The sequence below is a fragment of the Emys orbicularis genome, chromosome 1, assembly GCF_028017835.1.
Source record: "Emys orbicularis isolate rEmyOrb1 chromosome 1, rEmyOrb1.hap1, whole genome shotgun sequence".
Classification (NCBI taxonomy): domain Eukaryota; kingdom Metazoa; phylum Chordata; order Testudines; family Emydidae; genus Emys; species Emys orbicularis.
Genome location: NC_088683.1, coordinates 158,945,080 through 159,089,258, shown reverse-complemented (window position 1 = coordinate 159,089,258; position 144,179 = coordinate 158,945,080). Strand labels below are relative to the sequence as shown.

Genomic DNA, 144,179 nt, shown 5'->3' with positions numbered 1-144,179 from the left:
GTGTAGACGTACCCCTAGCTTCCCATTTACAGTGACAGTGTGAAGAGGGAGTGAGTATGAGGAGTCCGTGCCCTGACTAGTCCCTTAGTACTGGGCCTGGGCAGCAAGGACTGGATATGGATTTGAATGTTCCTAAATCTGCACTGCTCTTCTGGGCAGGGGCGCCGGACCGGGGGGTGGAGGCAGGGGGCCATGGCCACATCACTTTTTACTGGCCGTAAGGGAGAGCGATGGAGGGGGAAGGGGCGGAGAGGAGTGGGCAGGGGCTTGGTGGGAAGGGGCGGCACAGGGGCAGGACCTCAGGGGAAGGGGCAGTTTGAGGGCGGGGGCTCAGGGAGACAGGGCAGCATGGGGGCGGGGACTCAGGGGGCAGCAAAGGGCCTCGGGGGTGTGGTGGCGCAGGGGCGGGGCCATGGTTCAGGCGCCGGTGGGCCCTCCATTTTTAAGGAGCTTCCGCCACTCCTGCTTCTGGGCCCAGCTCTATAATTCATTCCTACTTGTTCAGCACAGCCAGACCCTTATACCATGTCTGCAAACACAACGACTCATGTGCATTGTCTGTGTTCTGATGGGGTTAAGTCCCCTGGGCTTCCCCCTACCATCTATGAATCTAGTCACACAACCCTGCATGTTGTAGGTCAGGATTGTTAGCAGATCTCAAAGCCAGGGGTTTTTGCTTACACTAGTTAAAGAGATGCTCCCTTGAGCTCTGCAAAGCGCTCACTGTCTAAATGAGACAAAGACCCAACATGACAGCTCAGGAGAGGGGAGAGGCTGGGCTCCTGAGGATAAGGTGGAAACAGGACAGGAGTGCTTGAAGGAGGAGAGAGGGGGCTTTTGGTCTCTTGCCCCTTTCACGGCATGCGCGGGCAGAGAGCGCGCAACGCAGGTGCTTGTTGTGGTCCCTACTACAACAGGCTCTAATTTAATTAGGGGGATGCAACCTGCATTAGAGTCTCATGTGAGCCAAGCCATTTGGCCTCCTTGCGATCCAGTCGCTCCACCTATAAACCTAGCAGTGCTACACTGCAGCGATCTACCCAGGCTCAGCGGTGCCCATGGAGCTTTTGTGCTCACCATGTATTGTTGAATCCTTCTAATACTTCCCAAGTGTCCACAGGCCCCTTGGACACTGGCCAGCCTGCAGCAGTTAAAGCAGAGCCCACCTACACAAGCGGACAGATGAAGAAGGAAATTGACAAGGATCGCAGTGGAAAGAGCTTGAGCCAGGACTAGTCGCTTGCCTGAAGGCTTTACACTGTCTGCAGCACCTTTCATGTGCAAAGCGCTGCCGAGGGCCGATCAGCGGGGATGGCTGGACAGGGCCGCCCAGAGGATTCAGGGGGCCTGGGGCAAAGCAATTTCGGGGGCCCCTTCCATAAAAAAAAGTTGCAAATTGCCCCACTTGCCCCCCCCTTCTGGGTGGCCCTGTGGCTGGATTAGATCAGATTACTGCCATCTTTACATGGATTCTTTATTTCTACCTGCTATGCTCACTCACCCCTTGTACTACTTGTGGAAAGAGCCACAACGCAGTTTTCCTCTGGGACACAGGCACGACTAGCTGTAAATCACGCCCCCACTCCCTGACAACTTTTAGCTGGCCAGTTCTGGCCGCCTCCAGCAGCTGCAGGGTTCCTGCATTTTTCACTCTTGGCTCCTCCCCCATAACTCTTTGGGAAGGTTGGTATCACTTCTGCTATGGGCTCCCACTGGCTTCCGGGCCCTCTGCTGTGACTCATCCCATGGAACTCTTGAGAGCAGCCGTGGGCTTTGTCCTTGCCATAAATGGCCTTGCCCTGCTGCTCCAAATGCCCTGTCATCATCCAGGCTGCGCATGGGGGCTCGAGCAATCAGATGGGCTCTCAGAGAGAAGTCTTTGCAGACACGGGAAGTCAATAGAGAAGCGATTGATGGGAGGAGCGTTAGACAGAGGGGAAGGCAGCTGACTGTTCTGTTACTGACTTCCCCGGCTGAGCGCCTGCCATCTGGTGAAAGGGGTGCATGGCACAGAGCGTTCTCGGCATTTTGCTCCAGTCTGTGGCAGTTCAGCCCTTATCAGATCTCTCCATGGCAAATGATTTTCACGGTGCAGAACGTTGCCAAGCCATACAGAAAAGACTCATAAACTGAACTAATGGGCAGCCGAGCAGAATGTTCCCTGCCTGGTACACGGGGTGTGGTTTTGCTTTTTTTAACAATTCTCCCTGGAACATGTTTGCTGTCCTCTACATTGACTGATGTGACCTGCTGTGAACTTCATACTGCACCTGAAGAGGAGTAAACTCAGTCTGTGTCCCTCTAATAGTCGTCCTCCATGCACTGGAGCTCATTCTAAACCCTGCCCCCACAAACCTTTCTCAAGCCTTCTTGCAACCTGCCCCCGCACTCCACAAGAACCCCAGTCTGACCCCTTCTCCCTGGGCTCAGTCCTTCCCTTTCCTTGCCCACCTTGTACCTGCTTTAGCCAAGCACAAGTTATTGAGGTGTCAAGTCACGGGTAACTGGGTGAAATGTAATGGCCTGTGACATACAGGAGGTCAGACTAGATGAGCTAATGATCCTTTCCAACCTATAACTATGAATCTATGATTTTGCCACCAGCCTGTCTCTTGGGGAACGTTGACAGTGCAATCAGAGGTGTGACTCACCCCATGGAACACTTGAGAGCAGCCCATGGGCTTTGTCCTTGCCATAAATGGCCTTGCCTTGCTGCTCCAAATGCCCTGTCATCATCCAGGCTGCGCATGGGGGCTCAAGTGATCAGATGGGCTCTCAGAGAGAAGTCTTTGCAGACACGGGAGGTCAATAGAGACGCGACTGATGGGAGGAGCGTTAGACAGAGGGGAAGGCAGACGACTGTTCTGTTACTGACTTCCCCGGCTGAGCGCCTGCCATCTGGTGAAAGGGGTGCATGGCACAGAGCATTCTCGGCATTTTGCTCCAGTCTGTGGCAGTTCAGCCCTTATCAGATCTCTCCATGGCAAATGATTTTTCACGGCGCAGAACGTTGCCAAGCCATACAAACAAGACTCATAAACTGAACTAATGGGCAGCCGAGCAGAATGTTCCCTGCCTGGTACACGGGGTGTGGTTTTGCTTTTTTAACAGTTCTCCTGGGAACATGTTTGCTGTCCTCTACATTGACTGATGTGTCACTGATGACTACAGTGACCTGCTGTGAACTTCACGCTGCACCTGAAGAGGAGTAAACTCAGTCTGTGTCCCTCTAACATTTCTCCTCCATGCACTGGAGCTCATTGTAAACCCTGTCCCCACGAACCTTTCTCAAGCCTTCTTGCAACCTGCCCCCACGCTCCACAAATAACCCCAGTCTGACCCCTTCTCCCTGGGCTCAGTCCTTCCCTCTCCTTGCCCACCTTGTACCTGCTTTAGCCAAGCACAAGTTATTGGATTCCATACAGGGGTAGATGGGTGAAATATAGGGGCCTGTGACAAATAGGAGGTCAGACTAGATGACCCAATGGTCACTGCTGGCCTAAAACTCTCTAAAGCTATGAATGAGCCACCAGCCTGCCTCTTGGAGAACATCTACACTGCCGTTGGAGATGTGATTGCAGCGTGGGTTGGCACAGCTTTAATCTAGCTAACATGGCTAAAAATAACAGTGAAGACAGGGCAGCATGGGTCTCAGCACAGGCTGGGAAGATGAGTACATACCCAGAGGAACTGGGCGGACTTGTACAGCCCAAATCTCTGCAGGTTCATTTAGCTACTTTTAGCCACGCTTGCTAGATTAAAGCTAGCGCAGGTATGGCTCCCCAGGGTACAACCACACCTCCGATTGCAGTGTAGATGCACTCTTCCTTGACACCCGCAGATGTGTGCTCCTGGTTTCCACACTTCAATGGCAGGAAATAGAAAAGTTAAGGCTGAACATGTGATCTTAATGCTTCCCGTAGGTGTGCATACCTTGTGACACTCTTTCAGTATGAACAACGAGGAGTCCTTGTGGCACTTTAGAGACTAACAAATTTATTTGGGCATAAGCTTTTGTGAGCTATAACCCACTTCATCAGATGCATGGAGTGAAAAATACAGTAGGTAAGTAAGCTTATGCCCAAATAAATTTGCTAGTCTCTAAGGTGCCACAAGGACTCCTCATTGTTTTTGCTGATACAGACTAACAGGGCTACCCCTCTGAAATCTTTCAGTATGCAATCACACTTAAAAAAAAAACAAAAAACCTTGACTGCAGCTAGGTATCTAAAATAATTGGTGATCTCTTAATTAGAGCCAGCAGGCTACTGCCTGGTCACCCACTGGCAGACACAACAAACATCCCAGGGGAGATTCTGTTTGAGTTCCCTGGGATCAGTGCTCTCAGCTGGCAGCCGTTCTAATTCCACAAAGAAAATCTGATTAAAACTCTCTAGGCAGCACCAGCCACAACCTGCTCCTTTAATCTCAGTAGGGAGAGGCAAGGGGGGTAGCCAAGTTTCACACCCCTGCCGAAACTCCCTCTTGGATCAGTGTCCCCAAGACCCAGCATTCCCCACAGGTGCACTGAGCGTTGGAGATGAAAGGACTGCAAAATGCAGACAGCAGTCCCTTCCATGATTGCTGACAGTAGGCCAGGATTTAGGGTGACAGCACAGGCTGTGTTAGTCAATCTGGGAGCTAAAGAGCTAGAAAGATCCGCAGGGTCTGTCCGTGTCCAGTGGCCTCAGTGAAGGATCTCCTCTGTATTCATCACACCCAAGTTCTGCCTCTTCTCTACCCCACAGGATGCTACCACGCTAAATAACATCGGGGAAGCTGCTGCCCCCTGAAATTGGGCAGTTCAAGCTCTTGAGGAGTCTGGGGAGATGCTCCCTGGGAGCTGGCTAGCAATTTTTGATCCCCCCATCCCTTATTTCATAATTGTGTGATTAGTTTTTTATGGAAAGAAACAGTCCGTAAACCAGACAACAAGGGACAATGTCTCATGGCTCGTGTATATTCTCAAATACCCACCCGCATTGCTAAGACTACTCGTGACAAAAACAATGCCCTTATTTTTAATAGTGCTCCCCTCTCGCCTAAGCACTTGTGTGTTTTTAGTTCCTCCCCGTGCTTTCCATAGCCTGATCCTCTCAGATTAGGCTTGTGTGAGCCTTTATTCCAAGCTGACCTCATAGAGAGGGCTTTGCTGCTCCCCAGGCCTTCCCTTGTACATGGGAGGTGCCCTGTGCTGCTGCAGGTGGTTCTGCAACCAGTGCATGGTCAGAGGCAAAACAGGACCAGGACCAGGTTGTGGGCTTTCCTCCTGGACACATGAAAAAACCCAGGGCACAGAGCGCATAAGAGGTTAGGGGTCTATTACAGGAGTGAGTGACGTTCTGTGGCCTGCGATGTGCAGGCAGTCAGACTAGATGATCATGATGGTCCCTTCTGGCCTTAAAGTCTATGAGTCTGAGAAAGAGAAAGCAGGGCAGTGCTGCTTTAGAGAGCACCCCTTGCAGTTCAGGCACAGAAACTGTAGCTCCAGGGAAAGTCGCTATGGAGACACCCAGGGATGTTGTCTGCACAGTGGCCTGTTGCTTCTGGACATCAGTTTATATGTCTGCAGGGGCCCGCTGGGGCAGTTAAGCTTTGCACAGAGAATTACACAACCCCTATACTATCTGGATAGAGAAGGGTCTTGGCGTTGGTGTCTCACCTTGAACCAGCCTGTTGGGGAGTGTCTCTTTCATAGAATCATAGAATATCAGGGTTGGAAGGGACCTCAGGAGGTCATCTAGTCCAACCCCCTGCTCAAAGCAGGACCAATTCCCAACTAAATCATCCCAGCCAGGGCTTTGTCAAGCCGGGCCTTAAAAACCTCCAAAGAAGGAGACTCCACCACCTCCCTAGGTAACGCATTCCAGTGCTTCACCACCCTCCTAGTGAAAAAGTTTTTCCTAATATCCAACCTAGACCTCCCCCACTGCAACTTGATACCATTGCTCCTTGTTCTGTCATCTGCCACCACTGAGAACAGCCGAGCTCCATCCTCTTTGGAAACCCCCCTCAGGTAGTTGAAAGCAGCTATCAAATCCCCCCTCATTCTTCTCTTCTGGAGACTAAACAATCCCAGTTCCCTCAGCCTCTCCACATATGTCATGTGCTCCAGACCCCTAATCATTTTTGTTGCCCTCCTCTGGACTCTTTCCAATTTTTCCACATCCTTCTTGTAGTGTGGGGCCCAAAACTGGACACAGTATTCCAGATGAGGCCTCACCAATGTCGAATAAAGGGGAACGATCACGTTCCTCGATCTGCTGGCAATGCCCCTACTTATACAGCCCAAAATGCCGTTAGCCTTCTTGGCAACAAGAGCAGACTGTTGACTCATATCCAGCTTCTCGTCCACTGTGACCCCTAGGTCCTTTTCTGCAGAACTGCTACCCAGCCATTCGGTCCCTAGTCTATAGCAGTGCATGGGATTCTTCCGTCCTAAGTGCAGGACTCTGCACTTGTCCTTGTTGAACCTCATCAGGTTTTTTTTGGCCCAATCCTCTAATTTGTCTAGGTCCCTCTGTATCCGATCCCTACCCTCTAGTGTATCTACCACGCCTCCCAGTTTACTGTCATCTGCAAACTTGCTGAGAGTGCAGTCCACACCATCCTCCAGATCATTAATAAAGATATTAAACAAAACCGACCCCAGGACCGACCCTTGGGGCACTCCGCTTGAAACCAGCTGCCAACTAGACATGGAGCCATTGATCACTACCCGTTGAGCCCGACGATCTAGCCAGCTTTCTATCCACCTTACAGTCCATTCACCCAGCCCATACTTCTTTAACTTGGCGGCAAGAATACTGTGGGAGACCGTATCAAAAGCTTTGCTAAAGTCAAGGAATAACACATCCACTGCTTTCCCCTCATCCACAGAGCCAGTTATCTCATCATAGAAGGCAATTAGGTTAGTCAGGCATGACTTGCCCTTGGTGAATCCATGCTGACTGTTCCTGATCACTTTCCTCTCCTCTAAGTGTTTCATAATTGATTCCTTGAGGACCTGCTCCATGATTTTTCCAGGGACTGAGGTGAGGCTGACTGGCCTGTAGTTCCCTGGATCCTCCTTCTTCCCTTTTTTAAAGATGGGCACTACATTAGCCTTTTTCCAGTCATCCGGGACCTCCCCCGATCGCCATGAGTTTTCAAAAAATAATGCCTAATGGCTTTGCAATCTCATCCGCCAACTCCTTTAGCACCCTCGGATGCAGCGCATCCGGCCCCATGGACTTGTGCACGTCCAGTTTTTCTAAATAGTCCCGAACCACTTCTTTCTCCACAGAGGGCTGGTCACCTTCTCCCCATACTGCGCTGCTCAGTGCAGTAGTCTGGGAGCTGACCTTGTTCGTGAAGACAGAGGCAAAAAAATCATTGAGTACATTAGCTTTTTCCACATCCTCGGTCACTAGGTTGCCTCCCTCATTCAGTAAGGGGCCCACACTTTCCTTGACTTTCTTCTTGTTGCTAACACACCTGAAGAAACCCTTCTTGTTACTCTTAACATCTCTTGCTAGCTGCAACTCCAAGTGTGATTTGGCCTTCCTGATTTCACTCCTGCATGCCTGAGCAATATTTTTATACTCCTCCCTGGTCATTTGTCCAATCTTCCACTTCTTGTAAGCTTCTTTTTTGCGTTTAAGGTCAGCAAGGATTTCACTGTTTAGCCAAGCTGGTCGCCTGCCCTATTTACTATTCTTTCTACACATCGGGATGGTTTGTTCCTGCAACCGCAATAAGGATTCTTTAAAATACAGCCAGCTCTCCTGGACCCCTTTGCCCTTCATGTTATTCTCCCAGGGGATCCTGCCTATCTGTTCCCTGAGGGAGTCAAAGTCTGCTTTTCTGAAGTCCAGGGTCCGTATTCTACTGCTCTCCTTTCTTCCTTGTGTCAGGATCCTGAACTCGACCATCTCATGGTCACTGCCTCCCAGGTTCCCATACACTTTTGCTTCCCCTACTAATTCTTCCCTGTTTGTGAGCAGCAGGTCAAGAAAAGCTCTGCCCCTAGTTGGTTCCTCCAGCACTTGCACCAGGAAATTGTCCCCTACACTTTCCAAAAACTTCCTGGATTGTCTGTGCACTGCTGTATTGCTCTCCCAGCAGATATCAGGGTGATTAAAGTCTCCCATGAGAACCAGGGCCTGCGATCTAGCAACCTCTGCTAGTTGCCAGAAGAAAGCCTCGTCCACCTCATCCCCCTGGTCTGATGGTCTATAGCAGACTCCGACCACGACATCACCCTTGTTGCTCACACTTCTCAACTTTATCCAGAGACTCTCAGGTTTTTCTGTGGTTTCATACCGGAGCTCTGAGCAGTCATACTCCTCTCTTACATACAATGCAACTCCCCCACCTTTTCTGCCCTGCCTGTCCTTCCTGAACAGTTTATATCCATCCATGACAGTACTCCAGTCATGTGAGTTATCCCACCAAGTCTCTGTTATTCCAATCGCATCATAGTTCCCTGACTGTGCCAGGACTTCCAGTTCTCCCTGCTTGTTTCCCAGGCTTCTTGAATTTGTGTATAGGCACTTAAGATAACTCATTGATCGTCCCTCTTTCTCAGTATGAGACAGGAGTCCTCCCCTCTTGCTCTCTCCTGCTTGTGCTTCCTCCCAGGATCCCATTTCCCCACTTACCTCAGGGCTTTGGTCTCCTTCCCCCGGTGAACTTAGTTTAAAGCTCTCCTCACTAGGTTAGCCAGCCTGCTGGCGAAGATGCTCTTCCCTCTCTTCGTTAGGTGGAGCCCGTCTCTGCCCAGCACTCCTCCTCCTTGGAACACCATCCCATGGTCGAAGAATCCAAAGCCTTCTCTCCGACACCATCTGCATAGCCATTCGTTGACTTCCACGATTCGACGGTCTCTACCCAGGCCTTTTCCTTGCACAGGGAGGATGGACGAGAACACCACTTGTGCCTCGAACTCCTTTATCCTTCTTCCCAGAGCCACGTAGTCTGCAGTGATCCGCTCAAGGTCATTCTTGGCAGTATCATTGGTGCCCACGTGGAGAAGCAGGAAGGGGTAGCGATCCGAGGGCTTGATGAGTCTCGGCAGTCTCTCCGTCACATCGTGTATCCTAGCTCCTGGCAAGCAGCAGACCTCTCGGTTTTCCCGGTCGGAGCGGCAGATAGATGACTCAGTCCCCCTGAGGTGGGAGTCCCCGACCACCATCACCCTCCTCCTCCTCTTGGGAATGGTGGTTGTGGAACCCCCATCCCTAGGACAGTGCATCTTTTGCCTTCCAATCGGTGGAGTCTCCTTCTGCTCCCTTCCCTCAGATGGGTCATCTAGTCCACTCTCCGCATTAGTACCTGTAGAGAGAACATGGAAACGATTGCTCACCTGTATCTCCATTGCTGGTACATGGATGCTCCTCTTTCTCCTTCTGGAGGTCACATGCTGCCAAACTTCTTCACCATCCTGCTGTCCCTGCTGCGGCTGCTCTGAATCTTCAGAACATTGTGGCCGTAGAAGCATCTCCTGACGTCTGTCCAGGAAATCTTCATTTTCCCTTATGCAACGCAGAGTCGATACTCGTTTCTCCAGACCTCGAACCTTCTCTTCCAATATGGAGACCAGCTTGCACTCTGTACAGACAAAGTCGCTTCTGTCCTGTGGAAGAAAGACAAACATGGCACAACCTGTGCAGGTTACAACAGCTGATCGCTCACCTTCCATATCACCTTCCTCTTAAGAGCTTCCTTAGCTGTTGCAGGAACTATTCAGAGAAACCTGCAGATGAAAGCCTCAGTGATTTCTCCCCAGGCAAACTCCCTCTGTTAGCCTCTGCTGTTCGCCGCTCAGCTGGTTCACTGCTGACTGCCCTTATATACCAGTCAGGCCCACTCAAGGCCCACCTGGAACAAAGCACTCCCAATTCACACTTTTCAAACAAACAAGCAAGCAATCAAGCACACGGTCAAACTGACAAACTGTCCCAGCAACAGACACTCAGATACTCACCAACACAGCCCCCCTAATGCAGCACTTAGCGTACCTCCTCTCGGACAGCTCCCAGGCAAACTCCCTCTGTTAGCCTCTGCTGTTCGCCGCTCTTTCATTCAGTAGGAGGTACAAGCACCCATCCCACCTGTTCATCCAGCTATTGCAAACTCGCCAGACCTCCTACACCACAGTCGTTCTGTGGCCCACCATCTCAGACTAGAAATAGTGTTATGACAACACCTTCACTAGTCATATGCGTGGGAAATAGGGTTGTGGGGGGTGCTGCAGCACCCCCAGGTTTCATGCAGGGCTCCGCTCCCAACTCTCAGGAGGGATCCTGGCTGCCGGCCCCACACCTGGGCTCCACTTATGGCCCCTCATATGGGGTTCCAGCTGCCGGCCCCACGCCCACCCCCAGCTGTGGCCCCAGCCTCGGCCGCCTTACCCGTCTGGGTACCCCCCTCCCGGAGACATGGCCCTGCTCCTTTCAGCCACTGTTAACACCCTGCTTAGCCCAATGTCACGTCTGCTTCCTCTCACCCCAGGCTCTCCCATTAAGGATCTGATTTGATAGCTATTCAGTTCCTACAGCCCAGTTCAGCGCCTCAGATGTCAATGGGGAAGTCAATGGAAAATGAATCAGGCACATAATCCTTATCTGCACCCAGAGAGTGCTCTGCTAACTCTATGCAATGCAGCTTCTGCTCATGAATCTGCACAACCAGACCAGATTAAGGCATGTGCATTACAGGCCCATACCTAGAGCACTAGCTGCTGGAGTCATGTGATGAGATCAGGATCTCAGGTCTCAGTTAAAAATACAATTATGTTTCTATCCCTGCAAAGGTTTCAGAGTAGCAGCCGTGTTAGTCTGTATCCGCAAAAATAACAGGAGTACTTGTGGCACCTTAGAGACTAACAAATTTATTAGAGCATAAGCTTTCGTGGGCTACAACCCACTTCTTCGGATGCATAAAGAGTGAACCATATATTGATTAGATATATATACACACACATACAGAGAGCATGAACAGGTGGGAGTTGTCTTACCAACTCTGAGAGGCCAATTAAGTAAGAGAAAAAAAACTTTTGAAGTGATAATCAAGATGGTTCAGTACAGACAGTTTGATAAGAAGCAAGTGTGAAAATACTTACAAGGGGAGATAGATTCAATGTTTGTAATGGCTCAGCCATTCCCAATCCCTATTTAGCCCTGAGTTGATTGTGTCTAGTTTGCATATCAATTCCAGCTCAGCAGTCTCTCGTTGGAGTCTGTTTTTGAAGTTTTTCTGTTTTAAGATAGCCACCCGCAGGTCTGTCAAAGAATGGCCAGACAGGTTAAAGTGTTCTCCCACTGGTTTTTGAGTATTATGATTCCTGATGTCAGATTTGTGTCCATTAATTCTTTTGCGTAGAGACTGTCCGGTTTGGCCAATGTACATGGCAGAGGGGCATTGCTGGCACATGATGGCATATATCACATTGGTATATCTTTTGCGTAGAGACTGTCCGGTTTGGCCAATGTACATGGCAGAGGGGCATTGCTGGCACATGATGGCATATATCACATCTACCAATGTGATATATGCCATCATGTGCCAGCAATGCCCCTCTGCCATGTACATTGGCCAAACCGGACAGTCTCTACGCAAAAGAATTAATGGACACAAATCTGACATCAGGAATCATAATACTCAAAAACCAGTGGGAGAACACTTTAACCTGTCTGGCCATTCTTTGACAGACCTGCGGGTGGCTATCTTAAAACAGAAAAACTTCAAAAACAGACTCCAACGAGAGACTGCTGAGCTGGAATTGATATGCAAACTAGACACAATCAACTCAGGGCTAAATAGGGATTGGGAATGGCTGAGCCATTACAAACATTGAATCTATCTCCCCTTGTAAGTATTTTCACACTTGCTTCTTATCAAACTGTCTGTACTGAACCATCTTGATTATCACTTCAAAAGTTTTTTTTCTCTTACTTAATTGGCCTCTCAGAGTTGGTAAGACAACTCCCACCTGTTCATGCTCTCTGTATGTGTGTGTATATATATCTCCTCAATATATGGTTCACTCTTTATGCATCCGAAGAAGTGGGTTGTAGCCCACGAAAGCTTATGCTCTAATAAATTTGTTAGTCTCTAAGGTGCCACAAGTACTCCTGTTATTTTATCCCTGCAAAGAAAGTCTTGAAAATGTGACCCAAGTGTGTATAATTCCTGCCTGAGTCTGTCCACAGCCTGAAGCAATGTCTCCAAGAGGTGTGAACTTCTTAATTCATCTTATTCACCAGGAAACCTTCTGCCACCGCAAGGTGGGGCAGGATAACAGTATGGGGAAGGGTCATAAGATGAGGGTACAACCATGGTGCCACCATCTGGGGAGTGCCTGGTGCCCCATAACATCTTAATTCAGCCCTGTGAGCAGCATAGTTTTGGATGGGAATGGAGAACAGGCAGCAGAAATGATCTCATGCTGCTTTGCTGCAACATACTGTGGGGTGCATCTTGTTCCTGTCCTGTCTTCAGGCCTAATGGGTGGAGAGCCTGGAGATGCACCATGCTGGCAGTTCTCCACCAGCCCCCGAATTAAACCTTCTGGAAGGGGCCGGTACAGGAGCTATCTGCCCAAGTCTACAGCTTGACGGCTTGAAGCACTAGCACAGAGAGAGGCAAAAACTGCCCCATTCATCTCAATGGGCATCACCTCCGAAGCTTAACAATGACCACGTGAACCATTTAATGTCAACGTTGCTCTGGGACTGTGGCCGGTTCAGGTTGAAGAGAGGCCACTGCTTTTTTCTGCCACTTTGACCCCTGCAAGTAAGGAACAGTGGATGAGAAGGAGAGAGAAAGAGAGAATGAGGATGAGCCTAAGTGCAAAATGGGGGAAGCAGAAGCAAACGAAACAAAACACAGACATCACCCCCGTTGAAAGGGACCCAAGTGCAGCATCTCGGCTGCCACTTGCTGAGCGTACGGTGTCACTGAATCCCGTGCCCGGCTGGGGGAAAGCAGCCCTGTAACTGTGCATTGTGATGGTGAAGGAGGATAGAAGGGCAGCTGATCCCGGCTGGGTCAGTATTGCCCAAACGCTCACAGACAGGCCATTGTTCCCGCCGCTGGGACAAAGAGCTCTGTTCTTGCCTTACTGGAGTCAAGTTGTTCATTGACATGCCATCACGGCACATTGCCAAAGAATAAATCAATTACAGCTCAGATGACATGGCCTTTCCCCTCCTGCCCCCACCTCATCTCCTGCCCCCTTTGAAGCATGCTTGTACTGTGCTGGAAAGTCATGGATCCCAGCTCTGACCTCCCTGGAGAGTCTCAGGCTAAGGCGTATCTTGTTATCGCGGAGTAAGACTGCTCTGTGTTTGGATCCCATTGTTACTAAAAGGCAGGTTGCAAACCCTGCACTGACACTGTATCCCCTATAGGAGTTTCATGCGCCGAGCTCTGAGCATATAAAATGTTAATCCAGACACACTGCAATTTCTTGTTTCTCTGCTTTCTCCTCTATGATCTCCTACATCAGCTCTCTAGATAAGTGGATTTACTTGCCCCTACCAGCAGGTGGCTATAAAGAAGGGAGGGGGAATCACAGACTGCTGCTGATGTGAGCCCTTCTTCCCACATAAGACTTTACAAAGCTACAGCATTGCCTCTGCCAGCAAGGGAGCCAGCGTTGCAGCTACTTATTAACTCCAGTTTAAAGTGCTTACCTTTCAAGATGGCATCAGAAGAGGCAGCTATGTCCAACCTCAGGAAGATGAGTGTGCGAATGAGTGTAGGGGAGACCAAGGTGGCTGCTCCAGCCCTCTGCCCACAAAACGGCAACTGCCCGGCTGAAATGCACATTCACCACTGCGTGGGGGAGCGTGGTGACTCGTGGCTTAGCTGGCATGTGTAATGTAATTGCCTTCTTCCAGCCAGAGAGAGGCCATGCCCTTCCGTGGCCCCGGAGTCCATCTTGGAAGTCCTCAAAGAGGACAAATAGGTGGCTCAGTCCTTCAGAGCCTCTCAAGTTTCCTCCCTACTTCTGGCAGAAGAACAGGCTATTCGGGAGGCAGTATATTCTTGTGCTTAGGGCACATGACTGAAAGTCAGCATTCAAGAGTCCTGGCTTGTTCTTTGGCCTTGGAAAAGTCACCTAACCTCTCGTTGCCCCAGTTACCTCATCTGTATTAAGGGACACCTATTTCACGGGCAGTGTGTTGAAGCTTATTTCAATAAATGCTTGTAAGAAGTGCTTTGAGAGCCCCAGAGGAGAGGTGCCGTGCATTACTCTCATGATTTCAGAGTCTGCCATATCCCCATGGCACAAGATTAGAGCCTGAAGTGAACACTGTACTGAAGGCCAGCCACCTCCCTGGCACCACCTTCAAATCCTCTTTTGGCACATCTGCCAAAGGAGACTATCATAAAGTGAGAGCGGCTGCCCTGCTGCGGGGGCGCCATGGCAACAGAGCCAGACTCCAGGGCCTGGCATGAGAGCTCTTCATTTCCTTGTGGCTCACAGCTGAGGCTTCGCTTCCTGCATTGTGAACCCTGCTGGGACCCACAGTCAACACACAAGTGTGAACCTGGAATTTTGGTCATTTGCCAACAGCTGAGTGGAATGTTTTTCTCAGGAAGGCAATAGCAGAAGAGGGGAGTAAATGTTATTGCTGCACTATGGGGAACTTGCTGGGATCTGGTATTCAGACCAAACCTTGGAACAGGGAGATTTTGCTGCCTGATTGAGGTTGGCAGCTAATGAACCCATCGCTGCACATACAGTTACATGGAGAACATGGTCAATGTGTCAAAATTTGACTAATTAAAGGAACATTTACAGACCTATTTTATATTATCCCAACCATTTTACAAGTACCATTGTTTTGTGCTTAGGGGAGGAAGGGAAACTGCACAGCTCTGATTCGTCTGAGGACAGACAGGATTGTTCCAGCCACATTTGTCATAGTCTTAAATTTGGCAGATTGATGGCGTGGAATCAAAGAGGAAGGAGGAATAGAAGAATTAAAACTATTTATTACACTTAGCTGTATAATACAGATCTGCAAACACATGTGCCCCCAAATGCACACAGGAACCAAAGTATACATGCCCAGAAAGACTGCTCAGAGACGCATATACAGAGGCACACAAAGTTGCCTGCTCAGAGATGCATATGCAGCATGTATGCACAGAAACATGTGTACACAGGCCCACACATACATGTACCCGCACAGCCAGAGGCATACACACACACACAGACCCACCCATACAGAGCGGCACTTGCACCAAAACACATACTCATATGGGGTCAGACTGACAGAGACAGACAGGCACACATGGCGCTCACTGGGATCTCAAAGAAGTCTTGGGTCTGTCGTTACTCCAGGGTGGAATGGTATGAGTGCAGACCAGAATGTTAGGCAGCGCATTTCAGGACTTTGCCAAGACTTCCTGGAAAGGGACAGCCCCTTTTAAAATATTTGAGAGCAGCGGAGGGACTGCCATGGTGGACTGGTCTGAGTGTGCCATTTGGGGGGTGGCATGTGTTTGGACGGGCCTAGAGCAGACATTGAGCCAAGCCTGCTGTGGCCTTGAGCCCTGACCAGCACTCAGTGCTAACACCACACCCAAGAGATCTTCAATCAAGCCAAACAACCATCAATGCGTGAGACTGGTTTCCCCTCTGAAATGCACCCAGACCCATCCCCGGAACCTGCATCTCCATGCCCCAGTCCAGTCAGAGACGTTACGGCACCAATGCAAGGAGTCTCCTGTCCCGAATAGAGCAGGAAGCTTAAGGGACGGAGGCAGGACAGGCCACATTCCCTGGTTGCCAGCAGGAAACAGCTGCTGCCGACTTGACCACATCATACAGACCCAGAGCACCGAGCCCCTCCTCTCTGTAGAGCTGCCTCAGAACTATCATTTTTCTTGGGTTGTATCTGTGATGCCAGAAGACCCAACCCACTTTAAGTGCTGCAGGCACATGCATGTGCATAGCAGGATGGCTCAGCTTCTGCCCTGAAGCCTTTGCAGGAAACCCCAGCACCCATGGCACCATAGCTCCTTCTCTCCTCCTGGCCCCCACTATAACCCTTTGGGGCTTTGATCCCTGTCCTTTGAGTCACTGGTCTGGGGATGGGCAAGGTGTAGATGTACAGAGCGTGTTGTCCAAAAAGCAAACCTAGGAGAACATTGAGAGAGAGAGGCAGAAAGGAGGGAGAGAAGGTATTTAGTGAAGCAATAGCTCCTGCTCTGGAAATTACCCAGGCATGTTCATTTCACCCACCTCTGTTATGCTGGCAGGCTGGGCTGGCCAGCGCCTCATCAGAAGCTGTAATAACATGTCCACTTGCATCCAAGAATGCAGAGATGTGCCAGCTGCAACTGGCGATGCTGAAAGGATATGTTTCCTGGAGGGACCTGCCATAGCCTGCAGAATTTACTGGTCCAGGAAGAGCAAGAGAAGCCTCCACTTCTTGTTTACAGCTACTCTCCTTCTAGACATAGGTCTGAACCAAGCTAGAACTCCAGAAATAGTCAGACCAGGGTCTGTATTCTGCAGCACTGTCTGCACCAGGCCAAACAAAAATCAGCAGTCTGCCCCTCCCCGCCATATCGTGGGGAGTTTGGATCTGGAGCCTGTCTGGGGTGGAGGATCATCTACAGCATGGCTGGGCTAATTTAGCTGTCTGCAAGGAGCGCTGTAAACCTGGTTGTAATCTCAGTGAGGACAAGGGGTACAGGTATGGGGGAAAGGTATGTTTTGGGGGTGGTTACTGGGAGATGGGCCGGAGGAGATACAGGTGTGACCCAGAGAGGGTATTTATAGCAATGGGCTGGGGAGAGTTTACACAGCTCCAGGTCTTCCTCTTACTAGTGAAAAGGCGCAGGAAGGGAGAATTTACTTGCCTGCCTCCGTTCTGCCATATTGTCCCCTCTCAGAGGCTGTGGCAGTGCAGATCTGAGAAGGATCTTGGGCTGCCGATTGCACAGAGACCAAGAATCTGTGGGATTAACAAGGCTAAAGCTTATGGATCTTGCCCCGTCCACCTGCTAGGAGCCTGACTCCATACATGCACCCTGGCCTGTCAGAAGTGCCTACCAGCTGCAGCACATACAAGCCCACCGAGTCTCCCCAGCTAGGTACTGGCATTTCTAGCCCATGCTGACCTCTGTGCCACCCCAGCTTCACTGCTATTTTGAGCTGTGCTAGCTGGATTAAAGCTAGGGTGGGTGTGCCGCCCCAGGCTGCAATCCCATCGCCAACTGCAGTGTAGATGTACCCAGAGACAAGGCTGGGAACAGAACCCAGGAGTGTTAGCTCCCAGTCTTCTGTCCTAGCCTACGTGACATCCCCGCTCCTATGCCCCAACCTAGGAATGGAATCCTATCTCCCAGTGCCCTCCTCTAGCCAATACCCACAAAATCCATCCAAACAGCCATAACATCTAGCATTAGGTACAACTAAGACTGGCTCTGCACCTAAAACTGAGGTGGTTCTAGCTGCATAGCTCAGGTTTCACACCCCCGAGAGACATAGTTAAACTGACCTAAGCCCCAATATAGGCACTGTGAGGTTGCAGAAGAGTTTTTCCGTTTGTGACCCTGGCAGACCAGGTGCCAGCTCATGCTAAAGCCACTGGGCCTTGCTGAACACTGACAAATTCATAGCTGGAAAACAGTCTGGCTCACCTGTGTGTTAGTGTTGTTAAAATAGATTTTAGAGTTATAAGAATGTGTTTAGACTTTATGAAATGCTTGTAGGATGCTGCATGTATTGATCTTACTTCCAATACCTGTATCCCATGGTATAAGGTAACGTGTAAGGGTTTGCTCTGTAACTATTAAAGTGTTTGCTAAAACTCTAAAACCGCCCCCAGCAAGGAGAAAAGCATTACCAAGTGTAAAATACTAGTTTACCACAAGAGGCGTCATCTCCTCCCCAACAAAAGAAGGCCTACAGCCACCAGACAAACCACTGTGGAACATCAGTGGATAAAAGACTTTGTGGATTGGTCCCCACACACCTAGGAAGAAGGGACCTGCACAAGCCCTCATCCCGTCACAGCTTGAATGCTGGGGGAAGGGAATAAAAATCCCTGATAAGGAGAAATTGTATCCCGATGCTGCTTGAACTCTGAGGGGTGAAGATTTCTAAGCATAAGCAAGGGGTCCCTAGAGGTTTAGCTTGGATTATCTCTAAAGGACATATAAAGCATATATACCAGCTACTATCATCTTTTGGAACCTAAGACTGTAACTCATTTGTGTGTGTATGTTTACCTGCTTTAACCTTGTAAATAACTCTAGTTCTTCTTCCTAGTTAATAAACCTTTAGTTAGTTTATTATAGGATTGTCTTTGGTGAGAGATCTAGGTTGCACTTGACTGGGGTAAGCGACTGGTCCTTTGGGACTGGGAGTAACCTGAATATTAGTGTGCTTTTTGGTGTAAGGGACTCTCTATCACAATGGCAGGCTCGCCTGGGTGTCAAGACAGACTGGACTGTCTCTGACTCCATGTTAATGCCGTTATAGCCCTTGAGGAGTTCACAGACGATACTTGGTTTGGTGAAATCTAAATAGAGAACTCACAACCAGTTTGGGGTTCATGCCCTGTTTCTTAACAGTCTGCCTGGAGGTTGGCACTCATGGTCATGAGCCATTCCAGACAGTGTGACACCATTGACCTAGCTACCGCCTCTTGAGTGGGTGGATTTACTACAGTGATGAAAAAAAAAACCCTCCATCATTGTCACAGGTTTCTAGATGACAGCAGCATAGCTGCAGCTGTCTAGACATAGCCTTAGTCCAAGCACAGGTTAACAGTCACAATAAAACCCACAGCTAAATTTACACTAGACAGCTCAAGGTGCCAGCGCTACATATTAAAGCCCTGGGGACATGCCATGCTGTAAACCCCAGAGTCCCATTCACGTGCTTTTCTACTCCTTCACTGTAAAACTGTCAGTTCCTTTTCATGAATGCAAATCACAGTAGCAAGGAACACGCTGCAGACTGACGGTATTCCAGCTACATCAGGCGAACAAAGCCCAACTAGACGGACAGTGCCCAGATTGGATTATTACCTAACCCATTTATAAACACTGCGACAAGCCCGTATGTGTGTCTCTCTGTATGTTCTATGTCTCTAGCACAGCTGAAAGGCTTCCTATATTGACAGCCTGGAAGATTAGCAACCTGCCCTTAGCCACAGAAAGGGGACAGAATGGGCAGTAGCAAGGCAATCTCCCCATACACACCATCCCCGCCCCCCGGCCAGCCTCCCTGGAGGGGATCCTCTGTTGGGTGAGGGGGAGCTCACTCTCCACAGCCCTTTTCAGTCCTGGTTGGAGACCTGATTCCTGGGGGGCTATTGGTTGTAGGGTGTTTTTGTGATGTGGATCCCTGGCCACTGGGTATTGAACTGATTTTATTTCATTCAATCCAGTGAAACAGGCTATACTCAGAGTGCCATTGGCTAATTAGGAATGTGTCAGGGCACTGAGTCAGTTCCTGATCTCTCCTACTAACGAGTGACAGAAGGTCGCTTTGTCCCCAGAGAGGGCAAAGACCACTGAGCCTGCCCGCCTGGAAGCATTTATTTTTAATCTTCGCTGGTCCAGGGGTGTATCCATGCCTTATTCATTGCCCAGGAGCCTGTCTGGCCCCTGGTGCTAGTCAGTTTTTTTTCATTTGAAGAAAAAAAAAAAGATGAAAAAGGGCTATTTTATGGAAATGAATTTTTTTCATAGAAAATCATCATTTTGGCCCACATTTTCCAGGTTTTTGACAAAAAATAAACAAATTTTATCCGTTTTTCCAACAACAACAACCCAAAAAATTGCCATGAAAATGTTTGGGGGAATAAAACCTCCACACATTTTAAAAAAATCATTTCTTATAGATATTTTCGAGGAAAATAGTTACCATTTTCCAACCATGCTCTGACGGCCCATATCGGCGCTGACTTTCACCGGTGTAAATTCAGTGTCAATTGATTGACCTCAGTGGATTTACTCCAGAGTTATATGATGGTAATTACAAACAGAATTTGCCCCAAACTAAGGCAGGGCTGATGCTGTGTCAACAGGCCTGGGTGCCAGCAGAGAAGCTGTTTACATATGCAGATTCCCACTGGGACTTATTTACAGCGTGCTACCAAGAGCCATCCAACTAGCTCTACAGCTCTGGAGACCATCCATATCCACCTCCCCAGACCAGCAATTAATGGATTATGGAGAGAATAACGCAGCGGATAATACTGAGCTTTCAAAACAAGGGCCTCTGATCTTGAGCTGAACAAATAATTCCCCTTGTCTATGTCAGCTCCTCCTCCACTTTGATTTCTACCACAGGGGCCGATGGCTCTAGTAACGACACCCATACTACTAAATTGTCTTCCCGCTTGCCAGCAGCAGCTCCCCAATGCTTGCTGTCCTGCCCTCTCAGTCAAGTCACAGTGAGAGTGCCTTTGGCAAGTAGTAAACACAGAGAGAACTCAGAGGTGGGTCTCCCGGCTCCGATTTCATAACCTCACAATTAATCCTTACATACACACAATGATACGTCCCCGTGGTTGGAACATGTGATCGGAAGGAAGGGCGCTGACCGTCGAGGCAGCTGACTGGAACTCAGTTGCGTAATGTGACAGCAATGCTTAAAACACCACAGAAGCCAGAACTGGGTTTTCTCACAATGGAAAAGGGCCTCTAGATGGAGGCGGGTTAGTTGCATTTATCCGTACGTTTTTCAGGCTTCTTCATGAGTCGATCATGCAACTGCTGCCCATGCAAGCAGCACACAGGGATCTCATGATATACCAGCTGTAGGGGCATTCTGTATGGAGTGCCCTCTAGTGGTAGTTCTAATTACAGTACTTCTTAGTACAGGAAACACCTACTGCACTATGAACAAGGAGTACTTGTGGCACCTTAGAGACTAACAAATTTATCTGAGCATAAGCTTTTGTGGGCTAAAGCCCACTTCATCAGATGCATGCAGTGGAAAATACAGTAGGAAGATATATATATATATATATACAGAGAACATGAAAAAATGGGTGTTGCCATACCAACTCTAATGAGACTAATTGATTAAGGTGGGCTATTATCAGCAGGAGAAAAAAACCTTTTGTAGTGATAATCAGGGTGGCCCATTTCAAACAGCTGACAAGAAGGTGTAAGTAACAGTAGGGGGAAAATTAACATGGGGAAATAGTTTTTATTTGTGCACTATGTCACCCAGAATCCTGGGAGTGCAGCTGGGCGCGTCCATAGACCGAAAGCATAAAGCACAGTGGATGGTTAAAACTCTGTGTCTTTCTCTATATAAATAAAATCGCACCCATAGCCAATATATATCACTCCATGCAGCCCCCACCCCCACCCCCAGGGCTCCATTCACAAATGATGAAATCTCGCTGAAAAGCCCTCTCAGCGGGGCCCTTAATTTGGGGGCATTCTTGCATAGCTGAGTTCACCAGAGCCCGTGTGCCACTCCAGCATCTGCAGCGGCCGGTGGTTCATAAGCTCCCTGCCGTTGGGAGAGCAAAGTCCTGTTGAGCGGGGCACTGGCTCTTTCTTCCTTCGCTGATAGCAAGAGATCGGCAGGAGCGAAACTTGGCAGCCCTCCAGGAGCCAGCAGGAAGCTGGAACGGGCTCTGAGCCTGTGAGGCATGGCATTGTTGCGAGTACAGTGCACTGCTCACAATGAGATGAAGACATTCATAATCAGCTCAAACTAATATTTGTTCCTGCCCTTTCTGGCTAGTGAAAGAACCACATTAGAGGGTCACTGGGCAGGATTCATCACTGCAGTGACCTCACAGATGTCATGGGAGTAACACTGTGGCTAACTTTGGCCCATTATATTTGCAAGCCAGAACAAACCATTGTTCCCATCGCCCATTCAGGGTATGTCTATACTGTGACAAAACCCATGGCACGGGAGTCTCAGAGCCCAAGCCCCAGCCCGAGCCTGAACATCCACACTGCAATTTGATAGCCCCGCAGCTCAAGCCCTGCACACCCGAGTCAGCTGACCAGGGTCAGCCAAGGCCGTGCGGGTCTTTTATTGCAGTGTAGATGTTTTCTGTCTACTTGGGCTGAATCTACAGTGCCCGAAGCTAAGGAATTCTAGAGACCCTAAATAAAGAGGAAGGGGAGCCCAAGTGCACATAGTTTTATTCCACTCTGTTCCGTTTGCATACTGAATAGCATCACTGCATCCCAATGCAATGTCCAACATTTGCCATATGAAACCTTATGGGGCCCCTGGATCCACTACAGCTGGGGGGATTAGAGGCCAGGTCTGTTAAGCTCTCCTCTCTCTCTCACGCTCTGGGGATGTCTACACTTGAATTCCCAGCTCGAGGAGACATACCCCAACGAGCCAGCGCATTAAAAATAGAGCGCAGCCATGAGGAGTGAGCGGTGAGAGCGGCTAACCACCCTGACTATCTACCTGGTGTTTTGGAATTTACACCTCCAGCTTGGAATGTAGACATACAATGGTTAGTGGACAGAGGTAATATTACTACTGGCTTGTCTACTCCTCAGTCCCGTTCCTGGACTCCACCACGGTGCAGCATATAGGAAAGGCAGGATCATTCACTCTCCTTTGCTTCCGCCGTTTCCACTTTTTGGTGAGATTCATAGCTCTGGTCAAATGCCCCTGATAAAGCTAAGAACCGTGCCCTGGCAAGCAGGGAAACAGGGCACGTACAGTGCTTTGTGCCCGGGCTCACTCCATCATACTGCTGGGGAAGGAGAAACAAAAGGAGGAACAGATGAACAGAACAGGTGACTCCGCAGAGCCCGGAAAAGCCTGTGTAGTCTGCCATGCTCCAGGCCCTGTTCAATACCTTCCTTCTACACTCCCCCCCACCCAATCTGTGACCCAGCATATCCCATCCAGTCTTGCAGATGGACCCCAGGTCAGTAACGCCATCAGCTAATTTGCTCTGTACGCTCCCCTTTGCTCGTATCATCTACTGTCTGCTCAGCCTTTTTCACTGCTTCTGTGCAGTGGATTGGTAGTTTCAGTGTCCACACTGTAATAACTCTGTCAACCATTGAGGCATACAGCTTGTACCCAAAGCACTACTCAAACTTACCATGTGCTGTATTGTATTCACCACATATCCCCTAGACATTAATCCCTTGCCCACAGGCTATTTACTTACTATTGGTCTAGGCTGAACTGTATTTTTCATATGCTGCTTAATCCTCCAAACAGCCCAAATCCTTTGGAATCCGATTGTAGTGTCTGTCCCTCATTATGTGCTTTGTCACCAAGTTTAGCATTACCTCCGGGCCTTGTTTTTAATATCTCCCTATACTCCCATTTCCAGCATGAACAATTTGGTTTTCCTCTGCCCTGTGCTCATAAAACAGTTCTCTCCCCAAACTAGGGTGACCAGACAGTAAATGTGAAAAATCGGGATGGGGGTGGGGGGCCTATATAAGAAAAAGACCCAAAAATCGTGACTGGCCCTATAAAATCGGGACATCTGGTCACCCTACCCCAAACCAACACCCTGTCCCATCCAAGGCTCTTCACCTCAGCTGCTGATCTCATTTACCTGTCACTCGCTTGTGGAAATTCTAAGTCTACAAGATTAATCAAATTGAGTTTATAACCTCACAGCAGGCGTATCTTTGAAGCCACGGGGAGGTGTAGTTCCCAGCTTGGGTAGACATATACACGCTAGGTGCTAGCTTGCACAGGGCTAAAAATACCCACGTGTCTGCAGCGGCACAGGCAGTGGTTTGGGCTCGCGGCCAGAGGACAATCCTGCTCAGCTTCCTGGGTATGTAGTCAGGTGGCTAGCCCAGCCCACCGTCAGGCCGACTTGGCCACATGGCTATTTTTAGGTGCTAGCTAGAGCAGAGGTAAAGCAGGTACATCTACTTGAGATGGGAATGACACCTCCCAGCGGCTGTGTAGACATATCCCTGAAGTTCTGGCCCTCCCATCTCTAACCACCAACCAGCATTACATAAGAACATAAGAACATTCCCTCCTTTTAGACAGTGTGTTAAATGTCCATTAAAGATTAACCGATTTTGTTATTCTCATTTTGTGGGTGGGGGTTACCAGGACGTGGTGCTTTGTCCACTTTCAGTGCAGCGAACCTGTTTAGAACCAGCTCGGGTGTTTGTTCACTGCTGAGCTTGCCAGTTATTGACTTCCCTGAGGAAGCGCTCCTCTGCTGCCTCCTTAAAGACGGGAACAAGGTAACCATTGAATAACTCATCCCCCAGTATAAACTCTCAGCAGTCATTTTCAAGAGGCCCAATGGGCTTCCTTTGAACCTTTAGCGGGTGCCCGGCTAGCTGAGCAGTAGGTCAGTACCTGCAAATTAGATCTGTATCCAACACTAGCGGTTGAAATTCACACTGAACAAAGGCTGGTTCTTCATGGCAGCCGAGCCGTCATGAAGGCGCTGTGGGGCACCAATGAATCAGTGGGGAACACTTTCAATCAAGGTTGCACAGAAAGCCCTCAGAGCCAAACACAGCCCAGACTTAGTGTCCCCAGAGCTCTCCTTCCAGCATCGATAAAAACCAGCTTCAAGCGCATGCTGTGTATTGGCTATTTCCATAAAATTCAGAGAAGCAGCCGGTCTCGTGGTTAGATCAAGGGACCTGGGAGTCAGGACTCCTGGGTTCCATGCTGAGTTCTGCCACTGGCTCACTGTGTGACCTTGCCCAAGTAACATTGCCTCTCTGTGCTTCTGTTTCCCTTCTATGACACCAGGCTGGTAGTAACCCCTGCCCAGCTCAGAAGGCACTCATGAGGTTTGCTATACAGAAGCGCAGTGTCAGTCGGGATATAATTGAGGTTACCTCCATGACCCTCCCAGCCTCACAACACAGGGTCTCTTCAGTTTGGCATCACCCATAGGATATCCCTCTGCTTTGAGAACACCAGCACAGGGCCACTTCAGTTTGGCATTACTCAACTCGGTATCCTGGGGCCTAGGCATCTCAGTTTTGTGTCACTCATCTATGATTCTTCCGCCCACCTCAGATTATAGGCACAGGGCTAGTTAAGCTTGGCATTATCTAACCCAGGAAGCCCAGCACAATAATTCTGCAGGTGCATAGAGCCGGTCAGCCAAGGATCTCATAACACAAGCCCTAAGGAATTAAATCCTCCCCAGAAAGGGCCACCCTAGGTGGGTATCACCCATCTGTGACCTCTCACCCCTGCCGACACAGAGAAAAGAAAATGCCCAAGACCTTAAACTGGATTGAAAGCTGCTGGCCCCTGTGCAGCCTCTCCCTTTCTCCACCCTGCAGCCAGTCTTCTCATTCTCCCTGCAAGGTTGCTGCTTTACAGCCTGCCGGGGCCTTTGTACCCAATACAGAAGTTAATATTTCATCTTGAGACTAGGAGAAATTGAGTTAGCCTTGAAATGCCAAAGGTAGGTTTAAAATATTCCCTGGTTGGCTCATAAAGGCTCCTATTAGGAATGTACTTTCTGATAAGGAAATGGCTCTGTACCCGGAATAACAGCTCGGGAGGCTAGTTGTGTAAATCAATGTCATTTGCATATCTGTATCATTTTCATCTGGCTGCTCCAGTCTCTGCTTTTATGGAGAGTAATCTGGTTACTCAATCAGCTGCAGGGAGTGGCAAAGTGCAAACTGTCCCAGCTCAAGGCAGCTTCCTAGCAGGAGGAAATCAGGTCACGGTAAATGGACTTGCTTGTTCCTATTGCACACGGATCTCATCTCTGCTCCCCAGCAGATTTATACGGAGATCAAATTATAAGTATGGGATGAATAATTAAATCTCCCTGTAAAATAATTAAGCACAACCTGTTCATTTACCTAGCAGCGTTCATTCAGGAGAACCCCGAAGGACTCTACTGAGTATTAGGCAGTAGGAGTTAGAGAGGTAAGCACAGAACAGGGAGTCAGGAAGTCCCAGCTTCTAATCTTGGCTCTTCGGCTGACTTGCTGCGTGTCCTTGGCCAAGACACTTTGCCCCTGCCTCAGTTTCTCCATCAATGACATTGGATTGATAGTAACACTTGCCTGCCTCGTGAAGAAATATTTGTACAGCGCTTTGAACGTGTAAAGCACTACATATGTTCGGAGTATTATCTTACAGAACCACTCAGCAACCAAATGCAGCCACCTTTGGGCTGCGTCTATATCCAGAGGACTCCACAGGAGGAGTTTTAGAGAAGAAGAATTCAATCAGCCAAATAGGAATCTTGCAAGAAAACCAGGACTAAATACCCCTACTCTTGCCCAAAACTCCATAGCACCTTTAATGACCCTTATGACCTTTGTCTTAGTATCTTACCTTATCTGAACGAATGTGCTTCCAGCGGCACCAGCACCCCTGGGGGCCACCAGTTTTCTACTGAATTAGAGTGACCACCATGGGGTCTTCCAGCAAAGTACTAACCAGGCCCAGGCCTGTTTAGCTTACAAAATCAGAGATGATTACACATCAAGAGGAACAACCTAGCAGCAAGGCCCTGTGCTACAAGTACTGCAGGCAATTCCTCCAGCTGCGGTGATGCTCTCTGGTTAAGGAGAGCGGATGTGTTTGACCTCTGTCATCTGCACATCTCCCCATCACCACCCTCACCAAAAATACAGTCTGACAGCCCATCCTGCCAGTAATGTAATTCCACATGGAAATTGTCCATTCAGTCCAACAGATTTTCTACTGAGTTACTGCCACTGGGAAACAAAGAAACAATCCAAGCAGATACCAACTGGCACCTCTGTCAGTACTGCTCACTCACCCCAAGCAGGGTATGCTACAGGGGCATCATTGATCGTGCTGATTCTAAACCCACCCCAAACCCGGGTGTATTTGTAGTTTTGTGGCAACCTCAAAACTCAACCCAGATCAATGAATGTGGAATGAACTTGGGCTGATGCTGCTCACACAACCCCGCACCCGCTCCCATTCTCCAAGCACCGGTTCCCCCAGCCAACCCCTGCCACTTAAATTTTTTTCTTTCGTGGGGCCTATTAGCTAGATCCCTCATCCCTGCTAATTCCCTGGCCCTTGAGTCCCCCTCACTGTTTGTCAGGGGAGCCGGATAGCTGGTCCCTATATCTTGAGGCTTCTGGGGTGCTGCCAGGTAAACATCACTGCCCTACCAAACAAGCTCAATAGACTGAAGCAGGTTATTCTGTGTCTAGGTTTTGAGGCCTGGTGGATGGATGGTAAAAAATGAAAGTGAAATTGGGACTGGTTGGGGTTCATTCTGCTAAACCTCATCAGCTGGGGTTTCGTTTCACCCGCCGCCCCCAAACCAGGAATGATGTAAAGCCAGGACCCAAAATTCCAGTGTTTTTTGGGGAGGTCAGAGAAATGATTCCAGTTCAGGCTCAGATAAGGAGGGACAGAACCAAAGATCAGTTTGATTCTGTTACTGCAAAATGTCTTTGGTGGGGGGTTTAGTTTTGGGGCCAGATCAGGATCCTACTTTCACTAAACTACAGGGGGAGCGGTGGCAGCCGGAATGAGAAAAGAACTGCAGGAAGTGGCCTAGAAAAGAAGGACGCCCCTAAGCCTCACCCCCAACCCACTGCCCTGCTGCAGGTTTTATTCTCCATGTGACTGCTGCATATTGCCAAAGAGCTGCCTCTATTTATCAATCATATAACCTTCCAAGGCCAATCCATAAAGCTGACACCGCAGGCCCACGCACTACTGGCAGGGCATTAAGGTTTTATGGCTAAACCTTTCCTGGTTAAGTCCTAGAACAAGCAAAGGTTTCGGGACTTTTTCTCCCAGGCCCGTCAAGTTCAGTGATGCGCGTCTAACCCCTTCATTGAGTGAAGGCCGCCCGCATTCCTGCCTCCCTCATGGGACCCTTACATAACTGCCATCTCTTTAGTTAATGAGTGGCGCTTGAGAAATTTCCACTGCCCGGGGCCCTGGGAAGCTCACGTGAGCACAGCCTCCGTCTCTCGTGTGCTGGCGTGGGATTGGCCTGAGGATTAGCGCAGCACAATGGAATATATTTTTGCTGCTCAAGAAGTTAATAAATGAAATTCTATTGTGGCAGCGCAAGGAATAAAAGAGAGCCGGAGGACACAGGAAAATCACCTGGCTGCCTATTAAGAATGAGGAGAGAGCAGACTGGTTTGATCAGGCTGGGCTCTCATCTGCGCCTACGAGAGAGCGGCGCAGGCTCAGGCTCACTCAGCCCTTGGACGTGAGGCTGCTCTGAGAAGCCCAGGGAGTTACAAAAAGTGACGCTGGTTACTCAATAAGTTCATAGAATGATGATTCTATGCTAAACACCTGTACCATGTCTACCTTAGGCCTTCAGTAGCTATGCTGGGGCTAGTGCAACAGTCAGAGATGTCCTACACAAAGTGCTTTTGCAAGCACTGGGTTTGTGGAAGCTAGAAATGCCAGATTATTAGGAATGCAGCACTTGCTCGTCCTTGAAAATATACATTGGAACCAAGGTGTTTGCATGGGGTGCCAAGGTGAGCGTCTTAAAGGAGGAACCAGAAAGCTTATAGATTTGGGGCCAGATCCTCATCTGGTGTGAATTGGTGCAGTTCCAGTGAAGTAATGGCACTATGCTGATTTACACTAGCTGACGATCTGGCCCTTGGGCTATCATGGCAGACAGAGTTTGGAGGTTAATATTTGCTGGGCACCCTCCAGTGCCCGGCTGCAGCTGGTTTGTGGTGCCATTTTTACTTGTGTTTGATGTGAGAGAAAATCCACTTTACATGCACCGGTAGCCTGGCTGGCTGTCATTGCTATTCTGTATGCAATGGGGAGTGAATATTTAACCGCTGGAGGAACATTTCCTTCCAGGGATGGAAGCTGCCAAGTTAATCAGTTTCCACAATACAGTAAAGACGCAGATTACAGGAGGATAAAAGTTCAAAACCTTGAGGATGTTCAAAGTCTTCCACCACCGCGTCTGGAGCAGTGATGGGTATGACAGCTGAGTGCTAAAAGAAGGCACAAATCACTGGTATAGAAATGATGACGATTGACTCTCCCAGCGGTACATGTCAGAGAATGGAGGGGCAGGAAAAGGACTCACCTGATGGCCAGTTCAAAAGTCCTCCCTGCCACCCTCACTGGTCACTCACCACATCCCACTGGATCCCTATGATAACCAGTGAGGTTCTTCTGATCCCATGTCATATACAATGAGGGTTATTAGCCACTGGGACAGTTTGCCAAGGGTCAGGGTGGATTCTCCATCACTGACGTGCACTAGTACATAGGGAATTATTTGGGGGAAGTTCTATGGCCTATGTTCTACAGGAGGTCAGACTAGATGCTCAGAATAGTCCCTTCTGGCCTTGGAATCTGAATCCTTGGAAGATTCAGTCTTCGGTTCCTTGCCAGGACTTTGGACAATCTAAAGTAGAGAGAGAGATGCTGAAGAAGCGACAGGCCACTTTGACAGCACTTAGCCAGTTCTGTGTAGGCATCCAGCCAGGCAGTTCTTTACCTTAATATATATTCAAGATCTCCTATAGTCATTGAGATCCTTGGGCAGAAGGTATGATTGGCTGCAGATCTCTTTGCATGTGCAGGGGTGTTCAACTTCTTTTGTTACACAATCACGTATTTATTATTTAGATCCAATATTATTAAATTGTCTGTCTGTCTTTAGCTCACAGAGCTGATCTAATTCCCATTAAACACCATGAAACAGATGGGAGCAGGCCAGGGTTATGTGTGTCAGACGTTTACACTGAATCAGACTCCTCCAGGGAGATATCCTGGACCCACAGGAAGGCCTATGGCACAGAAGTCTGCTTTAGATGGTGTACTTAGTGTCTAGCATTTATATAAGTCTGTGTTGGGGTCTGCTCCCTAGCAGCTCCAGTTTGGAGAAGGGTTGTACCACTGAGTATGAGATGCCCTGCTTCAACTTGAGGAATGGGTTGACTTGCCAACCTGAAAGGGGCACCGCTTAAGTGATATTTGGATAGAAGAAATTACATGATTTAGGAATTATGCTGCCCATGGCCCTTCTGTCAAACCACACTCCATTCCCTAACCCACGTGTCCTTTGGAAGTATGGGAGAAACGTGCAGCTGCACTTAAGCATATTTGGATTGCGATTCGTCAGTAATGAGCATCACTTAAATGTTTCAGCCAAGAACACTGCATTTACTGTAAGTCATTTTTACAGGTAGGAAGGTAAAGATTTTGCTACCTCCTAGCGTATTGGCCGAGGCTAAACCCCTCATCCAGCAAGGACAGACTGGAAACCATGGCATGGATACCGTAGACAGAAATCGCTGTTGTTACTATTTCTCTTTAGATTTAGGTACATAAGATACTATGGACAGAACAGTCCTAGGCAGGGTCAGAGCAAGATGCTCAGGTGCTGTGTAAAGTTGTTCCTGAAATAAGAGGGGTGAGGTCAAAGGCCCAAGATAATCTGACTGACATGGAGTTGCTGCTTTACACTGCTACAATGGGAACATATGGGTGATCAGTAGGCTTTCTGCAGGGGAATGGGGGTGGGGGAATGACCAGAGAAGCCAGACAAAGTAGGTTAGCATTGATGCAACCAAAGGAAGAATTTTAACTCCTGGAGCTGCACTGGATGCTTCTATTGGAGATACAAGTTCAAATACGATTTTAATTCAGTATTTCTCCTCGAACACCATTTTCAGTCAGCTCCACCCATAAATACATTCTGGGCCATTGATCCAGCTGGTTCACCATTTCGGAGAGGGTTCTGGCCACCTTCAGAGCTCGTAGCACTTCCTTAACGAGGTGCTAATGGGCAATCTTATCTTCACTGAGCCTGTTATCTTCCTGAAATTGAGGGCATGTCTACACTACAATCTTAAGTCAAGCTACGTTATTATATTAGGTAATTACTGCAGTGGCAGATGTCCACTCTACCCTCCTGTCAGTGGTGTGTGTCCTCACTAAGAGTTCAGAGTGGTAGCCGTGTTAGTCTGTATCAGCAAAAAGAACGAGGAGTCCTTGTGGCACCATAGAGACTAACAAATGTATTTGGGCATAAGCTTTCGTGGGCTACAACCCTTCACTAAGAGCTTCCACAGACTGAAGAGGGGCAGTGTGGGGTGCTGAGAGTCAGGGCTTTCAGTTCCATGCAGCTCCCCACCAGGAGCCCAGCTACACCCCAGGCTTCTGACCTTCCCCCTCCCAGCCAGGAGCTGGGGGAAGCCACTCTCTAGTGGGAAGATCTGCACCTGGAGTCCTGTCGGCTGCCATGCTCTTGGTGGGGAGTGGGGAGCCAAGAGCCCAGGGGTGCAGCCAGGGCCAGTGCAAGGAAGTTTCGCGCCCTAGGCGAAACTTCCACCTTGCGCCCCCCCCCCCCCCCAGCACTGCGGCAGCTCCCCGCCCCTGCCTCTGCCATGAGGCGCCCCCCCGTGGCAGCTCCCCCCCCCGGGGAGCTGTGCGGCTGCTCCCCACCCCAGCTCACCTCTGCTCCGCCTCCTCCCCGAGCACGCCGCCCCCGCTCTAGTTCTCCTCCCCTTCCAGGCTTGTGGCGCCAAACAGCTGATTGGCGCCGCAAGCCTGGGAGGCGGGAGAAGTGGAGCGGCGACCGTGCGCTCGGGGAGGGGGCATAGGAACGCGGTAAAAAAAAAATTGGGGGCACCGCTTTTTGGCGCCCCCAAATCTTGGCGCCCTAGGCAACCGCCTAGTTTGCCTTAATGGTAACACCGGCCCTGGGTGCAGCTGGGCTCCCAGCCAGGAGTCCAGAGCCTCAGTGCAGCAGGACTCCCAGCATAGAGCCAGGACCCTGGGAGGCAGCAGGATTCCCTGTGGGGAGCCTGGGTGGCAGCCAGGCTTGGAGTGGAGACCCGGCAGCAGCCCGGATGGGGAGCTGGGAGCCGATGTAAGGATCCCAGTGTCTACACAGACACTGCATTGCCCTAACTACGCCGACATAAGCCCTATGCCTCTCGTGGAGGTAGAGTTATTATGTCAGAGTAGTGGGGCACTTACATAGGCGGGAGGAAGGCTGTAGTGTAGACACTGACGTAATTAGGTTGACATAAACTGCCTTATGTCAACCTAACTGTGTAGTGTAGACCAGGCCTTAATACCACTATCTCAGGCCTGGTCTACCAGTATAATTAAAGTGGTACAACTCTCCTAGTGAAGATGCAGTTACATCAGAATAAAGGTGCTTATGTTGGTAGAGCTATTCCTGTAAGGGAAGGAGAATCACTACTGGTAGAAAGCATCTTGATACCTGTATAACTGCGCCCATACTAAGGCTTTTACTAGTATAATTGTATGAGTAAAAACCCCTCAGTGGACACAGATATACTGGTGTAACTTAAGTGCAGACCAGCCTGCAGAAATTACATCCAGCCTGCCTCAGATCAACCGAACCCTGGATTCTGGTAACTCATTCAGAGGATTTATCTGGCATCTGGCTGCTCAATTCACTCAACCAGCTTCTGTGATTTTCAGCTCCACGTGGTTATTCAGCAGACAGCAACTGCATCAGTTCAAATAGCAATCCCGCCCTTGTCCTAATCCATCTAGTGACCTTAGAGCCCTGCCTCAAGCCTCCTTGCTGTGACGCTCAGCATGATAAGAGTGCAGAACCACGGGCTGAGGTACATTCCCCTACCCGTGCAGCGTGAGTTAGGAAGGTTGTTAACAATACTACACAAGCAAACATGCCTCATGCACACGGGAAGCACAACTCATTCTACATAGTTGTGTGCCTGCACTAGACTTTCTCAGGAAACCTGCTGGGGATGCAGCTGCACCAGTGGTAGCTATGGTGGAGGAACTAATCGTACACAGACATTTTGTGCCATCATGTCACCAGAGCAGGGTTAGGCACTGGTGATGCTGGTAAAAACATCAATGGCTGCAAATGTCTGGTCTACAGTGACCCTCTACAACCAGGGCTGCATCAGATAGGCCCTGAAAAATGCTAGTGCAGACAAGGGCGGCCTCTGGGACGTCCAGCTACTGACTGTGGCAGGAAAGCAGGGGTGGCAAACCTGAGCGTCTGGCCCAGCTGATGGAAGTGTTTCTAAAAAAAGCCATCGTCTCATCGGTGGACAAGGCTCACAGTTACACAGCTTGTGTGTATAGTTAGCTGGTGAACAGAGACAAGGCTGGCTTTGTTGATGTTTCCTCACTCCTGTGCCAAAGCAATGGGAAAGCCACAGTGTCAGCAGGTCCCACAGGCGTAAACTGCACTGGGCTGCTCAGTGGCTAGTCTCCCTTCCAGTGCGTTACTAAGGACTTTGCCCAGCTAAAGCCCTTCCCCGCTGAGGGTCTGACGGCAGGACAGACTTTAATTAAACTTCACAACCTCCTGTAGAGGTAGGTCGTTATTGTTTCCTGTTAGCAGCTGGGGAACCCAAAGCAGAGAGAAGTGATGTGATTTGCTCTAGGTCACACAGCAAGACAGCTAAGGATCGAACCGAGAAGCCTGTGATCCCACTCTTTTTGCTCTAACTACCAGACCGCACTCCTTCCCAGAGCCAGAAAACAAGATCTGGATTCCTAGTCCTAATCCCTTAGATATTCTGCATGCACCTGCCACCAGGGTGTCTAGTCTCCTTCTCTAACCACTAGGCCACGTTTCCTTGTGCCAAGAGAAGGGAAAGAGAAAAGCTCTGCTGAAAACTAACCAGGATTCCAGCAGGACCCTCTGTCTGGGCCTGTTATTTATGATCCTCAGCTCCCAGTTGCCAGGTTAAACCATAAAGGGACCATCAGCACAGAGGTGGGAGGGATGGCAGCAGCTCCAGCCCACTTTAATCTCACAGCCTCATTTTTCCACAACCCCCCCGATTCACTGATCACCTCATTGGGGCAGAGAGCATGTGACAGGGACTGGGCTCTGACTCAGTTGCTAATCTGGGAGGACAGAAATGGTATTGTTCACACAAAGATTCAGGCAGCCAAGCATCCGTGGTGAGGTATGTGGCTGGCTGATGGCCCTCTCTAGCAAACTAACTAACAGGGTCACTTGATAATCACAAAGTACTGGTCAAGAACCCAGAGAATCAACTAAGGCCTGGGAGGCAGAACTGGTTTCTATTCCTAGCTCTGCCACTGATTCGCAGTGAGCTTGAGGGAGTGCAGCAGGGTGGACTCACCCCTGCGGCAACTCCTGCTGGTCTCTCAGGGAATTCTCTCAGGGCTGCGGGGGGGCGCAAGGTGGAAGTTTTGCCTAGGGCGCAAAACTTCCTTGCACTGGCCCTGCATGAGGGCCTGGGGTTGTCATAGTTTTGGGAACCCCTTTTTGCACATTCAATTCCTTCCCTTCGCTGTTTTACCACCGCCCATGCCCAATGTCAAACTCACTATTGTTGAATTATTGCTTATTTCAATTCTGGTTTTTAAATGTGATGTGCCATTTGTAAAGCTGGATGCAAGTAAAACAAAGAACAGCATTTTAATTTGGGCACATAACTCGCGGTAATACACATAGTGATGGCATGGCTTTACATTTGCTGGCAGGCTGGATAAGGCAATGCCCAAATCTTAGCTCTCTCTAGGGCCATAGGGGTGTTTGCTCTCTCGTGAACCTGCCCCTGGTCAGAGGTCACAACCTTTCAAGAGTGGCGTGCTGGATTCTATTTATTAATCTAAAATAAGAAGTTGAGCGTGCCAGCAGACAACGTTTCAGCAGATCTTGCAAACAAGTAATTATACAAATACACAGCACTGCTATTAAAACAGCATGCCATTAATATTAATCTAATAAAACTACAACATTAATGTCAGAAGTTAAACTCCCAGGAAATGAACAGACATCTAATTTCCCTTTCTAATTGTCTGAAATTTTGACTCTTGCTCACACTGCCTTTCCCCCCACCCCCACCAAAAAGTATTGCGCAGAACACAGTCAAGTTAACTAATGAAATCACTTCAATTGCTCATCGCTTTATGTTGCGTAAGCATGTGACTAAGTACCTGATTCAAAGGTTACCACTAGGGTGACCAGACAGCAAATGTGAAAAATCGGGATGGGGGTTGGGGGAATAGAAGCCTATATAAGAAAAAGACCCCAAAATCGGGACTGTCGCTATAAAATCAGGACATCTGGTCACCCTAGGTACCACTGTCAGTTGAAATGTACCCACACAGTCTAGCGCAGGGGTTCTCACAACAAAGTTTTTGGTGGCCTCAGAGTGCGGCCATCAACTCTTGCTGGTGGCCACGCTCACAATTTTTCCTAAAATACTTAATGAACTTTTGGAAAAACAAACACATATGCACATCTACATGTCCAAATCATTGTAATTTATTTATGTAGGTTTTTTTTTTGCAGACTCAATATTAAAAATAATGTACAGTTGTCTTCATTCTTTACTGGACCTAAACAGTATAGAAACACAAATAAGGTGCTTCGCACGTTCTTGCCTTTTTTCTTGTTTCTTTTTCTTTTTTGGTTGCTTTTTTAAAGACTTGCTAGAGTGTAAGTCTCTTGTGAAAAGTGCTATTAACAAACACACAAATATCACTTTTCACAGCAGACTTTTCACAGCAGTCTCGGCAAGCCTGGGGACAAATTAAGCCCTGGATGGGGAGGTGGTTACGGTGGCAGCAGAGACCAGTGACGATGGGTCACTAAGGGAGCAGCAGAGGCCAGGGTGATGGGGGGAGGGTGTGAGCTCGGGGCCAGAGCCCGCCACCACATGGCCAGGGAATGGAGCCTGAAGCCCCATGGCTGGAGCCTGCCACTTGCCACCCAAGGGCTGAAGCCCGACCCCACTGCCCTGGGGAAGGTGAGGAACTCACTGGCTGCCTGCTTCTCCAGCCTTTGTCTCCAGAGGGGGGCAGGGCCCAATCACTACTGATGGCCCGTGTGTCCCCCTCCCCCATCACTGTCCAGGAGGCTGTGGCCGCAAGAGAAGCCCCCGGTGGTCGCGTGCGGCCATGGTGGCTGCATTTTGAGAAACACTTTTTTTCAGTGTAATTGAAGAGTTCCCAACTTAAATACACAGTATGATGGTAAACAGAGGGCAAATAAACTGCAGTTCTTCTGCCCAGCCCCCATCAATCCAGCCCCGCATCTGCCCAGCTCCCAGCCCCCCATCATCTGTGCCCTGCCCAGCCTCATCTCTGCTCCTACAGAGGGTCTTCACCCCCCTGTCAGACTAGGGGCAGGGCCGTAGCAACAAAGAACGTGGCCCCCTCCGAACGGTGGCCCCCTCCAAACATATGTCCGGGCGGGGCCCCTTACAATGCAGAAACTGGAATGCGGTATTTATTTTGCCACTTTTAGGGGCCCCCTTCCTTGCGGGGCCCCCTCCGGTCGGAGGGTACGGAGGGCGCTCGCTACGCCTCTGACTAGGGGGGTGGGTCCCCTATCCCCCTTCCAGACAGGAGGGGGGTACCTCCAGGGGTTCTTCATTCCCCTCCCCTGCAGCCAGGTGTTACAGGGAGGGGTGGAGGGGGGAGGTGCCATCTCTGCTCACAGGAGGGGGGTGGGGAAGAGGGAATGGAGCCACCCTGAGCTCTTGGGCTCTTTCTGCTCCCTCCTCCCCTCTTGTGAGCAGGGACTGCTCCTCCCTCCCGCTGAGAATAGGCTGGGCTTCCAAGGGGAGGGGAGAAAGCACTGCTGCTTCCTGGGCAGCTCTGATTGGCTGCTGCATCCCAGGAGTCAGGAAGGAAGAGCTGATGCCTAGCAGTGGGTCATGGCCTTTGCATGGGATCTGGCCCATGGGCGCCAAATGAAGAACATTGCAGTCATTTATATATGTGTATATAGATATTATATATAAAATAAATGACTGCATTTTATATATATATATATATATATATATATTGGCTGTCAAGCTATTAAAAAATTAATCACAGTTAATCGCACAATTAAAAAAAATTAATTGCACTATTAAACAATAATAGAATACCATTTATTTAAATATCTTTGGATGTTTTTTACATTTTCAAATATATTGATTTCAATTACAACTCAGAATACAAAGTGTACAGTGCTCACTTTATATTTATTTGTTATTACAAGTATTTGCACTGTAAAAAAACAAAAGAAATAGTATTTTTCAATTCACCGAATGCAAGTACTGTAATGCAATCTCTTTATCATGAAAGTTGAAATTACAAATGTAGAATTATGTACAAAAAAACCTCTGCATTCAAAAATAAAAGTGTAAAATTTTAGAGCCTGCAAGTCCACTCAATCCTACTTCTTGTTCAGCCAATCAAGTTTGTTTACATTTCCAGGAGATAATGCTTCCTGCTTCTTGTTTACAATGTCACCTGAAAGTGAGAACAGGCATTCTCACAGTACTGTTGTAGCCGGCATCGCAAGATATTTACGTGCCAGATGCGCTAAAGATTCATATGTCCCTTCATGCTTCAACCACCATTCCAAAATACATGCGTCCATGCTGATGACGGGTTCTGCTTGATAACAGTCCAAAGCAGTACGGATCAACGCATGTTCATTTTAATCATGTCAGATGCCACCAGCAGAAAGTTGATTTTCTTTTTTGGTGATTCGGGTTCTGTAGTTTCTGCATCTGAGTGTTGCTCTTTTAAGACTGCTGAAAATCTGACATCCCTCTCAGATTTTGGAAGGCACTTCAGATTCTGAAATCTTGGGTTGAGTGCTGTAGCTACCTTTAGTATCAGAGGGGTAGCCGTGTTAGTCTGGATCTGTAAAAAGCAACAGAGAGTCCTGTGGCACCTTTAAGACTAACAGATGCTATCTTTAGAAATCTCACATTGGTACCTTCTTTGCGTTTTGTCAAATCTGCAGAGAAAGTGTTCTTAAAACAAACAACATGTGCTAGGTCATCATCCGAAACTACTATAACATGAAATATATGGCAGAATGCGGGTAAAACAGAGCAGGGGGCACACAATTCTCCTCCGAGTTCAGTCACAAATTTAATTAACGCAATATTCTTTTAATGAATGTCATCAGCATGGAAGCATGTCCTCTGGAATCATGGCCGAAGCATGAAGGGGCATACGAATGTTTAGCATATCTGGCACTTAAATACCTTGCAACGCTGGCTACAAAAGTGCCATGCAAACACCTGTTCTCACTTTCAGGTGACATTGTAAATAAGCAGCAGGCAGCATTATCTCCTGTAAATGTAAACAAATTTGTTTGTCTTAGCGATTGGCTGAACAAGAAGTAGGACTGAGTGGACTTGTAGGCTCTAAAGTTTTACATCATTTTGTTTTTGAGTGCAGTTATATAACAAAAAAAATCTACATTTGTAAGTTGCACTTTCACAACAAAGAGATTGCACTACAGTACTTGAATGAGGTGAATTGAGAAATACTATTTCTTTTGTTTATCATTTTTACAGTGCAAATATTTGTAATAAAAAATAATATACACTTTGTATTCTGTGTTGTAATTGAAATCAATATATATGAAAATGAAGAAAAACATCCAAAATGTTTAAAAAATTTCAATTGTTATTCTATTGTGTAACAGTGCGATTAAAACTGCAATTAATCATGATTAATTTTTTTAATCGCGATTAATTTTTTTGATTTAATCGCGTGAGTTAACTGTGATTAATTGACATATCGATATATATTGGGGGGGCATCAAAACCCAAGGCCCTGGGCTGCAGCCCCTAAAGCACCTGCATTAATCTGGCCCTGAGTGGGGCGAGTTATAGTCTGCACAGTTTTAGAGGCAGGCTGTGCACTTGCGTTGAGTATGGAGGTGTAGCCCTCAGCAACTACAGGTGCGAGATGCAATACTCTAGGCTGCATTGCATGCTGGAATCTGGACTCTTCCATAGCAAAACCTCTCTATTAAAGCCGAAGGGCTGCCACACTATTGGGCTGTGTGCAGCCTGTTGGCCATGCTCTGGGCACCTTTGCTTTAGCACTGTCAGGGTGTAAATCCCAGGTGATGCTCTGCTCTCAGTGCAACCCCACTGCACTCAGGAGGAATTGCACAAGCACAGCCCAGGGCAGACGGTGGCCCCGCATCTGTTGCTTGGCTGCACTGTTTTTCCATTGTGAGCACAGCGCCAGTCTGCCATTACCTGATGCTCCAGGCCTGCCAGATCCACCCAAGCCAATGCTTTTCCTGTATTGTGAAACACTCTAATGATGTCCCCTAGAATTGAAACAATGCCTATTTTGTTCAGCGGAGAGAACCTGGGGCCAATTAACTCTGCTATCAACAGCAGGTGTCTCAGATGGCAACAAAAAACCAGCATCAATAATGGATAGGACAGGGAATGAGATGCAATGAAGTGGGGAGAGGGAAGCCAATCAACTTAATGAAATAAGGAGCATGGGTAGCGAAGGGCTATTTATAGACGGCCACTTGTTCAGCCTTGTGCACTTAGATTCTAGCTCAAACTGGCTCCTTAACAGCACTAATAATCATTAAAGAAAAGAAAGGGGGGGCGGGGCGGTGAAAGCTTGGAAAAATGTACTGCCGGAGGTAAATCGTTAGAGCCAGGGCTGGCTGGAGTCAGCAGTAACTGCATTACAGAAAGATTGAAAGGTTAATAGGAAACCAGCTGACACTGAAAGAGAACAATTAGAGAGGTTAAGGGGCTTAATATTAGATTAATGGCTGCCTGGAGGAGAAAAATCAGAGATTCCAAGAAAATGGAGCTTGCGCAGAGAAAGCTTCTCATAGACAACCCCGTGTCTGCTGCTGTCACCACTCCGCAGGGCTGAGGTGGTTCTCCTCCTCTTATTCAGTCTCCCCAGTCCTCTTTCTCTCCTTTTCCTTCTGTCTCTCTCTGTCTCCCTCTGGGTTTCTTCCTCTCTCCTGCTCACTCTCCATCTTACTTTGCTTTCCTCTCTCTATCTTTCCCTTGTATTTTTCCCCATCTCTCAGTTTCTCACTCTTTCTTAGATAGGAATAAATAACAAAGTAACACTTAGTCCTTCTGTAGCTCTATCCATCCAGAGATCAGAGTGTCACTCTTCCAGGTGGGTCAGTATCACTCATCTCATATACAGATGGGGGAAACTGAGGCACAGAGTGCAGGAGTGAACGGCCCCAGGTCAGTCAGTGGCAGGGCCAGGTCTCATCTCCCAGTTCTGTGTCCTAGCCTCTGCCTCCCTCTGTCTGGCTGTGCAGTACTGACATCATGCATCTCCAGAAGCCCTGAGTGTCGGGCTACCTGTAGTTGTTTCCAAAGGACCCTTAGCAGGAATGTGTTTGCCTATGGCCTGGGGCACTGCCTTAGGAGAGGAGAGGGAGAGAAGAAACCAGATAGCATATCCACACCAGGAAGGGGACGTTGGGATACTAAGGGGGGAACCTCAGTGCAGGGGCGGCCGCAGAGAAGAGAGAGACCATGGGGCAGCCAGGGAAGCGATCACCAGGACAGGATTCAGATGGGGTATGCTCACATAAAAGGACAGAGTCTTGCTAGAGATGGGCCTATCTGCATGCTGTCACTTGGCCCTAGCAGAGACACAAAGGAGACAAGGTGTTTAAATGGGCCTCATGGAGGCAGACAGCAATCTGAGGAGGGATTTTCATAAGGCTTCAAGATTTGCTTTGGCAGCTTCTCTGAGACCCCCTCGTATCCCTTTGCTGTAGGAACCCTGGCTGACAACCTCATGGTAGATTTTGGTGTCTCTAACACAGCCAGTCTTGCAGACAGTCTCTCTCCTAGTTTTGCATTACTGGTGCCATTGGTATTGTTAGCACCCAGCTGACTGGCGCTTTCTTGAAGAAGGTTAACTTGGGCTTTTTCTAACGTCAAAAAAGGTTCAGACTCAGTTAAGTTCCCAGTGATGGGTAAGGCTCAGCCAACTCTTGCTAAACCCACTATTCCTTTCTATATCGAACTTCAGACAGCTCAGGGCCTCTGCTCAGCTATCGCTGCCTGAAAACTCCGGTCCTCTCTCTTACCCAGGGCTCCGGCTGGATTTCACTCTCAGGGTCAAACCCTCGGGAACAGAGCAAAGCCAAGAGAAAGGGCTTTGCTGTATGGGTGGATGTTCTGGAGCCAGGCTGTGGGCGCGGCTACCGGTTGTAAGGGCTTGGGTAGCAGATGGGCTTTGCTGCTTCCCCCGCCCTACGCAGGGGTTTAGCCTGGCAGATCTGTACTGTTCAGAGACCCACCGGCCATGCTCCTGGCTTGCCCATGTTCTCTCCCCAACAAGAAGCAATGGAGGATTACTGTGGCAATCTCCCCTCAGCTGCTTTGCCCTGCCCCCTCTGCCCATCCTGACACAGCGTTTAAGATGTTACTGGGTCTTAACTGCCCACAGAGGGCACCCCAGGATTCGGTTCAAGTTTTGAGCACATCAAAGGGAGAGTAGCGTCCTAGGGAAGCACCTCCAGACCCATAGCATTCATCCCATCCCAGGGTTGGATTTTACATGGAGCTCAGTCTACGCTGGGCAGGGTTTTAGGGGAGCTCAGCCAGGTGCTGCGGGGATGCCCCTGCAGTGTAGATAAGACCAATAATGCGGATAACTCTGTATTTCACGGGTGACTCTCAGCCTTGGTTCAAGGAGGTCCCAGTCACTTGGCACAAACCACCCGCTTCTGCTCTGTATTCTCAGGGCGATGTTCAAAGCCCCACAAAGAGTCCCCCCCCTCCGTCCCCCTCGTGTTTCAACTCCCAGGAATTCTTGAAGGACAATGTGAAATTTTTCCCCACTCTGCCACCCCCAGCCATTGTGTTTAAGAATCTCTTGGGTTGCTTGTGCTCCTCCCACACAGCAGAAACCTTGCCCGAGTGCCTAGTACTTGCCTGCCACTAGCAGATTCAAACAAGCGCAAGCTGGCTGAATCCAACTGGTTCCTAAGCAGATTCCTGAGGTACAGCCTCACCTACAGAAAATCCTCCATGCAGATTAGAGAGCAGTGCCGTGCAGGCGGCAGGTCCTTCCTTGACTGCTGAATCCAGGCCAGGATTTACACACTGTAACTACACAAGATTTTTTCCCCCTAAAATTTCCCACTCAGTGAGGAAATCAAGGTTCTGAGACGTACCAGAGCTTTAGTGTAAACAGGCTGCAGGTTATTGTTGGCATGTCACCCACCATGTCATCTAGGCTTCCTGGGTGCAGGCTTAAATGACATGGTGCTTCAAATGCTGCTGGCTGGTCAACATGGCTGCTACCCACTGTTGTCACTAGTGCTGGAGCTGTACAAGTGATGGAATATTTTAAGAAGAAAAGGCTAGATACAGCCAAGGAGACCCTATGTGGGGCACTGCTGGGCAGCACGGGCTGTGTTAGTCTGGGAGCTCAGCTAGAGAACCAGAGGGTCTGTCTGTGTCCAGTGCCCCACTGAAGAATCTCCTTTATATTTGTTGCTTCTGAATCATGTCTCTTCTCTACCACATGTGACACGACAAGAAGAAATATTGTTGTTCTTCTCTCTCCAACATCTTTCAGGGATTCCTGCTTAGCCTCCACATCTTCATAGGGACAGAAGAAGGCATCTGAAAGGATAGAATTTCCTCCATTTGTTATTTTCTATTTTGCATAAAATCATTTTCCAATTGTAAGACCTGACACCAAACAGAAGGTTGTTTTCATTTACATTGTTACATTGGCACTGCGCCTGAATTAGACGTTTCAGATCCAGAGATGATCTTCCCCAAAGCTGGGGTGGGTTGGGGGGGGAGAGTGGGCAGGATGGGGGATGTTGACTCATCCCCATCCTGATTAATTAATAATGTTCTTGCCCTGGAGACCACCTTTCACTTGAGGATCTGAGTGCCTTGCAAACATCCATTAATCCTCAAATCATCCCCAGGAGGCAGACAAATATTTCTTTCTTGTATATATTTTGCACTTTATCCTATGCACCCATCACACTGTCTTTTGGGGCAGATACAAAATGTAAAACAATACACACAAGTTCATAACATATGGTAACAAGTGACTCCAGCCCAACCATTAAGCATGTTACGTTCCCTGTAATCACCCCCTTTAGGCAAAAACCTGAGAAAAATCCTAACAGCAGCAGCTATTATTTTACCGATGGGTAAGTAGTAATGGCACTGAGAGGTTACAGGACTTTCCCAAGGCCACACAGCACATGACCAAAGAAAACTGAGATGAGAACCCAGGAGTTCTGGCTCTTGATCTCATGATACTAGATATTCTCCCTCCCTTCAAGGCAGCCTCCAAAGAAAAAGAAATTGAGCTTGTGCCCTTGTTTTTTTTAGAATGGTCTGAAAGGGGTTTGTTTAAAAAAATAAGTTGCATTTTTCTGTTTGCTTTCTTCCATGAGAAATGCAGGACTTAAGGAGCCCGGAAGACTTCAGTCTATCTAGCCTAGAAAACTCATGAAATTGTATCAAAATGAGAGACGAGTGAAAGCCAAGCAACAGCGAGGAGAGGGAATTTTTGTACTCTGCCAAACTCTTATTTTTGTTTTGTTTTGTAAATGGCACTTTAACCCCAATGCCTAAGCAGCACCGGTGAGAAAGGATGTCTTCATTAAAAGACTCGACACTACCTTCCTTTCAGATAAGGTATGAGGGCTCCCAATATTTAAGTCCTCCTGAGAACACCAATAGATCGCCCAGAATGGGAATGTCAGATATCCCTGATATTTCTAAGATAAAAATAAAGCGGACACCTCCCCTCTACCCCCCCAGCCCCATGTAGCCTCCTTTTATCCACTACACAGAAGCCAAAAATGTCCTACACCATTTTTTTCCAAGCTCTTTGCAAATTACGTTTAATTCATGCCACGGTTTGATCTGTGGAGAAAAGGGGACAGTTTTCAAGGTCCATTTCTTTGCTTATCATCACTCTGGCAATTGGGGCCCTGGCAGCGCATTCGGTTTGCTCCGTTGGCCAAAGCAATGCATTAGTTGCCTTTTGTGATCCAGACAGTCAGTAATAATTCAGCTGAACTATAAAGCCTGAAGCAGGTCTTTTCTTTATGTAATGGGGGATTTGGCAAAGTACATCTCCATCGTGTGCAATTAGTTTCTTTTGCACATGGCCGTTTTCCAGCCTGGCTCCGTGTGCAGTTATCTTACTGAAATCAGAGCCTAAAATGAAAGAGGTGGCAATGGCAAACAGTGAGTGGCTAGCAGTTAGAACAGGAAAGTAGGACTTGGTGCTATCTCTAGCTGAACCTCAGATTCAGTGTGGGGTGTTGGCCATGTCATGTACCCTTGATGGGCCTCAGTTTTCCCACCTGTAAAATGGGGATGATACTGACTAAACTACCAAACAGGAGACGGTTATTATTATTATTATTTACTTTAACATGGCAGTGCCTAGAGGCTAGCCAAGAATGATGCCCTATTTAGTGAGGCACGGCCCGCAGATATAGTGAGACCCAATCCCTGCCCTGAAGAGCTACAATATATATAAGACCAGACAGAGGCAGGGTGAAAGAAAGGGGCAGAACCTACAAGCCGAGTGAGCAAAGGGATGATTTGCAGAGGGCATGGTAGGGCCACAGCTTTATTTGTGTTGGTTATTGCAAGGCTTTGGGTGGGGGCTAGCGAGGAGGGGATTAGCTAAACAAAAAGATAAAACATGTGTCTACACGGGAGCTGGAGGTGCGATTTCCAGATACCCACACTAACTCTAATCAAGCTCACAAAGGTGCTAAAACCAGTGTGTCACCATGGCAGCACGAGTGGCTAGCTGCCCTGAGTAGGTGCTGAGGCCTGTGGATGGGACTGTACTCGGGGTGCTAGCCTGTGCCGCCATCCATGCTGCTGCTGCTGCTACTTCTATTTTTAGCACTCCAGCTTGATCAGCGCTAGAGCAGGTTTGTCTCCTTGAGCTGGAAATGACATCCTAAGCTCAAGTGTAGACACAGCCAAGGGAAGGGAGAGGGGACATCGAAGGGAGGGAGGGAACGAAGGCCAGGGAGGAGGGTATGAGAGGCAGGTATGGACTGGCGTGAGACTGGGGTGAAGAGACTGTGAGGAGGTAGGTGCAAACAGCCAATCAGCACAGGGCAGCGAATGTCTATTGAAAACTTTAGACCGTGTCCCATAGTCCCTCCTGAAACTGCCACAGTTCTGCCCATGTCAGTCTCTGGCTGGCTCCTCCCTGCAGTTCCTTTCCTCAAAGCTATGTGGTGGGGGTGGGGAGGATGCCACTTGGGCCCTGCTGCTCTCAGGGGAGGTATCCCCTGCACAGTGCTGGGACCAGGGACAACGGAGGGGGAGGAATAACTCTGACTGGGTTTTCCACAGGACAGCAGTGCCTCCTTTAACTGCTTCTGCAGCTGTGAGGTTTAATTCAGGCCGGTCTACACACAGTTTTTGTGCCCCTTTGAGTAGACGGGTTCTGAAGCTGATATACTTAAAGTGGTACAACCCCCTAGCGTGGCTGCTGCTACACTGGTATAAAGGTGCTTATACCACTGTAGCTTAACCCTGTAAATATACAATATAAAGTGGAACACCACCTGTGTGTAGACATGTAAAGCATGGTGGGATCTTAGGATTGAAGGCGCTATAGAAGCACAAATATTATTCTTTACATGAACGGGCCTTCTCCAGCAAATGTACTGCCATAGTTCTCTGACCGATCCATTACCGGGGCCTTTTAGCAGGAAACCTTTAAAAACTGGTCTGCAAAATTAAATCCATCCCCACCCCACCTCTCCTAAAATCCCAGGTGTTATTTTTATCTCCTGAAATACAAAAGTGCAGGAATCTTCAATGACATTTGTATTTAATTCCCCACAAACGCCTGTCTTCAGAGCAGCACCTGATAGACACACACCCCAGAGCTGCCCAGGTTTGCTCTCATTGTGAGCTAAGAAGGAGCTTAGCACAATAGAAAATCAAAGTTTGTGTGGCCGAGTAATTATATGAAAAACAGCACCACTCCCTGTCCTGAGAAACTACAGCAGGCAGCCTCTCACATTAGAGAGATGTCTTGTGCCAGCTACAATATGGCTGCAAAATAATCACTGATACCAGTGAGACCCCTCGTGGTCAGTTGTATTATAGGCATCACACAACATAGTCACACAGAAGTGCACAAACTCATGGTTGAATTTATGAACAAATTCCATTTAATTTGGCAAAAAAAATTGCAAGAGCTGCAAAGGCCGATTTCTAGCTGACACCAGTTCAGTCCTTGCCAGAGATCAGCTCATTATAGCTTCAACTTGCTCAAAGGGAGGAGGACCTGGGCTCAGACCAACTCAGCATGGTTTCTATTTACTCAGCCAGGGGGATGCTCCCAGCTCAAATCTCTGCTGTGGTAACTTACTGGTGACCTTTGTTCTAGGGGTCTGGCTAGCAGACGCTGTGTTGCCCAACCAGATGTTGTACTTAAGTATTATTCCTATTTTAGAGATGGGAAAAGTGAGTAAGAGAAGTTAAGCCCCTCACCCAAGGCTACAGAGGGCTACATTCAGAACTGGATAGTCCTGGAATTAAGACACTAAGTTGGACTCAGAAAACCTGGGTTCAATTTCCAACTAACACAAATGTCCTGTGTGATGTTGGGGGCAACTCAGTTAAACTCTCTGGGGCTGATTTACACATCTATAAGATGGGGTTGATAATACTGCCTTTGTCCATTTATACTATAAACTCTTAAGGGCAGGGACAATCTCTTACTATGTGTACATACCCCTCTAATTCCCCCCCCCCCACATGTGCAGAATTAATTTTGTTATGTGCACCAATATGGAGGTGAGCTGTGACACATCACCTTCATGTTGGTGCACATAACAAAATTCATGGGGTGGGGATGGGGTTCGGACTGTGGGAGTGGGCTCAGGGCCGGGGCAGAGGGTTGGAGTGGAGGGGTGTGAGGGCTGCGGCTAGGGGTGCGGGCTCTGGGCTGGGGATGAGGGGCTCAGGCAGAGGGTTGGGGGGGGGATGTATGCAGGGGTGAGGGCTCCAGCTGGGGGTGCGGGCTCTGGGGTGGGGCTGGGGATGAGGGGTTTGGGGTGCAGGAGGGTGCTTTGGGGCTACAGCAGGGAGAGAGGACTCCCCCCAGCTCTCTCTTCTCACAGCAGCATCTGGGCTGGGGGGGAGGGGCCCCTCTCCCCGCCACGGTAGCTCCGGGGCTGGGGCTGCGGAATAGGCACCCCTCCCACGGGAGGTCCGGGCCAAGGGGCTGGGTGCGGGCCACCCCTGCCCTGGCTGCAGCAGGTCCGAGGCTGAGCTGGGGCCGGGGGAGGGGCGCCCGTCCCCCAGCCGCGGCAGGTCACGTCCAGGCAGGTTCCCTGAGCGCCTGCATGGCACTAAATAGGCTGCTGCGTGACTGCATGGCTGCGCAGCTTACAGGGAACTTAGCATACAATGCCTTGTGGACCTCTGGGTGCTACCATGAAACAAAGGCCTGGTCTACACTACGAGTTTATCTTGAATTTAGCAGCGTTGAACCGAATTAACCCTGCACCCGTCCACACAACAAAGCCCTTTACTTCGATATGGAGAGAGGCCACAATAGGGACTCACTACAGTGCCACATGAAAGTTAAGGAGCTCAGACAAGCCTACCAGAAAACCAAAGAAGCAAACGGAAGGTCCGGGTCAGAGCCGCAGACATGCCGCTTCTACGCTGAGCTACATGCAATTCTCGGGGGGGCTGCCACCACTACCCCACCTCTGACCGTGGATTCCGAGGCAGGGGTAATCTCAGCCACGCCTGAGGATTCTGCGGACGGGGAAGATGATGACGAGGAGGATGACGACGAGCTTGCAGAGAGCACACAGCACTCCATTCTCCCCAACAGGCAGGATCTTTTTCTCAGCCTGACTGAAGTACCCTCCCAACCCCCAGACAATGAGGCCATGGAAGGGACCTCCGGTGAGTGTACCTTTGTAAATATAAAACATGGTTTAAAAGCAAGCGTTTTTTAATGATTAATTTGCCGAGGACTTGCGATGCATTCGCGGCCAGTACAGCTACTGGAAAAGTCTGTTAACGTGTCTGGGGATGGAGCGGAAATCCTCCAGGGACATCTCCATGAAGCTCTCCTGGAGGTACTCCAAAAGCCTTTCCACAAGGTTTCTGGGCAGTGCAGCCTTATTCCATCCTCCATGGTAGGACACTTGACCACGCCATGCAAGTAGCAAGTAATCTGGTATCATTGCATGACAAAGCCTGGCAGCGTATGGTCCCGGTGTTTGCTGGCATTCAAGCAACATCCATTCTTTATCTCACTGTGTTATCCTCAGGAGAGTGATATCGTTCATGGTAACCTGGTTGAAATACGGGAATTTAATTAAGGGGACAGAGGTGGCCGTTCCTACTGGGCTGTTTGCCTGTGGCTGAAAAGAAATCCTTCCCTGCAGTTAGCAAAGCGGGGGGAGGGGTGGATCATTGGCGCTGAGCTTTTCGCGTTTGGCTAGCAGGGATCTTCCCTGATACCAGCTACGCAGTGGAGGGAGGGGTAAAGCAATGGGGGGGGGGTAATTTGGTTTCTGCAGGGATCTTTCCTGATACCAGCCACGCGGTGGGGGGGAGGGATAAAGCGATCATCCTAGAGAATTGGATGGGGGGGTAGTTTGGTTTCTGCTGCTGCACGTTAACAGGAAAACCGCAGCACTCAATGGGCTTTGCTTGGTATGTGGGAAAGCAGGGCGCTGCTTTCTGAAGGCTACAGAAGCCGAAAGACAATGGCTTACCATGGCTGCATGCAAGCTGAATTCTGTTGCCCGGACCTGCGTCTGTGCTCTCTAACACCAAAGCCACAGGCACTCAATATTAAGATGCAAAACGTGACCTTGTACCGAAATCACATGTGCTATGTAATGTGAATAGTGTTGTTCACCGTGAAAGAGTATAAGCATTATTCTGTAAAATGTATCTTTTTAAATACTTCTCTCCCTTTTTTCCCTCCCTCCCGCAGCTGCAAATTTTTCAAGCCTCCCTCCTCCGTCCCGAAGGCTATCTCAGATAGGGCAGCGGAAAAAAAAGGATGAGAGACGAAATGTTCTCTGAAATCATGGAATCGACCCGCAATGAAAGAGCTCATCTGAATGAGTGTAAGGACGCGGTATCAAAGTACAGGAAAGATGCCAGTGAACGTGAGGACGAGGGACCAACGTGAGGAAAGAAGGGACCAACGTGAGGAGAGGAGAGACGCTCGAGATGAGAAGTGGTGGCAGGAAGATCAGAGGAAGCAGGATGCAACGCTGGAGCTGCTGCGTGAGCAAACGGACATGCTCCGGCGTCTGGTGGAGCTTCAGGAACGACAGCAGGATCACAGAGTGCCGCGGCAGCCCCTGTATAACCACCCTCCCCCATCACCATGTTCCATAGCCTCCTCACCCAGACGTGTAAGAACGCGGGGGGGGGGAGGGGGAGGCTCCGTGCACCCTCCCACTCCACCCCAGTGGACAGCCCAACCAAAAGGCTGTCATTATTTTAAACTTTTTTAGTGGCCTTTTCCTTCCCTCCTATCCTCCTCCCAAACCCCACCCGGGCTACCTTGTCAGTTCTCTCCCTCTTTTTATAATCAATTAATAAAGAATAAATGCTTTTTAAATGATAGTGACTTTATTTCCTTTGAAAGCAAGCTGTGATCGAAGGGGGGAGGGTGGGTTGCTTACAGAGAATGAGTCAATCAAGGGGGCGGGTTTTCATCAAGGAGAAACAAACAGAACTTTCACACCGTAGCCTGGCCAGTCATGAAACTGGTTTTCAAAGCTTCTCTGATGCACAGCGCTTCCTGGTGTGCTCTTCTAATTGCCCTGGTGTCTGGCTGCGCATAATCAGTGGCCAGGCAATTTGCCTCAGCCTCCCAGCCTGCCATAAAGGTCTCCCCCTTATCACAGAGATTGTGGAGCACACAGCAAGCAGCAATAACAATGGGAATATTGGTTTGGCTGAAGTCTGAGCGAGTCAGTAACGTGCACCAGCGACCCTTTAAACGTCCAAATGCACATTCTACCACCATTCTGCATTTGCTCAGCCTGTAGTTGAACAGCTCCTGACTACTGTCCAGGCTGCCTGTGTATGGCTTCATGAGCCATGGCATTAAGGGGTAGGCTGGGTCCCCAAGGATAACTATAGGCATTTCAACATCCCCAACGGTTATTTTCTGGTCTGGGAAGTAAATTCCTTGCTGCAGCCATTTAAACAGAGTAGTGTTCCTGAAGACGCGAGCGTCATGAACCCTTCCCGGCCATCCCACGTTGATGTTGGTGAAACATCCCTTGTGATCCACCAGTGCTTGCAGCACCATTGAAAAGTACCCCTTGTGGTTTATGTACTGGCTGCCCTGGTGCTCTGGTGCCAAGATAGGGATATGGGTTCCATCTATCGCCCCACCACAGTTAGGGAATCCCATTGCAGCAAAGCCATCCACTATGACCTGCACATTTCCCAGAGTCACTACCTTTGGTAGCAGCAGCTCAGTGATTGCTTTGGCTACTTGCATCACAGCAGCCCCCACAGTAGATTTGCACACTCCAAATTGATTCCCGACTGACCGGTAGCTGTCTGGTGTTGCAAGCTTCCACAGGGCTATCGCCACTCGCTTCTCAACTGTGAGGGTTGCTCTCATCTTGGTATTCTGGCGTGTCAGGGCAGGGGAAAGCAAGTAACAAAGTTCCATGAAAGTGCCCTTACGCATGCAAAAGTTTCGCAGCCACTGGGAATCATCCCAGACCTACAACACTATGCAGTCCCCCACCAGACTGTGCTTGTTTCCCGAGCCCAGAATCGGCGTTCCACGGCTAGAACCTGCCCCATTAACAACATGATCTCCAAAGCGCCGGGGCCCGCGGTTTGAGAGAATTCTGTGTCCATATCCATATCCTCATCACTCTCGTCGCCGCGCTGCCGTCGCCGCCTCCTCCTCGCCAGGTTTTTCTGGTCCTGGTTCAGCATAAACTGCACAATAATGTGCGAGGTGTTTACAATGTTCATGACTGCTGTCTTGAGCTGAGCGGGCTCCATGCTTGCCGTAGTATGGCGTCTGCAGTGTTCACCCAGGAAAAAAGATTTGGGTGCTCAGCTACATATACTAACCGGGATGGCTGGGAAATGTTTGGATGTTGGAGCCTTTGCATCTCTCCCTCTGTTAACAACCAAATGAGGACTTGCTATGCACCTGATGAGAATAAATGGAACAGGTGACATACAAGAAAAGAACTAGTATGGGAAGATACCCTCAAATATGGCCCAAGTTCACAAACTATCTTATGAGAGAGAACAAAAAATAATTATTATGACTCTGGTATGGAGAACAACAATGGAGCCTGGCTCAGGATTTAAACTGCACTTTGATCTAAACCTGAGAACACCGGGATAATTTAAATATGGACAACTGGAGAAACACAATGTGTGGTCTAATTCATGACATTATAAAAGAACAGGACAAAAACGGATGAAGATCAGTGTATAGTACAGTAGCACCAAGAGATCCCAACATGCAAGGTGATGTACAGACACATAGAAAGAGACAGTCACTGTCCCCAAAGAGCTTACAGTCTAAATAGACAAGACAGACACTGGGAGGAGGGAAATAGAAGCCTGTGAGGAACAGAACCAGGAACAGAATTCATCTCTCCTGATTCCCACTCCAGTGCCTTATCATTGGATTATGCAGCCTCATTTTATGTTATAGGCAGCGTGGGTAGCGATGCCTGTATTAAAAGGTGCCTGACACTTTTCATTATAAGTAAGGCTACGATTCTGTCACAGATTCCATAACTTTCCGGGACCTCTGTGACTTCTTCTGGGGCAGGGCTAGAGCAGTTGTCAGCCCCAAGAACAGCTGACTGGCGGCCAGCCAGGGTGCCACAGGTCAGCTGTTCCCGTGATCCAGGGGCTGGCTGCTGGTCAGCTGTTCTGTGCCCTGGGCTGGCTGCCAGTCACTTGTTCCCACGGGCAGCCAGAACACCTGACCGGTGGCCAGCCCCAGGGCCGCCAGAGCAGCGGTCCCCGGCCTGCCAGAGAAGCCACTGGGGTTGGGTCAGCAGCAGTCGTCAGCCCCTGCCACAGAAGCAGCGGTGGGGCTGGAGCATCTGCAAGCCCCAGCAGCGCTGTTTGCCCCCTCTCCCAGGCATTGTAGTAAAAGTCAGGGAGAGGTGCCAGGCTTCAGTGAATTTTTGTTTACTGACTTTTATTAAAAATACCCGTGACAGAATCATAGCCTTAATTAAAAGACCCTGTTTTCAGTTGCTTATAATTTTAACAACCTTTAACATCAAGCTGAAATTTTCCATGCTGGGTGTCTGCCTCTGGCTGGTTAGGGGCAGGAAGGAAGGATAGGGGAATAGAGACAGACTCCAGGGGCATAAGGGGGACAGGGACAGAAGGGTCTATAACCTCTTGAGCACACTGCCCTACAGATCCTGGAACAGAACCCAGTAGTCCTGAGTCTCTGCAACCCTCTGCTGTCAGCAAATAGTTGTGAAACTCACTGGCAATGTGTGTAGCTCATCCTCCTCTAGTGCCTGATCTGCACACTCAGCCTACTGCTACTACCTGATACGCTGACAGCTCAAGTGGGCAAGGTCTATGTTGTGGCTCTAAAGGTCTGAACCCTCCCAATGACCCAAACTGGGGGTCAATATGTTTCCATGTGATGGAATTTCTGTTGTTTTGAAAAACTTCAGAAATTACATCCTAAAGACACCTACATTACAAGAGCACTAAGGTTGCACTGTCAAAGAATCCAAAGTTAGGAAATGCCAGCACTGAGATTGCCTGTGAAACTTTAATTCAGCCCCCATGTTAGCGTTAGCTGCATGACCACAAGCTATTTTTTCCCACAGGAAACCCTGACTCATTCAGTGCACAGGATGGACAGCGATAAGGGTTGGGTAGTGGCTGTTGTCTGCAGAACTTGCTGTATTAATTGAGATGGAATATAGTGCCCAAAGATGTTAAAATACCCCAGTCACTGTCCAACATTAAACAATGTTAAACTAGGTTTGGGATTTTATAAACCGAGACCTCAGCCTGCTTCATACCACAGCAAACACGTCATTAACAATTCTTGTAGCCTTTTATTAAAGATAAAAAGAAGGAAAAAAGCAACAAAGCATTTGAAATGTAATTTTAAATAAGGCTTTCGTTTAACAACGTCTTTTGTTCCCTTTCCCTTTAGCTGGAAAGAGATTTTAGAAGAAAAAAACCCCAGTCTCTTAGATGGTATCAAAAATGGTAATAACTGTCCTTTTGGGGAAAAGAGAAGAAGTTAGCTGAGATGGGCTGGAATTGTTATTAAAGTCTGATCCCGTTTCATCTCAGCTGATGTTTGGGATTCAGCTGGAGGTAGGAGAGGTGGTGATGGCTGTCTCTGTGGTAGACGTGTAAAACTCATCCACTGCTCTAAAGGTGTGTCTGTGTAGTATACATATAAATGAAATCCACTGCATTTCAGCAAGCCCTTCGTTGGAATGAGAGTACTCACGTGACTACCATCTCTGTGACATAATATATCGTCCAGTGCTTTTCCTTGCAAATGAAAAAGGGATGTTACCATGGTATTTGCGTCTGGGTCAGGCTTTGGGGTGCGAGACTGTGGCAGAAAACTTGTGAAACTTTGGATGCTGACAAAGTTTGATAAAACTGGCAAAAGCCTTCCTTTCAGGTAGACAGAGCCTGCAAGTGGCTGGAGGCCAGGTAGTATGGTTCTCACCCACAGGCTCAGATGACCTGAGTTCAAATCCTGCAGGTGCTAAGACTGGGGGACTGAAAATTCAGGCACCTTTGGTTGGTCTCCAGAGAGTTCTCCAGACAAAGTGAAGATATTCCTTTGCAGACAGCTGTCCGGTTCCAGCTTGGGAGGTGATGTGTTTTATTACTTGTGCCAAACTATCAACTGATAGAGTGTGTCTGATTTCCAAATGCCTAAAAAGCAGTTCTCAACTGCTTCCCAACAGCAAGCCATGTCTGTGTGGTACACATGTAAATCAAATCCACTGCATTTCAACAAGCCCTCAGCTGGGGTGTGAGCATTCACATGACTTGAAATAGTACATAGTATGAAATAGTACATCAGACACACTTTTCCTTGCAAAGACCAAGCACCATGCCTCCATGTATATAGGTCAAATTCAGGCTGTGGTGGTGTGAGAACCTGCCAGAATGCATTCCTATGCAGCCAAACTTAGGGTGCTGCTCAGTTTTTAAAGGGCACTTTCTACCTAACTGGCAAAGGCCTTCCCTGGAGTAAGAAAGTCCAACCATAAAATATCCAAATGGCCTAGCTCTCCCGTACAGTGCAATTTTTCATTCATAATCTGCCGCTCAATTTTCCACTGCATATTTCTGACAATTTTTCATTCTCAATTTTTGACTTGCAAATTTACATTCTTGATTTTTGACACTTAGGTTTTTAGATTCAATTTTACATACTCCCATTTTTGACATTTAATTTTACATTTTTGATTTTCCACACACAATTTTTCACATTTGATTGTTCTGTCTCCATTTATAACATTCAATTTTTGATCATCCATTTTCCAGTCTCAATTTTTGACATTCCACCTGCACACTGTAGTTCATAAGCTCAAGGGGATGTTTCCGAGGAAGCCTCTTATTAAAATAATGACAGCATATCACTAAAAATAGTCAATGGGTAAGGAAGAAACGTGGTGCAGTGTTAGCATGCTAACCTATGAGTCAGAAGATGTGGGTTCTGTTTTCAGCTCTGCCACCAATTTGCTGTGGGACCTTTGGTAAGTCATTTGTGCAAGAATCCCCTAAAGCAGAGGTTCTCGAACTGTGGTCTGTGGGCCACGAGTGTTCCGCGAGCTCCATTCAGGTGGTCCGTGGATAGTTCCCTCTAAGGTGCGTGACTGGGCAGCCACCCACCTAATTAGTGGAGCCATGTGCCTGGACCCTGGAGAAGATGCACATGTAAGGTGAGGTGGTGGCCTTGGGGCAAATAGGGGGTAGGTGGGAGGGGGCAGTGGGGTGAGAAGAGGGGTGGGGGGAATTTGGGACGTGCAGGGCTGCAGCGGCCAGAGAAAAAGGCGACTTTCCCCAGCTTCAGGGCTTCAGCTGCCAGGAGAGACGGCCCTCCTTCCCAGCCCCAGCTCGAGGGCACATCCATTGCATTAGAAAGGTAAGACTACTGATATTAAAATATGAGTTGTGTGCTTTTATTTGTAGAACAAAAAACACCTTATTAATTTTTTTATATAGTTCTTTTAGCCAAAGCACTTTACAATAGTTAGCTAATGGTACAAACAACATTTGGAAAGATCATTAAGTGGTCCGCTGAGACCCTCAGCAATTTTCAAGTGGTCTGTGGAAAAAAAAAAAAGTTTGAGAACCACTGCCCTAAAGTATGTAGATTTTTTGGGTGCCTAACTTCATACATCAAGGCCCTGACTTGCAAAGATGCTGAAGTGAGAGCTGTGGGTGCTCAGCATGTCTGAAAAATTAAGCCCCAAGTATCTCAAAAGGGCACCCTAAATTTGTGGGGTCTTTTGAAAATACAGAGTTTTAACTTTTTTGCCTTTCTTTTCCCATCTGTAAAAAGGGGATAATATCTAATTCCTGTATAGCATCTATAGATTTTCAAGTGTCGTGCAAAAATGAGTGAGCATTAAGTAAGTAACCAGCTATATAATCACAAAGGAGTGCATCAAACAATCTCGTTATTAAACTTGGGCACCCTAATGGCATGAAAGGTAAGATGTGTACTTTTCCTAGAACGTTAGCAGTTGAAAGTCTTGCTCATAGGAAAGGATAACCTAGATCTGCACTATGAGTTTGACTTTCTCTTACGACTTCAATATCATATCAATTTGGACACTAATTTGGTTTGTTGTCAAGTTAAAGCTCATGGGCTATAATGCAAAGCAGCTGGAACATACCAATAAATCTGGCCTTATTTATAAAAATTCTTTATCGGTGTTACTAAAAACATTTTAGAGTAATACAATGAAACAATATTAAAAATGGAATGCATTTCTCCCAGTCAGTTGCTGTTTCTTTACTTTTTGCACAACATCCAGTTGGAGGGACCTATGCAAGTGGGTGCCACTATCTCTTAAGAAAGTGACTGTTAATGGTTTCCTTCTTTGGGAAGAAGATTACAGAGGGAAAAATGACTTTCAGTATCTGGAGTCCTCCAATTGCCTTGACTCTGGACACACAGTTTGAGACCTGGGTTTGGCACAGAGACTGTACTGGTTTCATTGGTTGATAATCTCATTCTGATAGTGAATGAAGTGTCTGTGCTGATGCTTTTAGATCAGCTGTTTTGTCACAGTTGTGGGTGCCACAGACGCAATTGCTCTTGACACTTACCCTAGAGTCTGAGGATACATTGTTTGGCTAACAGGGGTCTCAAACTTCATTGCACCGCAACCCCCTTCTGACAACAAAAATTACTACACGACTCCAGGAAGAGGGACCAAAGCCTGAGCCCTGCCCCCTTGGGTGTGTGTGTGTGGGGGGGAAGACACTGTAACCTGAGCCCTGCTGCCCAGGGCTGAAGCCCTCGGGCTTTGGCTTCGGCCCCCCTCCTGGGCGGTGGGGCGCAGACTTTGGCTTCAGCCCTGGGCCCCAGCAAGTCTAACGCCAGCCCTGGCGACCCCATTAAAACAGGGTCGTGACCCACTTCTGAGCCCAACCGACAGTTTGAGAACCGCTGGGCTAGAGTAAATAGCAGAGTTGATACCATCTCCATTGAGCAAGAAGGTGTGCCTGCTTTTTGCTATTCAAAAAAAATCAGAATTTGGTGGTGGTGGTGCTTTCTGGAAGGACAGATAGAAACAAGAGCCAGGAAAGCTGTTGCTGATCTATGCATGGACAGTGTCATTGTGGCCTTTTCTTTCAGATAGGGAGGCAGAGAAAATGAGAGTTGCCCTTCTGAACGCTCTTCTTTTCTGAATTTAAATAATGTTACAGTTAGAGTTTTATATCATGTCCATTAGTTTTTGATTTGTCCACATTCACTTGTGTTAGTTAATGTCTGGAAATATTGGCATAAATAAACCTGACTCCTATGTTTCATGTTCGCTTGCTTGTAAAACAAAAGTACAAAAAGGAGCACGGATGCAAAGGGATTTGCTCCTTGACTCACTCTGTCCATTTTCAAAATAACTGACATTGAAGAAAGAGGACATCTGTCCTGGAAAGATAAAAGTGGGCATTGGTGGAAGGGATAGCTCAGTGGTTTGAGCATTGGCCTGCTAAATCCAGGGTTGTGAGCTCAATCCTTAAGGGGGCGATTTGGGGATGGGTCCCGCTTTGAGCAGGGGGTTGGACTAGATGATCTTCTGCGGTCCCTTCCAACCCTGATAGTCTATGAAGCTTGAGAACAAATAAATGAATCTTCAAAACACATCTGTTAGGGAGAACTCCAGCACTCATGGGCGACATCCACAAGATATTTCTTCTCTCAGTGTCTTTTGTCACTCCGCAATGGAGTTTAGTCCATTGTGTTGTTAGTTTGCCTCACTTTGCAGTTTAAGATCTGGAATAAAAGATGAATTCATTACATTTTTTATTTTAGTTTGCAATGTTTTATCAGTTACCCAAGACCACTGCAGATTATAAACACTAGCAAACAATAAATATGAATTAATAAGATACTGTAGCATTTTGCTATGTCGTCTTTGGTTTATGTTAGTAGCAGCATCAGCTGATACTCGGTGTCGCTCCTGGGTATAATGCTGCAGGGATTTTTTTCCCTATGGTAACATTATGCATTTCTGAAGCGTCTTTCATCTGAGGATCTCAGAGCTTTCCTAAGGCAGGTAAGTATTATCCTCATTTTGCAGACAAGGAAATTGAGGGACAGAGAAATTATAATGAAAAAGTGTCAAGACAGAATATCTAAAGTATTTACGTCATGTGATGGGCATCTAGATAAAACCAGGCTGATTTTCAGAAGGGATACTTCACTGCCACTTAAATCAACACTTCCTTCTTAGTGCACCAGACACCAGCAACACGGGGAGACCAGTCTGTAGGCACCAAGGCAGACTGTGCCTCTCCTCCCAGGGCACCATTCCTCCCACCCCACATCTCAGCCCAGTACCATTTCCACCCACTCCAGACCCCCAGCAGGGGAGCTAGTCTAGCAGCATGGAGACCTGAAGCAGCTGGCACAACTCTACAGTTGCACTGGTACTTTTTGTTGAGCTCAGTTACGCTACATTGAATAAGGGGAAGTAACTCCTGTGTTAGACACAGGCTGCTTTGGAAATGTAACAGAGATGTTCTCCGACTGTATGGGTGGGTGGTTTGGCGTTGGTGGGGACTGTGGTTATTTAGATAAGGGAAACCCCCCCCAAAGGTGAGACTGCCAGGGCAAAATTTCAAAAGGGAACATTTTAAATTATTTTCTTTGCAAAAGTTTGTATCCCAGATCCATAGAAGCTTTGTTTGCTCTTGTCATGTCCAGTAAGGCCAATCTGAACACAGGACAAAAGAAGGTGATGGAGCAGCATAACAAAACAACAACGTGGGAACCTCAGACTTGGTGTTTCTCATGTCGGATGTTTTCTCAAGGCCCAAATGGTAGGGCGGAGATCCCCTCCAAACATGGAACTAATGCACGTCTCCTGCCTACAGCTGTGACAGACAGGGTCAGTTCTTACACTCCCCTTGGTAGTTCTGACACTGAATCAAATGCTACTGCTACTGATTCGTTCCTCTGTGGTGAGATGTAACAATAATGCAAATACAAATAATGCAACTGTATATTACAAATCCCAAAACCCCTGAACATGGCTCAAACACCACGGCAAACCCCAATGGCCAAATAAAGCATCCTATATAGAACAGAAAATCATAATAGCCCATGTTCTAGCAACAGCCAGCAAACCTCACAAAAACTTATGTCTTCAGCCACTGCTTAGATCAGCTTCCCCTTCCAGCCACTTGGACCATGTCACTGGCCTGCCTCAGATCGTCACACTGCTGCCTCTCTTCATCTGCATCAAATTCAGGTTTCTCATCCTGTCCCTCACTTAGGCCTGGTCTACACTCAAATATAGTTCAACTTCCAGGCCTCTGTTTCAGCCCTGCGTACACCTTCACCTGTACTCAAGAGTCTAGTCCAGGCCACTGCCCATGCCACCGCAGGTGCATTCTATTTTTAGCTAGCTAAAATCAATCAAAGCAAGTGCACGCATGTCTATCCGAGCTGGAAATTACACCTCCAGCTGCACCATAGATGTACCCAAAGAAAAGGGATAGTATAGCATGGCTAATACTGGACTAGGAGCCAGGATCTATCATAATACTTTATATTTATATTTCCTCTTTCACTGGAGGTTTGCCAAGCATTTCATAAAGATTATTTTATTATCCACATTTTACAGACTGGGAGTGTGAGGCACACATAGAAGTAGTAACCTACCTAATAAGATCACACAGTGAGCAAGTGATAGTCAGGAAGAGAACCCAGGTCTCCTGATTCCCAGACACACTGCCTGCCTCATCTGAGTCTAGTCTAAGGTGCCACAGAATTGTAAAGTGCTGTTATTAAACCTTTGGAATGCTGCTTTATGAAGCACCACACATTTATAACAGTTGCACATAAAAAAAACCACAACCCAATAACCCTTAAACCTCCTCTCATTCCTGTATCTCCCCTCTTTGCTGAAACCCAGGTTATTGGTATGGATAAACAGTACAGTAACTCCTCACTTAAAGTCGTCCCGGTTAACGTTGTTTCGTTGTTACGTTGCTGATCAATTAGGGAACATGCCCGTTTAAAGTTGTGCAATGCTCCCTTCTAACGTTGTTTGGCAGCCGCCTGCTTTGTCCACTGCTTGCAGGAAGAGCAGCCCGTTGCAGCTAGCTGGCGGGGGCTTGGAACCAGGGTGGACCGGCAGCCCCCCTATCAGCTCCCCGCTCCCCTAAGTTCCTTGTGCTGCAGCTGCCCAACAGGCTACCAATTGCCCTGGGCTATCAATTGCCAGCAGTTCAGCTGTCCCTCCCCCCACTGCCATGTGCTGCTCCTGCCCTCTGCCTTGGAGCTGCTCCCAGAGTCTCCTGTTTGCTGTGCAGGGAGGAAGTGGGGGGCTGTCAGGGTGTCCCCCTCCCCCTGCTCCTGCACCCCGCTTACCCCCTTCTCCATATAGAGCAGGGAGGGGACACGGACGGAGAGCGACACAGAGAGAGCTTGGGGCAGCAGCTGCTGTCTCAACTTCCTGATCCACTTAAAAAGACAATGCACTTAAGAGTGGGTCAGCTTACTTAAAGGGGCACTGCACATCTTTCTCTCTCTGTCTCCCACACACAAGGTGTGTCTCTATCTGCTATGCTGTCTCCCCTCCCTCCTGTTCATGCTGCCTTGTGTGAGAGGCTACATTAATGACAATGTGTTAACCTTTGAGGGCTCAGCCGAGTGCTAGTTCATCATTTAGCAACAAGGCATTCCCTGGGAAATATCCCTCCCTCTTTCACTCTCTAACTTCACCACCTCAACCAAGCTTTACAATCATCATAGCTGTGAACAGTATTAAATTGTTTGTTTAAAACGTATATAATATATAGTTTTTCGTCTGGTGAAAAAAAATTCCCTGGAACCTAACCTCCCCTGTTTACATTAATTCTTATGGGAAATTGGATTCGCTTAACATAGTTTCGCTTAAAGATGCATTTTTCAGGAACATAACTACAAGGTTAAAGCGAGGAGTTACTGTAACTGCTCTTTCTTTGCTAAGCAGCCTACCCTTCCCTTTGATTCATCAGGGAACAATCTTCAGTAATTGCACAGAAATACACAGGCTGTCAGTAGTGAGAGAAAAGAACTACAGCGAAAGTACATGCCAGTTACTTGGTGGTTTCATAATCTTTTAAAATTATTACTTTCCAGAGTGTGTAACAAGTTTGTGACCTTTCTCACTTCATTATGATGTATAATGGTGGCCTCATTTTTTTTTTTATTCCACTGGCAAATTCAGGTGGAAGAACTAGTAGGATTATGGCATCACAGACACCATGGAAGTGAAACCCAATCATTAGAAGAGAGTTTTTTCCCCCAGACTGTTTAAAATTGGTGCTTGTTTGTATTAACTAAAACATTTTGGCACAAAGCTCTCATGTCCTAATATCACATCACGCCATGCTCCCTTCCCAGGGCAGGTTTTCAGTCTGCTGTTACCAAACTAAGCCAGCCCAACAGTGAAATGCAACATGTTCAAGTACTGAAAGATCCAACTTTTAGTGAATTCAATACCTGAATCATCTCATCCCCTCCCAACACTTCACAACCATTTCACTCCACTGGCCACTTCACAGCCAAGCACGTCTTCCTCCTTGGCAAGCAGCTAGTCATTGCCATCAGCATATGTGCCTCACTTCCCCCACTTAACTCTGGCCAGAGTGTGATGGCCACACACCTGTTTTCTCTTGATTGGAGGAGTTGTCAGCCCGGCTCGTTGATAAAGTCTCTTCTGAGTTTTTCTCCTCCTCTACAAGGGGGAGAGAGAATTGTATAATCTTCAGGTGTACATAACATGATACATTTAAACAGAAATAAATAATTTCTGCCAGGCCATTTGCTGTGCATTATTTATCATCTGGGATTATTGAACCCATCAGCTTCACCCAGGTGGTTTCAGTCCCCAACAAACGCCCCCAACCAGCACTGATCACCAGCACTGATTCACTTGGATGTTCTCTGGACAGTTCATATGAAATTATCTGGCTAAAAGGAGCTGTGAATATTTTCACATTTTACAACTTCCATGCCTGATAGTCGCCGAAGAGCTTCACAAACGATCTCTGTGTAGAGCTGCTGAAACGCAGCCACCTCTGGGGTGGACAACAGCAACCCACCAGCATACAGCAGGTTGTACAACAGCAGAGTAAGGAGGGGAAAAATTTTGAGTTAGGGTGGGGAAGAGCAGGGGCAGGCGGGCTGCCACCCCAGCCAGGCTCTCTCACAGGGAGCCGCTGCACTGCACAGAGTCAGTGACCCAGCATCGCCAGCTTCAGCTGGTGTGAGAAGCGTCCTCCCTGGAATTGGAACCTGAGAAGCCAAGGATAATTAGACACATTAACCACTTAATCCACAACCACTGATTTGCTACCACAAGTCCTGCCAACCAATACCAGTCCTTATATGGATATCTGTGTTAATCTGCTATCTACAGCGCTAACATTTAGGGCCATTCAGCACCTTTGAGACACGCCTCCATCAGACAGCATTAACCACCGTAAGCCACGCCAACCGTGAGTGCTATAACCTGAGGAGCTATGTGCACACGTCACATGTATGGTCTTGAACATTCAGGGATGTTTGGAGCTTTTAGCTGTGGACAAGCTCTAGCAACCCAACGTACTTTCCCCACACGTGATCATACAGGGGTCTAAAACATTCCTGTTCTTTTCCATACCTGGCTCCTGATTCTCCTTTGAGATATATTCATAGTCTGAAAAATAAGATGCAAGTGAGTTGGAGTTAGCACCAATTATTGCACACATCATTCATGGTCATCATATAGGGGGTAAAATTCTTTCCTAACCTACGCAAGGAGCACTGGGGGAACAGAGGGGTAGTGGCTAGTTGGCGTCACCCTGGTACAGAGCAGGATGGGTCACAGGAGAGCTGAAGCATAATGTGCTAAAATGAACCCCTTACTGCTACTCCAAAAGGTAGCAGCACACCTCTTCCCCTCACCGCTTTTCCCAGGGCTTGTTGCTTACTGCAGCTTCCAGCCGGGGGCCTAGCGGCTTACTGTGTCCCCAGCCAGCTGTTCAAAACCCTTGTGACTCTTGCAGTGTGAACAGCACAACAACCAACCCCCCACTTACCCTTCAAGAGAGCACCCCAGGTCCCGAAAGGTATTTAGGCTCCCAACTGCCACTGAAATAGGTGCCTAAATACCTTTGAGGATCTGGGCACAGGAGTCTGTCCTGGCTGGGGGTGCCATAGGTATAAGAGGGCTTAACTGGGCACTGCTCTAGTCACCCTCATTTTAACATTTTGCCTGAAATTTGCAAGGCAGCAATCACACATCTAGTCCGACATGGTGTCTGGGAAGTGCGGTATTGTCAGAAGATGACTGAGACAGAGAGGGGTAGGCTAGTATTCTGAGCACAAGACTGGGAATCAGGACTCCTGGGTTCTATTCTCTCGGTCATACTCTGTGCGTGATTCTCTACCCATTTTCACCCACGTAGCTTACTGGACACCACTAGGGTGATTCCTGATTGACAGCAATGTGAGTAGAGACTCGGGGCCTGTGTGGCGTGGACAAACCATTTCACCTCTCTGTGCCTCAGTTTCCCCAGGTGTAAGGAGGAGATAACACCCACTCTCAAAGAGCACAATGAGGTTTATGCAGTAATGTTTGGATGGTGTTTGAGGATGGACGTGCTGATTATTACAAATGGAACGGTAAAACACAGGCTGATGGGCAAGGAAGTGGTGCTCTACAAGTGCCCTGTGTGCACAGAGGAGGAGCACATCAGCAAGTAACCAGGTCATTACGCCAGAGCAGAGGGCAAGCCGAGGCAGGCTGGAGAATAAAGAAGATCTAAAATTGTTCTGTAGGAGCCTCACAGAGAATTCTCTTTATTCTCCTTTTGCAGGAAATCTGCCTCCAGTCCTCACCCAAAGTCCTCACTTCCAGCTACATCAGCAACCTTCAGGCTCCCTTCATTTCCCCTGTGAACAACAAGCGACTCTCCAGCCAGAGACTCTCCCTCCTTCCCCCAACTCCCGTGACAGTGTCTCTGTCCTACTCTCCTGTGTGTGCAATGGGCACCTCATCCCCTCCCAACACTTCACAACCATTTCCCTCCACTATCCACTTCATAGCCATGCACGTCTTCCTCCCTGGCAAGCACCTAGTCACTGCCAGGCAGCACATGTGCCTCACTTCCCCCACTTAACTCTGGCAGAGTGTGATGGCCACACACCTAGATTCTCTTGATTGGAGGAGTTGTCAGCCCGGCTCGTTGATAAAGTCTCTTCTGAGTTCTTCTTCTCCTCTACAAGGGGGAGAGAGAATTGTATAATCTTCAGGTGTACATAACATGATACATTTAAACAGGAATAAATAATTTCTGCCAGGCCATTTGCTGTGCATTATTTATCATCTGGGATTATTGAACCCATCAGCTTCACCCAGGTGGTTTCAGTCCCCAACAAACGCCCCCAACCAGCACTGATCACCAGCACTGATTCACTTGGATGTTCTCTGGACAGTTCATATGAAATTATCTGGCTAAAAGGAGCTGTGAATATTTTCACATTTTACAACTTCCATGCCTGATAGTCGCCGAAGAGCTTCACAAACGATCTCTGTGTAGAGCTGCTGAAACGCAGCCACCTCTGGGGTGGACAACAGCAACCCACCAGCATACAGCAGGTTGTACAACAGTGGAGTAAGGAGGGGAAATTTTGAGCTTGGCTGGGAGGAGAGGGAGAAGTGCAGGCTGCCGTCCCAGCCAGGCTCTCAGGGAGCGGCCGCACTGCACAGAGTCGGTGACCCAGAGTGGCCAGCTTCAGCTGGTGTGAGAAGCATCTTCCTCCCGTGCCCCGCCCAGGCCCGGCTGCCAGGGAGAACAGCTGAACATGCCAGGGGGCGGGAGAGAGGGTCGCAGTAGGAGGACAGACTCCCCTCTCCCCAGCAGGTAACTCTGGTGGGGTGGGGAGAGCGCGGCAGCCCCGGGCTGGGCACAGGGCAGCAGAGGGCAGAGGTCGCTGGGCAAAGGAGACATGTGGGGCAGTCATGTGTCCTCCCCTTTAGATTTGTGTCCCCACCCCGCCCCCAGGATCGGGAGACATGAGTCATCTATGGCTAGAGCAGTGGAATTATCTGGCTAAAAGGAACTGAGAATATTTTCACATTTTACAACTTCCATGCCTGATAGTTACCGAAGAGCTTCACAAACGATCTCTGTGCAGAGTTGCTGAAATCCAGCCACCTCTGAGGTGGACAACAGCAACCCACCAGCATACAGCTAGTTGTACAACAGTGGAACAAGGAGAGGAAATTTTGAGCTAGGGCACCCAGGAAATACATGCAATCTGCTGCAGCAGTTACAGGATTCTAACTGCCTTTGTGGAAGGAAATTCTCAGTATATTTTTAAAGTTTAGAGTTTTACCTCTTTCCCTGATTTAGTCCGTTTTCTGACATATGCCTTTAGTTCCACCAGAGTTCAACAGGAGTTGAAATTCTGCTTCAGATTAGTCCAAACACCCTTATGTCATATATAGCTGTCTTTTCGCTCTCAAAGTGACCGTTTTTAAACTTTAAATTTAAAGACTTCCTTTAAGAATATTTAACAGTCATCCAATAAAACACTGTCTCTTCTTAACAATTCTTGAAGAGGTGACTCTTGTCCTTCTGACTTCCATAAGGAGTTGCTTAAGCATTGCTAGATACTATTTAGTTCCCCAATACCACTATTCTATACCCAAATGGCTTCTTATTTAATAACCAGCTCTAGCATTAGATGACCCTGCTATATTGTACATAAACATCTTTCCATTCACATAGCAATGATATTAGGAAATTACATTAGATGCTTTACAAAACATTTGCAATAAACATTACAAAAAGAGCTTTGACCATCTTAAGCATTTAAGGAATAAACAAAGGTTTTCACCTATGAGTGGATACATGAATTTAGAAGTAGCAAAGATCTTCTATAAAACATTTTCCAACTGTAAATGTTCTCCTTAACAGTTGAAGGATAAAGACTTTGAGCATTTATAAAAAAATTAAACTAACAGGAAGTTTTCTAGAATCCTTTGTGAGATGGAGGCTTTGAACCAAGGCTTTTACCATGCAAAGAGGGGTGGTTTAAAAAAGCCCACTTTATGATGTAGTTTTTGGCTTTTGGTAACACATCCCTGAACATTACTTCTCTGAAGTATTCTGAATACAGCATCCTTACTTTTTTTTTTTTTTTTTTTTAGTCAGGACTCTTTCTAAAATAAATATCCTACAAAGTTTGTTCGCCTGAGATAGTCTTATCTCTATGCCAGACCTGTAGCTCATACCAGAGGGATGTGCCTTGGTCTTTGATAAGACAATCTTGTTAGTGTGGTTTGCCTTTTTGACCAAAAGGTCCTTAGATTTAACATCTACCATTAGTAGTACATTTACAACTTGAAATTAAAGATTTCTATCAAATATTCTGTACAAAGCACCAAACACTTATATACATATTTCAAAAATATAGTATAAAAAGTATAGCTTGTTAAAACAAAATAGAAGTTCTAAGCGACATTTCAAAGCCTGAGTAAACACATTTGAGGTAATAAACACCATGTTATTTTCCCTTGACACTCTGGGAGCCTGTTACTAGTTCACAGAAAGCAGATTTCCTAGGAATCTCCTTAGCGTGAACATTTGACATAATTAAATAAGCAACAAACAAACATGGAAGTTCTCATATTCTCCAAGAATAATGTGTATAAAAATAATTGTACATCTCTCTTAAAATTCAGTAAAGGTACTGGGAAGTTTGTAATGACCTGACATAAGAATAAATTATAATTTTATTAATTTTGCAGTCTACTATCTACTGCCTCTAGAAAGCCTAAGCAGCCAATCTACTCTGGGACCTGATTCTCTGCACCTTGTGCTACCACTTACACCTGTGCACAGTGGGTGTAAAGTACTATTCGTTCTGATTGATTGTGTTTTACAGGCACTTTGCACAGATGCAAATGACAACACTAAGGGGCAAGCCCATTACCTTCCACACTACTCTGGATCTGACAACCACCACAGAGAATAACTTCTTTTTCTCTAAAGACAATGGCAATCTCCATGCCTGGCAGCACAAACCAAGCAGCTTTCCCCTCCTCCCCCGTAAGCATTCTGGCTAGGGCACAGCAGGCTTTATCGCTGCTCAGCAGTTCCTATTCCCCTCCCTGTATCTTCAACTCCTCAGCAAGTGATAAGAGCCCACAGCTGATGAAGTTAAAGGAGCCATCAAGCAGCCGGGGAGTGCAGTAGGCTGAATGGACTATAAGGTGGATTGAAAGCTGGCTAGATCGTCGGGCTCAACGGGTAGTGATCAGCGGCTCCATGTCTAGTTGGCAGCCGGTTTCAAGCGGAGTGCCCCAAGGGTCGGTCCTGGGGCCGGTTTTGTTCAATATCTTCATTAATGATCTGGAGGATGGCGTGGAATGCACTCTCAGCAAGTTTGCAGATGACACTAAACTGGGAGGAGTGGTAGATATGCTGGAGGGTAGGGATAAGATACAGAGGGACCTAGACAAATTAGAGGATTGGGCCAAAAGAAACCTGATGAGGTTCAACAAGGACAAGTGCAGAGTCCTGCACTTAGGACGGAAGAATCCCATTCACTGTTACAGACTAGGGACCGAATGGCTAGGAAGCAGTTCTGCAGAAAAGGACCTAGGGGTTACAGTGGACGAGAAGCTGGATATGAGTCAACAGTGTGCTCTTGTTGCCGAGAAGGCTAACGGCATTTTGGGCTGTATAAGTAGGGGCATTGCCAGCAGATCGAGGGACGTGATCATTCCCCTCTATTCGACATTGGTGAGGCCTCATCTGGAGTACTGTGTCCAGTTTTGAACCCCACACTACAAGAAGGATGTGGAGAAATTGGAAAGAGTCCAGCGGAGGGCAACAAAAATGATTAAGGGGCTGGAATGTTGAGTCTGAACTTTTGATAAGCTTAAACTTAACCCAGACTTGATGTCTCTGTCTGAAACTTTTAATCAAAGCTCTGACCTGCGAACTACTCATGACACCCCCCTCCCCTTAAGTAGCCATCTCCCCTTTTGTCTTTTTAAATTTACATTTTAACCTGTTTTATCCTGTAGAATCTTGATTGATTATGCATCTGTTAATCACTTTGTTTACTTCTGTGTATAAATATTGATGCTCACCCCTAATAAACTTGCCACACTTACTCCGAAGCCTTTTAAGCTAAGGATAGTGTGAGCCCGTTGATCAACGAATTGGTGTCTGGTCTCTGACAGATTGTGAGCCCCATACCAACTCCGCACGAACTCGGGTGCTGGAGAGGTGAGCAAGGACTTGCTTTTTACCTAACAATTTGGGGGCTCGTCCGGGATATCCTTCTGGTGCGGTGCCTCTGTCCAGTGGTCAAACCACTCATATACGAATTGGCAGGCGCCACGGGAGATTTCTCCCAGCCAATTCAATATTGAGGGGTCGTGTACTGGACAGCAGGATAAACGCCAGTTGGAGGGCTCCTGTCAGACACCATGGGTCAAGGGACTAGCGTGCCTCTTGAGAGTCCGCTGGGGATTGTAAATAAGTTATGGAACGAAGGGAAACTCCCAGTACAGACAGGAATGTCTAGGAGGAAGTTGTACACACTGTGTGTAAGGAATTGGACTGGGTATACCGCGGTATTGGCCGACCCGGAGATGAGGTGGCCTTCGTATGGCTCTTTCGAACAGGCTGCCTTAAGAGGAGTAAGGAGCCAGATCGAAAAAGACCATCCGGGACAGTTATGTTACTGGTTTTGTTGGGACACAGCAGCAGAGCTGTGGAAATCTTTAAAAATTATGGCAGTCAGGTATTCTCCCGAGAGTGAATCCCCTCCATGTTATTTCGATGAAGGGTGTAAACCACGGCGTGTTTTGACTCGTCAGTTGGTCCCCACTGCACCTGCCCCTATTCCTCCGCAGGGGGACTCTCTCCAGAGCGCAGAGGGGAATCTGCAGGACTCCAGATCGGAATCTCTGCAGAGGGATAAGGGGGAAATGGAAGGGCACACCTCGGGAGGAGTAATTACTAGGCAAAAGATCAAGCAGATGCAGCAGGATGCATACCCCTCCCCTGAGGATAGCCCAGAGGCTGCCTCCGCCAAACCTTTTGTGAGTAATAAAGGTGTAAGTAGAGAAATGCCTTTACAGGTGCACGACCAACCTTTTGTGGACAATAATGGCCAGTTACAACATACTAATATTGTGGAATATAAAGGATGGCTAGAATGGGACTTGAAAGAGTGGGGACGGTTGTCAGGGTCCTTTGGGGAAAATCCCCGAAAGATCACAGAACTTTTAGAAAGATTGTTTTCAAGTCATAATCCTACTTATACGGATGTAGATCAGTTGTTAAGTAGAGTTTTGACCGGAGAGGAACGTAGTAGATTGTGGATGGCAGAAAGGACATGGGGGGATAGCGATGCGGTTAATACCACTTGGATGGATAGGCGGGATCAAGCCGCTGGCTGGAATCCCCTAGACTGGAGTCAGCCGAGGCTGACTCAGCTGTGAACAGATCGAGAGCGATTGTTAGAGAGACTCAAAGAAATGGCTCGCCGCTCGCCTAATCAGGCTAAGTTCATGCAGATTCGGCAGGAATCTGATGAGCCACCCAGAAAGTTCTGGTCGAGGCTATTGGAGGGGCCCGAATGTTCACTCAGATGGATCCTGAGAGAGAAGCAGACCACCCTACTCTTATTTCGTTTTTTGTGAATCAGTCAGTGCCCCCTGTAAGGGATTATTTCTTAAAGTTTTGCCCTGGTTGGGGAGGTGAGTCAGTCACTTCAGTGTTGGACGTAGCTGATTTTGCATGGGAGAAAGAAAGGGAAAGTAGTAAAAAGAAAGAGAAAAAGGAAGAATATAAGTTGATGGCTTTAGCTTTTCGCGGCGGTATTCGAGGCAGAGGCCGTGGCCGTGGCAGGGGATTTCAGGGTGCTCGGGGAAGAGGGTCCTGGCAACCCCAGCCACCAGGAAATTGTTTTCAGTGCTGACAGCCCGGTCACTTTAAACGTGAATGCCCCTGGGGACGCCCAGAGGGTCCGGTCGCATCCGCAGATACTTACACCAGGGACGAATACACCCCTGCACCACCAGCCCAGCCCGTTCCTCAGGCCTGGATCAACTACGGGCAACAGCAGCAGCTGCAGCAAACTCAACCTCCTCAATGACGGTATCCCGGGGGCGAAGGCAAACAATGTGATGGTCTTATTTCCTTAATGTCTTTAGCCGGCTCCTTCCTCACTTTCTCCCCTCCCAGCAAAGAGCCTCGTCTAACCCTTTCAGTCCAAGGACTGCCTGTCTCTTTCCTCATTGATACTGGAGCTACTTTCTCTCTTTTAAATCATGCCCCCTCTCCCTGGCTATCCTCTGAAGTTAAAACTGCAACTGGGGTGGAGGGCAACCCACAGTCTCTGGGACTCACTTTGCCTCTAAATATTATTTATGCTGATAAATGTTTTTCTCACCGTTTTCTTTTTTCCCCAGCTTGTCCGATCCCTTTGATGGGCCGGGATTTACTCTGTAAGCTTGAGGCTACTTTAACCTGCACTCCTGAAGGGGTAGGATTATTGATGACAGTGTTAGGAGATTCAGCCCCAACTCAGGGTAATTGGGAAACCCCCCCCTCTCTCTCCCCTGACCTCACTGACTTGCCTTTAACCCTCTGGGGAATTTCTGACACTGATGTTGGCCTGCTCCTTTCGGCAGAGCCAGTAAGGATTCAAGTGAAGCCCTCCTTAGCCCCCCCGTCAGTCCCTCAATACCCCCTGTCGCTGGAAGCCCGGGAGGGCATCCGCCCCATTATCGAGGGATTCATTGCACAAAAGCTAGTCCGCCCTCAGCGCACTCCCTGTAACACCCCTATACTGCCTGTCAAAAAGCCTCCTAAAAAGGACGGAGACCCTATTCGTTGGCGCTTTGTACAGGATCTACGGGTTGATAATCAGTATGTGGTCCCTCTTCATGCAGTAGTTCCTGATCCAGCTACTATCATCAGCCAAATGCCCTGGGATGCTGAGTGGTTCACTGTTATTGACTTAAAATCAGCCTTTTTCAGCATTCCTGTGCACCCAGACTCTCAGTATCTCTTTGGTTTCACCTGGGAGGGACAAAGTTATGTCTGGCAACGACTTCTTCAAGGCTACAGAGACAGCCCCACGATTTTCAGCCAATGCCTCCGCCACGACTTGGAAGGCTTCACCAGTCCGCAGGGATCCACGTTAGTCCTATACGTAGATGACATCCTATTAGGTAACCACGAAGAAGCTGCCCTCCGCATCGATGGTAAGACACTTTTATTATACCTACACACCAGAGGCCACAGGGTAGACCCTAACAAGATTCAGTGGGTCTCACAGAAGGTCCGATATCTGGGCTTCCTGTTAACCCCAGAGGGGAGACAAATGGACCCAGTCCGCATAAAGACTATCCAAAACTGCCCTCTGCCAAACACCAAGAAACAACTTCGAGGTTTCTTAGGATTAATTGGCTTCTGTCGCCCCTGGTTGCCGTCCTGCGGGGAGTTAAGCAAACCGCTCCACCGACTCACTGCTAACCTTGCTCCTGACCCTTTGCAGTGGTCCCCAGACACGATCCAAGCCTTTCAGTTACTCAAGGACAGTGTGGCCTCCTCCATGTCTCTCCGCCCCCCCAATTACAGCAAACCCTTTCACCTTTTTGTCCACGAGAGGGGCGGAATTGCTAGTGGCGTCCTTACCCAGCTGAGCGGGCCCCACCATTTCCCGCTTGCTTTTTACTCTCAGCAGATCGACCCTGTCGCTCAGGGAACCCCATCCTGCACCCGGACTCTGGCAGCAGCTGCCCTGCTGATCACAAAGGCAAAGAGCCTGACCCTGGGTCATTTTACCACGGTTTGGACCTCTCATGCCTTGTCAGCCCTTCTGCGTAGGGGCACAACCCAAGTCTTTTCGGCCCATCGTCAGCAACAGCTAGAGGCCGAACTCTTAGAAGACACTAACCTAATTTTTGAAAGGTGTGGGCCCCTTAATCCAGCTACCTTGCTTCCTGACCTGCCAGTCCTCCAGGATCAGCACGACTGTGTGGAAGTAGTTTATAGCATCTTACAGATAAGGAACAACCTGTTTGACGTGCCACTGGACAACCCTGATTGCATCCTCTTCTCGGACGGAAGCTCCTTCTATGTTGATGGCAAGCGTTTCACCGGTTATGCAGTCACCTCTGAATGGGACATTCAAGAGGCCGCCTCACTGCCAGGCAACTGGGGAGCCCAAGCCGCCGAACTCTATGCCCTGGCCCGAGCTTGCCAGTTGGCCGCTGGTAAGACCGTTACCATTTTTACTGATAGCAAGTATGCTTTTGGAGTTGTGCATTGTCACATCCACCTCTGGAAGTTTCGAGGTTTCCAGACAGCTGCCGGTAAACCCATTCAGCACCTCCCCCTCATCCACAAGCTTTTGGACGCCCTCCAAGAACCCTCGGTCCTGGCTGTAGTTCACTGCCGGGCCCATACTAGAGATGATAGCCCCGCCACCCGTGGGAATGCCCTGGCTGACGCCTCCGCCAAGACGGCTGCCGTCTTACCCTTAGCCATGCCCACGTTGGCTATTGTAACCTCCTCCTTTACTCCACCGCACCCCGTACCAGTACCCGCTGCTGAACTACAGTCGTGGGAGAGCCTCGGAGCCACTCTGGTCAAAGGGACCTGGCTTATGCCGGATGGCCGAGCCTGCCTCCCTCGCTCCACATACCCCGTGGCAGTTCGCTGGCACCATGATAAGGGGGGTCACTATGGCACACACGCCCTTGTGGACACCATCGCTCGCTTTTGGTATGCTCCAGGCATTCAACCCTACTGCCTGTCAATAGTGAAAGCATGCAGCACATGTCAGCGTAATGGACCTGCTCCGCCTCTTAACAAAATTAAGGGTGGAAGACCTCCGCCTGCTGCTCCATTTCAACATCTTCAAATTGACTTTGCAGATATGCCAAAGGCTTTTGGGAAAAAGCACCTCCTTGTTTTGGTTTGCCCTCTGACTTCATGGGTCGAAGCTTTTCCTACTGCTAATTGTACTGCTGCCACAGTGGCGAAGATTCTCCTTAGAGACATTGTACCCCGTTTTGGCATCCCTCTCGTGCTTGACTCAGATCGCGGACCCCACTTTACTGGTCATGTCCTTGGCCGTTTAGAACAAGGACTGGGCATTTCACACTCCTTTCATACACCCTACCACCCCCAGTCTAGCGGGAAAGTTGAGCGTATGAATAGGGAGCTTAAGCTTACATTGGCTAAATACTGTCAGGAAACAGGGTTAAAGTGGCCTCAGGTACTTCCCTTGGTCCTGTTTCACCTTCGTACTCGCCCAACCCGTGTATTGGGATTATCCCCCTTTGAACTACTCTATGGACACCCCCCTTTCAAAGGCGGGGCGTTACCACGTGCTGATGTTTCACTATTGGGAGGGGATCATATGACCGCGTGCCAGTTTCTCTCCCTACAGGCTCGCCTCCGTACCCTTTGGAAAGCCTCGCAGTTTTCCCAGACCGTGCCGCTGGAAGAACAGATCCACCCGTTCCAACCAGGGGACTTCGTCTGGGCCAAAAAGTTCGTTCGTGGCGACACCCTCCAGCCGAGGTTTACTGGACCCCACCAGGTTCTTTTAACAACCCAGACTGCAGTGTTCCTGGAAGGACGCAAATCCTGGATCCACCACTCCCACGTCAAGCCAGCCGTAGTGGACCACAGTGACGGACCAGCAGCTCTTGCCACCACTGAGGACACTGCCTCTGACCAGTGGACCAGCTTACCTCTTTCAGACATCAGACTTAAATTGACTCGGAAAAAATGAGAGGACCTTTTATTCTGACAACTGTATGTTTTTTATTATGCCTTTTTAGTTTATTTTCTGCTTATGAAGATAATGCTTTTATTAGATATTCCCACGAGGTTAAAACTCGTATTTTAGGAAATAGAAGTAATTGCTGGGTATGTACTCAATTTCCAGTAAATGCAGAACAGGGACTCCCCTTCACACCCATTCCCCTGACCACTGCTAATATGACTTGGATGCCACCGGCTAGAGTAAAAGATCCAGTCCAACACAATCTTACATGGGACAAAACAGGAGTGCCAATTAATAGATATCTCAGGGTAACCAATCAGACAGGATCACTGTGTTTTGTTAAAAAAAAAAAAAGGGGTCAACTTTTGTGGGAACAAGTAAATGCAACATGTGTTTTAATGGCACCGCCTTTAGTAAAAATCTTGGCTTCAAGCCTTGCGCATCCCACTTATCCCATATGTGGATCCCTCACCCCGATCCAACTTTTTCATGGGTGGGCAAGCCTTCAGAGTCAGCTTTTAAGAAGCCCTGCTCAGATCACGAGGGTGTCCAACTAATTGTTAAGGGATATACGATTGCCTTCTACAACTGCTCAAGCAGTACTACACTGCACTTTGAAAACACCACTACCAAATTGTGCCTCTGCAGTTCGCACAACGACCCCTCTGCATTACCAGGGGAACAGTGGTCCAACGGGTGGTGGGTTACCTCCTACTTTGAGAAATGGAATACCCGAAACGCATTGTATGGAACATACCGGGTGTGCGGGCCCAAAGCTTATTACTTTCTCTCCCCTGATTGGGCAGGGTCATGTTATTTAGCGTGGCTAACACCGCCTTCTCGCATCTCCCTCACTCCCCCTCATTTTCCCCACGTTCGTAACATCCGTGAAACCTTCAGAGATATTAATATCCGTGATGGTTTGTCGTGGCAGCGGTGGGCTGGTCTCATTAGCTTGAGGGGTGGTGTCATCCGTCTACAGGGACTACTAGAATCTTTAACCAATGAAACTGCGACCCTATTTGAGAATCAGGCCGGGGAAATGTCCCAGCTGCGCCAGTTAGCTTTGCAAAACCGAATGGCTTTAGACATAATGTTAGCAGCCCAGGGAGGAACTTGCGCCCTCATAAATGAAGAATGCTGTGTTTTTGTAAATGACACCTACCCTGACACTTTTCAACGAACCAAACATCTAAGGGAAATGGCTAAGAACTACTCCTCTGGCCAGCCACCTTATGATTGGTGGGGAGCCTTATGGAATTGGCTGCCTGGATTTGGGTGGGTTAAAAAACTCTTGGTGGGTATTGTTGGGGCCATAGTAATCCTTATAATACTGTGTTGCTGTATTCAGTGTGTCCCCTCCCTCATAGACTCATGTGGGTCAGTTTATTCTTTTCCTACTTCAGCCAAAGGCCTTACTCTCTTCGAGTTGGCCCAGGCTGAAATTGCCAAGCGGCCCTTGGCTCCTTAAAATGGGGTGTAGCTTTTGGTAAATAGTTATCCCAAAGCTACAAATGGAGGAATGTTGAGTCTGAACTTTTGATAAGCTTAAACTTAACCCAGACTTGATGTCTCTGTCTGAAACTTTTAATCAAAGCTCTGACCTGCGAACTACTCATGACACCCCCCTCCCCTTAAGTAGCCATCTCCCCTTTTGTCTTTTTAAATTTACATTTTAACCTGTTTTATCCTGTAGAATCCTGATTGATTATGCATGACCATTATGATCTGTTAATCACTTTGTTTACTTCTGTGTATAAATATTGATGCTCACCCCTAATAAACTTGCCACACTTACTCCGAAGCCTTTTAAGCTAAGGATAGTGTGAGCCCGTTGATCAACGAATTGGTGTCTGGTCTCTGACAGATTGTGAGCCCCATACCAACTCTGCACGAACTCGGGTGCTGGAGAGGTGAGTAAGGACTTGCTTTTTACCTAACAGGAACACATGACTTATGAGGAGAGGCTGTGGGAACTGGGATTGTTTAGTCTGCAGAAGAGAGGAATGGGGGGGGGGGGGGGGGGGATTTGATAGCTGCTTTCAACTACCTGAAATGCCCCTCTGCCATGTACATTGGCCAAACTGGACAGTCTCTACGCAAAAGAATTAATGGACACAAATCTGACATCAGGAATCATAATACTCAAAAACCAGTGGGAGAACACTTTAACCTGTCTGGCCATTCTATGACAGACCTGCGGGTGGCTATCTTAAAACAGAAAAACTTCAAAAACAGACTCCAACGAGAGACTGCTGAGCTGGAATTGATATGCAAACTAGACACAATCAACTCAGGATTAAATAAAGATTGGGAATGGCTGAGCCATTACAAACATTGAATCTATCTCCCCTTGTAAGTATTTTCACACTTGCTTCTTATCAAACTGTCTGTACTGAGCTATCTTGATTATCACTTCAGAAGTTTTTTTTCTCTTACTTAATTGGCCTCTCAGAGTTGGTAAGACAACTCCCACCTGTTCATGCTCTCTGTATGTGTGTATATATATATCTCCTCAATATATGTTTCACTCTATAGGCATCCGAAGAAGTGGGTTGTAGCCCACGAAAGCTTATGCTCTAATAAATTTGTTAGTCTCTAAGGTGCCATAAGTACTCCTGTTCTTTTTGCGGATACAGACTAACACGGCTGCTACTCTGAAACCTGTCATTATGCAAGGCACTGCATTTAGCCGTATGGAGTGGAAATCCATCAACTTCATGAAAAAACTCGTACAGATACAGACAGACATCATCTTCCTTTCCAAATGCAAGCAGATGGACATCATACCAAAAGGACTAAAGGTAAAAAATCCATTACAATCTACATATCACACAGACTATGCTGAGAGACTGTGTCACACACTCTCAAAGAAACTGCGAAACCACCTGATCAGCATCCTATACAGCAAACAGGGAAAGATTAAGAATGAGCTCTCAAAACTGGATACTCTCATAAGAAACCAACCTTCCACACAAACTTCCTCATGGATAGACTTTACAAAAACTAGACAAGCCATTTACAAGACAAACTTTGCCTCTCTACAAAGGAAAAAGGACACTAAACTATCTAAACTGCTACATGCCACAAGGAGCCACAACAGTAGTTCCCTTAACCCACCCAGCAATATTGTTAATCTTTCCAGCTATACTCTTAGCCCAGCAGAAGAGTCTGTCCTATCTCGGGGCCTCTCCTTTTGTCCCTCCAGACCCACGAACATGATACAGTTCTGCGGTGACCTAGAATCCTACTTTCGACGTCTCCGACTCAAAGAATATTTCCAACATACCTCTGAACAGCATACTAACCCACAGAATCCCCCCTACCAGCACTACAAAAAAAAGGATTCTGCGTGGACTCCTCCGGACGGTCGAAACAACAGACTGGATTTCTACATAGATTGCTTCCGTCAACGTGCAAAGGCTGAAATTGTGGAAAAGCAACATCACTTGCCCCAAAACCTCAGCCATGCTGAACACAACGCCATCTACAGCCTCAGAAACAACCCTGACATCATTATCAAAAAGGCTGACAAAGGAGGTGCTGTCGTCATCATGAATAAATTGGAATATGACCAAGAGACTGCTAGACAGCTCTCTAACACCACATTCTACAGGCCATTATCCTCTGATCCCACTGAGGATTACCTAAAGAAACTACACCATCTGCTAAAAAAACTCCCTGACAAAGCACAGGAACAAATCTGTACAGACACATGCCTAGAACCCCGACCAGGGACATTCTATTTGCTACCCAAGATCCATAAACCTGGAAATCCTGGACGCCCCATCATCTCAGGCATTGGCACCCTAACATCAGGCTTGTCTGGTTATGTGGACTCTCTCCTCAGACCCTACGCTACCAGCACTCCTAGCTATCTTCGAGACACCACTGACTTCCTGAGGAAACTACAATCCATCGGTGATCTTCCAGAAAACACCATCCTGGCCACTATGGACGTAGAAGCCCTCTACACCAATATTCCACACAAAGATGGACTACAAGCTATCAGGAACAGTATCCCCGATAATGTCACAGCAAACCTGGTGGCTGAACTCTGTGACTTTGTCCTCACCCACAACTATTTCACATTTGGGGACAATATATACCTTCAAGTCAGCGCACTGCTATGGGTACCCGCATGGCCCCACAGTATGCCAACATTTTTATGGCTGACTTAGAACAACGCTTCCTTAGCTCTCGTCCCCTAACGCCCCTACTCTACTTGCGCTACATTGATGACATCTTCATCATCTGGACCCATGGAAAAGAAGCCCTTGAGGAATTCCACCATGATTTCAATAATTTCCATCCCACCATCAACCTCAGCCTAGATCAATCCACACAAGCGGTCCATTTCCTGGACACTACTGTGCTAATAAGCGATGGTCACATAAATACCACCCTATACCGGAAACCTACTGAACGCTACACTTACCTACATGCCTCCAGCTTCCATCCAGGACACACCACACGATCCATTGTGTACAGCCAAGCTCTAAGATATAACCGCATTTGCTCCAATCCCTCAGATAGAGACAAGCACCTACAAGATCTCTATCAAGCATTCTTAAAACTACAATACCCACCTGCTGAAGTGAAAAAACAGATTGACAGAGCCAGACGAGTACCCAGAAGTCACCTCCTACAAGACAGGGCCAACAAAGAAAATAACAGAACACCACTAGCTGTCACCTTCAGCCCCCAACTAAAACCTCTCCAGAGCATCATCAGAGATCTACAACCTATCCTGAAAGATGATCCTTTACTCTCACAGATCTTGGGAGACAGACCTGTCCTCGCTTACAGACAACCCCCCAACCTAAAGCAAATACTCACCAGCAACCACACATCACTGAACAAAAACACTGACCCAGGAACCTATCCTTGTAACAAAGCCCGATGCCAACTCTGTCCACATATCTATTCAAGTGACATCATCATAGGGCCTAATCACATCAGCCATACCATCAGGGGCTCGTTCACCTGCACATCTACCAATATGATATATGCCATCATGTGCCAGCAATGCCCCTCTGCCATGTACATTGGCCAAACCGGACAGTCTCTACGCAAAAGAATTAATGGACACAAATCTGACATCAGGAATCATAATACTCAAAAACCAGTGGGAGAACACTTTAACCTGTCTGGCCATTCTATGACAGACCTGCGGGTGGCTATCTTAAAACAGAAAAACTTCAAAAACAGACTCCAAAGAGAGACTGCTGAGCTGGAATTGATATGCAAACTAGATACAATCAACTCAGGATTAAATAAAGATTGGGAATGGCTGAGCCATTACAAACATTGAATCTATCTCCCCTTGTAAGTATTTTCACACTTGCTTCTTATCAAACTGTCTGTACTGAGCTATCTTGATTATCACTTCAAAAGTTTTTTTTCTCTTACTTAATTGGCCTCTCAGAGTTGATAAGACAACTCCCACCTGTTCATGCTCTCTGTATGTGTGTATATATATCTCCTCAATATATGTTTCACTCTATATGCATCCGAAGAAGTGGGTTGTAGCCCACGAAAGCTTATGCTCTAATAAATTTGTTAGTCTCTAAGGTGCCATAAGTACTCCTGTTCTTTTTGCGGATACAGACTAACACGGCTGCTACTCTGATACCTGAAAGGGGGTTCCAAAGAGGATGGATCTAGACTGTTCTCAGTGATACCTGATGACAGAACAAGGAGTAATGGTCTCAAGTTGCAGTGGGGGAGGTTTAGGTTGGATATTAGAAAAAACTTTTTCACTAGGAGGGTGGTGAAGCACTGGAATGGGTTACCTAGGGAGGTGGTGGAATCTCCTTCCTTAAAGGTTTTTAAGGTCAGGCTTGACAAAGCCCTGGCTGGGATGATTTAGTTGGGAATTGGTCCTGCTTTGAGCAGGGGGTTGGACTAGATGACCTCCTGAGGTCCCTTCCAACCCTGATATTCTATGATTCTATTAAAGGTCCTTGGTTGCCTTAAAGCAGAGAAATGTTTTGTGCTGACATGTCTGCTCAGATTCAGCTGCCAGTGCATCTGTGGGGGCAGGTGAATGTCCAGCAGAGAGAGACACCACATCATTTCTTTGCATTTCAGCCATCCTGAACTCATGACAGGTGCTGGGCTGCTGCCTGCTAACTGTACCCTGTACACCTCACGGATAGTGAAATCAAGGGGGGAGGTACTGGATCCATTGCTGGTGCCTCCATACCTGAATGTAGCGGGCTAGATTCCCTCAAACACAAACATGCTAAAAAAAAAAAACTCGCTTGATGTCAATAGAGTTGCTAATTATCCTGTCTCTAAGGTGGTGTTTGGGGCAAGGTTGTGTTAATGGTGATAGCAAGGCAACTTCGGCGCCTTCTGGAATCCTCTCGTGGCTTTGTTCAGGATCTGGTTTGGGTGATCCTGAGTGAGCAGGTCGGAAAGAAGAGGCAACAGGACCGGAACCTCCACCGACAGCTCTAACAGCATGGTGTACCAATGCTGGCGAGGCCACGCTGGAGCCACCAGAATCACCCTCGCCCCGTCTCTGCGGATCTTGAGCAGGACCTTGTGCACAAGGGGGAACGGAGGAAAGGCGTAGAGTAGGCGACCCGTCCAGGGAAGCAGGAAAGCGTCCGTGAGGGAGCCCGGGCAGTGACCCTGGAAGGAGCAGTACGCAGGACACTTCCTGTTGCTGTGGGTGACAAACAGGTTGACCTGGGGAAACTCCCACCTTTGGAAGATCGGGTGGACGACATCCTTCAGAGAGACCACTCATGCAAGTGGAAGGACCTGCTGAGGTGGTCCGTCAGTGTGTTCTGGATCCCGGGAAGAAAGGACACAACCAGGTGAATGGAGTGGGCTATGCAGAATTCCCACAGTCGAATGGCCCCCCTTGCTTGGTGGTGTAGAACATGGCCATGGTGTTGACCATGAGAACCACCACACAATGACCCTGCGGGTGATCCTGGAAGGCTTGGCAAGCAAGGCACACCACCATTAACTCCCTGATGTTGATTGGAGAGAGAGCTCGGCCCACGACCACAAGCCCTGAGTCTGAAGGTTCCCCAGATGAGCCCCCCATCCCATAGCCGATGCGTCCGTGACCAGGGACAAGGAAGGCTGGGGGCTCTGGAAGGGGACTCCCTCGCACACCACTTGTGGGTTGAGCCACCAGCGGAGGGAGGCGAGGACCCGCTTCGGGACAGTGACCACTGAATTCAGGCTGTCGTGCCCCGGGCAGTAGACGGAGGTGAGCCAAGCTTGTAGCGGCCGGAGCCAGAGCCTGGCATGCCGGGTCACGTACGTACATGAAGCCATGTGGCCTAGGAGGCTCAGGCATCCCCTTGCTGTCAAGGTCGGGACTCGCTGAAGGCCTCGAATGATGCCCATGATGGCTTGGAAACTGGAGTCCGGTAGGAGGGCCCATGCCTGAACAGAGTCTAGCACCGCCACGATGAATTCGATCCTCTGGGTCGGTTCCAGGGTCGACTTTGATACGTTGAGAAGGACACCCAGCCATTTGATGGTAAACCTGACCAGGTGGAGGAGAGACTGCACCTGCTCTCTGGTGTGGCCTCGAAGCAACCAGTCGTCGAGGTAGGGATACACCTGCACCCGCCGTCGATGGAGGAAGGCAGCCACAACTGACGTACACTTGGTGAACACTCTTGGGGCCGTGGAAAGGCTGAATGGAAGGGCCATAAACTGGTAATGTTAGCGGTTGACCACGAAGCGCAGGAAGTGCCTGGGCGCCAGATGAATCGCTATGTGGAAATACGCGTCCTTCATGTCGAGGGCGGCGTATCAGTCTCCAGGATCCAGGGAAGGGATAATGGTGCCCAGGGAGACCATGCGGAACTTCAACTTTACCATGAACTTGTTGAGCCCTCGCAGGTCCAGAATGGGCCGGAGGCCCCCTTTGGCCTTGGGAATCAGGAAGTATTGGGAGTAGAACCTCTTGTCCCTTAGTTCCCGTGGAAACTCCTCTACCGCTCCCAAGGTGAGGAGCGCCTGAAACTCCTGAATAAGGAGTTGCTCGTGAGAAGGCTCCCTGAAGAGGGACGGGGAATGGGGGTGGGAGGGCGGGTAGGAGCAGAATTGGAGAGAGTATCCCGCTTCCACCGTGCGGAGGACCCAGCGGTTATTTGGGACCATGCACAGTGGAAGTGGGATAAACGATTCAAAAAGGGCAGGGAAGGATCCGGGGGTAAGTCTGGTATGCCGTCCTCGGGCGTCCCTTCAAAAGGCCTGCTTGGAACCCGCTGATGGTTTGGTTGGGCCCTGGCCTTGCCCAGATGCGGGGTTGGAGGGCTTCCTCCTGCCATTCTGCCCCCGCCGCCTGCAAAAGTCCTGCCTCGGCTGAGGAGGGTAGGAGCGCTGCTGCAGCTGCTGGGGCTTGAAGTGCTTCCGCTGGGGTGCTGGTGTGTGCATACCCAGGGACTTCATCGTCACCCTTGAGTCCTTAAGGCTGTGCAGCCGAGAGTCGGTCTGCTCAGCAAACAGGCCCTCCCCATCAAAGGACAGGTCCTGTAGTGTCTGCTGCACCTCAGGAGGCAGGCCAGAGGCTGGCAGCCATGAGGTGCGCCTCATGGCAACCCCTGAGGACAAGGTGCGCGTGGCTGAGTCTGCAGTGTCCTGTGAGGCCTGCAAAGAGGTCCGTGCCACTGTCTTGCCCTCGTCAACAAGGCCCCAAACTCCTCCCTGGACTCAGGATGCACAAGCTCCTTGAACTTCAGCATGGAGTTCCAAGAGTTAAAGTCGTAGCAGCTCAGGAGAGCCTGTTGATTGGCAATCCTGAGCTGGAGCCTACCCATGGAGTACACCTTGTGGCCAAACAAGTCCAGCCACTTGGCATCCTTCAACTTGGGAGCTGGGGCCAGCTGTCCGTGCCTCTCTTTTTCATTCATGGCTGCAGCCACCAGCGAGCAGGGCTGTGGGTGTGTGAACATAGTTGTACCCCTTCAAGGGGACAAAGTATTTATGCTCAACCCCCTTGGCCATAGGGGGAATGGAGGCCGGGGTTTGCCAAATGGTTTTGGCATTGGTCTGGATGGTCTTGATGATGAGCAAGGCCACCCTCGACGGACCTACCGTGGTCAAAATGTCCACCACTGGGTCCTCGGATTTCAGGACCTACTCATCCTGTAGATTCATATTGCAGGCCACCCGGTGCAGGAATCATAGAATCATAGACTTTAAGGCCAGAAGGGACCATTATGATCGTCTAGTCTGACCTCCTGCACAACGCAGGCCACAGAATCTCACCCACCCACTCCTGTATCAAACCCCTGACCTATGTCTGAGCTACTGAAGTCCTCAAATCGTGATTTAAAGATTTCAAGGTGCAGAGAATCCATCAGCAAGTGACCCGTACTCCACGTTGCAGAGGAAGGCGAAAAACCCCCAGGGCCTCTGCCAATCTGCCCTGGAGGAAAATTCCTTCCCGACCCCAAATATGGTGATCAGCTAAACCCTGAGCATGTGGGCAAGACTCACCAGCCAGACACCCAGGAAAGAATTCTCTGTAGTAACTCAGATCCCACCCCATCTAACATCCCATCACAGGCCATTGAGCATATTTACCGCTAATAGTCAAAGACCAATTAATTGCCAAAATTAGGCTATCCCATCATACCATCCCCTCCATAAATTTATCAAGCTTAGTCTTGAAGCCAGATATATCTTTTGCCTCTATGGCTCCTCTTGGAAGGCTGTTCCAGAAGTAGGAGGTCCTGATGGGCACAGATATCTATCGGGGGTGGCCCGGAGATAGAGGTGCCCGCCACAGACTCGTCAGGGGAGGAGGATGAAGAGGCCAAGGGGGGAGAAGGTCATCCTGACCCCCCTGCTCCACGGAGGCCCGATGCCCCATGTCGCTGACTGCAGGTGCAGGCTCAGGAACCGGAGTCGGAGGGGCTCCCGAGGTGGGGAGGGGGCCCGACATTTCCTGCACACCTCCAGGAGCGGGCCGACTAGCTGAGGCTTCCGGAAATCGCAGTTTGGAAGTGGCCGACCAGGAAGCTCCAGACTATACACCTTGGGCCTGGTGGTATGCCCAAGGGGTCCAGAACGGCCACTGGGTGGGCCCCTGTCTGTGCACCTGCCATGGTCCTGCCCCCACATCAGGACAGCCATGGTTGGAAAACCGTGATCCCGTCTCCAAACCCAAGGAACGAGAGCCATACCGCGAGGGCCAGGGCGGTGTGGAGCAGAGCTGCACCAGGGAGCAGCGTCAAGGAGAAGGAGAGCGGTGCCGCGAGGCTGGGGAGCAGTGCCAGGACTGGAGCGGTACCCTGGCCTGGAGCTGCACTAGGACTGTGAACAGTGCTGGGATCGGTGCTGGGTCCAGGACCTGCTCTGTGACATCGACCGGTGGGTGGAGTGGCACTGCGATCGGGAGCGGTGCCGCGAGTACGACCAGCGCCACAATGGGGAATGGTGCTGGGACTCCAAGTGGTGCCAAGGCTCGGCCAACAGAGCCTGCGGTGCCGACGGTCGGATCAATGCCAGCTTGCCTCGAGATGGTGCCATCTGCTGAGGCACTGGAGACATGGCGTGGAACAGAGGAGACCCCGGTGCCATCATGGCGATGAGGTCCCTCACAGCCGCAAAGGTGTCCGGGGTGGAAGGCAGCTGGATTTCCACAACGCTGCGGGTTGGGGAGTCAAGCAGCACCTGACTCAACGGGTTCCCCAGCGGGGCCGAAGTCAACAGTGCTGAGTCCACGACATTCGCTCCTGGGTGCTCCCCTCCGGGATGCGCCACAGTGGCTGGTTCCAGGGGGGCGGGTCTCAGTGAAGGAGACCCGCCCTTCTCCGGCTTCCAGTGCCAGGTTGATGTCGCCAGCTTTGGTGCCAGAGAGCGGCAGTGCCGCGGGTCTCGCCCAGAGTCCATCCGAGGTGCCACCTCCACCACCGCCACCGGGGTGCTGTACACCGAAGAGCTTGGTGCCGGGTCCTGCCATGCCGAAGGAGGCTGGGGACTTAGAGCCGCCTCCATAAGGACCTGCTTAAGTGAAAGTCCCACTCCATTTTAGTCCGAGGACAAAATCCCTTGCAGATCCTGCACTTCTCGGCTTGGTGAGCCTCCCCCAGACACTTTAGACAAGAGTCATGGGGGTTGCCCGTTGGCATGGGCATAGAGCAGGACATGCAGGGCTTGAATCCTGGGGACTTGGGCATGAGAGCCCCAAAGAAAACAGTCGGGGTGGAGGGTAAAGCCCCCCAACCCAACTACCACTAACTACAACAAAAACAAAGAACTACCAACAAAAGCAAACAACAACTATCTACAACACTAGGGAAACGTGGAGAACTTGCAGAGCAAGATGCCACAATTCCAACGACCGTCATGGGCGGTAAGAAGGAAATGAGGGGACACCAGGTCATCTGGGTCATATATTGAGCGCCATGGAGGCACCACTCCAGGAGGCTCCACAGCTGATCCAACGGATGCTGCTAGGAGAAAAACTTTCCAACGGCCGTGCACGCGGCGCACACACACCTAATTGGAATGGATATGAGCAAGAACTAGAAGAACCACCCCTCTTCTAGTGTCAGATGGCTTAGATGCCCTATAGGTGGCAGACAAAGGTGGGCAGTGAACCAGGGTCTCCTACATTCTGGGTGAGCACCCTAACCACTGGGCTAAAGCTTATGAGGATGGGATTAACAGAGGCTGAGTTAGGCACCCAGGGATCCTACACAATGAATGGGGAGAATTCAAGAATGGGATTCACAAAAACCAGCATGCCAGGTGGGGAGTGGCTTAAGGTAGCCAATGGGAGATGGGGAGAGAGGCCCCCACCCTTCTCATGCAATTTGGCACCTACGTCCAGGCTGCAGGGAGGCCGCCTCTCCCTGATTGCAATCCACAGCCAGGAACCCCTCTTCTAGTGTCAGATGGCTTAGATGCCCTATAGGTGGCAGACAGAGGCGGGCAGTGAACCAGGGTCTCCTACATTCTGGGTAAGTACCCTAACCACAGGGCTAAAGCTTATGAGGATGGACACTGCCACTTCCTCCCCACACCCATTCTGAGTAGAGCTTGACATGCTCAGAGGCAGTGGCACCTAAAACTAGAACTTAGCTGCCTAAACACTAGTTACAGGCACCTAAGCCCCTTTGTGGATCTAGCCCAAACCCTCCCTCCCACTCTGCTTTGCAACAGTGATAGTTTCCTCCCCTCCCATCCCTTCACAAGGACCCCGTTTCTATCTTTACAGCCCTGCGCTTCTCTCTCGCTCTCTCTGGCTGCTCATTCCCTCACTTCCGTGCCTCAATTCTGGCCAGAATTTGACAGCCCCACACACCTTTCTCAGCTTGGCTTTCGTTAACGCAATGGAAGATCGCTTGCACACTTTCTTTCTGCACCAACTTTGTTGCTTCATCTGAAAGGGGAACGACAATGATATAAACTTCAGAAGTACAGAACACTAACAGTTTCAATGGCAACTATGATTTCTACCTCGGCCACCTGCTGGGGACTGGTTACCCGTTGGGATTAATGAACCCACCAACCTCTCCTACTTTTCAGTCCCCAGCAAATGCCCTTGATCATTGCCGCTGCACTTGGACATTTCCTGCACGATTTATATGAAATAATTCGGACAATGGGAGCTGTTACTATTTTACACTTGCATTTAAACCTTAGATTTGTCATGCTTGAATGATCCCAAAGCACCTCACAAACTACATATGTACTAAAATGTAGCCACCTCTGGGGTGGAGAGTGGCAACTAGTTAGCACACAACATATTGCACAAGTTGTGGAAGGAGGGGAAATTTTGGCCTAGTGTACCTGAGTAAACCCCTGTTCTTACCAGAAGTGCCAGAGGATCTTTTAAAGTGTAGTTCTATTCTACAGAGCAGCTAACAATGGCATTTTGGGTTCCATGTTTTAAAGATTCCTAATCAAATCCTCTCATTTTACATGACAAGGGCTCTGGGTGAGATCCCGATACTCGCACCAGCCCCTCTTTAGCAGGGCTAGAGTGGTGTAAAGGAGCCCTACACCCCCCAGTTCTCACTGGGGGGAGAATTCTCCTGGCCTAGTCACTGCAGATCGCCGCCTTTAGGCCGTCCTTCAATGACGTTCTCTCAGGCCCCAGCAAAGGGAATGAGGTGGTGGGATGGATGCCTTGGGGGAGGGGCAATTTGGGCCAGAACCGTGGCACACAGGGCAGCCTGGGGATGCAACCATGTTTGACAGGCTGTCTCAGTTATGTCAGTTCCACTATGCCATCTGCCCCAAGACGGGGGACTCCAGACTTCTAGGGTCCACGGCCCTGGGGTAGCCCCACAACCCCAGAGTTTCCAGCTAAGTTCCTGCTAAGGCGCTTGCGAGGCTGTGCAGGACGCCACCAAGGGACGGAGCTGCAGCGTGGGGGAGGAAATACGCCTCTCCCCCACAGCCCCGGAGCAGTGACAGGGAGACACACCTCTCCCCTGGCCCCAGCCACTGAACTGCTGTGGGGGGGGGGGGGGGGGAAGAGACACTCTCCTGCAGCCCCACCCCAGAGCCCTCACCCCAAACCCCTCATCCCTGGCCCCATCCCAGAGCCCGCACCCCTTTAGGACATCCTTCAATGATGTTCTCTCAGGCCCCAGTATCGGGAACAAAGTGGTGGGATGGATGCTTTGGGGGAGGGGCAATTTTGGGCAGCGCTGTGGCACATAGGGCAGCCCCGGGACGTAACCAGAATGGACAGGCTGTCTCGGTTATGTCAGTTCCACTATGGTCGTCTGCCTCAGGACGAGGGACTCGAGTCTTCTAGGGTCCACGGCCCCAGAGTAGCCCCACAACACCAGAGGTTCCAGCCTCCCTGACATGGAACCAGGAGCCTGAAAGCCCCGGGAGTGTCGACTAACTGGGGCTCAGCTCCTAGTTCTGCAGCGGGGAGCCTGGAAATTCTTGTGGGCTCTCAGGGCTTCCAAGCTCCCTGCCACGTGACTGGGAGCCTGGGGGTCCTCTGACAGTCAACCAAGGTCTGTGGCTCCAAGACAGTCCCACCATGTGGACTGCCCCAGAGCTGGAGACCCCAGAGCTTCCAGAATCTTGGGCCAGCTGCTCTAGAGCATCAGACCCTGAGGGTACGTCTACACAGGGATAAAACACCCACGACTGGACCAGGTCAGCTGACTTAGGCCTGCAGGGCTCGGGCTTGGGGCTGAAACATAGCTGTATAGACATTCAGGCTCAGGCTGCAGCCTGAGCTATGGCACCTTGTGAGGGGGGAGGATCTGAGAGCTCAGGGTCCAGCCTGAGCCAGAACATCTACACAGCAATTTTTTAGCTCTGCAGCCCAAGTCTGAGTCAGGTGACCTGGGCCAGCCACGGCCCTGTCACAGGTCTCTTCACCTTGTGTAGATGTGCCCTGAGAGACCTGGGTGCTGCTAATGGAAACTGACCTTCTTGTCAGTTTCACAACTGCTATGAAGAATGTCAATTTCACTCTGCAGCTGCCATCCCAGGGAGCTAGTTTCATTTCCTATCTGAACTGAAATCATATCAGAATTCCTGATTCATGAGAAACTTCAAAATGCTGAGATTTCTCTTGAACTGGAAATCCCAACTTTCAGCCAGCTCCAGTGTGGCATTTTGGAGCCATGGTGATGGTGAGACAACTTCGGAGCCATCAAAAATCCTCAGATTTCCTCAATCTCTTGGGGCTTTGCGCTGGGTCCAGCACAGAGACTAGTCTTTTTCGTTTAGGATTCCCTCCTAGCAATGGACAAAGGTCTGGCATCTACGGTGATTAGTTTAGATTTTTCTGCAATGACCATGACAATGTTGACTTTTGTCATGACTGCATGGCCTGGCTGGGATAATCTGTGTGGAAACCGTTTTGAAAGCAGCTCTGTACATTCCTCTCAGAGTTTACAGAGGGTGTCACTGGGAAATTGTTCATGTGTCATAAAGAGTTTCTCATACAATGTCTTAATGGTAATACTTTGCTCTTAAGTGGCTTTGAGATCTGGGGATGCAAAGTGCTCTTTACAAAGAAAGGCAAGTATCATTTTCCTCATCTTAAAGATAGAGAAATTGGGACCCGGAGAAGGGAAGGGATTTGCTCAGGGTCGCATAGGAGGTCAACAGCAGCACTGACAATAGAATGCAAGTCTCCCGACTCCCACTCCAAATGGAATTCTTTACACTTTAAGTCTCCAGATGCACAGTCTGACTGCCCTTGTTTTTCACTCCTTTATAGCATGACCTCAGTACCTGATTGATGAGCTGCAACTCCAGAAGCATCTGGATTTTCATATTCAGGATCTGTAGGTGTGTAACCTGGAGAAAAAAATAAAAAGATACAATGGTTAACAAGCTTTATCAGTGTTAAAGATCTAGCCAGGTTCTGCAGAGCGAACTCTCTGGTAACACCAGGGAATGATCTCCACTGGCTTAAAACGCAGGTCTATCACCTTTGGTGATCCCACCAAAACAACCAAAGGCCTGCCCCTCAAACCATGTGTATGTAGTAACCCTGGCCCGGGCACTAGTACCTACAGCAGCTGTGATGCAGCAGCTCAGAATGCTGCCCTGGAGGGGGAGAGAGCCAGTGAGAGGGCAGCTTCCGCTGGCGAGGGGGCCTGGAATCTGCCCAAAGAGGGTAGTTGAAAAATGTTGTGAGGGGGGAGCAGGGAAGGAGAAGAATTGAGGTGCTGAGTTAGCAGGTGAACCGGAGCTGGGGTGAATAATAAATGAAGAACAGGAGAATGTAAGTAGGGAACTGGGAAGTGAGGAGAAAAGAAAGAAAATAGGAAAGGTTTCAGATCACGAGAAACAGAGAAAACATAAATCTGGGTATGTATGCAGGCACCATTAAAGAGGGGAAGCTGAGGGAAATAAAATTTACAAATATACTGGGGGGAAGGGGAGGGGGGAGAGAAAAGGGAAAGAGAGACTGAGAGAAGCAAGGGAAAAAACAATTGGTGAAAAAGGGAATTGATCAAAAAGCTGTTAGAAGAAAACAGATCCTGGAAACAGTTAGCGAGAAGCGCACCCACAAAGGACATAAAGCAGAGATAGGCAAACTACGGCCCGCAGGCCCCTCCTGCTCGGCCCCTGAGCTCCTGGCCTGGGAGGCTAGCACCCAGCCCCTCCCCTGCTGCCTCAGCTCACTCCGCTGCCGGCGCAATGCTCTGGGTGGCAGGGCTGCGAGCTCTTGCTGGGCAGCGCAGCTGCAGAGCCACGGCCTGACCTGGTGCTCTGTGCTGCGCGGTGCCGTGGCTGCCTGTCCTGGTACTCTGGGTGGCGCGGCTGTAGCGCTGCCAACCACTGGTGCTCCAGGCAGCGTGGTAAGGGGGGCATGGAGCTGGGGGGGTTGGATAGAGGGCAGGGGAGTTCAGGGTGGTGGTCAGGGCGCGGGAGTGTGGATAGTGGTCGGGGAGGTCAGAGGGCGGTGAACAGGGGGGGTTGAATGGGGGCAGTCAGGAAGGAGGGGGGGTTGGATGGTGCGGCGGGGGGCAGTCAGGGGCAGGGGTTCTGGGGGGGGTCAGGAGACAGGGAGCGGGGGGGGGTGGATGGGGCAGGAGTCCCGGGGGGGGGCATGGGAGAGGGGCCAGGCTGGATAGGGGGCAGGGTCCAGGACACGCCCTCAGGCCAAAAAGTTTGCCCACTCCTGACAAAGTAAATGAACAGAGATAATGACTGTGTAAACATCTGTTGAAAGAACACAGTTCAAAGACACCTAATGGACAGGTGAGGGCCCACTACATGAAGAAACCCTTCTTGTGGATAAACTGAAAAGAAGTAAAGCCACAGGAACATCGAATCGAAGGGTACGTCTACACTTACTTCCTGGTTCGGCGGCAGGCAATAGATCTTCTGGGATCGATTTATCGCGTCTTGTCTAGACGCGATAAATCGATCCCGGATCGATCCCGGAAGTGCTCGCCGTCGACGCCGGTACTCCAGCTCGGCGAGAGGAATACGCGGCATCGACGGGGGAGCCTGCCTGCCGCATCTGGACCCGCGGTAAGTTCGGACTAAGGTACTTCGAATTCAGCTACGTTATTAACGTAGCTGAATTTGCGTACCTTAGTCCGAAGTGGGGGGTTAGTGTGGACCAGGCCGAAGGAGCACTACATGCCGAAGAGAAGCAAAGAACAGGACAGCAAGGGAGGAGCAGGACTTACAGCCAAGTAGAGGAAAAGGTGATTCTTCTCTGAAGTCACTTAGTATATTGTTGAGTAATGCCTTTGTTCTTTTCAATAACAATGCATTTGGTATTAGCTGCACAGAGTGAGAATAGGAGCAGTGTGTACAAGCTCGCAATGGTTAATGTGTTGGTAACCTATAGTTTATTATTATCAGTAGTAAGTACTTGGTAATGTTCTATATTATTTATGCACCTGGTACAATTTGGGGGTTTTCCCTTATGAAGTTCTAAACATTTAAAAATTATCCCTTTTGTCTTGGTTTGCGCCTCTCTCTCCTCACAGAGAACATAGCCTAGCCTAGCCAGGTCACTGCATGTATACACAGGTGTACATTTTTATCCACATATCAGTGGGGATTAAGACAGTAAAAGGAATAATGTTCTCAAACTCAAAAGGGAAAAATTTAGACTTTAGGGAAAAAACTAACAGTAGAGGTCTGACGCAAATGTGCGCATTTTGTTACAAAAGTACCAGCAAGCACAGACCCAAAGAGGAAACTTACTATTGATTAATACTTGAATTAATGGAACTCTCTAGGATGGGGCACCTAAATTGCTATCTCAGAACAACACCTGGTCTGCAGGGCTCTGAAATGCAGCCCATGCCTGCCCTTTCCCTGTAATTTCTTCATGGAGAAATAAAATTCATTTTGGGCAGGAACATAAGTCATTTATGAAGGCAAGGTCATCCATTCAGGTAACAAACAATACAAGGTGAATAGTGAGTAGCAAAAGACATTCTAAATCACTTAGAAAAGTTAGATGCCTGCAAGTAACCAGGGCCTGATGAAATGCATCCTAGAATACTCAAGGAGCTAATAGAGGAGGTATTTGAGCCTCTAGCTATTATCTTTGGAAAATCACGGGAGACGGGAGAGATTCCAGAAGACTGGAAAAGGGAAAATATAGTGCCCATTTAAAAAGGGAAATAAAGACAACTACAGACCAGCTAGTTTAACTTCTGTGCCAGGGAAGATAATGGAGCAAGTAATTAAGGAAATCATCTGCAAACACTTGGACGGTGGTAAGGTGATAGGGAATAGCCAGCATGGATTTGTAAAGAACAAATCGTGTCAAACCAATCTGATAGCTTTCTTTGATAGGATAACAAGTCTTGTGGATAAGGGAGAAGCTGTGGATGTAGTATACCTAGACTTTAGTAAGGCATTTGATATGGTCTCGCATGATATTCTTATCAATAAACTAGGCAAATACAATTTAGATGGGGCTACTATAAGGTGGGTGCATAACTGGCTGGATAACCGTACTCAGAGAGTTGTTATTAATGGTTCCCAATCCTGCTGGAAAGGCATAACAAGTGGGGTTCCACAGGGGTCTCTTTTGGGACCGGCTCTGTTCAATATCTTCATTAACGACTTAGATATTGGCATAGAAAGTATGCTTATTAAGTTTGCAGATGATACCAAACTGGGAGGGATTGCAACTGCTTTGTAGGACAGGGTCATAATTCAAAATGATCTGGACAAATTGGAGAAATGGTCTGAGGTAAACAGGATGAAGTTTAACAAAGACAAATGCAAAGTGCTCCACATAGGAAGGAAAAATCAGTTTCACACATACAGAATGGGAAGAGACTGTCTAGGAAGGAGTACGGCAGAAAGGGATCTAGGGGTTATAGTGGACCACAAGCTAAATATGAGTCAACAGTGTGATGCTGTTGCAAAAAAAGCAAACATGATTCTGGGATGTATTAACAGGTGTGTTGTGAGCAAGACATGGGAAGTCATTCTTCCGCTCTACTCTGCGTTGGTTAGGCCTCAACTGGAGTATTGTGTCCAGTTCTGGGCACCGCAACAAGAATGATTAAAGGTCTAGAGAACATGACCTATGAAGGAAGGCTGAAAGAATTGGGTTTGTTTAGTTTGGAAAAGAGAAGACTGAGAGGGGACATGATAGCAGTTTTCAGGTATCTAAAAGGGTGTCATAAGGAGGAGGGAGAAAACTTGTTCACCTTAGCCTCTAAGGATAGAACAAGAAGCAATGGGCTTAAATTGCAGCAAGGGAGGTTTAGGTTGGACATTAGGAAAAAGTTCCTAACTGTCAGGGTGGTTAAACACTGGAATAAATTGCCTAGGGAGGTTGTGGAATCTCCATCTCTGGAGATATTTAAGAGTAGGTTAGATAAATGTCTATCAGGGATGGTCTAGACAGTATTTGGTCCTGCCATGAGGGCAGTGGACTGGACTCGATGACCTCTCATGGTCCCTTCCAGTCCTAGAATCTATGAATCTATGAAAAAGGCAATAGTTATCAGGAATCCATTGGCAGAAAACAGTGTAATAAATTTAGCCCTGGTCTACCCTACAGAATTACTTCGGTATAACTACATCACTCAGGAGTGTGAATAATCCACACCCCTGAGTGATGTAGTTACACCAACCTACGTGCCAGGGCAGACAGCACGTCAGTGGGACAGCTTTTCACACCAACATAGTTACCACCTCTCACAGAGTTGCCACCTCTCCTGTTGGCTTAGAGCATCTTCATTACAGCGATGCAGCTGCATGAGACCTGCCCTCACTGTGCTGGCTGACACTCCCACAGGCACTCAGCTCCTAACAGGTGTGGCTCTGACCCAGACAGGAAGAACTCTGGAGTCTGGAAGGAACTCTGGGAGGAAGGTCAAGGCAGGGGGTGTTTCCTGCCTGGAGGGGACAAAGTCAGCAGTCGCAGCAGGAGGGGATGGGAGCAGTCTCTGTACTCTCTTCCAGTAATCAGTATACCGGCTGTCACTGCATTCGTGCCAGTGTCATTGTTCCATGGACTCAGCCTGCTTGTGCTAATTCACATGAAGGAGACCACGAGGTCACATAACAATAGCTTGTGTGACTTACTCAAACAATTTTGAATAATGAGCAAATTTACAAAAATCCATGTCTGTTCACAACTAATTTGCACACAGATTGTTCTAATACACTTTTCTGCAAATAGTTTAGCCAATCAGGCATAATTCCACTGAAGTCAATGAAGTTACACAGGTGAAAACCCAATAGAAGTGTGAGAAGAATAAGGCCCAATAATACTAGCCTCTTAACCCACCCACCTACTGTTTGCAGAAACAGAGAAGCAAATAATTAAATCTTGGCAGAGCAAAAAACTGTATTTGAGTTATTGTTCAACTACTAGTGTGTGTGTGTGGGGAGGGAGAAATCAGAGAAAGCACTCTCTCTACAGTATTTTCTATGATGCTCCTCTCTGTGTATGCTAGGCATTCAGTGGAAATTCATCTAGGAAATCTTTCTGCAAGCTACTGGGCCTTGGAGTCTAGCTACGTTTGCAAACAAGCAACACATAATGATGAACTGGAAAACTTGAAGTGATCTGTTTCACAAAATGGGCCAGGCATGTCACCTGAGTCTACAGTACTCCCACTTGGCCAGGGGTTTCAAGCATCTCCCAAGACCTGGTGCATATTGAGGCTATGCTGTAGTGTGTCTGTACCTCTTTTAATCTTAGTTGTCTTAAATGTTTATGATAGCATCAACTGATGCATGCTCATGTGGAGGAGAAAAAACGGTCTCTGGTTTAAACATTAATAGAGTTAATTCTGTCCAATTATAGCATAAGACATTTCAGGAAAGAACAAAGCTCATTGTGGGTCCTGTACTTTCATGCCAAGTCACCCAATGTAGCTGTAGATATTTTTCTTATCTAATACTAATAATTATTAGAATTTTCAAAAGGGAGTGTTTGTATTTCTATGAATATATTTCTAGGAATAACGAGACCATCTATAGTGGCATTAGGCAAGATAAAAATTAGAAGGGATATAAACCCTTATGCTTCAGGGCATCAGACAACCTCTGATTTATGAGGTCAGGAAGTAACTTTCCCCATGGGCAAGTATTCTGTAATCAATCATCCATTACGGGCTTTCTTCCCGTGAAGCATCTGGTACCGGCCATTGCCAGAGACAGCATTCTGAACTAGATCAGCACCAAAGCTGGGTCTGATCCAGCCTGGCAATTCCAACAGCTACATTTCTATCTGTAGGCCGATTTATAACTCAAAATTCCAGTGGAACAGATTTATATGAATTTTTCTTAAACTTTATTTGCTCCTCAGCTGAGACATTGGGACTGAACCTGCTCACAATGAAGTTAATTGTGACACGAAGCTTTGTATGCCAGGTTCCAGCCTGGAGCAGTTTTTACAGATGATTTATAAATCCCTAGACAGAAGGGTTTGTACGAGAAATGCTAACAGACCATTAATGAGCAGTGTGGCCGGTACAAATATATTATATTCCAGACTCTCACCTTTTTTTTGGCCACTTTCTTCCAGGAATCTGTCATCGTCTGTAAGGTGTTGTTCTTCAGACTTATATACAGCTAAACAAATGAAGTACAAACTTGCATGTATAAAAAAATCCCAAAGCACATCAGCATAAAAATGTCAAAAACCTCAGATCAAGAATTATTTAATTTTTTATTCACAAAATGAAACCAATTATATGAATCAAGGAGCAAACTCATAATTCAGTAAAATACTACACTAATACAGAAGTAAAGAGAAGATACAAAAACAAAACAGAACAACCACCTCTAACCCACTTTAACTCAACCTCAAGAAGCTGAGTAAAAAAATGGATCTTGCACCAACAAACTTAGGCTCTGTCAGACTAGTTGAAGTGAAGCTGAGGGCCCTTCACTGAGAACAAGCCACCCCCTCCCCAGAAAATTAAAATCTACAGACTGTTAACTCACGTGCACTAGCTGATCTAAACTGCCATGATGGTTCACAGAAAGAGGCGTGGGCGTCCATTTAGTTATGTACTTATCACTGTAACAGTTGAGTGCCTCATCAATATGGTTTTATCCTTGCAACAACACTCTGAAGTAGGAAATAATTGTCTCCATTTCCCTAATGGGGAGCTGAGGACATCAGCGACTTTCAGACACAAGTTTGCCCCCTGAAAGCAAGCCACCCAGTTTGAATCCAATCAAACTTGACTGTTCAGTAAATAGAAAATTCTTCACAGCATCGTAATGCAGGCAACCGGGAACCACCAGGCTGCAACCACCTGGGACAGTTACGCCACATGAATGCGAAGGTTGAGAAAAAGCTCTGTCTCCATTCCAGCCTCAACATGGCAGCTCAGACATTCTCAGTGATGCAATGGAACAGTGTGCAGTTTCTATGCCTGATGCCCTAACACCTACTTCGTATATTGTATCTGGTGTAGGTCACATGTACACCAAGATGATCTGAGCAGATGATGCAAAGAAAGAGAATGCTTTGGAGCAGTGGTCCCCAACCTTTTCCATTTGGCGGGCACCGGACGATGAGCCACCGAGGACCGTGGCCAGCGGACAAGCATCCGCCGAAATGCCGCCGAGAAGCGGCAACGTCAAAAGACGTCGCCGCCGAAATGCTGCCAGGAAGCAGCGTTATCAAGAGGCATCGCCGCTGAAATGCTGCCAAAAATCAGCGGCATTTCGGCGGCGACGCCTCTTGATGACGCTGCTTCTCGGCGGAATTTCAGCGGATGCTTGTCCGCTGGCCAGTACGTGGGCGCACACAGATGCCCCGGCGGGCGCCATGGCACCCGCGGGCACTGCATTGGGGACCACTGCTTTGGAGACTCAGTACTAATGGGTGAGGACAAAAATGATTATAATACCCTATTGGCACATTGCTAGAGTGAGCCACAAGATATGGAGTATTCTCCTGTAGAAAAACCTGAAACCTAGCAGGGTCCATCAGCTTCTGTTGAATCTGAAGGGAACATGGATTGGCCCTGACCTCAAACTGCACATGGTCATGGTCTGATCCTAACAAAGGACTAGCTTTCATCCCTCGGTCTCCAAACAGGATCCAAAGTGCCCAGCCCCATGTGCAGAGCCAAAATCTCATGACAGAGGATTATGATTGACATGCCAACCATGAGATTCCAGCAAAGCCCACAAAAGTCATCACCAATGTGGACAGCAAAGTCACCTAAGACATGTGTCTTGTTAGCAGCTCTCTCAAATCAATGCCAATACCGCAGCTTTCAGTATGGTGGGTACTGCAGCAGCCAACATCACATGGGACACTGCAGTTGTTTGGGAGTACAAGACCTTGGCCGCTCCAGACCTGCTGATACACCAAGACCTCAATTCACTGCCACTCTCCTGACTCAACTCCAAGAAGCCCTTCTGGATCCATGCATCAACACTACAGGCCAATGGAAAGAACACTAGTTCTTGCTGGCTTGAATCATGAGCTGCTTGTGACATCGAAAAAAAAAAAAAGACCTGATTGAAGATCCAACAAACAAAGTCCTGGGGTTCTGCCTTCCCCAGAGGCAGTGGACTGCACCCAACCACATTCAGAAAACACACAGAAGGTGTGGGTATCTCCTCCACAAATGGAAAATCAAAGAATAACCAAATTGTGACTGTGGTGAGGTACAAACCATGCGATACATCAGACAATGGCCCCACTCACACACAGGGTAGCACAAGGGGGATCCATCTAGCTACCCGAGAAGCATTAGAATGGCTTTTGTATCTCAAGATTCAATTATAATCCCAGCCCACTGCTTTTCAAATACAAAAGCAGCCTGGGCAATTCCAGGGCCAGATAGGGTGACCAGACAGCAAGTGTGAAAAATCATGACGGGGGTGGGGGGTAATAGGCGCCTATATAAGACAAAGCCCTGAATATCAGGACTGTCCCTATAAAATCGGGACACCTGGTCACCCTAGGGCCAGAGCAGACAAGAACTCTCTTAGTTCAGGAAAAAGTTCAGAAATCCAGTGAGGCACCCTGTACACCACACCTATTCCTAAATTAACCCACTTCTCATGTTTTACCCCAAACAACTCTCTCTCTTTCCTTCTTGTTAGGCCCACACCCACCAGTGACCCTCTCCCAACTTGAAACTTGATACAAACAAAACAGCGACACCTGTTCCTAACATTCATTCCTAGAAGGCACTGAACGCCTGTCTGGGGAGCTGAGCTAGCAAAGAGCCAGATGAATCATCCAGCCAGGGCTTGTGAAGGGCATTTATCAGCCACAGACCACACATTAAATAGCATCAACCAAAGAGTAGGGTTCCTGCCAGCCAATGTCCTGTCCTCCCAAGATAGGCTCAATAGGGAAAATAAAAGTTCTCGAACTATAAGTCTATGTCTCCGGAATCTCTTAGCGTCTCTCTCCATAATCTTCATAACAGCAACACAAGAGCCCAAGGGCCCATAAACAAACCCACAACAGTGCGTCAACACATTCTGTTCCCAGCAAGAATATTGTTGTGAAGCCTCAATTATGAAGAGCTGCACATAGTGTATAATGAGCTCATAAGGTTAGCGTAACATTTACCTGAGTCCTTTGTGGGTATGTGATCGAGAATGTTGGAAAGCAAACCTTAAGGGGGAAAAAAAAGAAAGAAAAAAAGCTGATGTGTCATGTTATTATTCTTGACATTATTGTAGTGCCCTAGTCATGGAGCAGGAACCCATTCTGCTAGGTGTTATACAAACACAGAACAACAATCTAATTGGGGTGTGTGTGTGTGTGTGTGTGTGTGTGTGTCTGTGTCTGTGTCTGTGTGTGGAATAGGCTGTAAATGAGACAGGCACATACAGTAGGGTAAATTCTGGCTCAACAAGGGCACACCAGACAAAATATAATTGACCGGAAGCAGCAGAGCAAATGATAACTGCCTTAATTCTGGCTCGAGCTAGCAAACGTAGACACATCTCCGTGGGGCTTCCACTTTTGTTATGAGAAAGGGCCCCAAATGGGCAGTGACCAAGAGAGAGCATACGGTCCATAAGCAATATATATCTACATATTTACAGATCCATACCTAGAGCCCCTGCTCCAAACACACACTGATCATTTGATTCCTCCTAGGAGTAAGTTGCATGGAGAGTGTCCCTGTTGAGGCCATTGTCAGACAGAATGAGAACGGCGCTCTGTGCTGCTTTTGCAGCCAATGAGCTCAGCACTGGCGCTCCTCTGCATGCTGAAGTCCCGCTGAAGTCAATGAGCGCTCTCCACACAGAGCACCTCTAGGATCGGCGCTATGTCTGTGCTTGCTTCTGAGGGGTGGCCGGGGAATGGGCATCTCTTTTCCAAGCCAGTATTCAGCCCATAGTATTAATTGAAAAGTAATTAGCAGACAGGGGTGCGTGTGTGGCTAATGGCCAAGTCCTGTCTTTCCTGCTACAGACATGTAATATTTAACTGGCAGCAAAACCAGTACAGTCTCTCTGCACAGGACTCAGGGAGCCTCTACCAAAAGGGGGCGTTCAACCCCCTGCATGTCAGGGTCCACACACAAACACCTGTAAGGACGATGGCGGTCAGAGGCATAACAACTACCTGGATCTACAGGCCGACTCCCCAGACACGTAAACAGACAGGACACAGAGTGGCCACAGATTCTGGTAAAGCAGCAGCTCCAGAAGAACTGCCCCTACTCAGACACGCTCTGTCAGGATGTGCCTGTTGAGGGATGCATACAGAGCCCAGAACTTAGCCCTAAGGAAGTTAAAGTAAATTTGTTCTCAAGTCCTCCAGCCCTACAGAGATATAATAAGCTGGGCTTATTAATTACATAACTAAAATGCATTTTGATGCACAAAAGCTTATGTTCATCCTACTGAAACTTAGAATGCAGCAAAATCACACAGCATATAGCAAACAAATAAAGCGCTACATACCTCTTTTCCACAGAACGAAGAGTGCTCCCATGAATAGAAGGAGAATAATAATAAGAACAAAAATTGCTATTAAACCATCTCTACCTCTTGAAAGACTTTCAGGACCTTAAAGAAAAAAATGAACGATTAGCTAATAAAAAAACATTTCAATGTGCTGTAAACAACCTCATTAGAGTCAAAAGTCTATAGAGAAAGTGTGTTTAAAAGGCACATACAAATGTCAAACTTTTTAAAAAAAGGAATAATTTGAAAACAGTATTGGGCCAAATTCAGTCACTGGTGTCACCCCCACTAGCTCCAGTGGAATTACATCAGGGATGACTTTGGCCCAATGGTGGCCTGTTACATTATGCTTAAGCTATTTTAAAGGCTTCCTATCTTTAGAAAGTTAACAAAAGTTTCTATTTTTTAATGTAGGAATTGTCAAGCCAGATCACAGTACACTGTTCAGCCTGCTGTTTTTACCAATGGCTTGTTCCTGATGCTTCAGAGGAAGGGACATAAATCAACATGCTGGACAGCCATGGAATAACCTGCCCATAGAGGAAGTTTCTTCCTAACTCCTGTCAGTTAGTAATTGGCTTATGCCCCTAAAGCAGGAGTGGTTATGTTCTATATACATGTTTTATTCTATCCAATATAACTGTAGATATTCTTTTTATTCCCATAAATGTCTAATCCTGGCCTCAGGCCTAGTCAACATCCCTGAGAGACATAGTTAAGCTGACCTTAGCCCCGGTGTAGACACCGCTGGCCAATCGAAGACTTCTCCCATTGACCGAGCAACCACCTCTGGAGGGGATGGGTTTACTACAGCAACAGGACAACCCTTTCCACTGCTGCAGCATGTGTCTGCACTACAACAGCATAGCTGCAGCACCATACCTGTGCCTCTGTAGTGTAGACAAACCCCGTGTGACATTCTGTGGCCCTGAGTTTCACGAGTTAATTAAAACACAGAATTTGCAGATGCGACGATGAGAGAAAATATTTCCATCCCCAATTTTCTAAAACACCAGTGCAAATCCAGATCAGATCAGTAGTGATTGAAATCATTAGCCTCTGATGACTGCTTGGCAGGTTATGTGAAATGATTTGATAGACTCAGTCCAGTTCTTACAGGACAGGTTCCACAACACAAGACCACCATCATAATTGACATTAATAAACCCCCTTATTGGCAGGTTCAGCAGAGAGGCCAAGTTTTACTCTGTCCAGGGAGACTGAACTCACTCTTCTCCCTTAGTAGTTCATTCCCAGTAGCAGCTGACAGCTTACACTACTGCTATCCCTGCATTATATGTTCTGTGCAATGGGCTAACTATCAATCTAACACCTTTCACCAGCTCTAAAGTCACTTTTAACACCATACAGATTCTGCTATAGTGACTTTTGCATTTTGTTCCCTTTTATGCTCTATGCATAATTTCCTGAGACATCAAGAGGAACCCTGCAGTCCGAATGAACATCTCATTTCCCAGCTTGGTCCCTGGTCCCCTCTCACTGTTACATACACCTTTTTACCCACATACTTACGCTCTGGGAAGCATGCGCTCAGAGAGATTGAGTCGCTGATTTTTGTTTTGGAGACTTCTCTGACGCACAAAACTTTCTCTGGGCGGTCTGCATTTTCTTTAAGTTCAAGCACAGGATTATTAGCCTGAATAATTTTTCTGTCATCCCGATACCAACTGTAGCGCACATCCTTTGAGAAATGTATCTCACATGATATTCTAATCTGACCATTTGTGACGCTGCAATTTAATACTGATGGTGAAGGAGGATCTGGATGGAAAAAAAAAAATCTACATTAGTTTGACTTCACCTTGTTTTGCATTTCAAGAGCACTTTTTCTAGCTGTTTGTGGGTGTAAAGTTTAAAACATAATCCAGCTGCATAGGGGATATTTGGTTCAGTCACCAAGCAGCAACAACAATACTTACAGTTCTGTAACACACACAACAAACTTAAGTGTTTAGACTATATTGGGGGCCCAGCTCTTTTAACAGGACACCAGCTTTCAAGGTAGCAGGTTCAAGTGCAGACGTCGCTATTTTTTACTTCACAATAGGACCAATCCTACGAGTGTTTCCAACCTGTGGAAAGTGCAGCCTCCTGTACTATGCAGCATTCCCAATTATTTCCATGGGAATTCTTTTGTAGGGAGGCCTTGATGGATCAACCCTCAACTCTTTAAAGACCTACGGTGAGACTCTGCTTCTCTGCCCTATGGTGCTGCTTTCCCTTGTGAAAAGGGTACGACAACAGTCTATAGTAATGGTATATAGCAGCGCGGGCTGGGGGACATACTGGCCGCCACTTCCAGCAGTCCCCATTGGCCCGGAGCAGCGATTCGCGGCCAGTGGGAGCCGCGATCAGCTGAACCTGAGGACGGGGCAGGTAAACAAACCGGCCCGGCCCACCAGGGGCTTTCCCTACACAAGCGGCGACCCCTGTTTGAGAAACCCAGTTCTAGACAGCTACCATAAAGAAAGCAGGGTGGGAGCACTTTATGACCAGTGGTGCTCTAAACTCTGCCAGTTGCTGTTGTGAGGATGTCCTAGCTGCAGATTGCACAAATGGAGCAAGTGAGAAATCAGCAATCACAGAAACAGATTTTTTGGCAAGTTGGTCACAAGAGGAATTGCTTTCACTTTTGGTCATACCTCTCCCCAGCACCAGTGACAGGGTGTCTCAGTCAAGACTGCCTGATTATGAAACTTGACCCACTTGATACAAAGGTAATAAGTAACTTTTCTGGGCCCAGCAGCCAGCAACTTGAAAGATATTATTTTTTGCAACAAAAATTATGACAGAGCTATAGCTAAGAGACAGATGGGAAACGAGAAATGTAAAGCTTATGGGTCAAATTCAGAGATGCTGTAGAAAGTGGTACAAGTTACACACCATGAAATGGGTGTAAGGAGGCTAAAAGGGTGTAAGTAATTTACACACTTGTGGGAGGAGTGGACATGACATAAGTTAAAGTGTGTGGTGGGGGAGAGGGGTTACCTTTACATACACCTTCTGACACCCTCCTGTTAGTTGTTTTTCCTGCTGTATTTCTGTCTTCCAGCCCCTGAGTCTGCAAGGTATACTACTTTACACTCCCCCAGCCTCAGTTACACTCCCCTCTTACTGGCCTATATCTTACACCACATAGCCTCTGAATTTATCCCACTGAATCTGTTCTTGGGTGGAAAGCATCTTCTTATGCCATCACCTATGTTAAACATAGGAGTACCTCTCCCTCTGAATCAGAAGCAACCGCCATGGCTGCATAGGCCAGCAGGGTTCATGAGGGCTGCTTTTCGGTTGATCCTTAGTCTTACTTAACTGTATCACAAATACCAGCGAAATATTAGTTTTTGTTAAGAAAATGCCGTGCCTTGTATATGGCCCATGCTTAGCCTAGCTAGCTGAACTAACAGCCTTGCAACTAAATAACGAACAAAAAGTGAGGAGCTTGTTTTCTTCAAAGTGAATTTTGTTCCATAGACCCATTGCTATACCTCATTACAACATAAAGACATGAATCTGCTGGAGATAAGAGAGTGACACTTTCACCTTTTCCATGGGTTTGGATTCTTAAAGTGTTTTTGCTACTGATAAGTTTTCTTGATTTTTAATTTTTTTTTCATTTTTAAGCTTTTCAGACTTTCTGTTGTCATATTACAAGACAATGGGTGACTAATTTAGGAAAAAATTACCAAGGGGAGTGGTGGATCGTGTGTCGTTTGATACCTTCAGATCAAGACTGGATGCATTTCAGGGAGATATGCTTTAGACAAACACAAGTTATTGGGTTCAATACAGGGATAACTGGGTGAAATTCTCTGGCCTGTGACATACAGGTCAGACTAGATGATCTAATGGTCCCTGTTGGTCTTAAACCTCCTTACGCTATGAATAATAATACTTTGTGTGGATCCTTCATCTTTATGGAGATTTACAAACATTAATTCTCAAAACCACTCTCTGAGGTGGGTGTTAAACTCCTTTTTACACAGGGGAAAACTGAAGAACAGAGAGATTAAAGGTTAAATTTCCAAAAGAGGCCTTGAATTTGTTTGCCTCCATTTTCCAGTGTCCATTTCTAGACTACTTGGGCCTGATTTTCAGCAGTGCCGAGCACTTACAGCTCCTGATGAAGTCAATGAGAGCTGTGGTTCCTCAGGACCTCTAAAAGTCAGACCCTAGGAGTCTAGAAATAGGCACCCAAAAATTAAGGCACATAAAATGAGAGGCTGTTTTTGGAAATTTGGGCCTCAGTGACTAGTCAAGATGACACAATGAGTTAATGGCAAAGCTGGAAATTGAATCTCTTGAGTTCTGATTCCCAGTCTGCTACTTCGATTAGCACACCCTCCCTTCTTCAGATATTTGAGCATTTCTCTTTCCCTTGACAAACCAATAAATATTGTTGCCCCTCTATTTCTTATAGAATCACAGAAAAATAGGGCTGGAAGGGACTTCAAGAAATCATCAAGTCCATTTTCCAGCTCTGAAGCAGGACCAAGTAAACCTAGACTATCTCTGACAGGTGTTGGCCCAACCTGTTCTGTAAAACCTCCAGTGATGGGCATTCCACAACCTCCCTTGGAAGCCTTGGAATTCCAGAACTTATCCATCCTTATAATTAGAAAGTTTTTCCTAATATCTGACCTAAATCTCCCTTGCTGCAGATTAAGCCCATTACTTCTTGTCCCACCTTAAGCAGACATGGAAAACAATTGAACACCATCCTCTTTATAACAGCCCTTAACATATTTGATGACTTATCAGGGCTCCCTTCAGTCTTTTTTCAAAACTAAGCATGTAGTCATTTTACCCTTTCTTCATAGATCAGGTTTTCTAAACCTTTTATAATTTTTGTTGCTATCCTGTGAACTCCCTCCAATTTGTCCACGTCTTTCCAGAAGTGTGGACCTTCATGAGAGAACTTTCACTCTTACCCCATGACAGCTTACTCTGCTTAAAAGCCTTTGGTGAGGGACCTTCTCAAAGGCATTCTGAAAATCGAAGTACACTATATTGACTGGATCACTCTTGTCCATCTGCTTGTTAACCTCCTCAGAGAATTCTAATAGATTAGTGAGGCATGATTTCCCTTTACAAAAGCCGTGTTGACGCTTCCCCAACATATCGTGTTCATTTGTGTGTCTGATAATTTTGTTCTTTACTATAGTTTCAACCAATTTGCCTGGTTCTGAAGTTAAGCTTACTGGTCTGTAATTGCCAGGATTACCTCTGGAGTCTTTTTTAAAAATAGGCATTACATTAGCTTCCCTCTAGTCATCTGGTACAAAGGACGATTTAAGCAATAGGCTACATACTACAGTTAGTGGTTCTGCAATTTCATATTTGAATTCCTTCAGAACTCTTGGGTGATGTGATGGGCATCCGCCCTACACCGGGCAGGAAAGGGTTAATAGAGATGTAGAGAGGCTGCGTGAAAAGCAGGTAATAGGAGAGGGGTTGTGAGGAGCGGCCAATCAGGGCCCAGCAGCCCCATATAAGAAGAGCCTCGGGCAGAACAGAGTCAATAGCTCAAGGAGGGAAGACAGTCCCTGGAGTAGGCTGCAACCCTGTAGCACCTGGGACCAGAGTAATGCAGGCAGGATCCCGGGGAGAAGAGAAGGAGCTCCGGACGGGCTGCTGCAACTGAGAAGGGTGCTGTGGCTGCGGGGAAGCAGCTCAGGGAAATGCAGCGATAGAGTCAAAGGGGTGTAGCAGGAAGCTGTGATCCACAGTGTCACTGGACTGGCATCCGAAGAAGTGGTTGGGTCTGGGTGCCCCCCACTTGCCACTGGGGAAGTGGCAGGATAAGTGACTGCAGTTGCCACTGGGGAAGTGGCTGGACTACTGAGGAACTAAACCTCCCCCAGAAGGGGGGAACATGGACAGTGACACGGCCGGAGGGCCGAGCCACGAAGAGGATGCTGCGCTTCCTGATGCTGCAAGGGGGTTGCAGGAGGACTGCGGAGAAGGAGTGAGGGGGTGCAGGACAACGGACAGGGGCTTCAACCTCAAGCTAATCTCCAGAGAAACCTGGAGGAGGTGCCAGTCCGGTGGTAAGTGATGCATTCCATGACAGGTGAACACCATCTGGTCCTGGTAACTTACTACGGATTAATTTATCAGTTTGTTCCAAAACCACCTCTATTTACACCTCAATCTGGAACAGTTCCTCAGATTTGTCACCTTAAAAGAATGGCTTGTGTGGGAATCTCCCTCTCATCCTCCACAGTGAATACTGAGGCAAAGAATTCATTTAGCTTCTCTGCAGTGGCCTTGTCTTCCTCAAATGCTCTTTTAGCACCTCGATTGTCCAGTGGCCCCACTGACTGTTTGGCAGGCTTCTGAGGTACTTAAATTTTTTGCTCTTAGTTTGTGTCTTTAACTAGTTGCTCTTAATTCTTTCTACATGTGCTTTATTATACTTTTACATTTGACTTGCCAGAGTTTATTAATACTTTCTATTTTCCTCACTAGTATTTGACTTCCAATTCTTAAAGAATGCGTTTTTGCCTTTAACTGCCTCTTTTACTCTGTTAAACCATAGTGGCATTTTTTGGTCCTCTTACAATTTTTTTTATTTGGGGTATACATTTAGTTTGAACCTCTCTTAGGGTGTTTTTAAATAGTCTAAATGCAGTTTGCAGGCATTTCGCCCTTGTGACTTTTCTTTTTAATTTCCTTTTAACTAGCTTCCTCATTTTTGTGTAGTTCTCCTTTTTTAATGCCATTCTAGTCGGTTTCTTTGGTATTTCCCCCACTACAAAGATGTTAGATTTAAGTACATTATGCTCATTATTACTGAGCAGTTCAGCTATATTCACCTCTTAGGTCAAAGCCTGTGTTCCAGTTAGGATTAAATCAAGAATTACCTCTTCCTTTCTGAGTTCCAGAACAAGCTGCCCCAAGAAACAGTCATTTAGTGTGTCTAGAAAACTTTATCTCTGCATCCCCTCCTGAGATGACATGTAGCAGTCAATATAAGTATAGTTGAAATCCCCCATTATTATTGTGTTTCCTCCATTTTTAGCCTCTCTAATCCCCAGAACATTTCACAATAACCATCACATCCTGGTCAGATGGTTGGTAGCATATTCCTACTGCTATACACTTATTGTTCAAGCATGGAATTTCAATTTATAGAGATAGTATAGTTCAGTTTTAGTCACTGATTGTTTCATAATTTGCTCCAGTATCTTTCCATGTATCAAAGTTAGGACGACTGGTCTATAATTCCCCAGGTCCTCTTTATTCCCTTTTTTAAAGATAGGCACTATGTTTACTCTTCTTCACTCCTCCTTTCGTGCTAAATAGAGGACTACTCCTGGGGGAATTCTGTGTCACTGCACATGTGCAGAATTCATCTTGCGTGCAGAATTTTTTGTTCTCTGCAGAAAATACATTCTGCCAGAGAGGTGCTGCAGTTACTCCTTTCGCCCACCAGGGGTTGCTGGGGTGCCAGAGCAGAGAGCAGCCACTCCCTAGCAGGAGCAGCCCCAGCTGTGGATAGGGAAGAGAAGAGGCTGCATTCCTCACAGCGCCCTGCCCATGGGGCCAGGTAAGGAGGCATGGGGGGGACGGGACAACAGATAGCGTGGGGCATATGGGGTTACTGAAGGGTCACAGACTGGGGTTCAGAAAGGCAAGTGGGGGCAACAGGGCCACATGGGGAAGGGGCTGCAGGGCCACATGGGGGGAGGAGGGTGGCTGAGTGCGGGTGCAGGGAAACATGGGGACAGGGGCAGATATGTCTGAATGAACGAGAGTGGTTAGGGGTCAGCCAGGGTCTGTATGGGAGAGGCTCCCTAACAGTTTCCCCACACACACACCCCAAAAAAAGAACCATGTTCCATACTTCTCCCACTCACACCCAATGACCCTCCAAGTTCATACCCAGGCTCCTTCATAGCAATTACTTCCCTCTCCCTCAACTCCTCTGTTACACCTGACTCCCCCAAGCCTTGCACTGATTCTCAAGGGTGAGGGGAATAAGTTTATATATTGTGGTTTAAATGTATTTTTACTCAAAGTTCTGTATTAATATGCCTAGGAAGGAATCTATTTGTCAAAAAACATTTGAATCTTTTTTGTTGTCTGTATTGTTACAAACATATTTGCTGACAGGTATCTTGAAATAAAATTACCAAAATAATTGACAGGTTTCAGAGTAGCAGCCGTGTTAGTCTGTATCCGCAAAAAAAAAAAAACAGGAGTACTTGTGGCACCTTAGAGACTAACAAATTTATGCTTATGCTCAAATAAATTTGTTAGTCTCTAAGGTGCCACAAGTACTCCTGGTTTTTTTGGGGGCAAAATAATTGAAACTGGTGTGATTATATTTTGTTATTAGGACAATTAAAATATGAAGAATTTAATTTTTTTGGTGCAGAATTCCCCCAAGGATAAGAGGACCTACATTAGGAGCAAGAGAAAGACGAACAAAAATGTATTTCAAGAACCTCTTATTGCCTTTTATGTCCCTTGCTAGGTATAATTCATTTTGTCTCTTAGCCTTTCTAATTTTGTCCCTCCCTGCTTGTGCTATTCTTTACTACTCCTCCTTAGCAGTTTGTCAAAGTTTCCTCTTCTTGTAGGATTCTTTTTTTGATTTTCAGGTAATTAAAGAGCTCCTGCTGGAGCCACATTGGCCTCTTACTATTCTTCTTACCTTTCCTCCGCATTGTGATAGTTTGCAGTTGTCTCCTTAAAAAGTGAAAAGTTAACAGTTGCAAATTGTTTTTGCTGCTTATCCACAACTTACCCAATACTTCAAGTACAAATTTTGTATATTGGAGCAGCTCATCGCCAACAGGCAGAACTTGTGCCTCATACTCTGCAGCATCATCAGTGTTTAACTTTTTGATGGTCAAATTGCCAGACGATGTCTCAAGCACTCCTCTCTCTGCTATGCTAGAATAATACATAGGTGACCTATCATGTTCCCATTCAGCCGCTTTATTTTTGTTTTTCATCCAGGTAATTTCACTTATAGTTCCGTTAACTTTTGGTGAAAAAGTAAAATCTTCTCCCGCAATGGCAAACACAGACTCTTGATCTTGAGAGCGGGTGCATACTATGCCAAAAAAGAAAATACATTTAATCAGTCACAGTTATCTAAACTATTGTTCGAGTCATTCTGTATCCATTATATATCATATTACACACACAAACAATGGTAAAAGAACATTAAGACTGCAAAGTCAAGCACACAAAAGTTAGGAAGTCCTCAAATTAAGGTTGCCCAGGCCACCTTAATTCAGCCTCCTTGTGAAGATGCATTACGAGACGGTCTCCATTTTCCTCCCCAACTCCCAGTCTCCTCTGCAGCCAGCCTTCAGTCCCCTCAGCTTCTTGTCCCAATCTACTCTTCTAAAGACAGACAGGCAGTTCAGCTCTTCACCCTTCTACACTCAAATCAGGCATCTTACTCCTCCATGCTTCCTGGGCGCCAACAAGGGGGCATTGAGAGCACAGAAGAGTCCCCTGCTCTCAATTCCAGTACCTAGATCTGGCCTGTTCTGGCCCAAGTACACAGCAGCAATTGCAGGGAAAGTCCTGCTCAGCCCCTGGCTGAAGCATGCTCAGCATGGATGGAATTTGCAGAGTTTTTAGTTGCAAAGCTCTACCTACTGAGCATGTATGAATTGTGATTTTTTCCCCCAAAGGCTTATAACTTGGCCAAATTCAAGCTGATTTTCACAAGGATGTAAAAGGCACATCCCTGACACAAAGGCCCCCCTCTCCCCTGCCAAATTTCAAGTCCCTGCTCCAAAAGCATGGGGCACCAGCACCGTTCAAAGAAAAGGTCACCAGAATTTAATATGGGCAAAACAATGCATTCTCCCCCGCCAGCCTTGTTCTCAGAAACATCTGAACCATTTTGGCTAAAATCTTCCAAAAATTTTCAGCCTGAAGCAGACACCCATGAGGTAATGTGGCATTCCTGAATGCTTAAAGTTTGGCCGAGTTACAAGCAACTGAAAACAGGATCTTATAATGGGAAATGTGTGGCAACCTTAGTAATTGATGATGCTCTCAAACCTGCCTATAATTCTACTAAAAACAAAGAATCCTTGAACATGTTTGAATCAAAACAAGGCTGAAAGAGAGAGGATGGGAGATTTTCCCCATATGTTGCTGAAAAGTGTTACAAAAGAGACACAAAAACCTACCTTGTTCACCATTGTAACAAAATGAAGATGAGATGGCAGTGGTTACAAAACCGATTCTATAGCAGAGTTTGGTAAGACAGCCAGTGACAGTCACTCCTAGCCACGTGGCTAGAGCAGGTTCAAGGAGGGGCAGGTGGGAAGGTTACTGGAGGCAGGGCTGTCCCTAGGAGTGTGCAGGGCCTGTGACAATTCCCTCCCCCCCCCCCCCCCCCCGGTGCCAAGGTCCTGCCCCCACTCCACTCCTGCCCCCGCCCCTTTCCACCCATGCTCTGCCCCCATTCCACTCCTTCCCCCAAGCCCCTGCTCCACCTCTTTCTGGCTTCCACCGCTTCCCCCAAGCAACGCCAACGGGGCAGGGAAGAGCGGGACAGGCTGGAGCCGGGTTATTCGCTGCTGCCGGCACAAGGCCCCCGCTAGCCTCCCCCAGGCCACCCTGGACCCCATGTCCCAAAGCACGGGGCCCCCCAAAGCATGGGGCCCGGGGCAGTTGCTCCAATCTGTCCTATGGACAGGACAGCTCTGACTGGAGGCATGCTGCCTTCTTCCACAAATGAGACAGAATCCCAGGCTCCACCTTCAGGCCCAGATCCTGCAAAAGCTTACATACAGGTTTTCTTTACACACACGAGTAGTCCCACTGAGCCCATATGGAGAAGTGTTTGCAGGATCAGGGTGTGCATCCAGCTTCCTGCTGCTCTCCTCCTCTCACCCCATTTAGAGGCATCTTAAATGTATTTAAATTGTCCCCAATGTGACCTCGGGGGCAAATATAACAATAAATAAAACAGTTACAAAAAATATTTGCCTCAGCAATAGCTACATGTTTACCTCTTCCTCTTCCCCACCTGTGACAGTAGCACTGACTACTAGGGTCACAGGAGTACTGCAATAGCATACGTCTATATAAATGTTGATACTACATTCAAGTCCTGTGTGCATCAAGGACTTGATCCTGCTCCACTGTAGTCAACAGGACTTTTTTCGTTGACTTCAAGATCTAAATGAGGATCTATTGCAACCAAGTAACATTTATTTAAGACTCCCAGTGCACAATGGGGAAGTTTCCCCTTTAACTGCGATTATGGTTAGAACAAGTGACTCAGAATCTTAGAATTCGGCAGAGGACAATGTCTTTAAGCGTAGCATACCCCCAGCTCCCCCCACCCCTTCTGCCCATGGCATTAGTGCCAAAACTCCACAAGCCCTTTCCATGCCATGTCCCATGGGCTGGCTACTGTGAAAGGCAAGGAATGGGAGACAGCCTGGAGAGGACCCTCTCAATGCTCAGTTCTGGCAGACAATTGTGGTTCCGGTAGTTGTTTCCCTGTGCATTTCTGTTTCCCTTCTCTATGCCTCATATTTCCCCTATGCAGGGTGGATAAAAATCAATTATTTTTTTTTTTTAAATCAGATTTTTTTTATTTAAATCCAATTTTTTTGATAAAATGCTTTTAAAAGAAAAAAACTATCTAAAGATAGTTGTAATTACGAAACATTATAGCTCAAAGATATCTCATCATGGAATAGGGATTATAAATTCTAATTCTATGGTATGAGACAATATATTCATGTAATGTTTAAGAAAAGTTTTGTAAATGAGTTCCAATAGTTCATGGATTAGGGACACAATCTTATGGGGTTGCAGGATCATGGGACAAGCACTTGAATGGGACAAGCACTATCTCCAGCTCATTTTCTTGCAAATATTCTCAATACTCAGTACCAGGGTCAAACCTTAACTGCTGAAGAAGAGGAGTTGGCTATGACATGGACATCCAGCAATCATCCCTCCATAATAATAAACTTCAGAGCCAAGGGTGAACCATTCAAGAAATAGATGTTTGCTGATGACGTTTTAAAGAAAGTCACACCAGTGAACTGGTGGATGTTACTTAAGCACTTGGATTCAGAGACTGTTGAAGTGATAATCTCACTTTTAACAGCAGTAGCTTCTTCTGCCGATGTAGAAAGAATATTTTCTTCCTTTGGACTAATTCATTCCAAATTGAGAAATCGTTTGGGATCTGAAAAAGCAGGAAAGCTTGTTTTTCTTTTCCAGATTATGAACAAACAGGAAAATGAAGGTGAAGACGACTGAGTTAGCTGCAGAAGCCAATATTTTAAGTTTCTCATGTTGACCTGGCTGACATCGTCGATTTAATTTTTGTTTTTTAAAAAAAATATTTCATTTAACTATTTTAGTTAAAAACAATTTTAACAAAAACAAACCTGATTTCAAAAAATGTGAATGTTTAACTGAATTCAAAAATTCATATGCTTGTTTTATTAAAATATGATATGTTTGCTGTTGAAGAAAAAAATCCAGAATATATAAGGTTGTTGTTTTAGTTAAATAAAACAATTTAAATGTCTGTCTGGTGGTGTTTTCCTCCTAATACAGCATAGCAAGAAAATCCTCCAAATATTAACAATTAACCTGTTGAATTGGAGATAGTTCACCTCCCAATGACTTCATAAATATCTGCTTCAATTACCTTTGGTAAATGAAATAACCAAACAATCATTCATTTTCTGATATAGCTGTAAAACTCATCTGAAAAGTTTTCAAAATAAATCACTGTTTAAAAATGTAGAGTGTGTACCTTCTAAAAATGAAACCTACATCTATCTCGGAGTTGTGAAGAATATGTATTAAGGTTATAACAACCAACAAGAATGCACTTTTATGTAGAAATCCATGATTAAATCGAGTCTTCCTAATTCAATCAAATCCACCCTGCCCCTATAGCCTTTTTAAGACGAGGTGACTAACTCTGAACACAGTGCTCAGGTAGAGTATATGCCACTGCTTAATCCCATGCCATTATAACATTTCCCATATTTTTTTCCATCCCCTTCATACGGTTGTCACATCCTATTTGTTTTCAAGGACCAATGCTGCCCATTGAGTCAAAATGGTCATTCAACCGAGGCATCTTACATCAGCCTAATTATGGCAGTGAACACACTACAGCCTTGCTCCTGCCCATGTAAGTGCTCTACTACACCGACATAGTAACTCCACCTCCATGAGAGGTGCAGTCAGGGCAACACAGTGTCCGTGTAGACACTGCATTACTTGCATCCACTGTTGGCTGTCATTCTTGTCAATTTCATAGCTCCCCTCTTCAGCAGGGGGCTCACAGCTGGAGCTGTGAAATTGACAAGAAAGGCTGGTAAACGCTGTGCTGTGAACCCTGTGCCAGGCTCACAGTTCGGGCTGTCACCCAGGGTGGATGGGAGCTCCAGTTGAGTGCCCGGCTACCACCCAGGCTCTCAGCTTGCCGTGGAGCTAACCACCTGGAGTCTGGCTGCTGGGGAGCTGAGAGCCCAAGCTCTCAGCCACCCACGCTCACCCACAAATCAGTGCAAGTGCTCCTGATGAGGACACGCACCACCAACAGAAGGGGGATAGAGTGGACATGAAAAACTACAGTCATTACTGTGGTGGCTGTATGTCAACCTAAGTTTGTAGTGTAGACATGCCCACAGCGTAGTAGACGCTCACCGCCCTGAAGAGTTTATGATTAAGCAGACAATACAGACAAAGGGTAGGGAAAAGCTCAGTAAATTGTATTTGCCAGCTCTCCTTTTGTCCAGAGTCTATCCCCGCCACGTAACTTCCTTCTCCTCCTTGAGACCCATTAAAGTAAAGGGGGAGAATGGGGGCAGGGGAAGGGAGGGACTAAAAGCAGAGGGACAGTTTCTCTCCATGGCCTTTCCTTGGCTTGCAGGAGCTCAGCTCTCCTCACAGCTCCTTCTCCTCCTTGGCTGGTGAAAGGAAGACTCACCAGGCAGGGGAATCTAAATGGGGAGGGACAGAGGGAGTGTCTGAGGCTCCCAACCTTTCCTGCCAGCGGCTGAATTAGCAACAGGACCAAGCTGGGGAAGATGGCATCCTACCACTGCTTCTATAGCGTGATGCCAACTTTTTCCAACCTAGCGCTAAAAATTTCCCAAATCTGGTGAAAAATTCCCAGATAAAGTTTTTTACAGTGCTTCTATATCCTGGGAAATTTCCCAAAACCTGGGAATTTGTGAGTAAAATGTTTCAACTTGGGAAATTGGGAATTTTCATTCAAAACATTTTACTCAAAAATTCCCAGATTCTGGGAAATTTCCCAGGATATAGTAGCACTGATACTAGCTGGGAAATCTCTATTCACCCTCAGAGATCTCCCACTTCTGCCCCCCACCTCCCACTGCCTCTTTCATCCCTAAAGGGAGAGGGGCTAAGACCTGCCACTCACTCCTGCCAGCCCCCTTTCCAAAGACAAACAACATATATTACTGAGATGTTGCATAAAATCCCTTTAGAAATGACTGATCTACTAAAATGCAGTACATGACATCAAGTATTTCAACATTTTCCACAGAAGAACAACCGCCCATTTCTATTTATTTATACATCAGTAGAAATTTTCCATCCTGGTCAACTTCTCTATTACAGATGAAATGAAGCCACTAACTCTTTTTATAGACCTTCTAATGCAGAGATTTTCAAACAGTGGGGTGCACCCCCTAGCAGGACACAGAAGAACATTCAGGGTGGGAGGAGGGGAGTGGTGACACCAGGCAGCTTGGGCCAGCCCCACATGGCAGGGCTCAGGGAGGGAGCACCACCTCCACCACTGACTCACCTCAGCAGGCCACCTAGCCTGTGGGTCAGTCTCAACCTCCACTGAAGCCACCATTTTTGTCTGGGTTGGGCGTGGGGGGGGCACAACCAAAATTGTAACTCAAAGAGAGGGGCTCAGCTCAAAAAGTTTGAAAACCGCTATTCTAATGTGTGTGGTGGTGTGCCGTTTTTTTTCTCTTCACACACACACAGAAGTGTAGATTAATTTTTTTTCTGATGTATAATTTTGGGGGGAATGTTATCTAGACACCATTGAAACACACTTTTGGCTTTAACTTAAAAAAAATAAAACAAGGTGGGTGAGATACTTTTATTGGACCAACTTCTGTTGGTGAGAGAAACACGCTTTCGAGCTTACTCAGAGCTCTTCTTCAGGTCTTTAGAAAAACCCAGCAATTTTATTGTGAATTTCCCTATTTATTTTAATGAGTACCAAAGGTTTAAATTGGATTGGTGTATAAAGGCAATCGGATGAGGATTCCTGCTCTGCAAACCTTATGAGATACAAAAACTGGGCTTTTATGCTTAGCAAGTCCACAGGAGGTGGTTGGGTGGTGGGGAGGTATGCCTTGGTAATAAAGGGCTCCATGCACACAGAGATCTATCTGCCAAAATTTGTCAGCTCGGGGTCTCACTGCCCAAAGTGTGCTAAATGCCTTACTAACAAATAAGGAGAAAAAGTTCCTGCTGACACTGCAGTTTTAGGACAATTTCTGTAGAATACTATTTTTATCAACATTTTTTTAATGCCATAAATGTCAGCAGAGCATTGTCCCCATACCAGCCTTCAACCAGGAGCTGGTAAACCGCAAAATTAATTTAAAAGAGAGCACAGAAAATAAAGGTTGCTTTTTTAAAAAATATTAAAATTAGGACTGTATAAGAATAGTAACTATTTTTTCATTAAATCTTTCATTCTCTTGCAAAGACATTGGCGGTTACATGATGGGCTATTTTCCAGCCCAAACCATTTCAGTTTCAGTGGAAGTGGAGGGGGTGTGGTGGTAGGGATTTGTGCTTGGGTGATATGGAGTAGGGGATGGTAGAGGAGACTGGAGAGAGGGGCAGAGAAAGCTTTTATCCAAATTGAGAATGCAACGTGCTTAACATTTTATATCTAGAACATTTTTAAAAATTTAAGTTTTTAACATAGATAATTGACTCCTTTTCCCTGTCCTCCATGTCTCCCCGTCTTCTGAACCACCCAGGCATCTCCAGCCTCCCCCTACCACCCCTCCCGCCATTCTCCTACATGCTCCCATCCATTCCTCCTTCAGTCTCCTGATACCCTATGCTCTCCTTAGTCCCCTCCACCCTCTTCCATGTTCATCGCTGCTTCTTCTTTAATTAAAAGATTGGTTATTAAAGATGACTCATAACAACAAAGTCAGAAATCTTCTGTATTTCCATCTCCAAAATAAGAGACCAGTCTGATCCAAATTTTGCAGCTCACTGCTAAAATGACCCCCAAACAAGACCTCTGAAGTCAGGACTCTGGGGCAGTTTGGATGTAGATCTGAACTTTGCAGCTTGAGCCACTTTCTATTAGTCTCTATATTTTTGGCTTTTTGTTCCTTAAACATTTTCTTAGTTTTCATTTCACATCTCCACTAGGCTGGATTTCCAGGTTTGAAAGGACGCTTTTTAAGATTAACTCTTGTGCCTTTGCCCTTTAACTCCACCTTTACTTCCTAGTTGTTCTGAGCTGCCCTCATTTTAAAACTCCCCTTCCTGATGCTCAGTGCTCTAGTCTACCCTCTGGGCATAACCACTGTTGGGTCTTGCGTACATTATGGATTTTTTAACCCTGAAATTTCTCACTGTTACCACCGGTTCCACTCCAGCAGCGCTAGCAGTGTGAGACAAGGCACTAGGCAGCTGACAGCATTTAGCCACTGTGAAGTCTAGACACTTGAGCAATGTTAGATGACACAGGGGCTAAAATGTTGGTCTACACTAGCACTCTCACTGTTGCTATCCCTGGAAGTGCTAGCCCCGGGGGAAATTTTAGGGAACAAAGGCAAATGTGGACACAGCCTTATTGCCACAGCCTCACCTACTTTCTGTGATAACTCTATTAATCAGAATTAAGCCAAAATTAGTATCTCCTTTGTTTGCCTTAGAACAAGCTACACTTCAAGTCACCCATTATTAAAGTTCTAACAGAGGCCTGATGGATCTAAACACCCTCACACTTATTATTATTATTATTACATTGTATCTTTATGACCGGAGAGTTTTAGCCCTGCGTACTTCACCTCATGCTCTCACCACCCAGAAAAACTCTGTGTAAGGTGCTGCACCTCACTGCAACCTTATTACTTGTTATTCATTCACAATTAATTAGAAATTATTGATGTAATAGTTCCCTCCCCCCACACTAGAGGGAGCTCTGTGAAACGCAGAATCTTGTCCTTTCCACCAACAGACAGTCCTACAAAAGGTATTACCTCACTCACCTTGTCTTATCCTGGGACCAGCACAGCTACCACAATGCTGCTAACATTTAAGCAGATAGGCAATGAGGTCCTGGGGAGTAGCTATCTTGTGTGTCTACACTGCATTTTGGAGTAAGCGGGAACAAGCCTCACAGACAGGCTAACAGACTCAGGCTAACGGGGCTCATGCCTGTAGCTATAGAGATAGCTCTTTTAAGCTGTGGCTCAGGCTGGAGCTTGGGCTCTAGAGTCTAGGGAGGGGAGTGGGCTTCAGATCCCAAGCCACAGCTTCAAACGCTGTCTATACAGCTATTTTAGAGCACTAGCACATGTGCCAATAGCCCAATTCTGTCGACCCAGGCTGGGAGGCTCACTTTGCTCACTCCAAAATGAAGGTAGACATAGCAAGTGGCCAAAGCAGTGCTTTTGTGGCAAAGAACTTTAACCACACTGTGAACCAGAGGGGCCAAAGATCTATATGTGCAGCTCACAAAAGAATTTGGCCCAGAGCAACTTACTCCAGAAAGGCTGGGTTAGTTTGACAATAGACATATTAATGAAATAATTAGGTTTTTTTCCTCCCTTGTCATCCAGCAAAGGGGAAACAAGGATTTATGCCCCTTTTTGCTTATCTTTTAATCTATAAAGAAGGGCTGTAAAGGTTTGTGTTTGTTTAGGGTTTTTTGTTTTTTTCCTACATTTTTTACATTAGCAATTCAGGTCTTGTCTGCCCTGTTTATCCTGGAGAACTCAATGGAGAATTGATGGTTATATGGGATTACTTCATCATAGATATGAAGCAATGAAACCCGAATAATTGAGAGGGAAAGGAATTTTCATTCAACTGTGTAAAACTCTTTGGTTTTGTTAACACCTATTTAATTCAGTTGGAAGAAAATATCTGTTTATTAAAGAGTCAATTTTCCTGCCCCTACAGTTAAAAACTGAAACAACTCCCAATAGATCTGAGTCACCCAAGGAAACATCCAACAAAATCAAAGACCAGATGTTCCTCATATTTGTAAGGTAAAAGCAAGTGGAACTAAAAAAAAACTGGACGTTTTGTTTAAAAAATTATCAGGTTTTCCTTACCTAGCATAAAAGGGAAAAGGAGGGCAGAAGACTTTTTTTTTTTTTCCAGGTCTCCTTTAAATTGTGGGGAAAGAAAGTGTGTTTCCTCTACCGTGAGAGCTGCCCACCACTATCCTTCTGTCCACTTATCAACACAGAATAAAGTACCTCTCTATTTCATACAGGCTGCATCGATTTTAAGAATGTTCACATCTCCTCTTCTCCAAACTGGAAGAGAAACAAAAGGAAACCCTCCCTCCCACAACCTAAGTACTGAGAAAATATAGCAAAATTCAAATGATCTTAGGAAAAGACTAAGGTTTTAAATGTCAGGTAAAAGACAGGTAAAGACAGGTAAAATAGTCCAGGAACAATGGAGAAGAGTTTCCTAACTCTCGAGAGAGAATCCACCAGCCAATGTGTCCACATGTCACACTGTGAGTGTGTGGAAACATTATTTCTTCAACATGTCTATTTACTTCTCCTCTGTAATCTTGGCATGAAACTCTGGCCCTGCTGAAGTCAATGGGAGACTTCAATAAAGCCAGGATTTCACTCTTGGTATACTCATTTGAGCCCTGATCCTGCACCCATGCAGAGTAAAATTTATTCAGTGGGGTTCTGTGAGTGTGCAACAGTCTGTAGATGAACAAGTGGCAGGAACAGGGCCTTATTTGCTCTAGAAATGCCAGTGTGCTTCTACTGTGTGTACTTGGCATTTCTAGAACGTTATCACCTTGCCTATCAACTTGCTACTTTCATCATCAATGCCATTTTGGGCAAACACTGGCAAGAGCAGGGGACAAAAATAGACAGACTCAGGAAGACAAAGCAGAGATAGTGTGGCTTTAAATTCTTTTAAAGGAGGCGGCACTTAGATACTATGGTGTGGTGGGCCATAGAGGTGGCAGCTGGTGAGCTGTGATTTCAGTTTGTGATTAGCTAAGAATTGTGCCCATCCTACTATTTTTGTTATCCTGTCGCCCCCACCCTGATCCCCTTATTTACCTCATCCACCTGTTATGTGCTCTTTTAAAATGTAAGCTCTTTGGGGCATGGAACGTCACTTGCTATATGTTTCTTCACGATCTAGCACAATGGGGCCCTGTCCTGGTTGGCCTGTACGTGCCACTGCAATTTATTTTAATTTATAAATACTTATTCAGATAATTTGCTATCTTTCAAAGAGTGAATAACTAAAAACAATATGATACTGGCATATAATTTATATGATGCTGACACACACCCAGATCTATATCACTGCCCAAAAAACTGCTGAACATCAAGTCAGCAGGTCTAGGGTACAGACACCAAGATCCCGACCCTGCAATTAGATGCATGAGGGTGGATTCCTGAGTACATGCAGAGCACCACTGACTTTATTTTGTGCAAGTGCAGGGGTCCATCCACATAGCTCCAGTTGCAGAATAGGAGCCCACAATGGTTATTAAATGAGAGAGGCTTATCTCCAGAGACCTTATATGGAGCCCAGGGAAGGTAATCTCAAGGGATGGTTTGAAACAGTTAGTAATAGAGCAAAGACAACATCATAACAAAAGGTGGACTTTGTTCATATTCCTTATCCTGACGAGTTATGTCAAAAGTTTGTATCTCTCCAGGCAGAGGGAGGAAAATGTCACCTATCTGATATTTAATGAGAAATATTACTAGTTATTTAAGCACCTGCCAAAATTCCAAATCTTACTTTAAAGTAGGTAAACCAGACAGAACTCTTGTGACTGATCATTTGTTTTTCAAAGAAAAGTAAAAACCCAGAATACAAAACATTCACCATTTTATCAGTAACCAAATCTAACCAAAGCCAATGAGCCAGTGCCACAGAAGGCATGAAGTATAGTTTGCCAGCTTCTGCAATGCTACTATGATCACAACAAACCTTCACCTGTTCCTAAAAGAAACCATGCAAGGTTGCCATCTGCCCCCAATTTTGTGGGGTCAACCTGAATTTACTAGAGCCATCCTGGAAATGCTGGTATCAAGTAGCCAGGAATAATTCTGTCACATTCAGTATTTTCATCCCACTCTGATAAAGAAATGCCAAATATGTCTAGAATTTCTATCAACAAAATGCAAGGAAGTTCAACACTTCCCTAGAGTTATTACAGACAAAATGTAAAGTACACAACAACTCTGTGTAAAGGCTATTTTTACTGTCCCAAACGCAACTGGGGGAGGGGAGGATGTGAATGAACACCACCACATTACCTCATCCTGACCATTTATGAGACATCACTACATTTAATCATAAGATCTGTGACATCACCACGTGTTTCTGATGCTGCACTGCAGCACCAATGTATTTCTTCTGCTGGAAAAAGCCCCAAAGCTTATAAACCTGGGCAATTATTTAAAGTGTGTTTCTGTCATGAAAACTGGCTCTGAAAAATTCACATCCTGGGGTCCTGTTGTCTCTCAGGGGATATCTACACTACAGCAGCACAGCTGCAGTGCTGTAGTGTAGATGCTCCCTACATCAACAGGGGGGGTTTTCTCATCAATGTAGGTAATACAGAAGGAAGCTTTCCGTCGCCTAGCCATGTCTACACTAGGAGTTAGATCAACCTAACTACTGTGCTCAGAGAGTGAAATATTTTACAGCCCTGAGCAACATAGCTAGGTCGACCACAGGGCCAGATTTATACCTTACCCACCCCTAGGCACAGCATCTTCAGCACCCCGATGCCTACAGCTGACCTTTGTGTTGCACACAGTTTTATAGAGGTAAGGCGCCACTAGAACGGCATTCCTAGGCATGTGCCTAATGTTCCTGATTGGAAATCCAGCCCTGGTCGACCTAAATTTTAGGTCTAGACCAGGCCTCAGTGATTCCAGATTAAATATGCTCAATTTACAGGTCAATTTTTTTTTCCCTCCTAAAGGTCAGCCCTGCAAAACCTCAGCTGGATTCTTTCTGCCACATTCATCATCACCAGCACCTAAAATTCTCTGAGCTAAAATAGTCCCTTAACGATATCTGTGTAATTCCATTTTCCTCAGTGGGTTTACAGAGGTGTAAATAATCGAAACCTAGGCCGGGGTAGTCAATCAGCAGACAATGGGCCAAATCCGGACCTCCAGACACTTTTGAACAGACCCTGAAATCTGATTCATAGATTCAAGGACTGGAAGGGACCTTGAGAGGTCATCGAGTCCAGTCCCCTGCCCTCATGGCACAACCAAATACTGTCTAGACCATCCCTGATAGACATTTATCTAACCTACTCTTAAATATCTCCAGAGATGGAGATTCCACAATCTCCCTAGGCAATTTATTCCAGTGTTTAACCACCCCTGATGGCATGTTAGATGGGGTGGGATCTGAGTTACTACAGAGAATTCTTTCCTGGGTGCTGGCTGGTGAGTCTTGCCCACATGCTCAGGGTTTAACTGATCGCCATATTTGGGGTTGGGAAGGAATTTTCCTCCAGGGAAGATTGGCAGAGGCCCTGGAGGTTTTTCGCCTTCCTCTGTAGCATGGGGCACGGGTCACTTGCTGGAGGATTCTCTGCACCTTGAGGTCTTTAAACCACGATTTGAGGACTTTAACTCAGACATAGGTTGGGGTTTGTTCCAGGAGTGGGTGGGTGTGATTTTGTGGCCTGCATTGTGCAGGAGGTCAGACTAGATGACCATAATGGTCGCTTCTGACCTTAAGTCTATGAATCTGACAGTTAGGAACTTTTTCCTAATGTCCAACCTAAACCTCCCTTGCTGCAGTTTAAGCCCATTGCTTCTTGTTCTATCCTTAGAGGCTAAGATGAACAAGTTTTCTCCCTCCTCCTTATGACACTCTTTTAGATACCTGAAAACTGCTATCATGTCCCCTCTCAGTCTTCTCTTTTCCAAACTAAACAAACCCAATTCTTTCAGCCTTCCTTCATAGGTCATGTTCTCTAGACCTTTAATCATTCTTGTTGCTCTTCTCTGGACCCTCTCCAACTTCTCCACATCTTTCTTGAAATATGCTGCCCAGAACTGGACACAATACTCCAGTTGAGGCCTAACCAGCGCAGAGTAGAGCGAAAGAATGACTTCTCGTGTCTTGCTCACAACACACCTGTTATGCATCCCAGAATCATGTTTGCTTTTTTTGCAACAGGATCACACTGTTGACTCATATTTAGCTTGTGGTCCACTATAACCCCTAGATCCCTTTCTGCCATACTCCTTCCTAGACAGTCTCTTCCCATTCTGTATGTGTGAAACTGATTTTTTCTTCCTAAGTGGAGCACTTTGCATTTGTCTTTATTAAACTTCATCCTGTTTACCTCAGACCATTTCTCCAATTTGTCCAGATCATTTTGAATTACGACCCCGTCCTCCAAAGCAGTTGCAATCCCTTCTAGTTTGGTATTATCTGCAAACTTAATAAGCGTACTTTCTATGCCAATATCTAAGTCGTTGATGAAGATATTAAACAGAGCCGGTCCCGAAACAGACCCCTGCGGAACCCCACTTGTTATACCTTTCCAGCAGAATTGTGAACCATTAATAACTACACTCTGAGTATGGTTATCCAGCCAGTTATGCACCCACCTTATAGTAGCCCCATGTAAGTTGTATTTGCCTAGTTTATTGATAAGAATATAATGCGAGACCATCTCAAATGCCTTACTAAAGTCTAGGTATACCACATCCACCGATTCTCCCTTATCCACAAGACTCGTTATCCTATCAAAGAAAGCTATCAGATTGGTTTGACATGATTTGTTCTTTACAAATCCATGCTGGCTATTCCCTATCACCTTACCACCTTCCAAGTGTTTGCAAATGATTTCCTTAATTACTTGCTCCATTATCTTCCCTGGCACAGAAGTTAAACTATTATTACTTTCTCTGGAGTCTGGACCTTGCCTGTACCCTGACCAAGAAATTTGGACCCTGTCAGAAAATAATTGACTACCCCTGACCTAGACCTTCATCCTGCAAATGACTCCATGTGGGCACACACCTGCACTGAGACCCAGTGAAGCTAGTGGGGTAATGCCTGGGTTTGCCCCCGTCAAGTCAATTGCAGGTTTGAGAACTTAGCAAACAATTTTGTTCCTGAGACACAAAGAGGAACAGACTTCAGCTCGCAGTTGTGTCGCCTCTGTGGGGCTGGCAAGCCTCCAGAGCCATAAACTTTTTTTTTTTTTTTTTTTTTTTGCACAACTGGTACCAGATAAGACACTGGCACAGGCAGGGAGCAGCTAGGCAAAGCAGGAAGAAGCCACTGTCGCCCTCCCTTTTTCTGGACGCAGCCCGGCTTTCCCTGTAATTGCAGTGGGAGCTGGCCCGACCCGTCACTTTGATTCAGACTGAAAACAACTTCTCCAGGTTGAGAAAAGGCGTTTTATAACAAACAATTCCAGGAAGACCCCTCCACCCGCTCCCCTGAGTAACGGGGCCGGGGCGGGTCTCACTGCCCCGGGACCCAGCGTCAGCATTTCCAGTTCTCTCGCAATTCCCGCCCCAGTGAAGCCCGGACCCCGGGGCAAAGCAACCCCCTTTGCGCAGCGCTGCCGCGGGTCGGGGCCCCAGGGTGCCCGGTTCTCGCGCGCGGTCTCGGCGGCGCGGCGGGGAGGGACGGAGGAGGGAGCCGCCCTTACCCAGCAGGGCGCTCAGCAGCAGCCCGAGCGCGGAGAGGCGGCAGGCGAGGCCCATGTCGGCTCGCGGGGCCGGACCGGGCTGCGCTGGCCCGGGGGGCGCGGCGGGCTCGCTCCACTCTGCTCCGGGGCCGCCGCGCTGCACAAACCCAGATGGCGCCGCTCAAGCGAGGTGCAGCCAGCGCCGCCCCCCGGCCCCTCAGAGCGAAACTGAAACTAGAGACAGCGATGCGCCGCCGCAGACGGGATCTGCTCATGGTCCGGCCCAGTTTTCCCCCCAGGAATTGAAATTGGGGGGTGTTCGAATTTACAGGGGGGGTGTCAGGGCCAATGAGGGGTGAGACCGTGAGGGTGAAGGTGGGCTGTATGGCACCATAGTAAAAACTGAAAACTCTTTCATGACCATTTTATTAGATTTAACTCATGTTTTAAAATCATACAAATTAAAGTTGGATACTCAAGCATTCTATGAAGTATGACATCTACATCCTTCTTGGTTCCTTTTTATAATTTTGCACAACTCTGTTAATGAACTTCTTGAAGCCCCGCCCCAGCCACTCCCTTCCACTTCCCACCCCCTGACTGCCCCCCTCAGAACCCCAACCCTCCCCAGCTTCTTGTCCCCTGACTGCCCCCTGCTGAGAACCCCCCACCCTAACTGCCCCCCCTAGGATCCTACCTGTCCCCTGACTGCCCTGACCCTTATCCACTCGCATGGGTAGCAGGGTTGCAGAAATTTTGGTGGTGCCCAGAACCCCCCCCTCCCCCACCTGCCTAAGGCTCTGGGAGGGGGGTTGGGTGGGGGGAGGAGGTCTGGGGTGCAGGTCCTGGGTTGGGGATTAGGGTGCAGGAGGGGTGCAGGCTCTGGGATAGAGTTTGGGTGCTGGGTGCAGGCTCCGGGCTGGGGCAGGGGGTGGGTGTGCAGGAGGAGGTGAGGGGTGCAGGCTCTGGGATGGAGTTTGGGGGTGGGAGGCGGTACAAAGGGAGGGGGTGCAGGCTTTGGGAGGGAGTTTGAGGGCAGGAGGGGGTGTGTGGGAAGGGGGGAGTGGGTTTGGGAGGGAGTTTGGGGATAGGAGGGGATGCAGGGGTGAGGGCTGTGGGTCTGAGGATGAGGGGTTCATGATGCAGGAGGAGGCTCAGGGCTGGGGCAGAGGATTAGGGTGCGGGGGGATGAGGGCTGGGGCTGAGGGTTTTGGGGCATTGGAGAGGCTCAGGGCTAGGGTGGAAGGGCAGGGTAAGGGCAGCCTGTCTTCCCATTAGTGGATGGGGGACGCTAGGACCCGGGGGCAGTAGACAGCAGTTGCTGCTGGCTCTGGCAGTACAAGCAGGCAAGGGAGAGCAGGCAGGGAGGAGGGGTCCATGGGGCGGGACGCGCAGAGGGGGTGTGGCAGGTGGAGGCCGGGGACCCATCCAACACTCCCCCGCTCCCTGACTGCCCCCCCCCCCCCCCCGGACTCCCCTTACCATTCTGGCTCCACGTGTAGGCAAAACACGCTGCCCGGTGGGTCTGTTTGTGTGTTACACAGGGCTGCAGACAGAGGGAGGGGGGAGCAGGGGAGGGCTCTGGCTGCTGGAGGCCAATGGGAGCGGCTCAACCAGCCCAGCCGCCCAATCAGCAGCCGCACTTTGCATGGAAGGGAGGGAGGGAGGGAGGGAGAGGGAGGAAAAAACCCCGGACATTTTAACCTTGTTACCAGTTCCTCCCGGACGGCTATTTAGAGACGCAAAAGCCGGACATGTCCGGGGAAATAGAGACGGATGGTAACCCTAATCTTTGGTGGCTTCTCGTGTGTCCGGTACTTCCATTCTTTCCGTTGATATGCTCATTAGTTCATTCACATGATTAGGGAGAAGGCGACTTCTTTCAGAACACAAAATTCTATTCAATGATGAAAAAGAACGCTCAACTGTAGCTGTTGTGACTGGGAGTAGCAAGAGATGAATTCCTGCTTCTTTTATCCCAGAAAACATAGCATAAAGATCGGGTCGAGCCACTAGTGATGATAAAAAAGAAGTTGAAGTCAAATCTTCATTCATTCATCGTATGATATTCCACTCTGTGTTCAAATACTCTATTCTGTCCTGAGCACATGGGAGCCCCCATTGCTGGTAGTGCCTCACTTCACTCAACTGTTGGTGTTTTATAGAATAGGGATCTGTAAAAGCTATGCAGGGGTTGAGTAGAATCTAGAAGTCGCTGTTGTAGATTTTTAAGAATTAAGTCTGTGTACTCTTTCAGTTGTCTTAACAAACACTTCTTGTCCTCTTCACTTAAGGATTCAATATAAATGCCTTAATTAGTCAACTTCTGGACTGAAGTCTTTGCTTCTTCCAGTAGTTTTTCAATGGATAGCTCTCTGATTGATCCAAATGTAGCTTCTATTGCTGTACAAAGATCTACTACTGTTGTAGCAGACATAGGCGCCAACTTTCTCCGGCGCCAGTGGGTGCTCGCACCCCCCCATCCCTGGCCCCGCCCCGACTCGACCCTGTCCCCGCCCCTGGCACCGCCTCGACTCCACCCTGGCCCCGCCCTTCCCCCATTCCAACCCCTTCCCCAAAGTCCCTGCCCCAACTCTGCCCCCTCCCTGCCCCATTGGATCCCTTCCCCAAATCCCCACCCCAGCCCCGCCTCTTCCCCCAGCGCGCCACATTCCCCCTCCTCCCCCCCTGCCCCGCGAAACAACTGTTTCGCGGCGCAAGCGCTGGGAGGGAGGGGGGAGAAGCAGGACGCGGTGGCGCGCTTGCAGAGGAGGCAGAGGTGAGCTGGACCGGGGGGTGGAGCAGGGGGGGCCTTGGGGAGCTGCCGGTGGGTGCACAGCACCCACTAATTTTTCTCCATTTGTGCTCCAGTCCCAGAGAACCCACAGAGTCAGCGCCTATGGTAGCAGATTCCTGGATGGCATTGTTTAATGACTGTCATAACTATAAAGGGAAGGGTAACAGCTCTCCTGTGTACAGTACTAAAATCCCTCCTGGTCAGAGACTCCAAAATCCTTTTACCTGTAAAGGGTTAAGAAGCTCGGGTAACCTGGCTGACACCTGACCCAGAGGACCAATAAGGGGACAAGATACTTTCAAATCTTGGGGGGGGGGAAAGGCTTTTGTGTGTGCTCTTTGTTTTAAGGGGTGATTCGCTCTTGGGACTGAGAGGGACCAGACATCAATCCAGGTTCTCCCCATCTTTCTAAACAAGTCTCTCTTATTTCAAAATTGTAAGTAAAAGCCAGGCAAGGCGTCTTAGATTTACTTTGTTTTCTCAACTTGTAAATGTACCTTTTACTAGAGTGTTTATCTTTGTTTGCTACACTTTGAACCTGAGACAGAGGGGAGTCCTCTGAGCTCTTTAAGTTTGATTACCCTGTAAAGTTGTTTTCCATACTGATTTTACAGAGATGATTTTTACCTTTTTCTTTAATTAAAAGCCTTCTTTTTAAGAACCTGATTGATTTCTCCTTGTTTTAAGATCCAAAGGGGGTTTGGATCTGTATTCACCAGGAGTTGGTGAAAGGAAGGAGGGGGGAAGGGTCAATTTCTCCTTGTTTAAGATCCAAGGAGTTTGGATCTGTATTCACCAGGGAATTGGTGAAAGGTTTCTAAAAGCTTCCCAGGGTAGGGAATGGTGGCAGCGGACCAGAACTAAGCTGGTAGTTAAGCTTAGAAGTCCTCATGCAGGCCCCTACATTTGTACCCTAAAGTTCAAAGTGGGGATACAGCCTTGACAATGACCCAAGTGGTTTCAGCAGTAGACTTACAAGAGAGAGAATGGCAATAGTCTTCTCTGAACGTAGTAGCAAAAGTAATTCACCAGCCTCACTACTTAGATCCATCCCATCTTGGTAGATACTTTCCAAAGCCAGTAATAACGGCTGGAGTAATTTTAAGACAACAGCCAAGGATCGCTCATGAGAAAGCCAGAGGGTTTTCCCAGGTTGGACTAATTTGAACTTCAGTCCAAGTGTATCTTCTATATTTTTCCAAGATATTCAGTCTTTTTGGACTCTTGCAGAAAAAAGAATATAATGAAGACATTAAATTTATAGCTTTTTTAATGTCTTTTGAAGAGTCTGCAGCTTGTACTAGCGCTAGTTGGAGTAGATGGCCTCTGCAGTGTGTATAGGAGAGATTTGGGTTACACTTTTCTCTGAGCAAAGTTTGTACTCCACCATGTCTTCCAAAGAAGTTTGCAGCTCCATCAAATGCACAAGCAGCCATCTGTTTGGGGTCCAATTGATAAGCATTTAACTCTTCTAAGATGTGGGTTGTCACAGATGCAGCTGATGTGTCTTCTATAACTTGAACATCTAGAAATGAATCTACTGGCCTACCACTGACATCAAGATAACATACACAATGACTTAATACTTGATGCCCATTTGCATCAGTGCATTCATCAGCCATATATGCAAATGTTTTGAATGTGGTGAGAGAGTTCTTCACTTTTTCAACTGTTGAAGTCTTTCACTGTTGCACCACATGCATCTAGCCAGTCAGTTGAGTTTCTTGCAGAAAGATAGTGAGCATTTGCTGGTCTTGTTCAGAACTAGTGTTCAACTTCAGGATGAACAAGTGCCAATGCACTTAACATTGGCCTCCAGTTTGTAGTGTGTGGTATCTCTTGCTTAAAGTATGATGCCACAGCCATATTTGTTTGCATAAACTGTGTTGTGTCTCCAGCATTCTTAACAGCCTCATTAACATGCACCAGTGTTGTCCTTGGTCAGTGGAGACTCAGAGTTCAGAGGTGCTTTCACATGAGTTCACCTCCCAGGTGGGGGCAAGAAGGCACCTTGCTCATTCCTCCAGCTGCTCACTGTTCACTCTGGCCACTCTTGTTCATTGTGCCACTGTTCACTCCATCGCACTGTTGCCAATGGCCCTGCACCATCACCTTCTGCTGCCACCTGCCACTGTGACCTCTGTGAGTTGCTCTCTGAGGTTCCACCCAGCTCTCAGTGATTTCAGATGAGCTCTGAGTGGGAGAACCTCACTGCTAGTGCAGACTGGACTGTTTCTTCCACAGATACACTGTCCCACAGCAGGTCTAAGCACTTAGACCTGATTATCAGTGATTTCAGCTGTAGTGATCACTTAACAAAACACAAGAGTATCTATGGAGCCTAATCAGCTCTGTCCTTAAACAGTGGCGAGGGGCAGGTCAAATAGTACTTGTGACTCAGGCAGACCATCAGGCAAAACACCTGCCCCTACCCTCTCTCTTGATGCCCTCAATCAGCACAGGCTAAATACAGTTCTACTGCCCTTTACCCATACAATAAGAATAACAACATTTCATTCTCTCCCCCCCCCCCCCCCGCTGCATTCAAGTGATTTGTAAACCCAACCCCAGCCAAAATCACTTGGGCAACACAGCTCTGTTTGCTGGATACCTAGGTAGATTAGGTGTGAATATAAATACAATCTGGTCCTGAAGTCTTTCCCCCCCAACCCCCAGCTCATCACTAGCTGTCAGGGAGAGCTCATTTAGACTTTGCTTACAAATCATAATTTGAAATTATTAGGTTGGCCAATGTCACTGAAATGAATGCACTGACATTGTCATAAAAAATAACAGCTGTATATGGAAGCTAGTCTATGTTCATACTTTTCAAATCTGTTATACTTTTTCAGATATATGTAAATAAAATATATAGAGATATACCTAATCTCATAAAGCTGGAAGGGACCCTGAAAGGTCATCAAGTCCAGCTCCCTGCCTTCACTAGCTGGACCAAATACTGATTTTGCCCTGATCCCTAAGTGTCCCCCTCAAGGATTGAACTCATAACCCTGGGTTTAGCAGGTTAATGCTCAAATCACTGAGCTATCCCTCCCCACAATGTAGTTTATAAAGTGTATAATAAAATGTATTTTATTATACACTTTATATGCTTTTAAAGTGTGTATTAATCTTTCAATTTCAATTCAAATTTCCAAACAATCACTAAATTGGCAACACTGCATGTAACTAGTTCACAAAACTGCAGGGGGTGGGGGTGTTGGGGAAATTCGGGGGGGTGTAGGGAAATCCCTGGTCCGGCCCCTACTCCGCTGCAGCGTCCCTGTCACCACCTCAAACCCAGCGCCTGGCTCCCCATCACACCCCAGCACCCCTCTGCTCCACCAGCCATCTCCCCAGACAGTCCCAACCCCCTCTCTCCAACCCCCACCCTCTCTCTTCCCCCATCACCCTCATCACCCCACCTCTTTCCTGGCCCCAGACCCCCCTCCATTCCTCTGCCTCTCTAATAGCCCCCCATCTCCATCAACCCTCTACCATCCTGACTCCATCCTTGTAGCCCTATTCCCAGTAGCGGATTAACCCGGGGCCCCTGCAGGAGCGCTGGCACCTGGGTAGAGCTGGGGGGGTCCTTCTCCTCCTCCCCCCCCCCAGGCCCTGCCCCTTGGCCACGCTGGAGCTGGGTAGGGTTGCCAGGTGTCTGGTTTCTGACTGGAACACACAGTTGAAAAGGGACCCTGGCGGCTCCGGTCAGCACTGCTGACCAGGCCATTAAAAGTCCTGTTGGCGGTGGCGGTTCAGTGGGGCTGGCAGGCTCCCTGCCTGGCTCTGCGCGGCTCCCAGGAAGCAGCCAGCATATCCCTCCGGCTCAGGGGCCGCCATGGGGGCTCCACGCGCTGCCCCTGCCCCAAGCACTGGCTCCGCAGCTCCCATTGGCTGGCAAGTTCCTGACCAATTTTGATATAGACTTTAATAAGATGTACGGGATATGACAAACAACATACTGTACTCAAGCATATAATCAGGTTCTACGGGGGCTACTTCCTAATTCAATGCATGTAAAGTGCAATGAGCATATTGTAAGTCTGGCAACAATCAGTGGCGCATTCATTTTTCTAAAGTCGAGAAATTCACTGCTGCAACGAAAAAAATGTTTAAACACTGCACAGCTCACAAACTGTGTTCCAGACTTTCTTTGCAGAAAAAAACAGCTTAATCCTCCTGACCAAGTGCCTCTGTTTCCAGAACTAATAGTGACACAATGGAATTTGTGCTTTGAAGCAGTTCTTTACTGCGCTGAGCATGTAAGTGACTACGGCGAGTTTATTGAAAGTGAAATGGCGATTTCACCTGATACTCAAATAATGGACAGCCTGATCTCACTTTTAAACACTGAGGAAAGTGTTGCTAGACCTGCTCAACGAGGATCAAGGTTCACGCAGCCTGGACTGTCATTTATTAAAGCAGTTCAGGTATCTGATGTGAAACAAATGAACACGTTATCAGAGCAGGCACTCCCTCTGGAGGCAATCCCTATGTTTGGCCTGAAGCTACAGTACAGCTTGCCCCATACACATTTTTTGCAAGTGAATGTGAATGAAATAATCTTGTTTTGGGATTCACCTAAAGTTCTACAGCATTTTCCAGAGTTAGCAGGGACAGCAAAGTGATCACTATCAATCTTGCCTAATTCTGTGGATGCTGAGCGTGCAGTATCTCGGTACAGACAAGTCTTCACAATGCAAAGACAGGGCATGAAGGAGACCCCTGTAGCGGGGTGTACTGCACTAATATTCAATTCAATGCCTGTAACATGTAAAAGGCTAAAGTGACTGGACTCGTTTCTACAGCAGTTGTGTTAAGACTTTTAGTCTCCTGAATTGTATATTGTACCAGTTATTTTTTTTTAAATAAATATAATATAGTTGCAGAAAAATGTCTGGTTATCAAAAAAATTAGCAGGCATAACATAATACTTGAGTGTTTATAACATTCCAGCAAATTTTTCTTAAAAAAATAAAAACATAAGAATGGCCCTACTGGGTCAGACCAAGGGTCCATCTAGCCCAGTATCCTGTCTTCTGACAGTGGCCAGTGCCACGTGCCCCAGAGGGAATGAACAGAACAGGTAATCATCAAGTGATCCATTCCCTGTAGCTCATTCCCAGCTTCTGGCAAACAGAGGCTAGGGACACCATTCCTGCCCATCCTTGCTAATAGGTATTGATGGACCTATCCTCCATGAATTCATCTAGTTCTTTTTTGAACCCTGTTATGGTCTTGGCCTTCACAACATCCTCTGGCAAGGAGTTCCACAGGTTGACTGTGTGTTGGGTGAAGAAATACTTCCTTTTATTTGTTTTAAACCCGCTGCCCATTAATTTCATTTGGTGACCCCTAGTTTTGTTATGAGAAGTAGTAAACAACACTTCCTTATCGATTTTCTCTATACCAGTCATGATTTTATAGACCTCAATCATATCTTCCCTTAGCTGTCTCTTTTCCAAGCTAAAAACAGGCTTTTCCAAACTACCATTATTAGTAAAGGTCCATTACTTTTCTGTGATTTCCCACATCTTGTCCACAGCTCAGCCACAATTATTTAGAGAACATCCTGCAATTCAAGTAGGACCTTATTTATACACATATACTTATTCCTGTGAGCTATCCCCCGCTTATTTCCCCAATTCGACCCCTCCCTTCCCAGGATGTACTCACCATGGTTGGGCCTGCTGCCATGCCCTATGAATCCCAAGGAGAACTGAGAATGTAGTGCTTGTAACTTGTGTGGGCTAAGGGGACTGAATTCAGTATGCCTAATTTCCATTTATCTCACTGAACCATCTTGATTATCACTTCAAAAGTTTTTTTTCTCTTACTTAATTGGCCTCTCAGAGTTGGTAAGACAACTCCCACCTGTTCATGCTCTCTGTATGTGTGTGTATATATATATCTCCTCAATATATGGTTCACTCTTTATGCATCCGAAGAAGTGGGTTGTAGCCCACGAAAGCTTATGCTCTAATAAATTTGTTAGTCTCTAAGGTGCCACAAGTACTCCTGTTATTTTTGCGGATACAGACTAACACGGCTGCTACTCTGAAACCTGTCATTATGCAAGGCACTGCATTTAGCCGTATGGAGTGGAAATCCATCAACTTCATGAAAAAACTCGTACAGATACAGACAGACATCATCTTCCTTTCCAAATGCAAGCAGATGGACATCATACCAAAAGGACTAAAGGTAAAAAATCCATTACAATCTACATATCACACAGACTATGCTGAGAGACTGTGTCACACACTCTCAAAGAAACTGCGAAACCACCTGATCAGCATCCTATACAACAAACAGGGAAAGATTAAGAATGAGCTCTCAAAACTGGATACTCTCATAAGAAACCAACCTTCCACACAAACTTCCTCATGGATAGACTTTACAAAAACTAGACAAGCCATTTACAAGACAAACTTTGCCTCTCTACAAAGGAAAAAGGACACTAAACTATCTAAACTGCTACATGCCACAAGGAGCCACAACAGTAGTTCCCTTAACCCACCCAGCAATATTGTTAACCTTTCCAGCTATACTCTTAGCCCAGCAGAAGAGTCTGTCCTATCTCGGGGCCTCTCCTTTTGTCCCTCCAGACCCACGAACATGATACAGTTCTGCGGTGACCTAGAATCCTACTTTCGATGTCTCCGACTCAAAGAATATTTCCAACATACCTCTGAACAGCATACTAACCCACAGAATCCCCCCTACCAGCACTACAAACAAAAGGATTCTGCGTGGACTCCTCCGGACGGTCGAAACAACAGACTGGATTTCTACATAGATTGCTTCCGTCAACGTGCAAAGGCTGAAATTGTGGATAAGCAACATCACTTGCCCCATAACCTCAGCCATGCTGAACACAACGCCATCTACAGCCTCAGAAACAACCCTGACATCATTATCAAAAAGGCTGACAAAGGAGGTGCTGTCGTCATCATGAATAAATTGGAATATGACCAAGAGGCTGCTAGACAGCTCTCTAACACCACATTCTACAGGCCATTATCCTCTGATCCCACTGAGGATTACCTAAAGAAACTACACCATCTGCTAAAAAAACTCCCTGACAAAGCACAGGAACAAATCTGTACAGACACATGCCTAGAACCCCGACCAGGGACATTCTATTTGCTACCCAAGATCCATAAACCTGGAAATCCTGGACGCCCCATCATCTCAGGCATTGGCACCCTAACATCAGGCTTGTCTGGTTATGTGGACTCTCTCCTCAGACCCTACGCTACCAGCACTCCTAGCTATCTTCGAGATACTACTGACTTCCTGAGGAAACTAGAATCCATCGGTGATCTTCCAGAAAACACCATCCTGGCCACTATGGACGTAGAAGCCCTCTACACCAATATTCCACACACAGATGGACTACAAGCTATCAGGAACAGTATCCCCGATAATGTCACAGCTAACCTAGTGGCTGAACTCTGTGACTTTGTCCTCACCCACAACTATTTCACATTTGGGGACAATATATACCTTCAAGTCAGCGGCACTGCTATGGGTACCCGCATGGCCCCGCAGTATGCCAACATTTTTATGGCTGACTTAGAACAACGCTTCCTTAGCTCTCGTCCCCTAACGCCCCTACTCTACTTGCGCTACATTGATGACATCTTCATCATCTGGACCCATGGAAAAGAAGCCCTTGAGGAATTCCACCATGATTTCAATAATTTCCATCCCACCATCAACCTCAGCCTAGATCAATCCACACAAGCGGTCCATTTCCTGGACACTACTGTGCTAATAAGCGATGGTCACATAAATACCACCCTGTACCGGAAACCTACTGACCGCTACACTTACCTACATGCCTCCAGCTTCCATCCAGGACACACCACACGATCCATTGTCTACAGCCAAGCTCTAAGATATAACCGCATTTGCTCCAATCCCTCAGATAGAGACAAGCACCTACAAGATCTCTATCAAGCATTCTTAAAACTACAATACCCACCTGCTGAAGTGAAAAAACAGATTGACAGAGCCAGACGAGTACCCAGAAGTCACCTCCTACAAGACAGGGCCAACAAAGAAAATAACAGAACACCACTAGCTGTCACCTTCAGCCCCCAACTAAAACCTCTCCAGCGCATCATCAGAGATCTACAACCTATCCTGAAAGATGATCCTTTACTCTCACAGATCTTGGGAGACAGACCTGTCCTCGCTTACAGACAACCCCCCAACCTAAAGCAAATACTCACCAGCAACCACACATCACTGAACAAAAACACTGACCCAGGAACCTATCCTTGTAACAAAGCCCGATGCCAACTCTGTCCACATATCTATTCAAGTGACACCATCATAGGGCCTAATCACATCAGCTATACCATCAGTGGCTCGTTCACCTGCACATCTACCAATGTGATATATGCCATCATGTGCCAGCAATGCCCCTCTGCCATGTACATTGGCCAAACCGGACAGTCTCTACGCAAAAGAATTAATGGACACAAATCTGACATCAGGAATCATAATACTCAAAAACCAGTGGGAGAACACTTTAACCTGTCTGGCCATTCTTTGACAGACCTGCGGGTGGCTATCTTAAAACAGAAAAACTTCAAAAACAGACTCCAACGAGAGACTGCTGAGCTGGAATTGATATGCAAACTAGACACAATCAACTCAGGGCTAAATAGGGATTGGGAATGGCTGAGCCATTACAAACATTGAATCTATCTCCCCTTGTAAGTATTTTCACACTTGCTTCTTATCAAACTGTCTGTACTGAACCATCTTGATTATCACTTCAAAAGTTTTTTTTCTCTTACTTAATTGGCCTCTCAGAGTTGGTAAGACAACTCCCACCTGTTCATGCTCTCTGTATGTGTGTGTATATATATATCTCCTCAATATATGGTTCACTCTTTATGCATCCGAAGAAGTGGGTTGTAGCCCACGAAAGCTTATGCTCTAATAAATTTGTTAGTCTCTAAGGTGCCACAAGTACTCCTGTTATTTTTGCGGATACAGACTAACACGGCTGCTACTCTGAAACCTGTCATTATGCAAGGCACTGCATTTAGCCGTATGGAGTGGAAATCCATCAACTTCATGAAAAAACTCGTACAGATACAGACAGACATCATCTTCCTTTCCAAATGCAAGCAGATGGACATCATACCAAAAGGACTAAAGGTAAAAAATCCATTACAATCTACATATCACACAGACTATGCTGAGAGACTGTGTCACACACTCTCAAAGAAACTGCGAAACCACCTGATCAGCATCCTATACAACAAACAGGGAAAGATTAAGAATGAGCTCTCAAAACTGGATACTCTCATAAGAAACCAACCTTCCACACAAACTTCCTCATGGATAGACTTTACAAAAACTAGACAAGCCATTTACAAGACAAACTTTGCCTCTCTACAAAGGAAAAAGGACACTAAACTATCTAAACTGCTACATGCCACAAGGAGCCACAACAGTAGTTCCCTTAACCCACCCAGCAATATTGTTAACCTTTCCAGCTATACTCTTAGCCCAGCAGAAGAGTCTGTCCTATCTCGGGGCCTCTCCTTTTGTCCCTCCAGACCCACGAACATGATACAGTTCTGCGGTGACCTAGAATCCTACTTTCGATGTCTCCGACTCAAAGAATATTTCCAACATACCTCTGAACAGCATACTAACCCACAGAATCCCCCCTACCAGCACTACAAACAAAAGGATTCTGCGTGGACTCCTCCGGACGGTCGAAACAACAGACTGGATTTCTACATAGATTGCTTCCGTCAACGTGCAAAGGCTGAAATTGTGGATAAGCAACATCACTTGCCCCATAACCTCAGCCATGCTGAACACAACGCCATCTACAGCCTCAGAAACAACCCTGACATCATTATCAAAAAGGCTGACAAAGGAGGTGCTGTCGTCATCATGAATAAATTGGAATATGACCAAGAGGCTGCTAGACAGCTCTCTAACACCACATTCTACAGGCCATTATCCTCTGATCCCACTGAGGATTACCTAAAGAAACTACACCATCTGCTAAAAAAACTCCCTGACAAAGCACAGGAACAAATCTGTACAGACACATGCCTAGAACCCCGACCAGGGACATTCTATTTGCTACCCAAGATCCATAAACCTGGAAATCCTGGACGCCCCATCATCTCAGGCATTGGCACCCTAACATCAGGCTTGTCTGGTTATGTGGACTCTCTCCTCAGACCCTACGCTACCAGCACTCCTAGCTATCTTCGAGATACTACTGACTTCCTGAGGAAACTAGAATCCATCGGTGATCTTCCAGAAAACACCATCCTGGCCACTATGGACGTAGAAGCCCTCTACACCAATATTCCACACACAGATGGACTACAAGCTATCAGGAACAGTATCCCCGATAATGTCACAGCTAACCTAGTGGCTGAACTCTGTGACTTTGTCCTCACCCACAACTATTTCACATTTGGGGACAATATATACCTTCAAGTCAGCGGCACTGCTATGGGTACCCGCATGGCCCCGCAGTATGCCAACATTTTTATGGCTGACTTAGAACAACGCTTCCTTAGCTCTCGTCCCCTAACGCCCCTACTCTACTTGCGCTACATTGATGACATCTTCATCATCTGGACCCATGGAAAAGAAGCCCTTGAGGAATTCCACCATGATTTCAATAATTTCCATCCCACCATCAACCTCAGCCTAGATCAATCCACACAAGCGGTCCATTTCCTGGACACTACTGTGCTAATAAGCGATGGTCACATAAATACCACCCTGTACCGGAAACCTACTGACCGCTACACTTACCTACATGCCTCCAGCTTCCATCCAGGACACACCACACGATCCATTGTCTACAGCCAAGCTCTAAGATATAACCGCATTTGCTCCAATCCCTCAGATAGAGACAAGCACCTACAAGATCTCTATCAAGCATTCTTAAAACTACAATACCCACCTGCTGAAGTGAAAAAACAGATTGACAGAGCCAGACGAGTACCCAGAAGTCACCTCCTACAAGACAGGGCCAACAAAGAAAATAACAGAACACCACTAGCTGTCACCTTCAGCCCCCAACTAAAACCTCTCCAGCGCATCATCAGAGATCTACAACCTATCCTGAAAGATGATCCTTTACTCTCACAGATCTTGGGAGACAGACCTGTCCTCGCTTACAGACAACCCCCCAACCTAAAGCAAATACTCACCAGCAACCACACATCACTGAACAAAAACACTGACCCAGGAACCTATCCTTGTAACAAAGCCCGATGCCAACTCTGTCCACATATCTATTCAAGTGACACCATCATAGGGCCTAATCACATCAGCTATACCATCAGTGGCTCGTTCACCTGCACATCTACCAATGTGATATATGCCATCATGTGCCAGCAATGCCCCTCTGCCATGTACATTGGCCAAACCGGACAGTCTCTACGCAAAAGAATTAATGGACACAAATCTGACATCAGGAATCATAATACTCAAAAACCAGTGGGAGAACACTTTAACCTGTCTGGCCATTCTTTGACAGACCTGCGGGTGGCTATCTTAAAACAGAAAAACTTCAAAAACAGACTCCAACGAGAGACTGCTGAGCTGGAATTGATATGCAAACTAGACACAATCAACTCAGGGCTAAATAGGGATTGGGAATGGCTGAGCCATTACAAACATTGAATCTATCTCCCCTTGTAAGTATTTTCACACTTGCTTCTTATCAAACTGTCTGTACTGAACCATCTTGATTATCACTTCAAAAGTTTTTTTTCTCTTACTTAATTGGCCTCTCAGAGTTGGTAAGACAACTCCCACCTGTTCATGCTCTCTGTATGTGTGTGTATATATATATCTCCTCAATATATGGTTCACTCTTTATGCATCCGAAGAAGTGGGTTGTAGCCCACGAAAGCTTATGCTCTAATAAATTTGTTAGTCTCTAAGGTGCCACAAGTACTCCTGTTATTTTTGCGGATACAGACTAACACGGCTGCTACTCTGAAACCTGTCATTTATCTCACAAATACACTCACAATAGTACCTCTGTGCCTTGTATCTTTTGCAGCTGGAAATGTGGCCTGGGGGTCTCTCCATCCACACCAGCAGAGCAGCTCAGCCAGATAAGATGATCATGATGATCCCTTCTGACCTTAAAGTCTATGAGATAAGGAGGAGAAGGAAGAGGACATGAGATGACATGTTCCAAGAGATCCTGCAAGCCTCTGCTGCTTTGAATACTGAGCAGAAGGCATGGAGGCAGGGCCGGATTAACCTTTTGTGGGCCTGGAGCAAAACATTTGTGGGCCCCCAGGGGTACAATTGTAAAAGACAGGAGCTTGACACAGAAGTTGTTTTTGACACAGCACACAGCTGCACAGGTTTTATTTACAAAATTTACAAGTTTAAGTTACAGATGGAGGTGGCTGCAGTGAGAGTACCAGCAATGGTAGCCTTAGGGCAAAAAGAATACACACACGTGTACAACAAATAAATTATAAAAGAAAATATACAAAATAAAATACAGTGGGTAAAAACAACTAACAAAAGCCAAAGCTGGCCAAAACCACCAGTCATGTGCTGCTCCCACTAAAAGGGAACCATCACGCTATCTCACCCTTCACGTTTCACATATGAACAATCAGGGCTTGAATTAAATTTTTGTATGAAATTGGGGCAGATTTAAAACTCTTTAAAACATTTTAAAAACATAAAATATGAAAAACTTTAATACATTTTACTTATAGCACCATTATTCATACTAGACTTGCTAGTAGGGTTACCAGATAGCAACTGTGAAAAAACAGGACGGGGGTGGGGGGTAATAGGCGCCTATATAAGAAAAAGTCCCAAAAACCGGGACTGTCCCTTTAAAAATAGGACATCTGGTCACCCTACTTGCTAGCCCTTCCCTGCAGGTAGCGAGGCACAGACACTAGGATCAGGACCAGCTGTGCACCTAAAAGACTCGGCCAACCTTTCAAATTGGACCTGACCCACATCCCTCCCCACAACAACCCCCCCAGACCAGACCCACATCCCTCCCCACAATGACCCTCCTCCCCTGGACTGGACCAGACCCACATCCCTCCCCAGACCAAAACCCCCAAACTGGACCAGCCCTCTTCCAGCCCAAACTGGATCAGACCCCTCTATGAACCGACCCCTCTCGACCCTTATCTCCCCACTGCCTACCAGGCTCCTGGCTTCCGAATCTCTATTCCCAAACCACCCCCCAACCCCAAAACCCTAGCTGGAGCGCTCTGAGGCACCCCACTCCTGATTCACCCCCTGCTGACAATCCACCCCTGTTCTCCAAACCGGGCCAGACCTCATCTGGCTGCAGCTTGGCCTGGTACAGCTTGGACCAAGACTGCATCCACCCGACTCATCCCCGGTGCCCAGGGGGCTGTGACTCCACTCGCCGGAGGCTGCTCCCCTTTCACCTCCAGACCATCCAGCACTGACAGGGGCAGTGCAGCAGGAAGGGTCGGGGCAAGTGTCTGGGCTTAGCACTGACCCCAGCAGTGGGGATCCCCAACCGCAGGAGGTGACTGAGCTCAGCCCACGCCTGCCTCGGACTAATCCTGGGAAGGGGCTGCAGCCCCTACCCAGGGCAGAGGGGACCCGGGAGGGGGTGGAGGGGGCATGACCGCCCCACCAGAGGCTGGGAGGGGGCTGAGCCGCGGTGGCAGCTCCAGAGGGAGGGGCATGGAGCCACGATCTGTGCCCCACAGCCGCAGAATGGAGCCAGTGCCCGAGGGAGCCGTGCCCCGGAGAGTGGAACATGAGCCTCGCAGTGAAGCACCCCCGGCACCATGAGTTGGGGCACAGCCGCCTGAGGCTGGGGGTCCCCTCCCTGTGGACACACTTGCTGCTGCTGCTCCTAGCTGCCCTGCTTCCACGCCTCGGCAGCTCCAGCCACTTCGCAGAGCCCAGGGTGCAGTGCTGGGGGGCTGCCCCCTGCAGGTGGCTCTGTGCACCCTGTGGGGGGCCTCCTGCACCAGCCCGAGGGCCGGTGCCTGCTGGGCTCACCCTCTACGTGTCAGGGGAGGGATTATGGGCCCCTTCCCGGCATCACTGGCACCATTGTAAACCCGGTGAGGCACACCCTCATGGTCAGGGATAGAGCGGAGAGGAGAAAGGCACATGAAAAGGACAGAGACGTGCAGCAGGAGATGCTAGTGCTTCTCAAGCAGCACAGAGACATGCTGCAGACTCTTGTTGACCTTCAGATTCAACAATCCAATGCTTGCCTCCCCCTGCAGCCCATAGAGAACTGCATTCTGGGATCTCCCTATACACACACACCCCAGAGTCGCTACCATTCCACCCCAGAGGAGAGTACAGACAATCACAGCTGCACAAACACTGACCTGTGAAAGACATGGGTGGTGTAGGTGTTTCTGAAATGGAAATGACTGTTCTTTCCCCCCTTCAAAAGTTTTCTTCTCTTTATTTATTAAGTTTTATTCGGTTATAAATGTGTCTGCATGAGTGTGGCATCAAAGCCTTTTTTTGGGTGGAAATTTAATTAATCTTTATGAGTTCACAACATATGCAGGCTGCAGCTGACATCATTCACAGATAATAGTAATAGGTGCATTTGCAATGTTATACTACCACACCCACAGAGCACTCATTACAAGGTTCATACCGGGGTGCAAAAGAGCAATGTCACATAGAGCACACTGCAGCAACACACATTCCTGTGGCTCACTATTGAAATGGTCTTTCAAAGCCTCCTTGAGCTGTGCACAGGGCCGGCTCCAGGTTTTTTGCCGCCCCAAGCAAAACAAAAACAAAAAACGGAGTGCTGCCCCTTGAGAAGTGCCGCCCCAAGCACATGCTTGGAACGCAGGTGCCTAGAGCCGGCCCTGGGTGTGCAGCTCCGTGTTGAGCTCTTTTTATAGCCCTGGTGTTCAGCTGCTCTAAATCAGCAGACAGTCATTCCACTTTCCCCTTTTGCTGTGCAGATATGCAGGACACAGTGGGCAGCTATCACCATTGGGATTTTTTTCACTGAGATCCAGGCTTGTGAGTAGACAGCGCCAGTGACCTTTCAAATGGGCATTCTGCATGTGATGAGCCTGTCGCTGAAGTGCTCCTTGGTGCTGTCCAGGTGGCTGGTGTACGGCTTCATGAGCCATGGGACTAAAGGGGAGTCTGGGTCTCCCAGATTTCTAAGGCATTTCAACATCCCCAGTGGTAATCCACAGGTCTGCTAGAAAGAAAATCCCTGCTTGCAGCTTTCTGAACAGCCTTGTGTTCTTAAAGATGCGTTCGTCATGCACCTTCCCTGACCAGCCTACACTGAGGTTGGTAAAGCATCCCTGGTGAGCCACCAGGGCTTGCAATACCATAGAAAAGGAGCCCTTTCTGTTGATGTACTCTGTGGCAAAGTGGTCTGGTGCTAAAATAGGTATGTGTATGCCATCTGTCACCCCACTGCAGTTCGGGAACCCTATTGCTGCAAAACTATCCACTATGTCCTGCACTCTGCCCAGAATCATAGCCCTTTGTAGCAGGAGGCAATTAACGGCCCTGCACATTTGCACCACAACAACCCAACTCCAAATTGATTCCCAAATGATGAGTAGCAATTGGGCGTTGCAAGTTTCCACAGAACTATCACCACTCACTTCTCCAGTCAGTGCCGATCTTATTTTGGTGTCCCTGCACTGGAGGGCTGGGGTGAGCTGAGCACACAGATCCAGGAAGTGACTTTGCACATCAGAAAGTTCTGCAGTCGCTGCTTTTCATCCTGAACCTGCTTTACGATGTGTTCCCACCACTCAGTGCTTGTTTCTCGGGCCCAGAACCAGCACTCCACCATCTCCAGCTGCTCTGTGAACACCCCCAATGACTGAATTGTTTCTTTCTACATCCCACAGCAATCTAGCCCCCATGGAATCATCATGTTCCCCAAGGCTCCTCTGGCAGCTTGGCAGATACTGCAGGATCCGTGCTTGCAATGCTCATCACAGCAGTGCAGAGCTGTGGGGGATCCATGTTTCTGTCAGAGATGGCGGACGGTGAGGAGGGATATGCAGGTTTGCAGGGATTTTTGAAGAGACACAAAACAGTATGGGATGCAGAGAAATTATGGGATGGAGAACACTGCATTATGGGATGTTGAAGTCATGTTCCCACTCACCCCTGCATGACTCATTTGGTCCCAAGAGGCATTGCAAAACCTTGTCAAAACACCCTGTGCTAGATGGTTGTGAGTTGCACAGTGGGAGAGCTACCCATGGTGCACTGCTTTCTGCATCAGTGCAAGTGCTGCAAGTGAGGACATGCATCACCAACACAAGGCGTGTAAAGTGGACGCGCAAAAGCAATTTAATTACTGCTGCAGCCAGGGGTGAAAGTAATATTAAACACTTACCGGTACCTGGCCCCAGAAAGGGGTGGGGCCTTGGGCGAAAGGGGCGGGGCAGGGGGTCAGCCTCTTCCAGCCAGCCCATCCATGCTGCCTGGCCCGTGCCACCTGGGGCTGCAGTAGCGGTGGTGGCAGCTGGGAGCCCTGGGCCCTTTTAAATCGTCACAGTTCTTTAACGACGGCTACATATGGGCCAGTACCGGCTTCTTACCGGTACACCGTACCGGCCTACTTTCACCCCTGGCTGCAGCTATATGTCAATGTAACTTAGGTCAACATAATTTTCTAGTGTAGACATGGCCTAAGATTGACAAGTATTTAGGAGACAAGGTGGGTGAGGTAATATCTTTTATTGGACCAACTTCTGTTAGTGAGAGAGAGAAACTTTTGAGCTACACTGTGCTCTTCTTCAGGTCTGGGAAACTGTACTCATTGTGTCAGTCACAGCAACAGCTACATACAAGATCAAACAGAGTTTAGCATAAGCAGTAAGCATATATTCTAAGGGACCACTCAAAGTGAAGTGGCCAGTTGACCACATTGACCACAGTGGCCACATTGTTGCCCCATACTCTTCTGTCACCATCCCCTAATGGGACGTTAATGGGCCACTTCACCTTGAATGGTCCCTTAAAATATGTGCTAACTACTTATGCTAAACTATCTGTTCCATCTTGTATCTAGCTGTGACACTGAGGGCTTGTCTCCACTTACCGGGGGATCGGTGTGAGGCGATCGATCCACCGGAGGTCAATTTAGCAGGTCTAGTGAAGACCCACTAAATCGACTGCCGATCGCTCTCCCGTCGACTCTGGTACTCCACCGGAATGAGAAGCATAAGGTAAGTCGACGGGAGAGTTTCTCCCATTGACCCAGTGCAGTGTAGACACCGCAATAAGTCGACCTAAACTACATCAACTCCAGCTATGTTATTCACATAGCTGGAGTTGCGTAATGTAGGTCAACTTAGCCCCATAGTGTAGACTTGCCCTGAGGCTATGTCTACACTACAGACTATGCTACAGCTGTGCCACTGTAAAGTCTCCCATGTAGCCGCTCTTTGCTGGCAGGCAAGAGCTCTCCTGCCGACATAATTACCACCTCCAACGAGCAACATTAGCAATGTCGGCATGAGAGCCTCTCCTGCCGACATAGCACTGTCCACACCAGCACTTTTGTCGATTAAACTTATGTCGGTCAGGGGGGTGTTTTTTCATACCCCGACCAACAAAAGTGGTAGTGTAGACAAAGCCTTTGTGTACCTTTCCCAGGCCTGAAGAAGAGCTCTTTGTAGCTCAAAAGCTTGTCTCTCTCACCCACAATGTGCTGGGGGGTGCTCGACCCCTGGCTCTGCCCCAGGCCCTGCCCCCACCCCACCCCTTTCCCCAAGGCCCCAGCCCTGCTCCACCTCTTCCTGCCCCCGCTCCACCCCCATCCCACCTCTTCCTGCCCTGTTCCTACCCCTCCCCCTAATGCGCCATGCCCTCGCTTCTCTCCCCTTTCCCCCCAGAGCCTCCTGCAAGCCGCAAAACAGCTGATCGCAGCGGGCGGGAGACATGGGAGAGAGGGGGAAGCATTGATTGACGGGGCCTGCTGGCAGGCAGGAGATGCTGTGAGGAAGAGGGGAGCTGATAGGGGGGTTGCCGGTGGGTGCTCAGCAGCCACCACTTTTTTCCCCTGGGTGCTCCAGCCCTGGAGCACCCACAGAGTCGGTGCCTATGCTCTCACCAACAGAAATTGGGCCAATAAAAGATATTACTTCACCTATCTGGCCTCTCTAATATCCTGGGACAGACATGGCTACCACAATACTGCATACAAGTATTCAGGAGTGATACGTGTGTATTAGGTATATAAGTAAAGCATGGCTGTAATGCAAGGCCTACAGGTGAAGGCTTAGCCACACTAGGCTAGGCATAAGTGGGTGACCTAAGAATAACCCCAGTGCAGGAAAATTACAAGA

The 144,179-nt window shown here is 47.6% G+C and overlaps 1 protein-coding gene across 1 annotated transcript; it reads right to left on the bottom strand.

The window, feature by feature from the left end:
- Positions 1 to 54,880: 54,880 nt before the first annotated feature.
- CD58 (CD58 molecule) lies at positions 54,881 to 123,099 on the bottom strand. Its single transcript, XM_065418041.1, has 12 exons — positions 123,045 to 123,099; positions 107,874 to 108,185; positions 100,631 to 100,879; positions 99,095 to 99,199; positions 97,746 to 97,790; positions 94,694 to 94,765; positions 88,475 to 88,540; positions 85,563 to 85,640; positions 63,640 to 63,711; positions 62,112 to 62,147; positions 61,113 to 61,184; positions 54,881 to 57,229 (listed from the first exon to the last, which is right to left on the bottom strand). The coding sequence occupies exons 1-12, from the start codon at positions 123,097 to 123,099 to the stop codon at positions 57,201 to 57,203; spliced, it is 1,191 nt and encodes a 396-aa protein (XP_065274113.1). The 3' UTR covers positions 54,881 to 57,200.
- Positions 123,100 to 144,179: the final 21,080 nt, after the last annotated feature.

Excerpts from the sequence above, each read along its gene's own strand:
- CD58 (XM_065418041.1), bottom strand. The coding sequence starts at position 123,099 with ATGGGCCTCGCCTGCCGCCTCTCCGCGCTCGGGCTGCTGCTGAGCGCC. Across the intron at positions 97,791-99,094 it reads CTTCGTTCTGTGGAAAAGAG|GTTTGCTTTCCAACATTCTC; the intron begins GTATGTAGCGCT and ends TTCCCCCTTAAG. Across the intron at positions 62,148-63,639 it reads CTCCAATCAAGAGAATCTAG|ACTATGAATATATCTCAAAG; the intron begins GTGTGTGGCCAT and ends CTTATTTTTCAG.